The sequence below is a fragment of the Nematostella vectensis genome, chromosome 1, assembly GCF_932526225.1.
Source record: "Nematostella vectensis chromosome 1, jaNemVect1.1, whole genome shotgun sequence".
NCBI classification, from domain to species: Eukaryota; Metazoa; Cnidaria; class Anthozoa; order Actiniaria; family Edwardsiidae; genus Nematostella; species Nematostella vectensis.
The window spans coordinates 20,869,959-20,989,182 of NC_064034.1; the positions used below are offsets into that span (position 1 = coordinate 20,869,959).

Sequence of the window (119,224 nt, forward strand, 5' to 3'; positions counted from 1 at the left end):
TGTGGTGCATGACTCACAAACATGAGCACACAAGTGTGTTTAAAGAGGATTTCTCCAATTTTCTCTGGATCAAGGAAAGATTGGCCAGAGTTTAAGACTGTTTGGAGGGAATTAGCAAAGAATGCATTCATAAAGCATGCACTTGCAAGCGGAAGTGAACTGAAAACTCAGTGGAAGGAGAGGCAAGGGCAAGGATCAAGTCTGTTTATGTTACAGGGAGCTCATGATATCATGTAGAAAAGCTTAAGGCTTACTACGATGATACTAGTGCCAAGGATCAAGTCTGTTTATGTTACAGGGAGCTCATGATATCATGTAGAAAAGCTTAAGGCTTACTACGATGATACTAGTGCCAAGGATCAAGTCCGTTTATGTTACAGGGAGCTCATGATATCATGTGGAAAAGCCTAAGGCACTACGATGATACTAGTGCCAAGGATCAAGTCTGTTTACTTTACAGGGAGCTCATAATATCATGTAGAAAAGCTTAAGGCTTACTACGGTGATACTAGTGCCAAGGATCAAGTTTGTTTATGTTACAGGGAGCTCATGATATCATGTAGAAAAGCTTAAGGCTTACTACGATGATACTAGTGCCAAGGATCAAGTCTGTTTATGTTACAGGGAGCTCATGATATCATGTAGAAAAGCTTAAGGCTTACTACGATGATAATAGTGCCAAGGATCAAGTCTGTTTATGTTACAGGGAGCTCATGATATCATGTGGAAAAGCCTAAGGCTTACTACGATGATACTAGTGCCAAGGATCAAGTCTGTTTATGTTGCAGGGAGCTCATGATATCATGTGGAAAAGCCTAAGGCTTACTACGATGATACTAGTGCCAAGGATCAAGTCTGTTTATGTTACAGGGAGCTCATGATATCATGTGGAAAAGCTTAAGGCTTATTACCATGACACTAGTGCCAGTGTGCAACCCGCCCTAGAGGACATTAGATAGATCGATTAATGATAATTACTAGGCAGCCTAATAGCTAGATTGCGTAATTTACAAATAATATGCTATATTAAAATCTTATTTAAAAAAATATTCTACAAAATAATAAAATTAAAAAAGGCCAATTTACATTAATTTAAAAGGTTACACCTAGCTGGGGTAAAACATTTAAAAAAAAACGCTGGGTCATAAAATGCGGAATATTAAAATTCCGCATGCGAGATCGTTGTGCGGCACATGTTTAGGAGGCAGTGGGCATTTAAGACGATACCATGTTTCAACGGAGAGAGAAAGAAAGTCAGTCTCGCGACAAGCAGAGAAGAAGCAGACGAAACTCACATCTAAAGTTGTAAAGGGAGCAGTGCGAAGGCAAATCTTAGTGAGAGTGCAAGATCATCCAAGACTAAGAAGTATTTCAAATGCTCATTCCCCGCACACCGCAAGGATAATGTCAAGCATGTTACAAGGGTTGTAAGGAGTTTCAAAAACTCAATATAAGGGCAAAAGTAGCCTGCTAGCCGGCTCTCAACGTGGGTTGTCATGTCTTGTTATTTAAGTCTTTTATTAGTGGAAGCACGGGTGGCCTAGTGTGTTAGCGCGTCGGCCTCTCACCGCTGTGGCCCAGGTTCGAATCCTGGCTCAAACTGGGGATTTTTCCAGGTTCCTGCCTTGATTCGAATTTGTGTCACAAGTGAGTTGAAATTATTCTCCCGTGTTTCCAGTCTTCTCGGGTAAGGACACTAAAGCGGAGGTCCCGTCTCTTCAAGCTGCACAACACTTACCTGAACCGAAGGGACGTAAAAGAACCACTGGGGACGCAATAAACCCTCTGGCAGTGACCACCCCCAGTGACAGTGGTTACTAACCGAGGGCCATATGTTAGAAAAGTGCATATTCGGTTAAATATGTTACCCTCGATAAACCAAGATTAAACTAAACAAACATTAAAAAGATTAAACTAAGTCAGGAGCGAGTCATGTTTCCCAGAGGATCACTCTAGCACCAGGCCCTGTACAGCAAGTAGAACTTTGGTGGTGTTGATAAAGTGACTGTTCTGTGAAAGTGGTTATTAAACCACTTATATCACCCATCAAGGCCAAGAAGCTAAAGAGTTACATCCTTGATGTCACCACGATGGGAAATGCAGAGAAGACATACAACACTGTGTAGTATCAGATACTCTTGAACACAGCCAAGGGTAGAGGAGTAGAGGTCGTATAATACGGAATGGATAGGATCACCAGTTCTGTCAGCCGCCTCGATCTGAGTACAGTGGCCGAGTTGTTTGTCGAGTATGTCCCTGAGTCATAACAGAGAAAATCCACCCACGTTGACAATCTTCTGGGATGTGAATGAATTGTCCTTTGTTTGAAGGAAAGATATGCATGGATTGCATATGAACACGAAAGAATTTTCGTATTTTATTCTTATAAGTTGTTAACTATTGTTTTGTATAAAAGTTCTATTCAGGTTTACAAATTCATTCCAGGTTATCGCTCACACCGTCACATAGCATTTTTTTGTGAGTGTGTTTTTCCGTTTTTTGGTTTGGTTTAAGCCACGGAGGTCGGCGAATTTTTAGATTAATGTTCGAACAAGCTAAAGATATTGACCCTATTGAGGATGCTTTCGCAAGGTTTGAATCGTAAATAGATACTCGTTTACTAGAATTTCCAACGTTAAACGAGAAGCCGGACTCAGACCTTGGCCTGGACTCTGAGGCGAAAGTGTTCAAAAGAGAGACCGAAGCTAGCAGAGGTATATGGGTAACCAGAAGCAATTTCTGTTTAATTCCACTTCATGTCTTGGATTTGTTAAAGAATGATGAGTATTCTAGGGCCTCTGGAGATATTCGGCAAAAGCTTACCAAATTAGCCGACAAGTGAAGCCGGTTGGATGACAGTCGAAGAATACGAGCAAGAAGAGCTGGAGGACGACTTGGACGACGAAAAACATATTCGCAAAGCCCAGGAAAAAGCTCCAACAAAAAAGAAGCAACAGAGCTTTAGTGCGAATAAACGTCATCGTTTGGACCGCCCAGACCCTAGTGTAGCTTGCAAATCTTACAATGATGATAGACAGCTTTTTCGAGGTAAATATTCCTTTTTCTGCCTTTCTTTGTTAGTTCCATGGCTTGTTTAGCGCATAACAAGCTATACCAAACTTGTAACAGTTGTATTGTAGTTATTATGTCTTCAGTATCTGTACTGAGTTTTAATAAGGAAAATATTTTTCATTCGTATGTATTAGTGAAGGAGAATGAAATTATTTTTGGCTGCATCCTAAGAAGGAGGAAGCAAGGAGGGGAGAAAGCCCAAGCGTCATTTCTTGTGAGTTTGGAGTTTATTTTCAAGGCACTCACCCAGATTTAAGAGAGGTTTTGTGTATTACTCAAATCAGGTAAAGACCATCCAAGACTGCAGAGTAGTGTTTCCAGGAAGTGATGGCAAAGTGCGGCAAGTTATGGTCAGATATAAATGCTACAAGGTCGGCGAAAGTGTCCTGAAGTAGAGCGACCCAACAGACATCACAGTCTCTATAAGGGTGAATCGCCTGGCATTGTTGATACCCGTGGATCATGGTGCTGGCCAGGCAGAAGAGGAGTTCAAGGGAGAAGTAGGACTTTAAGTTCAAGACGTTTGTCCACATTTCTTATTACATAGGCAGTTAGTAGTGTCGCGATCGTGGCGACATCCCCCCTCCCAGTGTACTAGAACCAGAGATAGCGGTTTTGTGAGAGGAGATGCCGCCCCTCATGTAAAAGTTTTAAGAACTGCAAGAGGCCGAGAGTTTCACCAAAACTACGAAAACAGCGAAAACATCGAAAGAAAAATGAGCCGAAGTGAAAGTTGTCCACGTTTTAGTTTATGTTCACTTGCTAACAGAAATAAAGATTTTCGCATTGAATCAGTTGAACTGTAAGCGTGTTTCGGGATCCCGTCACAGTTCTTTATACACAGGGTTTAATGTATATGCAGTTAACGTAAACACACCACAAGCAACTCTAAGATGCTCGCATGTTATCACAACACGCCACGCTCTGGCTTAGTATAAGATACCACACCTTGTCCTCCATTTTAGGGGTTGCTACATTCTGCAAGGATTCGACTACTCCGTTAGCAGCAGAGGAAGGTCTGACATCCCAATTATCAGCTAGTCCTGACATTGGTTTCTATGGTGATGATGAGGAATTTACCAGTGATCAGCTATCAAGGCTTGACAGTGAGGGTCGCACGATCTTGACAGAGCATACCCTATCAAGTGGTGGAACAGTTGTAATTATTAACGTGTATTGCCCTCGCGCTGACATGGAAAATGAGGATCGGATCCAATTCAAGCTGGAGTTTCACAGACTGCTATCAAAGAGGGTTAAGGCTCTTCTTAACTCAGGGAAGTGAGTGCTGTATGACTTGTCATAATATATATAGAAAATTAAGTTCAGAACAACTTGTCTAAACAGGACCCCCCTAAGAAGGGCTACTACAGTAAATAGAGTATATTCCCATGTTATACATAGAAATGTTGTGCTTACCAGCCTTAAAACTCCTTTATCCTTTCATTTCCAGACATGTGATTGTTCTTGGAGACATCAATGCTGCTCACAAACCAATAGACCATTGCAACCCTTGCAAATATGTAAGTTCTAATCGATATAAAATCTTTGATTTGAGAAATTAACCCTTAGTGCTAGACTTTCAGAGGACCAAATAGTGATTAGCAGATCCTGGTGATTATTATTATCATTATTGTTTTATTAACATTTGTCATTTTTATTGATTTGGTTTGCCTGTGGCGTGCGCGTATTTTTTTCAATAGCTTTATTAGACAACATAGACGCCCAATGGGGTCATACGTAAACGGGCACGAGGCCCATGCAGGACGTACCCCCAAATAAAACAAATTGGAAATAAAATTAATATAAAAACTAATTGTGGTGGTAGCCAAAGTTCCTTGACAAGTGAGGTTTTCAGACACGTTTTTGGAACGTAGCACATCATTGTTTTCAAGTTTGTAAACTGAGAATTGTATAGTTTTCCCTCGGGATTCGTAAATAAATGTTGAGCTGGCAACAGTCACGACTTGCCAGTTCTACTGTCATTATCTCAAAAATCATTGTTTTATTATTGGAAACATCTTTTTATTTGTCCAATTTTCCCTTCCCCCATTTAGAAGACTATTATAGAGGCTGAACTGCTTAGCTGGCTAGCCGACTCTCGGGTTATTTGTAAATGTTTTGTTTTTCCAATTTTCCCTTCCTCCATTTAGAAGACTATTGTAGAGGCTGAACTGCTTAGCTGACTAGCCGACTCTCGGGTTATTTGTAAATGTTTTGTTTTTCCAATTTTCCCTTCCTCCATTTAGAAGACTATTGTAAAGGCTGAAATGCTTAGCTGGCTAGCCGACTCGGATTATTTGGAAATGTTTTGTTTTTCCAATTTTCCCTTCCTCCATTTAGAAGACTATTGTAGAGGCTGAACTGCTTAGCTGGCTAGCCGATTCTCGGGTTATTTGGAAATGTTTTGTTTTTCCAATTTTCCCTTCCTCCATTTAGAAGACTATTGTAGAGGCTGAACTGCTTAGCTTGCTAGCCGACTCTCAGGTTATATGGAAATGTTTTGTTTTTCGAATATTGGGAATCCTGCCGTGTACACAAAGGCGGAGATGTGCTGTGGCGAGGTTGCAAAGAAATTTCTTGGCATCCTCGCCCCACAGGATTCCAAATGTTAAAAAAAAAACATTTGTGAGTTACCCAATTGTATAGACGGCTAGCAGGCTATGAAAGTATTAACTGCATAAGACCAGGAACCAAAACCAAAAGTTCCGAATGAATAAGTTTGGTCAAGTTTTGACTGAATATGTCTTTTATGTATGTAAGGATACATGTATCTTTGTCACTGTTCTTTGAATAGGAGGATTTCTCAAGTTTTCCTGGAAGAGCATGGCTTGATGAGCTCCTGGTGAGCCTCCCCCTTCCAGAGTTTGATCACCCGCCCGCCATCTCTGATTCCAATAATTCTTCATTTGCATCAGAGGACAGCAACTCATGTGACAGTTCTTGGAAATGTGTGTCAGGGCTACTGATCGATTCATTCAGGTACTTTCACCCTCTCCAGAGAGAGGCTTACACAAACTGGTCAACATCTACAGGTGCAAGACAAACAAACTATGGCACTAGGATTGACTATATTCTTGTAGACCCTCCACTGCTTCAACAGGAGTTTGTTGATTGTGTTATCAGGCCTGAGGTAGAGGGATCAGATCATTGCCCCGTGGTTTGTACACTAAAGAATCGATTCCTTGCCGCTAATAAGACACCATTATTGTGTACGAAGTTCATGCCAGAGTTTTCAGGTAAACAGCAAAAGTTGGTCTCATTTTTTACAAAGAAAACTGATAATGCATTTACTGTGCCTACTGATCTGAACAACGAAAAAGTGATAAGTGAAACTGAACTTTCTGCATCAAACACTACTAAGAAGAGGGCACCTTCTAGTGGGTCCGCTGTCCCAAATCCTAAACGTGCAAAAACTGAAAAGTCGACCAGGCAAAACACCCTACTAAACTTCTTTGGCTCTAAAAATGTAACAAAGGCCAGTTCACCAAAGTGCATTGTAGACATTGTGACGGATAAGCCCTCTGGTGAGGTCACCAGAGAAGACACAAAGTCAAACCAAAACATGCTCCTAAATCCTGAGCCATATTCATCTGTTCAAGAAGAGCTTGTAATAAATGACAATAAAAGGAACAGTGAGGTCTCAGCATGGAAGAGCATACTAAAAGGGCCGCCGCCCGCACCGCTATGCCCAGGCCATAATGAGCCCTCGGTATTGCGCACTGTTAAGAAAAAGGGTCCTAATTATGGCCGACAGTTTTACTGCTGCGCCAGGCCCGAGGGCCACGCCTCAAACAAAGAAGCGCGCTGTAATTTTTTTAAATGGAGGAAGTAACCAGATCCTTAGCCAGGGGGGTGTGCACATAGGATGAGATACTGAATGTACCTTAGAGAAAACGTTCAACGAAATTGATAAATAAATATGTATATACATATATATTGGCTATGGGCCTGGTGTTGTTTAGCCCGAGTATAGGCGATTTTATTTTTCAAAAGTTTGAGAGGAAAACAAAACTACGCCTAACACAAATACTAGACGCAACGCCTGTCGCCCTTTCAAGCTACTGTCAAAATACTTCGGCTGTCCTACTTGTATGACGCGCGTGGTAGCACAATCAAATGCTCAAATCCAATTATAAACAGTGCAGGGGTACCGAGTCTGTACCGAGTCTCCCCCCCTGGACATAAATAGTAGGAAGTCTGTATACTTTATCGGCCTTTTTCCCTGGAAATTACTAGTAGCAAGTCTGTACACTTTATCGGCCTTTCCCCTGGACATTACTAGTAGCAAGTCTGTATACTTTATCGGCCTTTCCCCCTGGACATTACTAGTAGTAAGTCTGTATACTTTATCGGCGTTTAAATAGAAAGCCTAGAAATATCTATCCCTTCATTCCCTGCTAGCAGAGGCCTCTTTTCTCTGTATTTCGCTGGGCTGGAGTTCGCGAGGAAAAGATACCTCTGCCATGGGTCGAAACTGTTTCTGTTGCGCATGCGTGAGCGTTAATAAGCGACCGACGTGCCAAAACCCGTACCATCGCGCGGAAGCTGTCAATATGCTTTGCATGGGTTTAGTCGGAAATCATGAATGAAACTCCGGTTAGTTCTCCTCTTCGAAAAAAGAAAACAACTGTTCAATTTCAATCACCTAAAACGTCACTAAAAAGATTGAACAACAAACGCAGCAAAGACGAGTTTTGTCTTGTTTGTGGGGTTAATTTCAAGACATCTGGGCAGGCGAGTTTCTTCAATGTAAATATCGCACAGTTGGATTCGAAGAAAATGCTACAAAAATTTTTGGTAAACTTAAATCAGCTATTCCCAGAAGAATATGAAAAACCTGTAAACGGGAGATGGACTCGTTTGTCAAAAGAGAGAAAATTCTGGATGAAGATAAGGCATTGACTGGCTTCTTTTATAATTCGTCGCGTGATATTTCTACGGAGGACGCCGTTTCGAATGCGAGCTTATTATCCGGCAGCGGATATACGTTTCATGCATGCGCTAGTCATTGTGGGCTCAAATAGTGGCCAGTAATTAATGAACGGAGCATGCGCTCTGGATCTCGTCCACGATCGTGGACGGCGGTTTGATCACACGAACTTGCGACCCATGGCAGAGGTATCTTTTCCTCCCGAACTCCAGCCCAGCGAAATACAGAGAAAAGAGGCCTCTGCTAGCAGGGAAATCCCTTCACTTCCGTCACATAAAAAAGGTATGTGAGTAATCAACAGTTTATGTATTTTGTGGTGTTTCTATTTTCGCGCAATTAGAGCTAAAAAGCTAGAAATCAAAAGTCTTACAGTGAAGCATGTTATATTTTTCTGTTCTGTCTTTGTGATGGCCGCATAAATTAACATTTTCCTCTAACGGGGACACAATCATTAATTAGCATTAACTAGCACTCTGTTCTCCGCCCTTTGTATCTTTTACATCTGCCGTATTTTGGATGAAGATCTTTTGCCGAAATAGTAGTACAATACAAATGCAAGAAAACTTCGTTAAAGGCCGCACGGAAGTATGCAGCCATAGAGATGTTGGGGCAGCGTTCCTTAAAAGACTTTTTAGATCTCGATCGAATGACGTATTGTCATGTTTTCTGAGGTTTTACCCAGGATCGGCTTAGAAGAGATGCGCAGTCATAGGTATCATATAAAAAGGGAAGCATTTGAACGACCCTAAGAAATAATCTACTCTGGCACCCGCCTTAAAAAAATTGAACAAATAAGGGGAACATAATTAATTTGCTGGACTAATTAATTATTAATTAGCGGACTTATTTTTCAAGCTTCATTGGCCAGTCAGCGTGTGTGTGTGACGTCGTTTTAATATTTGTTATATTCTAGTGAGACCAAAATACGATTTTCATCACATTTAGTGCATTCCTAATTTGTGCTGAACAACTCGATTTTTACTTGATAACCTGATAATATTGGGGATTGATCATAACGCAAAAAACTCGTGGTTGCAACTGAAGCGTGCCAAGGTAAAGGGCAATAAATGTTTTTAGCAACTTTATCGTGTGTTTTTGTTGAGTGCAAGTGTTAAGTTCCCATGCCGTAATGAATGTCTATGGTAAACCTCAATTTTTTCGGCATAATGTCTATTGTCTCGCATATCAAAAACGAAATCTACTTAAAAAATCATTTTCGCAATCATCTTTATTGTGTTTTCGATAATTGTCTCTCATGGGCTCATAATTTCGGCATTTTTTCTGATTGTCTGTTTGTATAAAGGCTGAGCTGGGATCGTGCAAACTTGTCCATCATTGTTAGAAGGGTAAAGTACTCCCTACGACTATGTTCAACAAGCTAGCCATCTTGATTCTGGGCGTTCTCGCTACTAATCTTGTTCCAGAGGTTAAGGGTCGTCCGAAATGGCACAGAGATATTACGGACGACGCTAACGAGGTAAAGCAAAACAACGACTCGATTTTTTCATGTAAAGAATCTTTTTTTTCTAAAATTATCTTTAATTTGGGTACTCGTAGAACGTGCCCAAGCCTTAATTACAAAACCTGTATGAAAAAAAATTCATATCTACAGGAGGATGATTGCTTTAAAACAGTAATATTTAAATTGTAAAATTTCTGTGAATGAAATGCTGAAGGCACCGGGGATATCGTCTCACCAGGCATAAAAGTTGTTATTTGCTGAAAAATTAAAGCTATCCTATCCCCGGCTGAATCTTAAATAAGACTTCCTTAACTTAAAGAAGGCTATTCAAGCTTTCTTTATGCTCCCATCCCAAGTCACAAAAAGTATCCATTATATTGGCTAGTTAGATGGTATACCTTCAACCAACAGACTTACAAATGTACGATATTGATTACTGTCCTTCTTTTAGGGTAGCGGCCCTATGAACCCAACAGGACCTCCATCATTCCCCACACTTGAAAAAGATCACGAGGACCCACCAACAAAACTAATGTATGACACAAATGACCAGGGCCCAACACGACCTCCATCATTCCCAATAGATCACGAGGACCCACCAACAAAACTAATGTATGACACAAATGACCAGGGCCCAACAGGACCTCCATCATTCCCCACACTTGAAAAAGATCACGAGGACCCACCAACAAAACTAATGTATGACGCAAATGACCAGGGCCCAACAATACCTCCATCGTTCCCAATAGATCACGAGGACCCACCAACAAAACTAATTTATGACACAAATGACCAGGGCCTAACAGGACCTCCATCATTCCCAAAAGATCACGAGGACACACCAACAAAACTAATGTATGACACAAATGACCAGGGCCCAACAGGACCTCCATCATTCCCCACACTTGAAAAAGATCACGAGGACCCACCAACAAAACTAATGTATGACACAAATGACCAGGGCCCAACACGACCTCCATCATTCCCAATAGATCACGAGGACCCACCAACAAAACTAATTTATGACACAAATGACCAGGGCCTAACAGGACCTCCATCATTCCCAAAAGATCACGAGGACACACCAACAAAACTAATGTATGACACAAATGACCAGGGCCCAACAGGACCTCCATCATTCCCCACACTTGAAAAAGATCACGAGGACCCACCAACAAAACTAATGTATGACACAAATAACCAGGGCCCAACACGACCTCCATCATTCTCAAAAGATCACGAGGACCCACCAGTAGAACCAGAGCTTGGCGCCGATGACCAAAAAGCCCACCACTAACAAAATTAATGTATGACGCAAATTTTTCAAGGCCCACACAGCCCCAATATTCCTCGCGACGAAGGCTCTCCAATAGAGTGAAGAATACAAACTAGAACAGAGGTCGGTGCAGATGATGCAGGACAGTTACAATGCCCTTCTACTTCTGCAGTTTAGCTATTAGTGATCCCCTTCAGAAAACTAAATGGTAAATGGTTCCCATTCTTAGAGCAGCAGCTATGTGCATAGATGTTTAACGCACGATCATTGTAATGTATCATTGAAATAAAGTAAATCGAATCTAGTGAGCCTTTCATTACTAGTCTTTCATTACTATTACGCCCTGAGACGGCTGTAAAATATAGGCCCAACTTCAAAACGTCAGAAATGCAAACTAAACATCACCAGACCCGGATACTCATGGATTCCTCCAAGGCACAGACGACATTCAAAAGCGCATCTAAGCAATGTAATAGAATTGACTCTTGTGTCAAAATATCAACCTTGATTTCTGACCAATTCGTAAACAAATGCTTAAACTCAGAAACATTTCTTACCCCAAAAAATCACAAAATTCCGAACTACAAATAGAGACAAGCAAACAGATCAAGTAACATATAGATACCTTTATTGCGCTCAGTCAGGTCCCATTTTACAGCAATCAGTCTCAATAATCAATGCTAGAACCTCCATTAGAAGCGAGTCACCATGTTTAGCCTATTTTACATGCCTGCACTGCATCATGGGAGTCTTGGAAACACCTTGACAGACAGGCGGGCAATCTCCTCCCCCAGAGTCATAACAGTTTTTTTGTCTCTTTGCCCCGAAGCCAAACAAAACATTTCCAGGTCCAAGGAACCCAGAATAATCCTGAAAACAATTTTTGAATTAGGTTGGGTAGCAAAGATGGCCCACATTAGAGAGTATGAGGCCATTCACTAGAAAATTCCTTTCTCACTTAGTGAAGCCCAACCAAGGAATTATCCCATTGAATCAACCTCAGCGTGCAAACATCCATAAGCACAGCATTTATTATGCCCAAATAGACTTTATGATGTCCTAAGGGACTCTCCAGATGTGAAAAAGCTGTAATTTTTAACGCATTGACCCCTCAACCGGCCTGTACCGGCTTTGGGAAGTACCCACAACCCAAAAAATTCATAAAATAAACACAACAAGATGAAGATACTCAGGCTTCAGTCTAAGGGATAAATGGTCTTGCAGATATGCATCCAACCAAGGTGTTGGCATCTACTCTTAAGCCAAATAATAGCACTGGTTGTTTGACAAATCTCAAATCGAACAGGGAGAGAAAAGCAGAATCACCCCTCTCAATAAAACGTTTAAAATACCACACAAGGAAGAGAGATCAGCAAACACAGCTCAAGACACAAATAGATACCTTTAATCTGATCCTCCAGGTACATTTCCATGGCCTCAAAACACAATGTCCACTTCTTGAAGGATTGTACAACCACGAAGATGTCTTTACGTATTGCAAAGCATTCTGGGAGATCCAGGGGAAAATTCACGAGGGGAGGGCCAGTCAACACTCCTCTCCCCAAAGTCAGATGTCTTTTCACCCCGAAGCCAAACAAATCAATTCCAGGTCATACAGACCCAGAATAGCAGTGTAAACAATTTTGGAATCAATTTGGTTTCAGAAAAGACAGCATTTAGGAGAGCTGTGGTGATTCATTAGAAAATTATTTTCTCATCCAGGCAAAGCCAAACAAGAAAAAATCATCATGAATCCACCTTTGCTTGCAAATATCCATAAGCAAAGCACTCAATTATGCCCCAAAAGACTTCATGATGTCCTGAGACACTCTCCTAATATGCTCATAGCTGTATTTTTGATAAAAAATACAAGCAACCATCAACTTGTGCTGGCTTCAGCACAACGACAAGGGATTGAAAGTGGGGACCGCAAAGCACTGTTGGAAAGCTAGGACACCGCTGACTAGGTGCAGCTGTTTTTGACTTTGACGGGCTGTATAAAACTCAGAATAGGGGGGGAGGTATCTGTTTTCAGTCTGTTTTTTTTGTAAATTCAGCTCAAAAAAAGCCAGGAGTCAATGGGTTAAGCAAATTACAAGCAAAACTGTTGTAAGCAATAGGCTGTAGCCGTCGCTAGAAAGAAAAGACACCGCAGTGCATTGTTGAAAACTTCAAGGCATACCGTCTTGGGTCAGCGGTAGCTTAGCTTAACTGGTAGTGTTGAACTTGAAATAGGAGGAGGGGGGGGAGGTTTCTGTTTTCAGTCTGTTTTGCTTACAATTTTGCTCAAAAGTACCCAGGAGTGAAAGGGTTAACCCCTAGTCCTCAATTCTATTTGTTGGGTGATTCGTCAAATAATGACGAAAACCTTTTGTTTTCAAGACAGAGTGGTGCGCCAGCATGACTCAGCTGACTGTCGACCCAGTACCACCTGCGCTATTTGCAAACCATGTTTGAGGCGCAGCAAAATAGTTCGCCAACATTCCCTTTTCTTTTGATAGGAGCTTTAGTAAAATGCGAATTTGGATTAGAAAGAAGGTATGATATGAAATGGCGGAAGAAGGCAAAACTTTTGGAAACATGATTGAAATTTTATTCCGATTAGATAAGTTCAACTAAAAGCCGCTTTTTTCAGAAGGAGGGTCATTCTCGAAGTCCAATGAGCGAAGGGTGTGTGAACGAGGCCGCCGCGGAAACAAGGCGTCGTAAGGGACTGCGCAATAGTTATCAGGAAGGGGGAGGGGGTCGTAAAATGAGTTTCGAATAATAAAAAATTACGCAGCCCCCCCCCCCCCAACATTGTCAGGTTTAGCTCTGACTCCCCTCCTGTTCTTTAAAAATTACCAAGACTCCTACATTCTACCTGTAGTCGCTTGCTCCCTAATGCATTCTACTTCGGCATGAGGATAAACACCAGCACCACTTAGCTTAGTTCGACTAAACCGCCAAATGTCCGAGAAACAGTTGTTTAAAAATATATCTTGCCTTTATACAGTTAAGGACCTACAAGCGCAAAGCGTTTTTTTTTTTTGAGAATGTGAAATTTTTTTTTTCTGGTCATGGTCCAGAGCGGATCTGGAATTTCCTTTTTCTTTCTATTTATTAAAAAGGATATTTACCTAAGAATGGTTTAACACAGGCCCATAGACCTGAGATTGTTATACGCCAGTACGCGGCGGTTAGATTTTTCATCAAGAGATACCCCTTCATGCGTGACAAATTTTATCCTTTTGTCGTCTTGGTGTGGCCGCTAGAATATGGATGCTTATAGGAGTCCGCTTTTTGAGTTTTGACCTCAGGCGACTGGGGAAAATCATATCAGCTCATTTTGCTGATATGTGTTGAGAGATGTATAGAGATTTATACAACAGACCGGTCCTTAGTGAGACTGTAAAGAGATATTCAAAGTTTGCGTCGATTTTTTGTTTAAAGGGAAAGTTTACATTTTTAGCCATTGATCAATCTGGATCCTCTCTTATGCGAAAAGGGTTAAGGTTGGCCTATCTTAGCACATTTTAACTTAGTGCCCCCCCACTGGTTTTACAGCCCCTCAACTTCCTGATAATTATTGCACAGTCCCTAACAAAATAGACATTGTCATGAGCGCTTCACTTTACCTCATTAGAATAGTCAATCATGTGTTCGAGTAATCAAAACATACTTTCACATGGTGATACATCTGCCAGATATACTAGTAGTCAGCACTGAAAAGCTCTATCGTCGTAGTTAAGATAAATAAAATAAGGCAGGCTGGAAATCCGGGGGAGGAGAGGGCAGGAGGTCTCGTGGAAGCAGTCTGCGAAGGCCCTTGTGCGTGTGGGGGATAGGGTGCGAAGGCCCTTGTGCGTGTGGGAAATAGGGTGCGAAGGCCCTTGTGCGTGTGGGGCATAGGGTGCGAAGGCCCTTGTGCGTGTGGGGGATAGGGTGCGAAGGCCCTTGTGCGTGTGGGGGATAGGGTGCGAAGGCCCTTGTGCGTGTGGGGGATAGGGTGCGAAGGCCCTTGTGCGTGTGGGGGATAGGGTGCGAAGGCCCTTATGCGTGTGGGAAATAGGGTGCGAAGGCCCTTGTGCGTGTGGGGGATAGGGTGCGAAGGCCCTTGTGCGTGTGGGGGATAGGGTGCGAAGGCCCTTGTGCGTGTGGGGGATAGGGTGCGAAGGCCCTTGTGCGTGTGGGGGATAGGGTGCGAAGGCCCTTGTGCGTGTGGGGGATAGGGTGCAAAGGCCTATGTGCGTGTGGGGCATAGGGTGCGAAAGCCCTTGTGCGTGTGGGGGATAGGGTGCGAAGGCCCTTGTGCGTGTGGGGGATAGGGTGCGAAGGCCGCCCTTATGCGTGTGGGGGATAGGGTGCGAAGGCCCTTGAGTGTTTGGGGGATAGGGTGCAAAGGCCTATGTGCGTGTGGGGCATAGGGTGCGAAGGCCCTTGAGCGTGTGGGGCATAGGGTGCGAAGGCCCTTGTGCGTGTGGGGGATAAGGTGCGAAGGCCCTTGTGCGTGTGGGGGATAAGGTGCGAAGGCCCTTGAGCGTTTGGGGGATAGGTTGCGAAGGCCCTTGTGCGTGTGGGGGAAGAGGCAAGGTAAGGGGTATGCAATTACAGAATTCCAGCTTGTTTTAGACTTACAACATCTTCAAAAAGGCAAGCGACAGCTGATGATCCAGTTCTACAGGAACTTACTAATGTGGTTTTAGATGGGTGGCTTGAAAACAAAGACAACTTACCATCTGATTTGCGAAGCTACTGGGCATTCAGAGATGAAATCTCGTTAATTGATGGGCTGTTATTTAAAGCCCAGAAACTGATTGTACCACATGTACTACGAGCTGACATGCTACAGAGAATACACAGAGGCCATCTCGGTATTGGTAAATGTAAACAACGAGCAAGAGACACTCTGTTCTGGACTGGAATGGAGAACAAGGTCTTAAAGTGTTACACGTGTAGTGTACATCAGAGAAAGCAAGCAAAGGAACCTATAATTCCTCACGCACTACCTACCAGGCCATGGGCCAAGATTGGGAGGGATTTTTTGAATTACATAACAAACACTGCACTGTGCATTACTATTCTAAGTGGGTTAAAGTAGAAGAACTTGGTCATCTAGACAGCAGGAGCACATTTAAAGTTCTCAAAGACCAGTTTTCTAAGTACGGGATTCCGAACGAAGTCATTTGTGATAATGGGCCCACATATGCATGTAAGGAATTTGCAGATTTTGAGGACTGTGAATTTGTACATACCACTTCCAGCCCAACATATGCCCAGTCTAACGGGCAAATTGAGAAAACCATACAAAAAGTCGAGATCGTTCTAGAGAAATCAGATCAAGAAGAGCCATTCAAGTGTCTTTGAATGACAGAAATACACCACTTGATGGAATCAACAAATCATCTGCACACTTAATGATGGCTGAAAACAAGTCTTCCAGCTACCGCTGACCTACTCAAACCACCTTGACAAAAAGAGATCACAGAGAAACTAAAAAAAAATAAAGGAGAAGCAAAATGATTATTATGATCAAAAGTGTGGTTCAGAACTAAAATTATTACAACCAGGAGACCAAGTCAGAGTTCAACTTGAAGATCAATGGAAATGAAGAAACACACAACACCTCGACCTTATGTCATACAGACAAAGCAAGGTAGAAAATACAGAAGAAATAGGAGAGACTTAATTCCCACAAAAGCACCAATGAGTGACCCCAATGCTGAAAATGTAACAATTCCCAATGGATTTTGCAAGGCCAAAGTGCTGGCACAGAAACCAGGGACACTTCAGAGACACTCCGAAGCAACCACGCAATCAAGTCCAGTAAACAAACACAGAGCAACCTCTTGAGTCAGATACACCGAATACAAAGACAAGACAAGACAGCCCTGTGGACCTGACTCCCTAGAAACCAGATAACTCAGAAACATTTACCACCACGTCTGGGAGAACTGTCAAGTTGCCTAAGTATCTAAAGGACTATGTCCATGAGTAATTATCACCAGTGACTGATGCCACTGCGGCATATCCACCCATATTTTATTTATCGTTCATATTAACCTTGTTTACTGCACGTTAAGCTATCCAGAACTCAGACAGTTGTTTAGTTTCATTTTTATTCCATTTCATACCAAATCACGTGGAACAGTTTGCTTATAAACAAAGGCAGATGTTATGTATGTTACCATCACGAATGTATCGCAATGCATCTTGGGAATAAAGCAGTTTCGAATTCCAATATGGCGACTCGTACACAACATTACAAAGTGGTACATGAAACTTCAGTATTGCATCTAAAACTGTGTCTAACACTATATTCTATCTATGTTTCATCTATTACTTGTTCTTCGCAATGACAAAGCTTGTCAGAATATGGCTTTGATACAAATGTACATTAATGGAACTTTTACGAGCACCCTAGAGCTTTTTCATGCAAGTTTCTATCAGTTCACTTATCCGTGTCGCGTCTCTGTTCTTTCGCGTTTTCGTTTCGTCCGCAGGAAAAACCTCTGCCAAAAGCCGAACGTCGAATCCCGTTGAGCATGCGCATTAGCCACCTCAAAGTTTTTGGAGGTAGTGACATGGTTTAACCGATTGAAAGCCGGCTACGAGCCTGTTTTTATCGAGAGGTGTGAAAGCTTTTAGCGATTCACACAGGTAATGTTTTGAAACATCCATTACCATCTGTTAAGGCTTTTTTCGCCTAAGTTTAAAGGAAGTATCAAGACGTGTTGGCTCTTGGAAAAGGATGCGAGTTGATCAAATATAATTACACTAAACAAAATAGGAATGATGAGGAACATTTATTTACATGCGCTTTCGTGTCAGCCAGCCTGCATAATGACTTTGGGTATACCCTAGTCCTTGCTTTCTTCACCTGAAAAAGGATGTTCTGTCATTCATAGCTTTACCAGTTCTAAAGATATCCTTGTCATTTTATAAGTAGAATCAAAAAGTTCAAACTGTCGCGATCTCGTACCAGAACAATGAATACAATACACCAAAAACTGGAAATCGACTCTGCCAAATTTTCGTCTTTAATAAGACTTCTTCAGGGCAGACACTAGTCTGTGTCTGTGTCTGCCCTGAAGAAGTCGTATTAAAGACGAAAATTTGGCGGAGTCGATTTCCAGTTTTTGGTGTATTTTATTCTTGTCATTTTATAGATACACCAGCTATAAAGATATCTTTGTCGTTTCATAACCATACCAGCTATATCATGTCATTACCTAGCATGTGCCTAGGCAAGCACTTCTATCTCGTAAAAGCTTGGTATAAAAGAGACAGAAAATAAGTAAAACAAATTTATATTTATAAACAAACGAAAACAGACAGAGTAAATCCTATTATAGATTTTTATAGGGAAGTGATATAAACACAATTTTAAATGTGTAAAGAAAAAAAATGAAAAAAAGAAAAAATAGAGAGAAAGAAAATTCTTTTTAGATGTCTGATTGGAAAATATGTTGTTTATTCGCTTGCTACTGATGTAAAATCAGATGTAAAACATGTTAAAAGGGAAAGGTGTTGTTTCATTTTAATCCTCAATCAGGAAATAAATCTCTAAGCACTGAATGAGAAAGTACAGCAAATGAAATAAAAAAAACACATTTATTATCTTGATCTTTATTTTTATCTAAGAATTATCTTGATCAATATTTTTATCTAAGAATTTTAAATGCATTTTTACATGTTATCAAAATATTCTTTATAAAATACATTCTTCTTTATCACTAATTGTGAGCTTTATACCAAGTCGATGAAACATAGTCATTTAAATAAATTATCTCTCAAAACATCTTAATACCAATGAATCTGTTACATCTTGCCTTTCAAGTTACAGGATCAATTTTCTTGATTATCTATCTGTTGGCTATTTGGTGGGCCACATTATACACTCAAAACTGACTTGCCTGATTCAATTTAAAGTTTGATCACTCTTCACTCTATGGTAGCTTTGATCGCCCTTAATGAGTGAGGTACTGAACTCGTGTCCACACGTCGAGTAAGACCTATGCACCCTACCCCCCCCCCCCCTTCCCAAACACAAACACACACAAAAAGATTCCAGCTACAGCCATGCAGCCATGCCAACGTTTTCAAACCAGAGTCTTGTTCCAGCCATGAGCGAGCACCACATCAGGGAACGTCTCACCGAACTCAATAGGGGTCACTTGAAAGTGGCGAATGACGTCATCGACGTCCCCAAACTCCATCCGTGAGATCATGGTGCCGAACTGTGCGGTTACGGTGCCGGTGTCTGTGAGTTTGATTGTCAAGTGCCTGTAAGGTGGTCCTCCTTCCGGGGCCTTCACCGTCAAGGTGTACTCGTCCGTGGCTATGCCGTCATGGAGGATGAAGGTGCCGGGCTGTAAGGCGTGCACCTCGAGTAGCTCTTCCGCCTCGGTTGTATTCATGTTACCGTAGTACCAAGGCGCATGCTCGATCTGCAGACAAAATGTTATCTGTTATGTGTATCTCTAGGAAAGAAGAGGATTTTATAGTGGGCCGATTTTTTAAGGGGCGGATCCAGGAGTTTTGGACCGTAGGAGGGGGTGGGGGGACAGAGTACATAGCATTTCCCAAAGTCCTGATTTGAAATACTTTATCCAAGCCGAAAAAAATTAAACCTCTATCGATCTTTAAACACCTCGATATGGCGGACAAATATTTCATTCCCCGAGGGTGTCCGTTATATGAAGGTTCCAATGTAATAACACGTGCTATTAGCTAAACAGACAAAACCTCCCCGCCCTTGCGATTAAGTGCCAGACAAACATCATTATTGTCGTTTTCCGAGTGGTGACACACGATAACCAAAGAAATAATAATACCTTTGCAGCGCCGTTTTTTCTCGCTGGTTTTGAAGTCCTCTTCTTACCCAAGTCCACCTCCACCATGAACGCCGCCTCGTCGTCATACACGGAGTCCGTGTACGCCTGGTTGATGAAGCGCTTCTCGGAGCGCGTGATGTCCTTGACGGACACGTTTCGCTCCACGCTGCTCTTCTTGCAGCTCGAGCGGTTCATCTGCGCTCGATCCTTTAGCTGTACGTGACGGGATCCTTTGCGCTTCCTGAAGAGCACAAGCACATAGTTGAAGCTATCTAAAGCACTTAAAGCATCCATTTCCATCGGCGAATTCAAGCAAGTAACCGAGACATTTTCAATCAAATATGGTCTATTGAGTATCAGACTTTATTAGTTGATGGTTAGTTTGAAGAGATCTTGAAAGTATGGCGTTCAATTCAAATGTAAACAATAATTAAGGAAGGGTTGGCCGACATTCTTTAAAGGGGAGAGTTTAGCCATCCTTCTGCTTTTGTGTGCCTCTGGTTGCTACAATATCGGTCAATTGTTGTCCGTGCGAGTTTCCTTGGGAATAAATACACCTCCACCCTCAGAAGTTTCAAATGGTCTTCTCCTTCATCACATCTATATATTCCCTCCCGCCACCCTCAGAAGTTTAAAATGGTCTTCTCCTTATTCACATCTATATATTCCATACCTTGTGTAGTACCAGGCCCCCGCGACCGCGACGAGGCAGAGAGAAATTATCCCTACTACCAGGCCGGCTATTAGACCCGTGTTGGTCTCCTTCGGAGCTGTTAAAGAAAAAACGCACCTAAGCGGCTAAGCACCTAAACGCCAGTGCTTCATCTCGCAGTCACGAAAACGCTGTCACGCAACGCGCTCTGGAACACTTTTTGCACTCATCAAAACAATGTCACGCAACTCGTTCTAGAACGCTTTGCGCAGTCATCAGATCTCTGTCACGCAACTCGTTTTAAAACTCTGCGCAGTCACCTAACCTCTGTCACGCAACGCGCTCTGGTACACTTCGCGCCGTCACCGAACCGCTGTCACGCAACGCGCTTAACGCAATCACCTTATCTTTGTCACGCAACGCGCTCTCAAACGCTTGGCGCAGTCACCAAACCTCCGCAACATAAAGCAACAACAATCATCTTTTAGGTACTTCAAACCCAATCATAAGGAGCTCAAAATACATACCTGTTTGTGCCATTGGCTTGACTGAAAGGGAGACAAAATACAAAGTCAACAATGTTTGACAAAAGTGCGCCGTTGGTACGGTGGCTAATCGACATGATTAGCCACCGTCCCTTATTTAGTTAGACCGTACATGGTACGAGGCAGTGCGGATTACAATTTGGATAAGTACCATGAAAATTGGGGGCTGAGGTTCAAAATGCAATTCCAAATAGAATCAACACTAACACTATAGGGGCAATTTATTTTGCAAAAACATTTCCTCTCTTGGAGAGAAGCTTGGATCTTTTCGGCAAAATTTCATCTGTTGAAAAATCTCTTTTAAAGTGTGTGTGGGGTCCACCCCCTCTCAGCAGAACTTGAGTCTCGAGGTGTTTACCTCGTTTGGCGGCGACAAACTTCACGCCTTGCTGTTTCATAGCGATGTCGAAGTCATCATTGTTGAACAAGTCAATCGCCTCCTCGGCTGGCAGGTTTCTCCCTTTGTCATCCCGCGCAAATAGATAAATTACCACTCTGCCATGGAAATAATATTTGGGTAGTTAGCACTTTTTAACGCTGTGAAAGAAAAATCCAAGGAACAGCATCATGTCCGTAACCCTGGTTACAAGAGCCTCCAGACTTCTCTCGTCCAGCGGCCAGTGCTGAAAAACGTAAGACTAGTTCCAGTACCGCGCGGTTAAACCAGCCTTTTTGTTTTGAAATGGCGGCTTTTTACCGGCGAACTGTCACATTTTGGCGAATGCTAAGAAAACTAGACCAAACCTAAGGCTATAATTTTCTTTATTACTTCCTCATTATCACACAAATCTGTCATCTTTTGTACAGTATGGTTTTAATGCTGTACAGTTAGTCAAATCAGCGACTGAAGTCAGCCTTTCGTACCTTTTCTCGAACGATTCAACACTACGATTGTGCTTGTTTTCGCCAGAGCACGCGCATGCGCATACGTCATTCAGCACTGTCCGTCCAGTGACACTCGTCGCGTCATTTTGGCTGAGCGTCACTGGACTAGAGTCTGGAGGCTCTGGTGCCTAAGGTTCACGTTTGTATGAATATATGTGAAAAAAAAAAAAAAAACAATTTCTACAACACTTGCGGTCGTTAGCTATGGTAAACCACTCAGAGTTTTTAAAACATCGACCTAAGAAAAGCACGAGACACGAGACAACTAAATCTCAGAGTCTCTCGGTCCTCCTCTTCATCATTCCAAAATATAGCCCCATATCTTTGATGCTCCATCCTCGCGGTATTTAATGAACACTCCCTAATATAAGTTCTTACCTCGTCGGCTCCACAGGCGCCAGAGTGGTCGCAGGGACGGGCGTGGCCATGCTCTCACTCTGCCCGCATGCGCGAGCTTTTCCCGCGTTGAAAAGAAGACCGCAGACCCATGCCCTTGTGGATTGCGGTTCCACGGCTATCGGGCAAAGTAGGACAAAGCGGACGTTCCCAGGCTGAAGTGGCGTGATGATTCGTACCACGCATGCTCCGTAGTCGTTGGTGTTTCTTCGGGCGCTTCTTCTGAACCTACCCGTAACTGAAGACTGTTGAAAGAAAATACTAATTATGATGAGCTCAGAATCACATATGTGCCGAAGAATCAGATATTTGTTACAAGCGCATACTTAGGATTTACTGAGGGGGTGCGCAGACATGGCTATATGTCATAAGGGAAAAGCATAACATTTTACGATCCTTCAATAACAAATGACCCACTTTATGGCAATTGAAGGGGTGTGCGCTTGATAAATACGCAGTCGTAGAAAGAGTACCGTCGATTGACGGATATGAGCTTCACAATCTGTGCGAGTTAATAAGTGAAAAGAAAATCCTCCCACGATTCTTTTATCGAAAACTGAAAATAAAAAACAAAGGGCATTCTAGACTCCCAAGGCTTGTGGTGTGGCAAGGATGGGGCTATTTATTTCTGTGGATTCGCATAACAGACCACTGAATACGCTATGAGCCACGTACCGCGTTATTGACATCAGGGGCGGACTGTATCATCCCCTGGATCTCGCGCTCAAAGTCGTAGATCTTCGTCTGATCTCCGTGGATATCCCTATCATGAGCCATACTGATCACGTGATCATTGTTCTTGCATTCATAACCAGTTAGACTGGATTCTGACAGCACGCACAGCTCGTCAGCGGTGCAGTTGCTCTTTGCGCAGGCGCCTTCTGTCAACTCGCATTGTTTTCCTGTTGATCCTGGGCGGCAGGTGCATTGATATGTTCCATTGCGGTCTTGACAGGTCCCGTTGTTAAAACACGGGTCTAAGAATAAAACCAGCTCATTAATAAAAGCTTAAAGGCCAGCCTGGCGGTTATAGAAGCCTTTTTGTATTGCGCGCTTATACCAAGATGGCGGTCGTTCAATCAAGATGGCTGCCATCCTGTTTTTTTTAGGCACTGGTCAGGGCAAGGCGGAACGCAACACAGTCTATTACCCGTGCAGTTCGGCAACCACAAACAGCTGTTTTGTCCGTATAAGGAGTCAACAGCATCGCATACAAACCTTATAGCAAAGAACTGCAGGGCGACTGATTCCGATAAGTGCAAGAGAGTATTTCAAAGATCACTAGCTTCCCAAAAGCTCCTAAAATCAAGTATAGTTTTGCTGACGTTTAAGTCGTCTGAGCAGTGTGGGTAGGAGTTACGGTGACTGACTTACCTCCTTTGCACTCATTCAGGTTAAACTGGCAGTTGTCGCCGTACCAGCCTTGAGGGCATAGGCACGTGTATCGTACAGACGAATGCAGTTCGCACACGCCGCCATGCATACAGGGGTTGGAGTTACACGGGTTCGCCTCGCACCTCCTCTCAGCAGTGTAGTTGGCAATCGTCACTTTGGCTTCTATCGCCTTTACGAGAGCAGCCTAGGGAAGACAGAGATATTATTAAGCCGGGGTTTCACTCGTCACTTTGGCTTCTATCGCTTTTACGAGAGCAGCCTAGGGAAGACAGAGATATTATTAAACCGGGTTTTCACTCGTCACTTGGCTTCTATCGCCTTTACGAGAGCAGCCTAGGGAAGACAGAGATATTTTTTAAGCCGTGTTCTCTCACGTCACTTTGGCTTCTATCGCCTTCACGAGAGCAGCCTAGGGAAGTCAAATATTATTAAGCCGATTTTTTACTCGTCACTTTGGCTTCTACCGCCGTTACGAGAGCAGCCTGGGGAAGTCAGATGGGAACGGAGCTTACACGGGTGTGAAAATCAAACAGATGTAAGCAAAGAAAGCCAAAACGGCGTCTCGGTCACGTTGATTTTTAAAACGGGCGTAAGAACGTTTCCATGAATGCAAGCACCTACAAGCCGGAGGGGACGCATCTTTGACTTTGTATTGTTTGTTGTCGCTGTCGTTGTTTGTTGTGACCGTTTAACTTGAGAAAACGGGATGGGGGCTACTGAAATACGGATTAAGGATCTCTTCTTGGAAGAGACGGAGGCTTATTTGGAAATTCTAGCTTTTAATTGGGGCGCATAGAGTAGTTGCCATACAAAATGGGATTTTATGGTAAAATCTTATCTCTATTCTAAAAAGGAACTGCATCTTGAAATTTTTACCTTGAATGCCTGTATATCAAAGATGTTGCACTTTTTCGCGCGATTGGAGTTGGACACAGAGACTTCCAGCGCCACTAAGGACTCACCACCTAGCAGCAGAGAGGATAGATACAGTCATTTAAAGGATAAACCATTAGGTTTTTGAAGGAAAGCGCTTGAAAGGTTTATACGGTAATTCAAGCGTAGTCACATTCTTAGAAATAAACACTATTTTCTTCTTTGCAATATCCCTAAAACTGAACTGGACACCAAGTCATCCTTAAACGTGCACTTTAAGCGTGACAATATTCTGAACACTAAGAACGGAACACTAAGGTCTGCTTGGCAATGTTCTTAGAACTGACACCTTAACGGGACACCAAGGCGTGCTTTACCGTATACTTTGAGCGTGGCAATGTTCTTAGAACTGACACCTTGACGGGACACCAAGGCGTGCTTTACCGTATACTTCGAGCGTGGCAATGTTCTTAGAACTGACACCTTAACGGGACACCAAGGCGTGCTTTACCGTATACTTCGAGCGTGGCAACGTTTTTAAAACTGACCCCTTAACGGGACACCAAGGCGTGCTTTACCGTATACTTTGAGCGTGGCAATGTTGGACTTGGCGGTTCCCGCGTCATTCGATGCCTGGCAATAGTAGGGCGACTCATCTTGTGCTATGACGTCACGCAGCACAAGCACGGGTCGATCTGATTGGATGCCCCCTACTGACGGGATGACCTCGTTGTTCTTGAACCAGCGGTAGCTCGGCTCAGGTACTCCAGAAGCGCGGCACTCAAGTGTGGCTGTGCCTCCTAGCTCGACGGACGAGTCTTCAGGATGATGGGTGATCTCCGGTTTCACTGTGGAGCGAAGTAAATATATTATAGCACTAAAAGTAAGTGTTTTCTCAAGCTTAGGTAGAGGAGGGGAGGGACGGAAAGGCTTACCATTAACTATCAAGGTAACTGCCGATGACTGGATAAGCCCTGCCTCGCTTGTATCAAGGCACGCGTAAGGTATGGGAGGGGAGGAACGGGAAGGCTTACCATTAACTATCGAGGTAGCTGCCGATGACTGGATAAGCCCTGCCTCGCTTGTATCAAGGCACGCGTAAGGTATGGGAGGGGAGGAACGGGAAGGCTTACCATTAACTATCAAGGTAGCTGCCGATGACTGGATAAGCCCTGCCTCGCTTGTATCAAGGCACGCGTAAGGTATGGGAGGGGAGGAACGGGAAGGCTTACCATTAACTATCAAGGTAGCTGCCGATGACTGGATAAGCCCTGCCTCGCTTGTAGCGAGGCACGCATACACTCCCGCGTCTTCCCTGGTGGCCTTCGCGATGACGTAATCGCTTTGATTGGAAAAGCTGTTGAGGTACAGACCATTCCGCATCCATCTGTACTGCGGGCTCGTGTTACCTTTGGCGGAGCATTTGAGCTACAAGCAAAAGGGCAAAGGTAAACATCACTCAATCACAGTCTGAGAATTAACTCTTCAAGCCGCTTCTATCATGATCAACTCTCAAGATATCGTGAACCATAATATTTATGTGACGGAACCTAAGGCTTAACATATCAGAAAAGGCAAAACGAGGCTATATATACCGTCCATGGATTGCCAGCAACAACTGTCCCAGATCTCGGGGGGACATCGAAACTGCAAATGGTCTTGGCAGAAATGGCTCCGTCTTCCGTGATGGAAAAGACCATCGCTTCACAAGACACACTGCGAAGAGAATCGTCAAACGTTATTTGTTATAATAAACTTCTTCACAAACTTTTTTTATGCTTTTACTTACAAGTATTATTCATGTACAAGTATTATTCATGTTCTGACATACATATTTTTCATGGTTAAACATATATTCTTCCATGTGAAAGTGTGATGCTTTTCGTTCCTTACCTTGTCTGTACGATGACGGATACTTGGCTGGACAGGCTAGGTGAGCCTTGGTCGTACGCTTCAACTTTAACCACACGATTCCCGCCAAGCTGAGGACAAAATCCGTAAACTTTAATACAACGGACAAGCGAACTTTTCGACTGTTCCTATCGATATTAGCCAACACCTCTAATGATTAGTTTACACCTTTTTAGGGCACTCCCCCTAAGTATGAGCCTGGCGAGATAGAAGCTTTCAGCGCGGAAAAAGCCAAAGCTTACAATACCTCTGTCTGCTCAGCCAATCTGAACTTGACGACACCATTGACTCCGGCGTCCAAATCCGTAGCCCTCACACTAAGCAAGTTCACAGTCGTCACGTCGTTGAAGTCGTATTCGTAAGAGTCTCGGGAGAAACTCGGAGCATTGTCGTTTACGTCAGTCACTTGAATGGTGACGGTCGCAAGGGAGTCTGGGTAAGTGGCTTGTTGGACTCCAAGGAAACGACCACCTTCGCCTCCTGAAATGCAAAGATTAAAAAATAGGCGGATTACTCTATGAAGCGAAAGGCTCCAAATCGAAAGGCTACGCTGGCAATGTGATTTGGGGCTCCATGATGAGCCAGGGGCTTCTGGGTTGTTCTTGTGCGTCTACCCCTAGCTATGGGCCTGCATTTAAACTATGGTCAGAATATACAAACTTCCTTCAAGAGCCAAATGACACGTAAGAACACATGCGGTCGTATTTGCACACCTCCAGTGTCGTTTGTTGCTCCGCAGTGTTCCTTGCCAGCACGGATGACGAGCTTGAATACATCAGCAATCTCGCGATCTACGCCGCTACTCGCCACCATCACCACACCTACAGTCATTCAAGTTGAGTCAAAACTCTAATCGGACGCGGTAAATGCACCTATTTTGAAAGGTTGTTCTCGGACTATCCTTGTGTCGCCGCTTGCAGCGCAGCATAGGCATCAGATGCATAAACAAGTTTGATTAAAAACCAAGGCAAGTTGGGAAAATTTGTTGGAAAGAAAAGTGTTGTATCTTCACAAAACTCACTATCGCCCATGTTGCAATGCGTGTTACGACACATGATGGTGGTAGAACTGCGTGCTAGAACTCCTTTTTATGTGGTAATTTAGCAACAGCAGATCATAACACATGCTAAAAGACAATCTACGTCACAAATTTTCTCGTGCGCCAAATTTCTGTCAATAGCCCATCATTAGCTAGCCTAAAGGAATTCTAATTGAAATAAATTACCGAACAGTTTTGCCCTTATTTTAAAAACTTATGCGGTCACTAGGGGTCAGTACGCAGCTCTTTCAAGCTGCAATTTGATTGGGCAAATGAACAATATCCGCACCCCGACACAAAGAACGAGAAGAATAGAGACAAGAATTCCTTTGTAGAACAAAGATAATAGGAGACAAAGCAGCTGCTTACTTGTCACTAGACGAGCAAAGGATAATGTAGCATGACGAACTAAACGAAGATATGAGCGTGTCTAAAAATCAGCCCAAAGGATAAGAAAATGAACCACTTCTATGTCACTATTTATTTTTCCGCGACTTATGCGCTTTCTTTTTAGTGAAAACCCGGCTTTAATATCCAAGTCTCACTCACCTGTTTTCGAGTCGATGGTGAAGCCCCCACTTGGTGTCATAGACTTGATGGCGTAAGAAGTGTCTTTATCTCCGTCAATATCTCGTGCCGTCACTTGCACGATACTAGCACCCCTCGGCAAGCTCTCGGAAATCGTCACGTTGTACTCGGTAGGTTGGAAACGAGGGCAGTTATCATCCTCGTCTATGACGTCAATGATGACGTCAGCTACCGAAGACAAGCTTGGGTTGCCTTTGTCAGCGACCCCGATCCTGAGCGTGTAAACTGCCTGCTGCTCTCGGTCCAGCGGTACCTTGGTGGATATGTCACCCGTGGTGTTGTCAAGCGTGAACACGCTTTTGTGTTCGTTGGAAAGCAAGGAGAACGTGAGTTCAGCATTCAGTCCGGTGTCAGCGTCTGACGCTAGTATGCGCATGACGTGGGTCTCTTTTGGTTGATTCTCCCTCACGGAGCCTCGCAGGCTCGAGCTGTTGATCAGCGGTCGGTGATCGTTGATATCTATGACGGTGACGCGGATGGTGATGGAGGAGGCCTGGGGAGGAGTGCCGTGGTCTCTCGCTTGTATGGCCAGATCGTACGTACTCTTGTTCTCGCGATCGAGCGGTTGCGCTAAAGTTATCACGCCTGTACAAGAAATCCGTGTGGATTGGAATAAAAGAGTTGTGAGCTGATGTAATGAACAAGAAACTCCCTCCTCTTCATCCCCTCAACATAATACACCAGATAAAACACACACTAAACCTCCCCTCCCCTTCATCCCCTCAACATAATACACCAGATAAAACACACACTAAACCTCCCCTCCCCTTCATCCCCTCAACATACTAGACCAGATAAAACACACAAAACTTCCCCTTCCCTCCCCTCTCATCCCCTCAACATAATAGACCAGATAAAACACACACAAAACCTCCTCTCCCCTCTTATCCCCTTAACATACTAGACCAGATAAAACACAAACAGAACCTTCCCTCCCCTCTCATCCCCTCGACAAAATAGACCAGATAACACACACACAAAACCTCCCCTCCCCTCTCATCCCCGCAACATACTAGACCAGATAAAACACACACAAAACCTCCCCTAAGATTGACGAACAATTGACATAATTTGGAAAATGCAAAACCCTAGCGGTTTCAGTACGCTAATGAAATGTGCTACCAAGAAAGGCTGTCGTGACAAAGCGACGGACAAATGGACTTTAGCATGTTAAGAAGATATGGCCGTTAACCGGAGGCTTCCATCCGTTAGAGCCCACGTCCGTTAGACCAACGAGTCAAGAGGTCCCCCCCACGGATCGAAACACACATTATCAAAATTATGAAAACATAGGACCTCTACCACATCACCACATGTTTTACCTGTTGTGTTGTCGATCGTGAACTCGGTCTGGCGTGTAAGAATGCGATAGCTGACAACTCCGCCCGTCCCAAGGTCTGGATCCACAGCAAGCAGCTCAGCAATGATGGCCCCTACCACTGCATTCTCACTCACGTTACAATTACCGCTGGACACGAACCGCGGCGCATTGTCATTCTCGTCCTGCACACGAATGTGGACTGGGACCCACTCGGAGGCAAGACGGGGATTCCCCTGGTCGACGGCTTGCACATACAGGGTGTAGATAGATACCTGCTCTCTGTCTAGCTTTCTGACGTTAGTGATAACACCAGAGGATGCGCCAATCATGAACGCGTCGTTGCGTGACAGGTTGTACGTGATGCGCGCGTTCGTTCCCTCGTCAGCATCTGTCGCCGCGAGTTTGAAGCTGAACGAAGAAGGTGCGGAATTCTCGAGAATCGATGACGAGTAACTAGAGCTGTCAAATTTCGGGCTGTTGTCGTTTTCATCGAGGATTTTGATTGTCACCCAAGTGAGGTTGCTCAGAGGGGGATTCCCTGCGTCGGTGACCCTCACTTGAATGGCATACAGAGAAACCAATTCGCGGTCAAGGACGTCAGCTGTGGAGATGATCCCGCTGCGCTGATCAATACTAAACTTGTCGCTATCTTTTCCACCGACAATCGAATAACTGAGACTTCCGAACGAATCCCGATCACTCGCCGAAACCTTCACGACGGAGGTTGATGTCGGCGAATTCTCCCGCACCGACGCAGTGTAGTTTTGTTGAGTGAATGCAGGCGTTATGTCGTTGAGGTTGATCACTCGGATGGTAACATTTGTCTTCGCCGTGTATTTCGAGTCGGTTGCGGTGACTTCCAACCCATACTGGGACTTCTCCTCAAAGTCAAGGGGCGTGGTCGTCATGATAACACCGGAAGTGCTATTGATCTTGAACCGCTTTTCATCGTTACCGCTGATAATACTGTATCGCAGTACAGCATTCGCCCCCACGTCCGAATCGTCTGCTGCAACCGTAAGGACGCTGGTGGACTGGGCACTGTTTTCTCTGACTGATCCTGAAGATTAATTTCGTATTGTTATATCGTGACTATTTAATAAGAAGGGAGGGTGTCAATAAATGTGGGAATTCTTTTAACTAAATGTATGGCACAAACAAAAAACAGCACAATCATAGTTTAGTATCCCTTCCATATATGAACCAATTGGTTACTCACCGATGTACGACTGACTGTTGAATACAGGCGGGTTGTCATTTACATCGTTTACAACCACGGTTAATTCCTTGTCTGACGTCATCATAGGTGAGCCGCGGTCAGACGCACGTATGGTAAGCGTATACGTCGGCACAGTCTCTCGGTTGATTTCTTTCTTTACGGTCAAAACTCCATTCATCGCGTTGATCGCAAAAGCGCTCGTGTCACCCCGAACTATGCTGTAGAAGACCTGCGCATTGCTCCCTTCGTCTCTATCTGTGGCAGTAACAACCGCAACGCGTGATCCGATCGATACGCCTTCGTCGATGCCGTAAGAAGTCTCGTTGCTGGCGAAGATGGGCGAGTTGTCGTTTTCGTCAGCGACTGTGATAGCCACAAACGCGGTAGAGACCCATGGGGGTACCCCTGAGTCTTTTGCGCTAATGGTTAAATTATAAGACGCTAATGCTTCTCTATCAACCACGCCCACCACTGTTATCCGCCCTGTGGTACTGTCAATCCTGAACGCGTTGCCATGGTTACCACTAATAATAGAATACGTCACCCTCCCATTGGCACCAGCGTCAGGGTCCGATGCAAGAACCCGTAGAATATTAGACCCATTGGCTGTGTTTTCGGTGACCGTTAGAGTGTACTTGCTCTGGGAGAACTGGGGCGAGTTGTCATTCAAATCATTGATGGTGAGTGTGATCGCCGCGACGGCGGATTGGCTTGGTTTTCCGTGATCCATAGCGGTGACGCGTAGGGAATAAGAGGCTTGGTCCTCCCGGTCCAGCGGTCGCTTGGTGGTGACGAGCCCTGTGGCGGGGTTCACCTCGAACTTGCTGGTGTCGCCGACGCTCAGTTCATACGTCACTTTCGCGTTCTCACCCTCGTCACGGTCTGTTGCGGTAACCTTGGCAACGGTTTGTCCTATGAACAAAACAAATAAAAGGACCGAAAAGATTTGGGTGACAAAGTCAAAATATGTCCGCATTTCCGCTATGGCCTATAAATGGTGATTGGAAATTAACAAAACAATGTATAGTGTCTTATCCCATTTTGCACTCAAGACAGATTGACTATGAATTGTAAACACACTAGGAATATCGGTGTAAAGCGGCATCGTCACCAGTTTACTTCCGGTCCACCAGTTTACTTCCGGTCCATAACATAACAATCTCCGAAAACGCGAAACATACTTCAAAATTGTAAAAGCCGTTTGTTTATTTAAAGTTTCTTTGAGAATGGAACTGTTACGCAAATTATCTGTTCCGCAGCCCGTTTTTTACCTGGCTGGGAAGATGTTAGGCCCCTCGGTTGTTGGGAAAAAAATTGTCCCGAATGGCTCTGTTGGACAATTTGTGGAGTCGAGCTAGTTGTGCTCGAAATATTTTTTGGGGCGCTGAAGCGGTTGCTCCAAAAAGAAAATCGTCCCGACTGGCTATGCGGGCAAATATTCATGTGCTAAAATGCCTAACCACTGCCAGCTGGGAAGAAAAAGAATGGTCCCTCTTAGAAAAAAGGAACAAATATTTTTTCCCCAGCAATTTTTAAAATGAATATTTTCGACATCAGAACATATCATATCAAACGACAAAATATGCCATTTTAACGTCTTTCGGCATCGGGGGCTCATTGTATGCCCTTGCTGTTCAATAGCACGGATTCTAATAGATTCTTTTGTCGGTTGAGGTTTCCGTGAGTAAAATGGTGAGGCATTGCCACTTTAAGACAATTTTTTACGCAAATAACAGCAAAAATCTTTTGTGATCCCCCCTCGCACTGTTTTTATAATTATTTAGCTCACCTATCGGTAGATTCTCGTGTAAGGACTTTGCATATGAACCAGGGTTGAAGACAGGGGCGTTGTCGTTAACATCCAATACGCGGATGGTCGCGTTATTATATACAGACTCCCCCTGACTTCCTGTCTCGGTTGCCCTAACAACAAGCGTATAATTAGCAGTCGTCTCCCTGTCCAGTCGCTTAGCAACAGAGATCAAACCGGACGACTGGTCGATCTTGAAGGACGAGCCCGCATTTCCCTCGACGATATCAAAAGTCAGCGGTGTTCCGTCAGAGTCGGTTGCGTTTAGCTTGACCACGTGAGTATTGATGGCTACGTCCTCCGGGATGCTTGTCACTTGGGCCGGCGATACAAAGCTCGGAACGTTGTCATTAACATTGATGATTGTTATCTTGACTTGCGCAGTAGCGGACTTGCTAGGGCTCCCGCCATCCCTTGCGGTCACTGTCAGCTGGTACGCGGCCGTGGTCTCGTAGTCCAGCGGTGTTTTTGAGAGGACAAAACCGGTGGAGTCGATTGTGAAGTTGTCGCTGCCTTCCCCGGAGAGCGATAACGTGATCGCACCATTGCTTCCTTCGTCCTTGTCCTCGACTTTAACCTTTGGGTAAAATGGATGAAAGTTCATATACATTAGCCTCCTCTCCAGACAACGCTTATGCCCCGAAAGCAGCATAAATACAAGGCTTTTAGAGAGTTCTGTGGCGACCAGTTACGATAGGTTTTGTCCCCTCCCGCCTTAGCAAGGGAATCTGTCCACCCCCGGAAACCCCTTTAGCTATTTCTACCCATTCTCTAGTGAAGGAACCTTATATAATGGTACCTCCAATAATACCTCCTCTATTAACGACCAATTCAGATAGTCCCCAATTATCAATTTCTTACTAAAATACTGTATTTTTCTAGTTCAATTAATCGACCAAGCTGTATTAAGTCTCCTTTGACGACTTAATAGACATGCCACTGTATTTGCTTGGGACTATAAAGGCTGAGAGAGGAGTAAAAAACGAAGTTTAATGCAAAATATGATGTAACTTCTGGCTATTCTTAAAGGATACTTTCTTACTATTTTTCTGTTTTCATTGCCTCATTAATGACTCGAATATATCAAAGATGACCCTTTAGTACTTTCAAAGCCATTTTTTGCTTGAATGACGTGCTAGCATTTTACAGCTATAGAGCCAGAAGAAAGGATAAAGCTATGTCTATGGTGGTTATTTCGTTATAGTATCTGTAAACAACGCTAAAAAGAACCAGACTCATACCTGTAGCACGGTGGAATGCACAGACGCATCTTCCCGGATTTCTCCGCTGAACAAACTTTTCTCAAACCGCGGTGCGTTATCGTTCACGTCGAGTACTGAAACATGAATCGACGCAGTGATACTCTGCTGAGGTGAGCCCGCGTCACTAGCCTTTACGACCAGCGTGTAACTAGGAATTGTCTCACGGTCCAAGGTGGAGCGGACTGAAAGGATCCCGGACCGAGGATCAAGCTGGAAGCTGAGACATAAATTTCACAATTTTGATTCTAGTTTTGACATTTGAATATACTCTCATATTGATCTGATAACCTGTATTCAAACTGTTGTCACATTTCATCGAATCACGTGCAAATCACGTGTACCTATTTATCTTTATCTTCTTATTTCTACCATTCGCCATTCTTACGTGCTGGGACGGTTTCGGGGGCGCAGTTCAACATGTTGATGTGATACTGAAAGAAAGCTAGAAAATAGTAGGTTTTGGCAATTCTGCCCCCGGAATATTTTAGTAAGATTCACAACATCCGCATTGGCACCTTTGGACGCCATGTTGGATTGCGTCCCCTCACATTGCGCCAGAATGCTGTCCGCTTATCAACTCGACCCAATCCTCCGAGCAACGTAAAAGTAAGTTTATCCAGTAATCCAGTAATGGCAATTACTATACCTATTTCCTTGGTTTCCGGAGATGATTGCATACGTAACCGCGCCGTTGGGGCCAATATCCCTGTCGGTCGCTGTCAGCTGTCCAACGCGTGTCCCTGTGGGCGAATCCTCCGAGATATTGAACCTTGAAGGCCCTGTGAATGTCGGCTGATTGTCGTTCTCGTCGGCAATGCTGATGTTGACTGTCGTGGCGGCCATGAAGCGGACAAGGGACCCATCATCTGCGTTGATCGTCAGACTGTAAGAAGCGATGGTCTCGCGGTCTAGGGGGACTCGGGTAGTGATCTCACCCGTGAACTGTAAAGGAAAGTCAGGCTAGTGCGTCAGAGCTTTCAGTTGGTAATTTTGCAGACATTTACTTTATTTTTACTGCAGAATAGTGTTGCGTCATGTCAGGGCACTATTTCCTTTCACAAAGCCGCGAGTATAGCATTTTGCGGTAGTAGAGTAATGAATGTGTCAGGCACGGATCCAGGAAAAATTCTGACATTTTTTACGAAATAAAAAGAGCACTGTCGCCTCAATTAACAGAATGAAGACGAGCAGCTGGTAATTAGCTTACCAAACATTTTGACTTGTTTACGGAAATAGGTGTGAATAGGTCTGGTTCCGGGCCTAAACTTTTGAGACTAATGGCGAACTTATGAAAAAACTTATGGTTACGGAGGAGTTGTTTTAACAATAACAATTTAAAAATAACAAATCATCACTCGTTTTTGTGTTAACTAAGAGTACACTGCTTCCGTAGATTATGAAGTACTAGACGCTAGTTTTAAATTCGAAAATAGAAAACGTGTTTAATGTTAAGCAAGACCTCATAAGTGTGTGAATTTTCAAAGCGCGCGAAATGACAATAATGCTGCGTAAAAATACCCAAGTTTGCAGTATTTCGTGCGTTATCTCGTTGTCTTTTTTCGTGTGTTTTCGGGGAATAAAAGTCACACATTTAGCTTTTAATCTCATGGGGGTCAGACTTACCCGATCCATGGCAAAAGCCATGTTTTCATTCCCACTCAAGATTGAGTAAGAAATCTTTCCATTCGCCCCAGAGTCCGCGTCTGTCGCGGTCACATAACACACAGCGACCCCGGCTGCCAGATTTTCTCCCACGGTACACGTGTATAGACTCTTTGCAAACTGCGGCGGATTGTCATTGACGTCATCCACCATCACCTTGACAACAGTAAGCGACGAACGCGAAGGCGTCCCACCATCCTTCGCAGTCACGGTAACCATGTATTGCGTTTTCTTTTCGTAGTCTAGTTGCGTCTTGAGAGTAATCAGTCCGGTACTGGTGTTAATACTAAACACGTCCGTGTTATCGGACAAAGCATACCGGACATCACCGTTTGAGCTGTCGTCAGCGTCCGTTGCTGCTACCTGTCCGATCTGATGTCCGGGGGATGAACTTTCGGACACTCTGAACACGTACGGCCCCTGGAATATGGGGGAGTTATCGTTGATGTCCTGTAACGCGATGGTGACGCGGGTACTGGAGGAACGAGAGGTGGACCCGCCATCCCGAGCCTCGACCTGAAGTGAGTAGGAGGGCGTGGTCTCTCGATCTAGTTCTGACGACACACGGATAGAACCTTGGGGGGCAAAGACTTGGTCAGATACTGATAGTGTTTTTCTGTAAAAAGACTCGCTGACGGACTCATGCATATCATACCAAACCATAAGTAATACAATTAACTGTCAAACACACGCTTTCCAAATACGTTGACACTGGCTACATAATACAGGTTTTACTGCGCGCTCATACTCTTTTAGATCATTATTAGGGTTTAATATACCAAAATTCTTAACACGTACCTGAGTTGGCGTCGATATTGAATGCTCCTTTCACATTCCCCGAAATGAGCCTGTACTCTAGTCGACCGCGGGGGCCTGAGTCCAAATCCGTGGCGGTTACCGTGACAACCGTTGAGCCAATAACAGTGCTCTCTGGAATCTGCTTGCTGTAGTTAGATGGGCTGAATACCGGAGAATGGTCGTTGACGTCTTCAATGAAAATCGTGACTTGCGCAGTGTCATACTTAACTGGCACGCCCCGATCACGTGCTTGCACTGTCAGGTCGTATCGGGTCTTGTTCTCGTAGTCCGGAGACTTGGCGATGGAGATTATTCCTGGTATCAAAAGAGACTTTCAGTTCATTTTCGATGTTAGCACATTTAGAGAATAGTGGCATATTTTCTCCTTTTTGCTGCATTCTCTCTCTTGATTTTTGGGCCAGAAGCACGTCGAAACGTCGGATAATATACTGCTCATTTTGCCGATTCTATCTTCTTAATGTGCGATATTATTTTTTATTCATTTTTTATTATTACTTATTTTGGAAGCTGAGAGCGATCTATTAGAAACGGGCATAGCCAGATCACGGACACGCTCTGAGGGTCATGGACACGCCCTAATGGTCATGAACACGCCCTGATGTTCATGGACACGCCCTGATATCATCACGATGATTGCTCACCTGTACTTCCATCGATAGTGAACACTCCGTCATCATTGCCTTTGATAATTCCGAAGACTAACGCACCATTTGTTGAGCTGTCCCGATCGGTGGCGGAGACCTATGGATCACATAACGAGTTAAAATAACATACAATGAGTTACAATGAGGCGGGGGTTGGCATGCACGTGTATAGCAAGTGAGGGGCGTCCCTACTCCCCTTCTCTCGGTCTTCAAATATATAAAAGCATTGTTTTTTTATTAAAGCGCCATTGCCGTCAGTTTACTTCCGGAGGGCCGACTGAAACCTCAACCGACATAAGACCAAAGAATCCGAGCTATTTAACAGGCCATCCGTCTCATCGATCACATCCTCAAAGAAAGTTCCAATAGATTAAAATATTTTTCGCGTTTTCCGTTAAATATAATTAAAGATTGTTACATAATCGACCGTAAGTAAACTAGTGACGCTTCCGCTTGAAAGAATCTAAAAACCTTAAAGGCGTTTCAAATGGCATCTCTTGTCGCATCACCCCTTATCAAATCTTGGCTACTCTTGGCCTGTACAACTCGCCTGAATGACTTGAGTTCCTGCTGGTGTATTCTCCTTCACTCTGCTCTGGTACGCCGAAGGGCTAAAGACTGGTGGGTTATCGTTGATGTCATTAACGTTGATGAGCAGGTGGCTTGTATCGGTCAGCGGTGGTGATCCACGGTCAGTGACACTTAGCCCAAGTGCGTATGAAGACCTTGCGAGTAAAGATAATTCAATGGTGAATGATTTTTTTTACTGAATTATATTTAGACATGGTGCAGCCATTGCAGTATTTTAATACTTAAAAGTCAAAACGCAGAGATGCCACGGAAGAGTCTTTGACTCCATCCTCGTACCCAGAGACGCGTGCCACGCGACACGTTCACAAAAACGTCACAATACGATAATGACACGTTCACGTAAACGTCACGACACGATATTGACACGTTCACGTAACCGTCACGACACGATATTGACACGTTCACGTAAACGTCACGACACGATAATGACTCGTTCACGTAACCGTCACGACACGATATTGACACGTTCACTTAACCGTCACGACACGATATTGACAGGTTCACTTAACCGTCACGACACGATATTGACACGTTCACTTAACCGTCACGAAACGATATTGACACGTTCACGTAAATGTCACAATACGATATTGACACGTTAATTTAAACATTACAATACGATATCTAACCGTTCACGTAAACGTTCACAATATGTTATTCTTTAGCAAAATTTAATTTATTTGATTTAACAGTGATTAAAGTGGATTTAGTTCTCTACTAAAATTTAAATCAAACCCCCCATTAAATATACAACCTTTTGCCTATATTATTTTTTTGCGGAACTAAAAGATTCGTGACAGTTTGTAACGACGACACGTAAGACACAAAACATGTCACGCTACCTTTGTTCAAAGTCGAGGGACCTCGACACCGTGACCACCCCCGTGACAGCGTCAAGGGTGAAGGCGTGGTTCGTGTTGCCGCTTGTGAAGCTGTACCTCAGGTCAGCGTTATTTCCTGTAAAGACACAACCGGTCAATAATATACGCTATTCCGAAGTCGAGGCTAACGTTTTTTGGCCGCCCCTTCGTTAGTTCTTCTCGGCCGAGAATTTCAAAATGGCAGTCAATTTCAAGATGGGTAAAAGAAACAGACCCTATAAAAGGCTGAACTTATTAAACAACTAGTAAGGACCAAAGGGATCGACAGGGAACCACATGAATCACGAACCTAAAAAAAGCTCACTCTTATTCTTCTCACTTAGACCCTGAAACCGTTACCATAGTAACTCACCCTTATCCCTGTCAGACGCTGTAACCGTTGCCATAGTAACTCACTCTTATCCCTGTCAGACGCTGTAACCGTTACCATAGTAACTCACCATTATCCTTGTCAGACGCCGTAACCGTTACCATAGCTGCACCAATGGCGACGTCTTCGTCTACAGAGGCCGTGTACTGCGCCGAGGAAAAGACAGGTCTGTTATCGTTCACGTCCAGTATCTCTATCTCCACGGTGGCCTGTCCTGACCGAGAAGGTGACCCTCCGTCCTGCGCCCGAAGGGCCACTTGGTAGCTCGCCTTCGTCTCACGATCAAACGCTCCCTTTGTGCGGATCACACCTTGGGAGTCCACGGTGAAGTAGCTTGTGTCTCCGCTGACCAGACTGTATGACAGGCGCGCATTTATGCCGACATCCAAATCTGAATAAGGTGATAAGAGACCTAGTCAGCAACGTCTTGGTAATTGATTTTACTCGATATTTAAAGATAAGGTTTGTGAGGAGATTTCAAAATATTTATTTAAAACAAAGTTTTCTGCTTCATTGACTTAATTCGATAGAATGTATCGTAATAGCTTTCCCAAATCAACCAATGGAAATGGTTGCTTTCTCATCATATCATCTCACCTACGGCCGTTAACTGTCGCACAATGCTTCCAACAGCCACATCTTCGTAAACTCCCGTCTTGTACACACTCAGGGCAAAGAATGGGGCGTTATCATTTACATCATCGACCGTAATCTTTAGCGCGGCAATGGCGATTATATTGCCATCACTTGCTTCAACAACCAGATCATACGCTGACTTGGCTTCACGATCCAACATTTTATTCAGGGTTAACCGACCAGAGTTATCAATCGTGAATATTTTCTCCTGCGAGTCGCGGATCCGAACCGAGTACAACAAGGAGTCCCCGTCGGGGTCCGTGGCTGCTAGAGTGACGATACGCGTGTTGAGCGGGGCGGATTCGAGAACTGTAGCACTGCAATCACCCCGCCTTGTGCAGTCGTCCTGGAACCTCGGAGGCTCGTTGACATCAAGGATATTTATGACCAGCGGTACAAAAGTAGTGTGCTTCCCGTCAAAAGCGGAAATCCTCATCGTGTACGAGTCCTTTGTCTCGTGGTCCAAAGGAGTCACCGTGCGAATCTCACCAGTTTTGCTATTCATCATGAATTTATTTTCACCCGAGAACAGAGAGTACGTGATAGCCGCGTTCGTCCCACTGTCGCGGTCGGTTGCGGTCACTATTGCGACTTGAGCCGCAGGTGTGTTTTCCCGGATGTTGAATACGTATGAATTTAGCGGGAATTCTGGTGCGTTATCGTTCTCGTCTTTCACATCAATCACCACGACTGTTCGGCCCTTGTGACATCGATTTGCCGCATCTTGCGCTAAGACGGTTAGCCTGTAGCGCGATTCGGACTCTCGGTCAAACTTCCTTCCCGTGGTTGTGATGCTGCCGGTAGAAGAGTCGATCGTGAACATGCCTTGGTCGTTTCCATCCATGATGGAATATCGCAGGCTGAAAAAAGATTAATAGTATATCTTACTATTTCTTGAATATAATATAGCGTAACGTAGAACATCGCGGCGCAAGATATCACGGTGACCGGGTCTTAATCGAGGATGCCAAATGCTGTGGAACCCTGTGGTCGGGGTACCCTGTGGTTGGCTTGCCCTGTGGTTGGGGAACCCTGTGGTTGGGGAACCCTGTGGTTGGGGTACCCTGTGGTTGGGATACCCTGCGGTTGGGGTACCCTGTGGTTGGGGTGCCCTAGCCTTATCAAAACGTTCTCATATGATGCATAGTTCGCGAGCTTTGTGAAGCCTATGGCCTATACTGTAAGACTAGACTTACTTCGATGTCACACTTAATGACAATAATATAATGTTTTGCATTACTTAACATACGGCATGGCGTGACACACTGTGTGACATGTTGTGTGACCCATACTGTAGCAATATATTCAGTTGGAGGTCACACTAAATGACAATGATATAGTGTTTTGCATTACTTAACGTACGGCATGGCGCGACACACTGTGTGACATGTCGTGTGACTTGTACTGCGACAATATATTCAGTTGGAGGTCACACTTAACGAAAATGGCGGGACGCAGTGTATGATATGATCTGTGACTTGTACTGTAACAATAGAATCTTACTTGGGGCTCACACTGGATGACACTGTTATGACATTTTGCGTTGCCTGCAGTTCCTCTTTTACGCTTGCACTGTAGCTGTCTTTTGCGAAGAGAGTGTCCCACATGGAAAGCTTGAAGCTGTTGCTCGAGTGCTGTCCTTGCACCGCAACGAATACCAACTGGCAAACAGAAACAGGGTGAGACGGGCGGTGACGTACAAACGAACGAACGGAAGGACAGACAAGTACTAACGGGACGGACGGTGACGTACAAACGAACGAACGGAGGGACTAGCGGGACGGGAGAGATGGGCAGAGAACTTGTCCGACAGACTGAGACGGGCAGACAGAAAACTGACGGACAAGCAAATATATGCACCAATCATACCTTGGAACCTCGCGAGGGGAAATTCAGCCTTAGTGAGCGTGGAGAGATAGAGCTCTCGTTTTTGTATGACTGGGGGTCAAGTGGACCAGGATTTTTACTTGAAAGAGACACGTAGAGATGACTGACACCTGAAAGTGACATGAAGGAAACGGCATTTAGGCCTAGTGCACAAGAGATATAATAAAGACATACATCCCTCTTGGTTTATTTTCGCGTACAACAAAAAGTGCTTTTCCCACTTATCTTGTTATGTTACTAGTATACTTGACAACGTTAATAAGCTTCGGAGCTACGTAAGCCATACAAATCATCCTTATCAGAAGGTGGGTATAAGAGCCCACGACAAATTTGACGAATTTTGACGCTCGTATGAGCGAATTCAATCGCCGGCGATCAGACGTCTAGATATCGGCGAATACGCCGCCGCGGCAGAAGACAGACCTTGCGATTTTCAGTTAGCGATTAAAATTCGCTCATACGAGCGTACAGAATGAGCCAGATGCATCGCTTTGTCGTCATTTGCATGCATTTGCATTGAATACGGCTCATGGAAAGTACGACGTTTGTGCAGGGCCTCAGTGTATAAAAGAGTTCATTGGTAATAGTCTACTTGAAGATAACTTTTAACTCACCACTAATATCCTTGACTTCCACAGAGATGCCATCATTAGCTGAGGCGAACTCGGTCCTGAAATAGAGGAAAGAACCGGCTTCCACGGTAGAGATTGTATCGTCACATGCGCGAATCATCGCACCCTCTGAAAAATGAAAATAATACCATACGATGCAATAAGCTTTATTCGAGAAGGTTAGATAGCCATTAGTAACAAGGAGATTTGCGTTGGCGCGGTAAGGCCCCAATTGGGGTTAGTGGGAAAGGATGGAATGGAATGGAAAGAGTCGAAACGGTATGTTTTGTCAGTAAAACCAATTGCCGAGAGAAACATAGCTCTAAGGTTTCTCAATCTAAAGGCGGATTTTTTAATCAACCGTGTCCCAATCTCCTTTACCATCCTCTACCCCCCTTTCAATGATGAAATCACCGTCCCCTCCCCCCCTTCCATGATGAACTCACCGTCCTCTACCCCCCCCCCCTCCATGATGAGCTCACCGTCCACTACCCCCTCCCTCCATGATGAACTCATCGTCCTCTACCCCCTCCATGATGAACTCACCGTCCTCTACCCCCTCCCCCCTCCATGATGAACTCACCGTCCTCTACCCCCCTCCATGATGAACTCACCCTCCTCTACCCCCGTCCATGATGAACTCACCGTCCTCTACCCCCCTCCATGATGAACTCGCCGTCCTCTACCCCCTCCCCCTACATGATGAACTCACCGTCCTCTACTCCCCTCCATGATGAACTCACCGTCCTATACCCCCCCCTCCATGATGAACTCACCGTCCTCTACCCCCCCCCCTACATAATGAACTCACCGTCCTCTACCCCCTTCCCCCCCTCCATGATGAACTCACCGTCCTCTACCGCCCCCTCCATGATGAACTTACCGTCCTCTACCCCCCCCCCCCCCTCCATGATGAACTCACCGTCCTCAACCCCCCCTCCATGATGAACTCACCCTCCTCTACCGCCCCCTCCATGATGAATTTACCCTCCTCTACCCCCCTCCCCCTCCATGATGAACTCACCGTCACAAGACACCGCGCTCAGAGTGTCCACCCAGCTGTTCAAGTCGTTGAAATTTTCCAGCTTAAACACGTGGTCCTTGTCAGGGTCCGTGGCGATGTCGTTCAACTCGCGCTCGTAGTAATTCCCGATGCCGACACAGAAAACGTTGACGCCGGCGGCGCGCAAGTCATTCGCGGGTCCCAACGGGTTATTGCCGTTAGAGTAACCGTCAGTCAGGAGCACAGCGATCTTCGGGATTCCTTTGTCGGGCCGCATACCGTTAGCGACCTAAATAAATAAGTATTTCAGACATTTGTGCTTTTTCTGTCAATTATTAATATTTTCACTATTCGCGAAAGGCGTGAAATAATTCTATCATAGATTTGTGCTTCATTTGTACTTTCAATATTTGCAAGACATCATGTGACAACTACAGAGAGTGTCAAGTGACTATTGCTAGACAGAAGTCTAGCATCACGTGACAAATGCGCAAGAGTCTTACATCACGTGATAAATGCGCAAGAGTCTAACATCACGTGACAATCGTGCAGAAGTCTAACATCACATGACAAGTGCGCAAGAGTCTAATATCACGTGACAAATGCGCAGAAGTCTAGCATCACAGAAAAAGTGCGCAAGAGTCTAACATCACGTGACAAATGCTCAGAAGTCTAGCATCACATGACAAGTGCGCAAGAGTCTAACATCACTTGACAAATGCGCAGAAGTCTAGCATCACATGACAAGTGCGCAAGAGTCTAACATCAAGTGACAAATACTCAGAAGACTAGCATCACATGACAAGTGCGCTATCTAACATCACGTGACAAATGCGCAGAAGTCTAGCATCACATGACAAGTGCGCAAGAGTCTAATATCACGTGACAAATGCTCAGAAGTCTAGCATCACATGACAAGTGCGCAAGAGTCTAACATCAAGTGACAAATACTCAGAAGACTAGCATCACATGACAAGTGCGCTATCTAACATCACGTGACAAATGCGCAGAAGTCTAGCATCACATGACAAGTGCGCAAGAGTCTAATATCACGTGACAAATGCTTAGAAGTCTAGCATCACATGACAAGTGCGCTATCTAACATCGCGTGACAAATACTCAGAAGACTAGCATCACATGGCAAGTGCGCTATCTAACATCACGTGACAAATGCTCAGAAGTCTAACATCGCGTGACAAATGCGCAAGAGTCTAATATCACGTGACAAATGCTCAGAAGACTAGCATCACATGACAAGTGCGCTATCTAACATCACGTGACAAATGCTCAGAAGTCTAATATCACGTGACAAATGCGCAGAAGTCTAGCATCACAGGAAAAGTGCGCAAGAGTCTAATATCACGTGACAAATACTCAGAAGACTAGCATCACATGACAAATGCGCTATCTAACATCACGTGACAAATGCGCAGAAGTCTAGCATCACATGACAAGTGCGCAAGAGTCTAACATCAAGTGACAAATACTCAGAAGACTAGCATCACATGACAAGTGCGCTATCTAACATCACGTGACAAATCACTTGACAACTGCCATTACTTATGCCAATAGTCAACTCTTTGTTTTAACTTGAGAAAAGCGTTAAGGTATGTAGGTGCACAAACCTGAAAGATATTTCTCCCGGCGAGGTCGAGCGCGTCTGCTGTGTAGGTCCACCCGCTGCGGTAGTAAATCGCGTTGACGGCGTTTTTCAGGGCGGCCTTGCTACTATGGTGTGCCTTCAAGTTGAACTCGACCTGCGCCCACGTGCTGTACGTGATGACGGCCACGTGTGTTCCCTTGGGGCCGATATTGAAGAAATCTACAACATTCTTCACGAATGTTTTCATTTTTTCAAAGTTATAACTGCCAACACTGCCCGAGGTGTCGAGGATGAAGACGAGGTCAACAGACGTTTGGCAAACTGTGTAGAGAAAGAAGATAACTTAGCGGAAAGAATTAAATTTGACAGATAAAAATGCTGAACTTTAATACAGCTTATTTTTACCTAGCATTTTTTTTATTGCATTTAATTACGCCGACTACTACGAAAGTTTTTTAATACTCTCCATTGATTCTTATATATTGATTGTTCTGACGTTAGTTCAACTTCGGAACCCAGAATGTCAAGCCCAGGGTGTCGAGGTCAGCGTAACAATGCGCGAGAACATGCCAGAACAAGGCCGGCGGAGGGGAGGGGGGGGAGGTTGGGTTGGAGGGGCGGAAGAGAAGAAAAAGGAGCGAGAAGACGTCTTCTCTTTTCTTTCCCTTCCATCCTTCCCCCCTCTCGCGCGTCCCGCGACCCGGGCCTCAAAGCCCAGGATCAAACCAAACTGGCGTAAAGGTAGAGTAGAGTTTAGAAGCAGAGGAGATAACGTGGTATTTTTTCACTCCCACCCCCAGCGTCCAGCGTGGACACCGGAAAGGGGGGGGCATGCGCGAAAGCTCTTTGTACTTTCTTCCTAAACTTTTTACCCATGATATCTACCCCCTCCCTTTAAACAATTGCCTGCTTAATGTTTAACACTTACCGTCCCTGATGACACTGGCGTGGATGTAGTCGCTATTCAACGGGTAGCTGACCCAATCAAATCCGGACGCGAGAGCCAGACCCGCCAGTCGACTGAGCATGGAACGATCATTGTTGTCCAGCTGCAAACGAAGCGCTCGACCTAAAAACGCGGGTCGAACGATTACTCAGTTTTCCAGTAAAAAGCAGTGAAAGGAGATGCGATAATTCTGATAAACGTTTTACAGACAAACATTTTTCCACCCATCACCAATTAAAAATTGACCGCCATCTGTCTCTATAGAAAGTGATATTAAAAATTGTCGACTTCTAAACCAAGAGGTGAAAGTAAACAAAGTTTTCCAAAATAAAAGAAATCATTTTTAGCCACTTTATGAAAACTGGATTAAGGCGCACTATAGGTAATATAGGATCTGCTTACGAAAAAGCTAGATTAAGATAACTTATTCCCGGACCAGAAATGGATTTGAATTCTTTGGATCGCGCAACAACGAATTCGGCTATGATTCATTTTGGGTTGTTACATGAATCGAAATAACGATTAAATTTCTGTTATCTGGTTATACGTTGACTGTAAAAAGCTAGGGTATATTTCCAGCCGCCGCTTGGCTTTATAGGCTCATAGAAACGAGCTGGAAATCGAGCCTAGAAAAGCTACCTCGGAAAACATCAAAACTGCTAAGAATAAACCAAAAAAGAGGCGACATCGATAAAAAAAGTATATCCAAGCAAGCTTTCTATAGGGTAATTTGAAGACAATTCTAAAAATCGATACCCGATAATCCTGATCCGATACCCGATCCCCGATAATCCTGATCCGATCCCCGATAATCCTGATCCGATCCCCGATACCCGATAATCCTGATCCGATACCCGATCCCCGATAATCCTGATCCGCTCCCGTTTTCCAGGAGCCCTGATGGAGCAAAAAGGTGGCTCAGTGTGTTAGCGCGCCAACCTCATGGGACCTCTCGCCTCTGCTAAAACGGGTTCGTTCCCCGGTCGAGAAATAGTATCTTTCTGTTTCTCGGCCCTGAATCTGACTTGTTGAACGTACGTGAGCTTACTAGAAGCTTGTGCTCCTCGGCCCCAGGATTGAACATTCTATGGCTAACGCTCGAAAGTACAGCAAAACTACTCCGTTTTCACAGAGGCGTAAAACATGCCATTTCATCCTAGTGTTTATTTCCCTTCTTTAATACTTATATAATTTTGTCAAGCGCTTAGAAAGTAAGCAATAGGCGTTATACCAATGTTTGATGTATCGTTATTTTTGGTTTGGCCATATATGGTAATGCAAAACGCGCGCGCCACAGGAAGCCCTTCAAGACTGTAGGGGAAAGCCCCGTGCGAATAATTAACCTCGAGAAATAGCGTCATCGTCCCAGAGGGGACGATAATTAGATACGGAAGTTGAAGCTTGTCTCGGTTAAACAATCACACAAAACTTTCTAATCATTGCTATTCTAAATCTAAATATATAAAAGCTATTGAATCGTAAGGTGAGAGTAGAAAGTAAATTATTCCTACAGAACAAAAGACTTCAAGAACAGTCTGATAGCATTGCTATAAGCAAAAAGGATACAACCTTAATGAAACAAAAAGCTGACGCTGAGTCGTCATTCTATATGTATATACACAAAAAAAGCAAAATGCTTTCACGTTTTGTCTGGGAGGAGAAAATTTAATCGATGTTAAATGCACAAGGCTAAACCTCGTACGAGTGGGTTGAAGTATTTTCGAAAGTTTTCCTTGGTTTTAAAGGACAAAATGTTATGTGAAGTTTTTCGCTTGATAATCGAAAAAAAGCTGGATAGCTCGTGATAAGCCCGTGTTAACTTTGCTAAGTCACAAACTAAGACAAAATAAACAAAACCAGTTCCTTGGAAATTACTCTTTTCTGTGTTATCATCTAAAATTGAGTAATCAGTACATGGTACCATGTCCAGTAAAGAAGGTTTCCCATTTGTTGTTAAATCATTAATTCGTATGCAACTCGCCCAAAAATATCGAGTGGTAAATAGTCAAACCTAAAGATAACAAGTTGTAGTCAATTGGCCAATGGATCAATAAAGATTGCGATTCTTGAAAACACACAAATAAAGTGTGGTGACAACAATGTGTGAACAACTATTTTGGGCTGCTCTAGAACTGGAATAATTTACACTAATATTTATTCGATGATACAACATTACGCCTTAGGCGAACTGCCTAAATTAACCTTAAACGAAGCAAAAAAAGTGTATGCCGTGTCTTTCATGTTTTTATAAAGGAGAGGAGAGCAGAGGAATTGTCAAGGGTTGTGTTTAACGCCTTCAAACCAAACTTGTTGCGAAATCATTAATAGTTTGTGTCAAGTTTACTGATACAACAAAACATTCAATTAACGAGATTATTAGAACTTTCTAAATGGTTCACTTAGGTTGCATCTTGCTACTAGTTGTGTATATGAACGCGTATTTAGGGTGCCAGGAATCGTTAAACTTTACCTTCATAATGCAACGAAGCAGGGTCTTGCGCCGTTCTCTGATCAGTCCATGCTTTAATAACTTTAAGTTTTCTACCTGCCCACTCCTGGCGAACTCGCGAGGCCAACACGTCGAGTTTACTTTTTGCCCTTGCAGTCGTTCGACGACAATCATCATTTTCAAACACTACTTCAGTGTCTGCATTGCGCACTAAGATCTTCCGAAATCGCGCAGAATTCCTTAGAATGACGTCCCGAATTCCTCCGCAGACTGATACCTCTGTCTTGGAGTACGGGTAGCTCGAACCTTGCGAAAGTGAACTTGGTAGAGCCACAGCTAAGGTTCCGAAAGAAGCCACGCAGAGCTGTAGAATTAGCGCTATGGCGAGAAGACCCATATTGCCTCTGAGCAAATAAAACAATGTCAGTCTTCACCAAGGACTTGGTCAGACGAGGAACTTCGCTTTGATTACTCCCCCTTTCTTTTACAAGTTCATAACCGGTACTCTTTCTCTCTTGTAACCTTTTTAGGCATCAAGCAAGTCAGTCATGCAGGGACTTGTTTGAACTTTAGCATCTTTCGGGACATGAAACACGAGACATTTGTCACACAATTACCCTACGGCCGACATCAGAAGTTTTGACAAGTGATCTATAAGCCGTAACCCTTTTGAACCACATTTTAAGATTTAAAGGATTACATCTACTTTTCGCATGAGAGAAGGGAAGCTGAAATACTTTGGATAAGAAACTTTCTCAAATAAGGCGCTATAGCACAAGGAAATAAACACTGGCTCTGCCCACTTCCGGTTTTACCCAAACTAGCGATTGACGTATGAACCCCCGTTTCGAAGTTAAACAAACTCCCTCGCAAAACTTCGCCTTACCTTTAAGAGCTATGTGCCGCACTGTTCCTCGATCCTCGTGTGATTTTAGCAAGAAATCGCTGCCGTATGAGGAGTGTCCGATTTTAAAAAGGCTAATGGCTTAGGGAGACTCGGAGGAGTTTATTTAAGTGTATAATAACAATAGATTATTCCATATAAGGCGCGCGATAACAACGCAAGCGATCGTACTTATTGCCCCAACAGAAGTGATGCTTTCCTGAAGACCGAATAAAAACATTTGTCACTTAACGAGTTATCAGAATTCTATCATAACATAATCAGTGAATTATGTCAAATACTCCTAGGGCTTACTTAAAGCCGCATTGTCACCAGTTTACTTCCGGTCGATTACGTAACAAATCTCCGATGATTTTTAACGGAAAACGCGAAAAAATATTTTAAAATATTGAAAGCAGTGTGTCTATTGGAAGTTTCTATGAGGTTGTGATTGATAATTAAGAACGGATGGCCTGTTATATATCTCGGATTAAAATAGATTCTTTTGTCTTTTAACGGTTGAGGTTTCCGTCGGACCTTCGGAAGTAAACACAAAACATCATAAAAGACTATCAACCTGGAAAATAAAGAGCAATATCAACAACTGCAAAAGACTTCCTCTGCACAACTTCAAGCTGGGATGAAATATTCCGGACAAAAATAAATATCCCTAGGAGCATCGTTTACTGTCTTCATTATTCAAGATATAGGTGTATATAAGAGGGTGCCGCACCCTGGCAACACTCTGATGGGGCCTTCAAGTTCATATAAAATAATGAACTCACACACTGTTATTCCTTGTAGGTACACGCTCTCCTCTACATACCCGAGACACCAAGTATGTTTAAGATCTTAGGTATCCTACACAGCCTTATCCAAAAGTATCCTTTTTCATGAACACATTTCCGCGGGGCACGCGCGTGTGCACATGTGTTCCGCGCGTGTGTACATGTGTTCCGCGCGTGTGTACATGTGTTCCGCGCGTGTGTACATGTGTTCCGCGCGTGTGTACATGTGTTCCGCTTCTTTTTTGTTGGAACTCTCACAGAATAAGCTGACATATCTCCTCTCCTTATTCCCTGTCTTTAGTGGCGGAAAGAGAAATATTAAAGTAGCAAAGTTAAATGGTAATAAAATAAGTACAAGAATTTTATTTTGTTTATTTTAATAAACAAAAAAAATGGATTGATTCTCTGCACACTCAAAATTGAAAATCTAAATTTCTAGGTCCATTATAAAACCGTATTTATCATTAATGAGGTGTTTCCTCATTTAGAAAGCAAAATATATACCGGCAACCAAAGAGAACATAAGAAGTTAAGTTTTGTTAAGATCCGTGGGGTCTCTCATCAAAACAGACGGGTGTGTTAGCCCTAAAGGATGGCAGTTTGGGTGTGGTCAACAGCATTCAGGTGTCCTTAATTGCCGTCCCTAAGACGACATCATCGAGCGCATCTCTCTTACTTTATACATGCCCAGTTGTTATTTGGATTGGTCCACTAGCGTGGGACCCCCTAGGGATAGCACAGGCGAAAAAGAATTGAACTATCACTAAGGGATAGCAGGTAGTAGAAGATTATCCTCGTCTAATTTTATGGAGAGCTCCCCCCCCCGTCAGACAGCTACAATTATTATACCCCCCCGTTTTTGCTCTAGTTGGCATATAGTGAAAGCACTCGTTAGGGGTGTTTTTTTTTTATCTTTTATTCCGATCTCGTTTCACTACTTACAAAAAGAAATGCCTCTGCTTTTATGGTTTGTACAATGCATAGTTATGGATTATTCTTTCTCAGTATCTAAAACGATACATTATTATAATTGTATACACACGAAAAAGAATATTATTTTATTTCCATGTAAGTGCAGAACTGGGTTAAAAGTGGCTGAACAGGGGTACATGTCGCTCTGAAATATTGTACACGACTAAAAGCCATGATAAGCGGGGCAATTTTCCTGCAACTTGCAATGCAACAATGACAAATTAAAAAGATTCAGGTTGCAGGGAGATAATATACGGTGCAATTTTTCACGCAATATTTAAAGAAGTAGAAGAGTAAAAACACGCAACAAAAACTTACATTGCAAATAGGGAATGTTACACAGGTAACTTTCTTGCAACTCTCAACACAACAAAAATTACGTTGCAAGTTGCTGGAAAAATTGCCTCTTGTCGTAACATGTAACACAAGTTCAGCCAGGCCTTAGTACAAGAAATAGCATTTGATACTGTAGATTCATTAACCAAAATGGTTACAACAATATATATTTACAAAATCTTTGTAATCTTTGTTTATCGAGGGTAGCATATTAAACCGAATATACAGTTTTCTAACATATGGCCCTCGGTTAGTAAGCAGGGATCATACATATAAAAATGAACAGTCATAGTAATCAAAGCAATATTAGCTAATGGATGATAACTAGAAAATGTGTCGATTATTTACATAAGTATAGAATATTTATCTTCATCTATTTCACTCTCCCTTTCCTTGCGTGACCGCAGTCTGATTTTCTCTCTTTGCACTCTCCTTGCGTGACCGCCTCTCGTTGATTTCGTCACCAAACTGGTAGTTCAGTTTCTGTCCGTCCACGTGTTTGATAATCTTGCGCTCGTAGTAATAGCGAATAGCGCGGCTCATCTTCTCATACGTCATGTCGTGACGGTTCTTCCGCTGCCCCCAAAGTCTCGCGACCGCTTTCGAGTCCACGAGGCGGAACATGCCGTCGTCACGTGATACCCACGTGATGAATTTAGGTGAGTATGCTTTGTTGTCCAGGAGCTCCTCAAGAAATTCCCACAAATGAATGGTCTTTTTCACTGCAAGAGAACCCACCGGTAAAGTGAATAGTGAAAGCGATTTTTTTACTGGTTAACAAGTCAATCGATTGGCCAGGACAAAATTTGGACGGCTGTTTATCCCGGCCAGACAAACTTTGTCCTCCTAGTGCGATTAGGCCCTAAGTTAACGCGAAAGGAGGGAACGAAAGAAAATATTATAATGCTTATGAAACGAGGGATGGATAGAAATAAATATAGGACGATTTAAGAATAACTTTCGTGGGAAAAAGTTTTGGGATGCTCATGAAGCGGAAGAATAAAGAACCGGAAGTTTTTAGTGCCGATAATAATTATCATGCATGCGGATTGCACTTTGAAATGTTATGAAAATATAATCTTGGAAAGCAAATAAACATCAGAGAGACAAGAATATTTGATTAAATACCAGTATTTTCAAGAATTATATTGCACCTTTTTTTAATTGTTATTTATAAGTTTTTGATAGCGAGGCATCGTGAGTGTCGGCATTTGGTTATAATTAGGGTCAAGTGGGGGTCATATTTCGGCTTGTAAAAAAGTCGGAGTTTATTTGCCCCTAAATTTTATTTCACATATCAAAAGTAGAAATGATGCTCTTTTCGATGAATGCAAACATTTTTGCCAAATCCACATCTCATCGGCGATATTACACGGTTATTTCAATGCTTTTCAAAGTCATCTAAAAACATAAAATAAAATCGCGTAAAATAATAAGGTTCTGACAGAACCCAAACTTCATTTTTCCGAGAAATCTCGACGAACTCAGACCGCTGGTCTTAATATACGACTGCGGGGGAAATACAGTGGTTGAGTCAGAAATTGGGGTCAACTAAAAATTTCTGTGATAGTAATTTGAAGAACCCGGCGTGGATAAATCATTTTTACATAACAAGCCATAAAAGAAAGTCTTTACAGATAGGATATGCTGCTTTTCATAGGAAGCGGAATGTTTTAAAGTTATTTTTTGGCATGTTTGTATTTTGTGAATGAAAGACCTATCATATCATGAGATCATGCCAGGGGTGTACTCACGACTACATGAGGAAATTCAAAACTCACATAATATTGCTTTCAACAAAAGCCACATCCTCTTAATATTTTGCATCGGTAGTAGAAGGGTTGTTCGAGTGTATTACTCAGTGTGCTTTTGTCATTCCATCTCCTCGGCCAAACCGGCTGCCTAAAATGTGTCGGTAAATATCCGCTCGTATGAACAAGGATTTCGTGGTGAAATACATGTTTGGTTGTCAAATGAATATTAATTTTTAGGGGTGATGTTTACCGGAAATGAGATTTATAGTGTCAGAGTCATGTGTCGGAACCGCAAAATGTGTGATGGAAGGTCAAAAGTTTGGTTGATCTGGGCAAAGCTGTGCTTTTGTTTATGCTGTATTCCTTTCAGTAGCAATCTGAAGTTGTGTATTTGTTTTGGAATCTGTTTATGGGTTTAACGCCGGGCAATGTAACAAATAGAAGTATTGTGTTGGAATTTAATATTTTTAAAGTCACGTTGTTTAGAAATCGAGTCGCTGTTAACCCTTAATTATGCTTCAAGAATTGCAAGTATTTCTTCTGCTTTCCCTTTGTCCATTACCGCAATTCCTTGGGGTTGATTTCGGGGACTCCTCGGTATCGTTTCGGTTCCGAGGATCAGTTGGGGTACTTTTGGGGATCATTTCGGGTCCTGGGATCGTTTCGGCTCCTGGGATCATTTCGGGTCCTGTACAGTGTTCTACGCCAACAAGAAGGTATACAGAAAGCTTATACCTTCACAAGGAAAAAGTCTAAACAATTACTTTATTTTTCACGCAATGCAAATTTGACAAGAAAAGCGAAAAATGCGCGAAACATTTTAGTACAGCACCGCACGGGGCCCAATTCTACCGCGCGTACCTTTAGGTCTGTGGACTTTCTTATCGGGTTTAGTAGCAGAGTTGAGGGGTTTGGACGAGTTGTTAGCTGGCGCACACCGTCGAGTCGGTTTTTCTAAAAAGTAAACAATATGATATTAGCACGAAAGAAGAAGCAAACACTGCTCCAAACATATACCACAGGCATTTTTATATGACAAAATTGTAATACGCACTTGTAATACTACTGACAACTACCGGAACACTACCGACAACTACCAAAACACTACCGACAATTACCGAAACACTACTGAGACACTACTGACAAAGGAACAAAGTGAGTTTCATCGAGCAAAAAAGGGCCCGTATTGGATCTCATGACATAATAAAATGTCATTATTTCGCTTGAATACGCGCAAGGTCTTACCAAGATAAGTCCAGTCTAAGGCTGGTGCTTCCTTCTCGACCTTGTCGCCGGTGATATCGTTGATTCCTTGCGCATGCGCAGAACACGTTCTCTCAGACTGTGTCCCTTTGTCCTCTCGTTCGGTTCTCGTCTGTGCAACAAAGCAGTCATGGCTGATGTCTGTTATGGTCGGGTTAACGAGGTTATCCATTGTGCCTTTTGTGGTCGGGCCGATCAAAGGGGTTGTTGTGGACGTAGTACAGAGGGAGCTTGGGGCTAGGAGGTTCTGGATTCCACACGCGGTCGGATTAGCCAGGTAGCACATGGCGTTTTCTGTAGTTGCGCAACCTAAGGTTCGTCTCGTGGTCGATATATTGTGGTTGGTCGAGCTAATCATTGCGTCGTTGATTAGATTGTGGTCTTCGAGACTATTTGCTGGTCCGTTTATTGAGGGAGACTCTGCTGCTGAGGAAAACACGGATACATTAATTGAAAGTTGTGCTAGACAGATAAGCCCTAGTACAATTATCACAAGAAAGTCGTTGCTTTCGTTAACGCTGCTTTCGTTAAATTCCGGCGGTATCACAAAGTGCGTCAGGTATTATTAAGTGTGCCAGGTATTAAAAAGTGCGTCAGGCATTCTTAAGTGCGTCAGGTATTACCAAGTGCGTCAGGTATTACCAAGTGCGTCAGGTATTACAAAGTGCGTCAGGTATTACAAAGTGCGTCAGGTGTTACCAAGTGCGTCAGGTATTACAAAGTGCGTCAGGTATTACAAAGTGCGTCAGGTGTTACCAAGTGCGTCAGGTATTACAAAGTAGGTCAGGTAATATTAATTGCGTCAGGTATTACAAAGTACTTCAGGTATTATTAAGTGCGCCAGGTATTACAAAGTAAGCCAGGTATTATTAAGTGCGCTTGGTATTACAAAGTACTTCAGGTATTATAAAGTGTGCCAGGTATTACAAAGTACTTCAGGTATTATTAAGTGCGCCAGGTATTACAAAGCGCGTCAGGTATTACAAAGTGCGCCAGGTATTATAAAGTGCGCAAGGTATTACAAAGTGCGCCAGGTATTATTAAGTGCGCCAGGTATTACAAAATACTTCAGGTATTATAAAGTGTGCCAGGTATTACAAAGTACTTCAGGTATTACAAAGTACGCCAGGTATTATAAGTGCGTCAGATATTACAAAGTGCGTCGTGGTAGAGAACGCCTTCGCAAATCGTATACGATCGTATTCACCCTAAACAACACTTACTTTGTAGCTCTGCTTCGGTCTCCATGGCAACTGTCAGAATATCCTGCATGAGTGTCTCCGTCACACTGACGTCATCGCCACTCGAGAAGTCCGAGTCACTAGCCGACATATCCGGACTGTTGCAAAGCGAAGAGAAGTCTGAGGTTGTTTCCAAATCAGGACTACTTTCCTGTTCGCAATCAAAAAATTTCGGCAGACACGGGAACCCTAAGTCACTTGTACCGTAGAAGTCTGGGAAGGAGCCGGTGAAGATCCCGGTTTGAGGGATGTAAGAGTCGTGCAGGAAAGGGAGCTCGATGCTTCTGTTTGACATCATCTGGACGTCCTGAAATATTAGAGCAGAATATCATCAGTGATTTCTTTCACTTTCTGGTGCTGGAAATGCCATTGAGACATAAATTTCTAGGGCTAAATTCCCATGACCCTGTTATTGGAAGATGAGTCACATTACCTACCCAATTCGCTGATATTAGGATGTATTAGTATAATAATTATTAAAGCGTGCTAGCATAGCTCTAACACCTTGCAACTCATGACCGTATAATAAGTCATACCATACGCTGTTATAAGTAAAGACAATAGTTATTATTTAGTTAGAAACTAAATGATTTGCTTTCATCTTAACTAACATTGCATTCAAGATATGCTTTTTATTTTGCCTTTTTGTATCATGCTTTATTTTTGCTTTTTTATTTTAAAAGTCGTGTAATAAGTCTCATAAACGTAAACGAGATAGCAGCAATAGCGTTTCGAAAGAGTAAACGAAACAATTCAAAATACACGGACGAAAAAAACAATTACTACCGCCCTTAATTAAAAAATAACTAACCGGTAGAACGAGGTTTTAATTCTGCTGGAAACCTTGGGTGGTGAGGTTTTCGTTATTTCGTGTAAAATCGAATTCTGGCCAAATGCATATTACCTTTCGAAGAGGACCCAGTGATCGTATGAAGTCTCCCGACTATCGAAAGTCTAAACAATGATGAAATCTGACGCGAAGAATATTGGACCTTCACTTCTACTTTCATATTAATGGCTCATACGATGCATGCTCGTCTACTTTGTTTCTCAGAGACGGAGGAAATTATTGCTGAAGAAGCAATACCAAAAACATGCGGAAACACTTAAATGGTTAGTATAAGCTGTGATATAGGTACAAGAGCGGAACAAACGAACTGAACGCGGAAAAGCATTCTCGACCAGCTCGCCTCATCTACGGCACTAAATAGAACACCTCGGTAACTCCAACAACTACCGGCCAGACAAGATAGAAAACCTCGGTTACTCGAACATTTACCGCACTAAACACTATATAAAACCTCGCACCAACCAAGACCACCGTAATTCTAGCATACTTACCGCACCAGATAGAGCACCTCAGGAAATTGTGTAGCCAATAAACTAGACAAGGAAAACAGACAAAAATCCTATAAAAACCGTTGCGACAAGGCTCGCAGCTTGCAACTCATCAAAGTGGTATTCATACCTTTGGACGCTTCAAGTTAGTTAACCAAAGAGCGCAAGCACAGATTTATCCACAAGCCGTGTCATACGTAGCAACTCTTATAGCAAAACAGGAAACGTAGGCGAAAACAGCTTCAGCTATTTTGACAATTCCCTTTTAGCTTTTTTTACGTTACGTGGCTTCAATAAATGTGCTATAAGTTGAATAAAATGACCGAGAATTGCTCGTAACTCAGAGTAGAAAATTGACTTGCACTAGACCGCCCTTTGCCAAATACCCCCAGAATGCAACACGACACCGACACAGTACACTAAGTTGCTTGTCGAAAGTTTCTTATTTTCAAAATCTGTGATGTGCGTTTTTAAAATATTAAGGGATTTACATATAGACATAAAAATAGTCTGATATATCAGGCACTCTTCAGGCCCGTATCTAGGGGGTGCAGAGGGTGGGTTCACACACACACACACACAACGGCGGAAATTACATTTCCGGTTCGCATTAGATGTGCTGTTCGACAAAACAAAGCATAAGCGTATTAGATAAAAAAAAGTTATGTCATAATTCTAAAATTTAATTTTTTTTTCGTAGCCAAATCCGATAATAACGTCCCGCGGAGATACTGTAATGGCTTAATCCCGTTTTGTTTTGGGGTGGTCAGATTCTTATCAGAACCCCCCTCCCCCGAAAAAAATAGGTCCATTTTTCAGATTTCATCCCCCCCCCCCCCCTGGGGACGGGCCTGTACTTTCAAAGTGCTTTTTTCTTGTCATATCATTGAAAATGGTGGGATAAAGATAAATTCTCAAACCTTTTTTTATGGGTTCGAGCGCATTGTAAATTAAGAGTGTAGAGAAAAAAAACGGCTGGGAAAAGAGAAACATCTTATTATCGAAACTTTTTGGTACTCGAATTTAGAATATTGTGCAAAAATTCAAATAAAGGAAGGCACTATCTGGTAAATTACGGTATAACACTGAATTGTCTAAAGACCCAGCTATTTCTACTCAGGTTACCCAAAATTCCAGCTAATTGGAGCTGTTCTTCGTTTTCTGCAACGGTTAAGCTGGGCTTAAAATGACTCTGATATTTTCTTTAATGTTTTTTGATTGACATGCAAGATGGCAACAGTCCGTCAGGGTGGTGTACTTACATCATAGAGACCTGCTGGGCATCCCGTAAATGACGAGCACAGGGAGAGAACACTGCACATTGTGAGACCAAGGCGAAGCGAAACCAAGTAGGATCACACTAGCTTTACACTAGCCCCAAAACATAAAACACTGGCTCTACTTTGGCATTCACTTACTCGAAGGGAGTGAGTTATAAACCACACGATAACAAAACAGGGTGATAAATAATCATCGAGTTACGGGTGATTGGTTAGACTTCCGGTTGATGTGATTGGTTGATCGGTTGCCTTTAAGTCAGCATTCAAGCGCTTACAATAAACACAGGTCAAAACGTCATCGAAGCAATTTCAGCAATGCACTGTAACTAAATAAGTTTAAAATGTCTTGATCGAATTGATGCTCCTATTTTCGTCTAAAGGCTTCGGCGTAAAAATGTTCGAGATAAGGCTTGTAGCTTTATCCATGGAAAGCATGTATTTTGAGTTCTAGGATGCGTTCTATATCATTTTAAGGTTTGTTTATCTAATAAGAGTCGATAAAAATCCCCGCTAATACGCTAAGAGACGTGCGTGAACCAAGGGAAAACCCCGTAGTGGCTTACGACTTCCTGTATTGGTGATGTCATGAAACAAGGCCAATTTGCAGATTTATAGCTGGTTAGAAAGTGCTTAGCAGTTTCGAAATTAAACCAAACAGTAAAAGACACATATTAATTGAATGCGAAATGCTGTCGCTGTTATATTTACCACGGTTGACTTGAGAAAGCTCCTGAAAATATGGTAAATTAAACTGTGTAAACGTGCAGGGTCAGTCATGCAAGACGGCTGGAACGCCGCTCAAACGCTCTTAAACGCGGTGTCAAAGACAACCATCGCTGTATCTGTCATTAAACTCTCTATGAGTTCATACGATGCGCGATTGTACACAGAAATGCGGAACCAGAACTCTTACTTTTGACGTTCAAGTGATATTTTTAGTTTCACGCTCATATGATGCTATTTATGGTTGGAGTTGGTTCGTATAGAGAAATGTAATCTAATGCTAAACTGAGGCCGCGACAATGAGCAAGGCAAAAGATGTAATAAAATACCCTGCTTATCATAGTCTACAGCAATCTTTAGATATGTTTAGAGTTACTTTCACATCAAAGTAAGCCCCGGATCACTGGGAGCCCTGTGGCGCGCGAAAGGCGCGATAATTTTTGGCCTTATTTGGAAAAAAAACTGTGAGCAGTCACGGAAAGTTGAGTGCTTCCATCCTGGGTGGAACGACCGGTTCTTCTACCACACGACCCAAGTCACGAGAGCTAGGGTACTTTGTCAGTGGATTCTGCATAAAATAAAAATTCCTCCTCAATTTGTGTTGAATATTGTACTTAGCCAGATTTTTCTACTCATAGTGCCAAATGTCCCGCCTCCCGATTCAGCGAAAACCTTTTGTAGTTGCATCTTGTTATATTTCAATTTCTCTTGTCTGTAAAAACCCTAGCGATCGTTATTTTTAACTTTCGAAACATTTCAACGGCGTTATGTAACAATAGCCCAAGACCGAGCCGAACCGAGCCGAATCCGAACCTAACTTCGTATATTCAATATAAAACCAAAATACGAAAGTTCAATGCAGTCAGGTCGCTTGCGCGGTGCCTGGCTTAGTTCACTTCTTGGTGTCGTCTCTGCTTCAAATCTTTCACAAATGACTAAAATCCGGGTAACCACTCGCTCGCTAAGGGTTACTAAGTAACCTTGGCCTTATTTGGAAAAAAAACTGTGAGCAGTCACGGAAAGTTGTGCGCTCTAGTCCATCCTGGGTGGAACGACCGGTTCTTCTACCACACGACCTAAGTCACGAGAACTAGGGTTACTTAGCCTATTCCGTTTGTGCTATAATTTCCATACCAAAACTGTGGCAGGCCTCGAGATATTTGGGGTGGGGGGGGGGGGGGCACGATATTCCCTGCTAGCAGAGGCCTCTTTTCTCTGTATTTCGCGGACCAGCTGCATGCTGTTCATCCCTTGAGCATTCATGTAAATATCGAGCTCTCAGTTTTGATTCATTGGTTTAAGAATGCTTTAAAAGTGCTTGGTTACGGCTTTTGTTTGTGTCGTTGGTAGGAGACGTGATTGACAAGTGGTAGCTACTCATGGCCCAGAGGCCCTGACAAGCTCGGGCATGCAACATGGAAGGAAGTTGGGCGAATAATAAACTAGGCGCGAAGTAGGCAGTGTTTTCCTACTCGAACTAATAAAAAATCAAGCTTTTATGGCTCTCATATGCCTTTTAAGCATTGTACTCACAATTTATCAGTCTTCATATGATGATCTCGATCTCGCCCTGCGCCCCCTTAGAACTCCCCTCCCCTCCCCTCCCCTCCCCTCCCCTCCCAAATCTTCCCTTTTTCCTCTCAAAGGCTGAGGGAGCTCTCCCGAAAAAATTGAAACGATCTGAATATTTCCCGGATGTAGAGACTACGATTTTTCTCACTCGCAATGTTTTGCATTTAATTTTCCATCAGGCGAGTCCTGACCGCGTGAAGAGCACACTTGGCCTTCTCAAGAGGCCATAGTTTGTTATTACAAGAATTTCTTTCCGGTTTACAGGCCCTTTCTTGTAAAAAAAATTATAAACAAAGTAATATCGATCAATCCATCTTAAAAGAAACGGCATGAGCTGATGAAATCCTAGTTCTACTGCCTCGTATTCTCCATTTCTGGCTGTACTACGCTACCCTTCGTACCAATACTAGTAATCAATAACGCTGTCAATATTTAATCGCCTTTTCTACGAGGGATTAAAAATCTCTAAATCAAAGCCCACGAACAATGTGCTTGTTGGTTCAGTTAAGCTAGCCACACAAAGCCATCGATTTCCCTTGCTCCCCACCAGACGCATTTCCAGTATTCAATTCTTCATAATTTTTATGTACGTGTAGTCAACATATTTTCATACTTTTCTTTCTTCTACCAGCTCTCAAAGCTCACAGTTTCTCTGCGAACTTTACATCGGTAGGGGATGATGAATTTTTCAAGGAGTGTTGGACTCCCAATTCTCTTCTGCAGCAAAAACAATGATAAATTGTTATACGATTCTTGACCGTAATAAGTTTCCAGGGTGGTACAGGAAAGCGGAAAGTCATAGCTTGCATTGACAGAAAAGAAAAATGCGTTAAAACCGTTAGCTAATTGGAAAAAGTGAAAGGTTCCCTAACAAAATTAATTAAAAATAGATACATTTTTATATTACCTGTAAAACCACAAAATACGAACAAAATTAAAAAACAAAATTAATTTGTAAATATACTGTTTTTGTGCTATGGCTGTATGGGTACAGCATTCTGTTGTAGCTGTGTCTCTGTCTTGGGGGAACTAGAGTTCTTCTAAGCAACACAATGCAAAGGAATCCATAGAAATATAACTTTTGAGCGCTTGCAGTGATGTATAACCAAGTGGTCTATGACTTCGCACATTTTTGTATAAATAAAAACGCTTCATTGGATAAATTAAAAACCTTTTGTATATTTTTTGTGAAACACTGACAGTACCGCTGACAATGAAACTTTCTGGCTGATTTTTAAGCGCTAAATAAATTGCTTTTTTATTTGGTATTTTGCCCCTAAAAAACCCGGGCGCGCGCGATTTTGCCCCCAAGAAGGCACGTGACGTCTTAGTGCTAGCGAAGCTAAAGCCAATCTTTGGTTGCCAGACTATATATGCACAAACGTTTTGCGTCGCGTGCGAGAGAGCAGAAGAGAGTTGTAGACGAACGCAAGCGCAAGTGATTAAAATAAAGCATTTGCAATCTCACAGATCCGAGATTTAGATAAAGATAAAAAGAACCTGATTTACACAGTGCAACTGGAGATAGCTGGGTGAATAAACTAGATAATAAACCGTAAAGATACCCCCGCTGCAACAAAAATGAAATTACCACAACTATGCTTACACATTATTTTTTATCTCCATTACATTATTTCCATCTCCATTACAAACAAACAAAATTAAAGTGTTGGAGAAGGTCGCAATATGATGTACACCTACACACTCTGATTAATCTAGAGTTCTTTACCCAAGCTTGTAGATGTGTGGTAAATTGGCCAATTCGTCTAACTTAAAGTGCTGAAGCTTTCCACTACAAATATGCGTATTTGAATAATAAACACTGAACAAGGAAAACTTCTGGCTTAGCTTTCGCATTCAAGAATACGTTGTGGCGTGTTTAAGACGTTTAATGAATATGATGTCAGTTGAAACGAAAGATAACAGGGCACTTTCGCAATCATCAGCATTCGATACAAAAGTTACAAGTAATTTAATTAATTTATTCATAGATATACGCACACGAATTAAGCAAAGGCAGGAGTTAGATGGGCAAGGTGATAGGGAAGGAATAAGATTTGTTGAATAATTTAATATAAATAGTGTGGTTTGGAATAAAATGTTTGATCGGTGCTTTTTGAAAACAAAAAGATGTAGAGCCTTACACTTAAATCACGAGGTGGTCACTGGCATCAATATTCTCCCTACCTTCTCTCAGAACTGCCTTGTTCTCCTTCGTTGCGTCCAGCCTCTCTTTGCGCCAAACCGTACAGCAATACTTCGTTCGTGTGTTTTGTGTGTTCTCCAAGTGCCAAATCCTCGATGTTGGGCAAATATTTTGTTTGGGTTTTACACATCAGTGCTGACCGAAGCACAGGGGGAGGAGGTCTATACGTCACGCAATATCACCCCTGGCGTGATCAAGTGATGGCCTATACGTCACGCATGATCAAGCGATTACGTTTACGTCACGCAAAATCAAGCGATTACGTATATGTCACGCAACTGACGCAAATGATGTTGATGTCCATCGTGCGTCGGGCCGAGCCCCATACATAAGAAAAAGTGGTATACAAGAAAAATATGGTAACAAATATTGGTAAAGAGTAGCCTATCCGTAGGCTTTGATAGGTTTTCCGACACGAAAACACGGAGTTCGCCATCTTGGATAATGAGCTCCGCAGGGGGAGGGAGGGGGGGTGAAAATGCGCGGGGCAGGGGGAGGTGGGGAGGGCCTAGGTAAAAAGTTGCGCTGACGTTTCGAGGGTTAGCCCTCCGTTTTGCTCCGACAAAAGGCTAACGCTCGATGTTTCACAGAGGCGTTTGACATACCAGACGCAGACCATCTAGTTTTTTTCACAGCTTGCCTGTAGTCTTCTTAGTCGTACCAAATATTGATAAAGGCCAATTTAGACAGCACGATTAAGATGTATGCGGCACTTCTACAACTCGGGTCATCGAATGTAAATCAGTTTACGACTAAGCTACGATGCTCGACTACGAAAGTCGTAGTGTGTAATTCAGGGCTAAAACATGTCGTAGACAAGTCGTATGCGACAAAAAAAACATTTTATGGCAGCCAAACTTGGTAGGTGTCCTGAATGTGTCATGGGCGACGCAGAAACATGGTCACGTTATTAGTTTCAGTTTAATCTTTGTTTACCGAGGGTAACATATTTAACCGAATATACATTTTTCTAACATATGGCCCTCGGTTAGTAACCACTGTCACTGGGGGTGGTCACTGCCAGAGGGTTTATTGCGTCCCCAGTGGTTCTTTTACGTCCCTTCGGTTCAGGTTAGTGTAGTGAAGCTTGAAAAAGGGTACAACAAGATGGTCACGTGATTTGTGATGTCATCGATGACGTTAATCAAAGTAAACTACTTCTTAGGTGATTTAAAAAAACATATTTATATCGCATGAAAAAAACATGAAAACCGAGCTCGGTAGAAGGATGCAAAACGTCACATAATGTGTAATTCTACTTAAACGTTTACTGTTTGTACTTCCATTTTCAATAATACTTTTACAAAGCGATCACTAGCATTAAGTACTACTTACAATCATTTCACTAACACATTTTCAAATTCTTTGAGCGTCTGTCTAGTCTAGATTTGTTGAAATCTGTTTTAGTGGTGCTCATCTACAAAGTTGGCGACAAACCAGCGGCAACACAGGCAGCCATACACACTCCTTGGGCCGCATTGCATGCTAGGATGGCGGCGGGTACTCCAGCCCCTCCCGTACCGACGCCTGCCACGCCTCCGGCTGCCGCAACACAGGTAACCCACACTGCATTGCAGCCTGTCTGACAGATACCATAAGCCAGGGGTCCAGCACTCGATGAGGCGATGAGCATGGTGAGGGCCAAAAGCATCAACATCTTACGTGCAGCCATCTAGACACACACATGCTTTATGAGTATTTACTTTACGGGAGCATCATATGAACACACGCTCTGATTGGTTTGCTTTCTCGGGATAATAGACGGAATCTACTCCCAACACATGAGATAATGAGTAGATGCATAAAATGATCGCAGGAAACTTACATGTTTCCTGAAGTGAGAGAATTATTGAGGTCAAAGCAAGACGAATTGCAGTAACATAATTATCGCATTAGAAGGTATCTTTTTGCCTTGCAATTTACGGGCGAGAATAAACAAATTAATCGCCAATAGCATTCGAGAAATCACACAGTTCAGTGTCAAAACAAAATGGAAGGAAGATACCGTAGAGTTTTATGAGCAAGTAAACAGCCAAAGCGCCCAACTTTGATAGGATGAGCTACGGAAACTCGAAGAAGAAAGCGTACCTAATAACACCAAAAAACAAAACTCGTGGGGAATCAAGAAATTCTTTGGCCAGTTGGATCCAAACAAGTAAGTGTTTCTTATGTGTTTTTAATGTTGTTGGAGGTAGCCGCGGATCGTACACGTTGGACAAGAGTTGGCCGTCTTCTCCTTTCTTTATTGAGCTGCTATCGATCGTGTTTACAAATTTGGTAGAGCTACCGCACTTGTGACTAGCGGGAGGTTGGCTGTCAACAAGGCAAGTACATCGAGTCGAAGAAACAACGTCCGTGAAACATGTTTTCTAAAGCTTTTTAAGAGGGTTATTATTTCGCTTAGCTAGGAAAATAGCGTACAAACTCTGAGTTGAATACGCTAGGACGAAAAAATGCCGTAAAAATCTCCAGTATCGCGATACGTATCGGTCACTTTATTTTTTGATATCCCGTGGTGCTTTCCGGTCATTGTTTTGGCCTTGGTTTTATGCTTTTTCATGCTTTGATTGCTTGGGTCTCGGTCGCATGTCCTATTCTCAGCCCTTGGAAAACAAATTGAATGCGAGTTTCGCCGTGCAGCTCGCTTCCTAGTTTCAATTTATAGCATCAATGATCGCATATAAAAAGTAAATACTGTAGGAATGCACCGATTTATTTTTGTGTCATCGTTTATATCATCAGCCAATTTTGGGTGGGGGGGGGGGGGGTGAATGTTGAATGATAGAAGATTTATCGCATCAGCAAGTTTGCGAATTTACTGGCTTATGACGACGGCTTGAAAAAAAAACTTAAAACATGCCTTGTGGTTGTCAAATTCACGTGTAATACACGATTTGGGGGGTGTTTCTTAACGGAATTTATGACTTCTCTCCCCCTACTAAGGAAAGAAACAAGGTTGGAGGCGCCATTTTCGGTAGCACTCAAATACCGTCGAAATTCTAGAGGAAAAAACAACAAACAAAATATTTTTATCTCGCAGACCTATGCCAGGGACACTTACATTCGATATGTGGCAAAACATCCGAGCTAAACAATTTTCCCTGGCCGCTAGCCGTATTTTAAAACGAGAAAGTGGCCACAAGCATCCTTGACCGACGCCGTTGGACGATTACTTACGCTTGAAGGGGACGAGTAAAGCGTTTTTGTGAAATGTTGTCAATAAAATTAAGGCATGTTCTAAGTTCTAAGGCAATTTTATTGACAACATTCTACAAAAAAGCGCTTTACTCGTCCCCTCTCAGATCAGCCGAGTTCCGAGCTACGAACAAGCAACCATTGCCTGGGCTACCTGTGCTTCTCCCAGCGCGGTCAAGCGTAACTAATCGTCCAACGGCGTCTAGTCGGTCAAGGATGCATGTGGCTACTTTCTCGTTTTAAAATACGGCTAGCGGCCACCCGGCTTCCCACCCGCGTCAGTGAAGGATTTCTAAGGACATACAAATTCACGCGAATAAACATCTATGAGTTATATCTTCATTCCCGGGGGGGGACTGGGGGGGTTCATAGAAACGAGTGGGAGGCGCGAATCGCCCCTCCGGGCCTCCCAGCCCCGTCTTAGGCTTGGGAGGCGCGAATCCCCCCTTCGACCCCTCCAGCCCCATCCCAGGCTGGGGGCTTTCAGTGGCGCCGAAAAGCGATTCGCGTAGACTAACAGTTGCTGGTTATTAATCTACGTCGGGACCACTTCGCGTAGATGGGTAAATCTACGCAAAACACACTCCGCGTAGATGGGTAATTAGAGATGGTTAGCAATCATTAATCTATGTCGGGGACGCCAGCGCCTTGTGCTAGGACCTGAGGGCCGTGAAAACGAGGAACGTGGATTGGGCCGCCAACCTACGGAGCGCGGAATAACCGTTTTTCGGCCGTAAATTCAAAGCCGCTGGCGTGGTGTTTAAACCTGAGTTTTGCTCGAACACCTCGCTCCCGAACTCCTCGCGAATTTCTCGCAGCCTCTTTTTCATCTTTTCGCGTGTCTCCAGGGAGGGACCTTTCCTGCTTTTTTTTCTCACGCGGTGCGAGGCCGTGTCGAGCTCTGATAGCGGCCTTGAGCGCGTAGTATCTCTCTTGTTCCTGAAGTATTAGCCGAAACTCTTCGTCTGAGATATGCCCGTCCTGCAGAGCCTTAGAGACCAGCTCGCTGATCGAGTTTTTCTTACTCTCCGCTAAAACCATCGTGTCTTCGTGTTGAGCCACCTTGCTCGTAAGACCCCTAGAGACTCCCCCGGCGCCCGCGCCCGCGCCCACGACACCGACCAGCCCAGCGACCCCTGCCAGCGGACCGCCGATCAGAACCCCTATCCCACTCAAAGAGACCCCCACCCCGGCGCTGGAAAGCGCCCCTGCGGCGATGCCGGATGCCACAGACACAGCATGGGTAACGGCAAAGGCGCGTATATACTATTTCCGCACCTGTCGATGATGCGTTATCTCGTTGTCTAGAACCGCCTGAGTGTCACATATTTTCTGGAGTCGGAAGCTTTGCAGCTCGAAGAAGAGCGTCTGTTCGCCATTGGTGAACACAGTATGTAGGACCACCATTGTGTTGAACATAACCCGCCTTCGTGTTTAATAGGGCTGAGCATGGATTGGGAAGGCTGGCGGATGCTGAACGAGGAGGAGATTCCCCGAAGGGAGGTGGAAGAGACGAAGAAGGCGGCAACTGCGGCGGGAGCCTCTATAGCCGAACATATCAAACACGCTATAGCCGAACAAGCCAAACGCGAAAAACCCGGTTTCCCTAGGTCTCTGACCCTCGCGCAAAAGCTTCTCTACGCCGTGCCCGCAACCCCCGTGGAGAGCACGGCCTCAGACATCACCCCACTACTCACGCAGCTAGAGATACACGTGGCTGAGGACAAATCATTCACGACTAGGGTCCGAGACATATTCAAAGAGACAGTAGTCACGCACAAGTCCGCCAAGGAGTCTCGCCGGTGGCTATCGGATCCTTCCTATGGGTACTGGCCACAGCAACTCAACTTTGCGGTCTGGTGCGCAACCGCCGGATGTGGCGTGTCCCTAATCGACCCCGCTTTCGCCACGCTCCCCACTGTCATCAGGGGATTTCTAAGGTTTCACGTCTACTTTACCACCCGGAGGATACTCTACGGGCTCGGCGCCCCCCTGCCTGGCGACAGCCCGTTCACGCAAAAAGGTAACCCCTACAAGAAGGCCGCTTTCGAGCGTCTATGTATACAGTTCGGTTTGCCGCGTAAGCCGGACTTCCGATGGAAAGGCGGGCGGAACCACGGGCTAGGCGATGTGTTTGTGTTCTACCCGGGGGAGGGGTATCGCAACGTGCACGTAAACGTCCGTTCCTCTATCGCGGGGGCCGATGGGCCGGCCATGGAGGAGCAGGCGGGGTTCACGAAGCTGCTTGAAGACGCGATCATAGAAAACGATATCGCTTAAAGCGTGCAAAGGTACCAGTTAGCCGTGCAGGAGGCCAAGGTGAGACTGAGTCTTGCGGTCGCACCAGGACTGTGGCTGATGCCGAGCGATCTGGTGATAAACATGCAGAGCGTCGTGGGCTACAACAATAAGCTGCAGAAAGCCACAGATACCATGACGCTCGGCGCAAACGCGATCAACACCGAGACGAAGCCAGTCGGTGCTCATAACATGGCCGGTGGGCATCCTAGGGTGCAACACGTGACTGATCCGGGGATCGACCGCGTGCCGTCCCGGCGGCGAAGCAAGGCTTCCGCCCCTGCGAAAGTGCACGCAGAGGGCGCGGCGCCTGCCCCCTCTCCACGTATGCATGCTGCGCATAGCATGACTGCCGCCGGAACGGCAAGCGCACCCGGACCGGGCGAAAAAGATGACCACACCGCCCTCAAGGCGGGGTTGTCAGCACTCGCGGTGGCCGCGGCGTATTACTTGTTCCGGTGATGCTTAGCATTCGACGAACCAAGGACGCGGCTACGGCTAGAATGAGCAGCCACGCATTTTCTCCAAGGAATTTCACCGCTTCCCCTGCAGCCTAAAGCACGAAGTTTGCGATGCTGCCTACCAGCCCAGGGAGAAGCTCGCCTAGCTTTTTCCCGATAGCCTTAAGCCCGTTACCGACCCCTCTGGCCACGGAGGAGAGCGACCTGCCGAGCGATCTCACAATGGCCGCGATCGTCGCTGCTACGGCCAACCCGATAGCGGTGACGGTAAAGCCGTGCTTTTTGAAGATGGCTTTGATGCGCTCTCTTAGCGACTTTTGGTTCTCGAGCTCTCGATTTTCGCGTTCTAGTTCGTCAATCTCGGACAGCCTCTCCTCGTTGCGCTCACGGGCCTCTTGGCGGCGACTCTCTGACGTGTTAGGGTCGTTGATGGTCTCCCTGTCTGTGGCTACCACCCCTTGCAGTTCTTGGACTCGTTCTATGTTCTCCTGGATGACCGCGTCTATCTCTGCCACGGACCCCATCGCCAGCTTGAAGCCTTTCAGCCTTGCAACGTCCTGTCGAACGCCCCCGTCCTTATTGAACAGCTGTCTTGGTTTAGTCCAACCTCCTTTGTCGAGGTTGCGAAGCTGTATTAGCGTCTTTCCCGTCCGGTCTGACTGGAACCGTATCAGATTCTCGTTAAGGTCTGGGTATTCCTCCCTGAGGGACTGGAGACCGAGTATTGTCGCTGCACATTCTGTGATGAACGAGGTTTCAGCGGTCGTTTGCGTTGCGCTTCGCGTAGCCATGCTATGCGCAGCATGCATACGCGATGACGTGCTCGTCATTAGGATTGACTCCCCATCGTCGGGGTCAAACGGGATAAGGGGCGTCGTCTCGTCGTCCCCCGCTACGCGATCGGGGGACGCACCCGGCAAGGTATCGTCAATGTCGATGTCAGCGTCACCCATGATGCGTGCGCATAACTCGTGCTATGCTATATTAGACATGTCTAACAGTCCGCACCATAGCCACGCGGCTTCGTACTTTATGTACATACGCATACGATATATAATATACGTAATAGGGATGTCAGTCAGCGATAAACTTGACCCCCAGCGAACACCCAGAACTCCTCTGGGGTTGAAAGCCGAGAGAACCGTTCACCGGGTCACTCTCAACCCGTCGACGGCCTCCCCAGGCGAGACGCTATATGTGGCGGTCCCAAAGCTATCGGAAGGCGTCACGCTCGTGCCTGGCTCCTTGAGGGTCGGTTTCGATCTCTCCATTTCAGGCCAAGCAAATAATACCGTCGTGAACAACGTCGGCCGAAATCTCGTGAGCCGCCTGCAAATCACGTTTGCGGGAGAAACGCTCCAAGACACCAACCGCTACGACGTCTTCAAGACGTACGAGGAGCTTTACCTGTCCAAGGTCGAGAGAGAGGACCGCCTGGAGCAGGGCATACAGTCAGAAAACATTCGCAAGCTTCGCTCAAAGGCTGGCGATAAAGCGACTAGTAACGCCAAGGAGAACGCTCTAAACGCCGCCCACGGGGCGAAGTACACCGTCCCGCTAGACCATTCTCTGCTGACGGACCACGGCGTACTGTACCCAAGGGCGCTCTCCGAGGCGCTGCTCTTCGAGATCACGCTAGCAACGGTTGACCAGGTAGTAGTCGGAAGCGATGCTACCAAATTATCCTATGGCATCCAAAATCTAGAGCTGGAATACGAAAGCCTGAGGGACGACAACCTCGCCCGGTCTGCAGCCGCCGCCTACCAAAACGGCACAACGTTCTTCTACGAGCAAGTGAACCTCTACAAGACCTTTGTGATTAGCAAAGGGACGGACAGCATAATCAACGAGAGTGTCAACCTGCCGCAAAGGTCTATGAGTGGTCTGTTGCTCCTCTTTGTGGAGCCATACACGGCAGGGGCTCGCGACTCTGAGAAGTTCGTGTACCCCGACATCAAGAGCGTTCGCGTTACGATCGACGGCATGCCAAACAAGGTCTTCAGCCAGGGGCTGCGCCCCACGGATTTCTGGAGGGAGGCGAAAAGACGATTCGTCCGCCCCTCCCCGGGGGGGGGGCACAGCGGAGCGCCTGCCGCCCCGGCAGATGGCTTCGAGTCGTTCTATGGCGATAACAAGTTTGCTCTGTGGATCGACCTTGAACGACGGACGACAGTGCTATCCATGGGGGTGGTCTCCGATTGGTCAATACCCGCGACGGTGTGCACCTCGAGATAAAACGCACGGCAAGCGGCACGGGTACCGTAAACTGTCACGTGTTTGTGGTGGCCGACTCCCAAATGAACCTTATGAACGGACAGCTAGAGTCCATACAATACTGAGCACAGACATGAAGTGCGCGAAGCGCTGCGGCAGCGCGGTATGGACCCGAAAAACATCCCATTTAACGCTCTCATCGTGGGCTCGACGTCATGCGGGAAGACCCAATTCGTAGTAGACCGGCTGCGCGGCCCTTTCCGGGGCAAGTTTGACTACATCGTACTCATGTGTCCTACCGGACTACAGACGCCCTGGCAGACAGCTTTCTGAAGCTTACGACCAACCTAGTAGGCATGGCGCTTCCGATAGACAGTGTGGTCGATCTTCACAATGGCGTAATGTCCGACTACATCATCAACAACGAGCTCCGTACATTGTGCGGAAGCCTGTCTCTACGCTGCGGTCGTTTGATGGCTTTAGCCGTCGGGGCGTTACACGTAGCACGTCATGTGAACACCGCCGGAACGGCAAGCGCTCACACGCGGTGTCAACACGAGTTAGCAGTCGCGGACTCACCATTGTTTTGCCTGCAAACGCACAGTGGCGAGTCTGCCATCCCAGAGCAGACGTTCATTTGAAAGCTTGCCACCTCTTCAGCAACCAAGTAGTTGCATCACAAATGGAAGAACCTCAAGGAAGTACTAGTGCCCAGCGACCCTACGGGTCAGCGGAACCTGACAAACAAGCTGCGGAACAAGCTGCTCATGAACCTGCACGTACGCCTTCGGCGTTGGCAGAGAGAATCACGAGCCCCGAACCACCCGCGACCCGACCTAAACACCCTGGGCGAGTCAAAGCTGGAAGGCGCTTGGCAGAGTGGAACCGACTTAACAGAGCGAAGAAAGAGACACTTCGTGTCGTGAAACACGTTGGGTCGCCGGTTGCTAGCGAGCTGCAGGGACGCGAGGGCTTGCGCGCGCGCGCCGAAGATGCCTTTGGCACGCCTTCGGCACACACACCAGTCCCGGAAAGCAACTCTGCTTGGTCGGCTAGCTCGGTTATCGGGGTCGCTGGTCTTTTAGTGTTATTGATCGGCCTCTACACACGTAGGCGGGAGCTAGCTGCCGCGTTCACTCGTACACCAGCTGTTAACCAGCGAGCTACCGATCCGCATGTAGCGGCCGACGACGTCCGGCGACAGCGCTTCGCGCTCCCGGACAGTGCAAATCTCGGCTGTTAGCCAGGAAGTAAGCAGACATTTAGACACGAGGGCCCCACCCATATCCGCACGTCCGTGCACCGCAATGTCGACGACGCAGCAGAGCAAGATTACAAAGACCATCACCGACGCCGCAGTCATAACCGGCCTCGTCGCCGGTATCGGCTGGGTTGGGCGCAAGGTCTTGCGCGAGGACTTCACCAAAGACCCCTCCGCGAACGCCATGAACTACGCAAAAATGACTGCCGCCGTCGCAGGTGCTGTCGCTTTGAAGGGTTACCTTGAGGACCAGAAGATCCTGCCCATGTAGTAGTGTACTGTGGCACACTACTTTATGTGTAAGTCATGTATTAGACTCGTGTTCACGTACACACAGCACGTAAAGTGTGCGCATGTGAAACGTACACACACTACTCGATGGCCTCCATCGCGATTTTGGTTGGCGGCGCCGTCCTAAACGCGACTGCATTCGTTGGTGGCAACTACCTCGCAAAGTTCCTGTCGAACGATGAGAGCCCTGCCTTAGCTGAGAAGGAGGGGCACGACAAGGCCCTAGAGAAATACCACAAGACTATGGACACTATCAACAGCGGCGACAAAAAATCCTCGATTGGCAAGCTCAAAGTCGCGAGAGAGGGTCCCTCGCAAAGCAAAACTTCACCGACACTGACTATGCGCTCAAACTCTACAACCAGACCCGGCAAAAACAATCCCTGGAGTCGATGCGGGCTCCTGAGCCGTCCGATTACTACATCCCCAGCAAAACGCAGAAAAACGCCGAGTTGGCGTATATTGGCGCCGGCACTCTCGCCATCGGCTACACAGCTAGCCGCTTGCTGTGATGCAGCTGCCGTTCAAGCGCTGCGTCTAGGCGGCCTTTTTCCATACTGCGCGTATACGCATGCGTATACGTATAAGATGATCGCAGACCAGCTTTGGAGTGCTATGCACGAGGTAGCAGCCGCTGCTAAGCGAGTGATACCGAAAATGCGGTCGATGGGTGGGTGACACCCAGGGAGTGCGCTAAGAGGCTCGCCAATGCCGTTCTCCGAGTTCCTACCGACCTCAGAAAGACCGCCTCGGCACTACCCGAGCAGACTGCAACCGTCTGTTGGAGACTGATACACCTGTTGCAATGTATCGTGATACATTATTGCCGACACGTAATGGCGGCAAAGCGCATGTCCGACGAAGAACTCGATGCGTTCCTTCGTCCTATATACTACGCCAGAGGCGGCTTCCAGGGAGTGACCGCTCTGCATGCCAAACTTCCCAAGGGCTCAGCCTCCATAGATTGAGTGCGCAAGTGGGTAAGCTCGCAGCCCGTCGGGGGCTACACACAAACACCCCCTTCTCCGACTACCTACGCCCACTTCTCGGAGCAGATACCAAACCGTATCCACCAGTCGGACCTGCTATTCTTGCCAACCGACTGCGGGTACAAGTATGCCCCGACTGTCGTTGCCGCCCGCCCACTGAGGACTAAGAGCGCGGCCGTCGTCTCCCGCGAACTCGCTGACATCTATGCAGAGGGCCCTCTTACATGGCCTAAAGTCCTCATGGTTGATGACGGCACGGGGTTCAAGGGTGCTACCACAAAGCTCCTAACAGACCACGGGGTGGAGGTCCGACGGGCCGAGCCAGGGCACCACAGGAGCCAAGCTTTCGCCGAGTCTTTTCATCGCTGGCTGGCACAGCGCCTATTTCGTGCGCAGTACTCGAAGGAGCTTGCATCCGGCGAGACGAACCGCGAGTGGGTTACTGCTTTGCCAATCGTAATCTCGGACATAAACGCAACGAAGACTCGCATGACTGGCTGCGCCTAAAGACGCCATAAAGCTGAGGCGCGTGCCTCTCAAAGCCGAAAAGCCCCCCTTAGAGGTCCCCTTAGAGGCCGGAACGGAGGTGTACATCGCCGTAAACGAGAAAGACCTTCAGGACAAGGGCCGACGGCGAGGAACGGACCCGTGGTGGACAAGCAAGGCATACCCAATACTAAAGAGGGTCATGGAGCCCGGACAGCCAGTGTTGTATTACACGGCGTACTCTAAGCACGGCTTCACGCGTTCGCAGTTGCGTAGCGCGACGCTAGCGTCACGCTAGCGTGATCAGCGCTTGTGCCTTCTATTGCAGCTAAGGCACGCGAGTCTGACATTCCACTTGTAGTGACCCTGACTGTCGTCCAGCCGGTCGATACTGAAGCATTGGGGATGACTCTTGGTGTACCCCTGAAGCAGAAGCTGAGTGCCACAGACCGTGCACTTCTTTTGCGCGTCAGCAATCATGTCGAGTACGTGGTCTACCGTCAGAACGTGGTGCGGTCCGTGTACTTTGTGCGACCCTTTTGCCTGTCGTCTATAGCAAATCGCTTGATTCGCGCTATAATGAGCTCTTCACTGGGTGTAGCCTGCAGTCCTGTGGGAACCAAGGCACCGGGGGTGTTATCGGGGGGGATCACGCGGACTATCTGGTCGGCGCGCCGCACGCGGGAGATGTCGGTGTATACAGCATTCGTGATCCAGCCCTCTAAGCTGTGGTCTATGATAAACAGACGTCTTGGAGTCTGGATAGTCTTGCCCTGCACCCGGTGGACTGTCCCCCAGCCCGCGTATTTCCACTCGAGGGGAAGCCCGTTAAGGACCGCGTCGAGAGGAACCTCGACTACCGTGCCTTTGTACGCGTCGACCTTCTCACCCTTTTGCCTGGCACGGGCACCGGCCGCCCTTGCTTGCGATAACGATGCGCGACGCTAGGATCGGGGTCAAAGCGGATGGTTGCTGGCAATCGGGGGTAGTTTTTCCTGTGGTGCTCTACAAATCGCTGCTGAACAAGGGTCCCCATCTTGTTGGTCGAGCACACCCACATATCGCTTGGGTGGGCCTGCTCGATCGCCGCGTCGAACGAGCAGGCCCACCCCATCCCACTCCTCTCGAAACACCTCAAGCTGTTGGGAATCTGGCTGACACCAAATCCAGCCCTTTATGTCGTGGAGCCTGGAGGAGGGCGCGGCAGAGCCGCAGTCGCATGTACTGTACGGCTTTCCGCAGTCTTCACACAGGCAGCGGTAGTCGGACTCGAACCAGCGGATGTTCCCTCGTGCCCACTCCTTGAGCATATCGTGAGGCCCCTCTTTATCTCCCCAGGGCGGGACCTGCCCATAGTCGCCAAAACACACTACCTAACACGGCCGCGTGGCGAGATACTCTAGGATGGCGCGCAGCACTTTAGTCTGTACCTTACAGCACTCGTCAGTGATGATTACTTCTGCGAGACGGTCGAGTTTGTGCCCCAGCTCGGAAGATCTCCACTCCTCTATCGGCTTCTCCGCTGGTATGCAGAGGTAGTGGTGGTAGGTTTGAGCCTTCACCGCGAGGCGCGGGTTGTTGCGATGGTCGTGGGCGAGGTTGTTCTCGGGAGTGAGCACCACAACGTTGCAGCCGCGGAACATGCTCACCGCCCACTCGGTCTTCCCCGATCCTCCTTGGCCAGCTAGATACATCTTTGCAGAGGTTGCGGCCACTAGATCGCACGGCAGACTCGGCGCAGTGCTTGGCTCCCTAGCCAAGCTCCCCGACTTCTTCGGACCCCAAGCCGCTTCGGGTCGCCACTCGTACCCAGGCTTCTTGTGGCGCCACTCTCCATACCTCGGATTTCGCTCCACGAGTTTCACACCACTGGGCACCGCCTTTGCGTATATGGCATCTGTGCACACTCGGAGGACGTCTTCGCGAGGGATCCGCCTCAACATGCGTCGCAACGCTATGTTTGTGTACACCAAGACGAAGGCCCTGATATGGTACCATTGTGAGCGCCGGACACCGTCTTTGTATTGGATCAGCATGCTCAAAGTTAAGTAAGTGGTCGGTGCCCGCAAGGAGGTTTGTCAGACACGCGGCTTCTTCACGGTCGCGGACTACGATCGAGGACTCGTCGCCGTGGCGAGCGCACTTGCCTACGAAACGGACAGCGAGATCTCGATCCTCAGGGTACTACGAGTCTTCGCCGCCGGGGCGGCACGCGATGGAGTCCTTTTTTCCGACGCTATACAACACCTCCCTCGCCGTGGCCATGACGAGGTCACCCGAGTCTAACAGGTCCTTGAGCTCTGGCGTGGTGATCCAGCCCTCGTTTCGCTCCAAGTGCTGCCCCACCCTCCCGGAAGTGTAGGGGTGGCATGCCTCAGAGAACTCCCACTCGGTCAGCTGAATGGCCCCGGTCAGTTGAAGAGCCTCGCTCAATGGCCGTCCCACAACATCCGCGATACGATACACGTTCGTAGGGAAGCCGTATTTCCGTACCAGATCAATGGCGTCCGAGGCGCCGCCGAAGACACTGTCCTCGCATCCTAGGTACGCCGCACGCATGTCGATGTGCGCATGAGGCTGCGCCCCTAAGTTTTCCTTGCTATTCCACACTTTGGACTCAACCTGCGCCGCTCGCCAGACGTCCCTGTATTTAAGAGGCGTTGGCCTGATGTTCTCTTTTTGGGTCCACTTCTTGAAGCGATACTCTATTGCACCGCCCATCGAGTGCGTTTCTTCGGTGAACTCTTGGTAGGCTGGGTGGTCATCAGGGAGCCATTGAGGATCATATCCAATCTCGTCTGTAAACGCCCTGTCGATAGCCCATCCGTCTTGTCCCTATCGGTACAGTTTGCCTTCGTGCGTGACTATAACGCGCCCACACAGCCAGATCCTCGTGCTTCTGGGGATCGCCCTGTTTATAAAGCGAATGAGCACCTCTCGCACTTTTGCCTCGCGCGTTTTTGTGGCGGCACTGGTAGCGCGAGGCGCTGCCTTCCCCTGACATAACGAACGAAGCTCCCCCTCAGCCTCGAAGTCTAGGCCGTGGACGCTCGCGATCGCAGGTGGTTCAGTCGGAAGCTCCGCCCAGGCGTGGTTATTGTGGCAAGGGATAGTGATCCTCGTCTTAGTCTTGTACTTCCCCGAGTCCCACAGGACGTTACCCAGGGCGTACACGGCTACTAGCTTTACCTCGAGCTTCTTGTCCATCTCAAAGAGGTCTTCTATGGTGCATCCCGTAGTGGCCAGCTTCTTGTCGAATCGCTCGAGGATCTTGCCTCGTGTCTTGGTTAGACCAAGGGAGCGCGAGGTGCCGCGATTCCTCAAGAATTCGGCAACATAGCTCACAACACAGTTAGCGAAGGCGTCACTCCCTTCTCGCTCAAACATTGGCCCAGGCTCACCACTTTGCTTAGGTAGAGGGCGAAGCTCGTATCTCACGTAGACGAGGTACTCTCGTCCTTTCTCCCAAATACCCGCATCGATGCCTTCCAGGGCACCGCCTGGGATTTGGCCCCCTCTGTTGACCAACGACCCACCGATCTTGTGCTCCGAGCGCCCTTCCTCCTCTGTGATTGGCGCCAATGCCTCTGCGGGGGCCTTACCAACGACCGTAAAGAGTCTGTAGCGCCGGTCGGGGTCCACCATCTCGAGCACCGGTGGCAACACTGCGTTTGCCCGCAGAGACTCCCGCGTGTGCGAGACCCACCACACCGAGCCATCGTCATTAATATCAGGCTCCCGCATAACCGGCTTTAGAGCAATGACACCTGCTCCACCAAGATCTCGTATCTCCTGGTAAACACCGGCGCTTATGTCTCGGCCCCGAAGAGTGGCATCCACGCTTGGGAACCGAAGATGGGCGCCGCCGACGAAAAGAGAATAGTACTTCTCGGGGTCTAAGCTCTCTGGGCCCTTTTGCCGCCGTCCCGGCAGCAAAGGGTCGAACTCGCGCCAGACTTCCTCTGTCCACACTTTCACCGGTACGAGCGGCTTAAGCAGCTTGTGTTTGACATCGTCGGGGATGTCCTCGTCCAGGATGTTCTGGACCAGCCCTGCCAGTACGGCGGGCGCCTCTTTGTCACGCATGCTATTGAAAACCTCCTCTATGTAAGCGTCCATGTTTGGGCACACCTTGTGCCACCCAGTCTCTAACTGCCCGTATCACAACCGGCGGGACGAGTGTTTGGGTACACCTTGTGCATTATTGGAAAAATATAGCCATGATACTTCATAACAGATTTATTCATTAGAGTGCGAGTCAGAAAGTTCTTAAAAACGTTTGTCATGAAGTACCAAACTCAATTATCCAAGATGGCGGCTCGACTCAAACACGAAATTAGATCTGAAATGCTTGGCTGGAAACTTTCAGTAACAACCGAGGAGAAAGAGGAGGATGCCTTTGTAGATGGTGTTTTTAAAGAGTTCGATCGCCTCTCTGAAACAGTATTTCGGAAACAGGAGGCTTCTGTGGCAAACAAGGACTGCCATAAAATCGTAGACCTGTGGCCGATGATCGAGCGTTCGATGAAAGAAATACATGATGGTACTTATCGCCGTATTCGTTCGAGCAATTCAAGCACCGCTGCACAGGCTACGATTGAAATCACAGAAATGCGCAAGGCAGTGCATCTCTTCGATCAAAGACGGGGCTGGGAGGCCCGGAGGGGCGATTCGCGCCTCCCACTCGTTTCTATGAACCCCCCCAGTCCCCCCCATGCTCTATTCATGAAATAAACTTAGTTGGGATGTAAATAGATCCCTCTGTCACTGATGTTTAGAGCGATATAACTTTGTATCGGATTTTGAGTCGATACTAAGTATATTTTAATATTCTTAAAATGAGACAAGGCTGGCAACCTTATGCTGACTACTTCAGCTTCAGCGCGATTTTCTGCCGAATTTTAAGCAGTACGAAAACACTGACACGGTACAAGATGGGAGAAGGATGGAACTATCTCCGAATCAAGTTTTTAAGCAATCCGCCTAAAACCTTGCAAGAAAAGATTTTTTTTTTGAACGTCAATTTTAGCTTTCCGTCGATGATCGGGACATAGCAGCTGGTCAATTGGCATCCTTGGAATGTAAATTGCATAGACAGTAGCCCCACACTACCCTAGACATTTCTTTGTCCCTCCCTCTCCATCCCTCTTCTAGATGGACAGGTCGCAAACGTCGACAGTCCGCATGTACTCCCCATAGCTGTACAAGTGACGTTCCACACAACAACTCACAATTTAGATGTTAGTGAGGAAACCATGAAAAAGACAAGTCGGGTCTAGGGTGGTGTGGGGCAAAGCAGGGTTTTAGGTTCTAAGCCGTAGAATCTGGTACATCACACTCATATTCCTCTTTTTTTAAACGTAAACATTATGAAAAGATTTTACGGCAGTCTCAAATAAAAGCGCTCAATGTCAAAAGGTTTCCCAAACGATATTTTACTTTTGAACTCATCAATCTAATATCAAACTTGGTATAGAGCAGGATATTTTGCTGTTTTGATCACTTTTTGCGATGCGACGTCTCGCTAACAAAACAAACAAGTCTCAATTCAATCAATTCATGTTAGGATATGCTCAATAACAACTTTTGCACTTATTGGAGTTGATTTCACCTGGATTATTGATCTGCAGGACTTCTTTATGAGTCTTGACTCTGTTTTATAGCCTATAAAGCTATGCTGTAATCCTGAATGAACTATTATCGTCAAGGTAACGGGTCCTTCCTCCCCTTATCTCGAAATTCGGGTTAAAATGGCTCCGAAAAAAAAAAGTGTAACGGATACTACGATTAACAACCAGAGCTTAGTTGCTTACCGTGACAAGCTTTTCAAGGTAACGAAGCAAGCGAACTCCAGAAAGCGAGCTGTAAACTCCCGAGATGAAAGTTGATTGTGTCGCACTGTTTGTTTCTGTTTCTTGGAACTTTGTGTTCCAATATGCATGCGCGGGGCTAGCGCGGGGCATGCTTATTTTTATAACGTCATCGAAGGAACACAGGGAACCAAATCCTAGACAACTTGCACCCCAAACATTGCTGTGGCATCGGCATTTTCGAAAGAAAGAAAAAAAAAACAAGTAAATAAAGTCTCATTTTGTAGAAAAACTTCTAATAATTTCGCAAAGCTGTTTATATTTTTTTAGGCGCACTGTGACAGCTAAATGTCAAATCGTTTGACAGAGTTGAAAACTGATTGATTGGAAGGAATTTCCATAAAATGATGTTAGCCTTGATTGGCCCACTTTTTACCGGGCAGTGGAATGGTTTTCTCTGTGATGAAAACTTTCTACAACTCGACACAAGTAGAATATGAAGCGTTTTCCCGTAAGTTAGCGGGCAAAGATTTTTTAAGAAACATCCGAAAATGTTTACTTTACGGGTTTCTGAGTTTATCGGCGTTTTAAGAAACGACCATCTGGAAACACAAGTAAAGCTTGTCCCGATTTCCCAATTTTAAAAAAAAAAAAAATTAAAAAAAAAAAAACAATTACAAGCTAAATATCTCATAAGGATCACTGATTCCAAATGAAACTCCCAAGCTGTGTAGCCATTTTGGGAAAAAAGAACAACTAAAAATCAAAATATGCTCTTTTGGACTTTTTAGAAAATGGCTAAGTAACGGGAATAATCTGGCACTTATTATTTTTAGTAAGTAAAACGGGCATTTTTATTTTTTTTGGAATAACATTTAAAAATGCGCTATGTTACACCTTTCAGAAGGGGTAATTAAGCTATAGTTCCTAGCGAACATTCTTAAAAATGGCCTTTACTCATTAAATCGAGGGCTCCTTTATAATATTAGTTCGTCTAAGCCATTTTTGCGTACCTTATCCAGAGTCTGGTTCCTTGATGAATGGCCAAAATCACACAGTCTACAGCCATGTTTATTAAAATGCCTATTTGGGGCGGTTAGGAATGTAAATATCGTTAAAAATCCTGACAACTATCAAAACCGGAACTCTTTTACATGAAGCAATGGTTATTTTATTTGTCCGTTTGTATTACATGTGGTTATGCTATACATAAATTTAATGAATACACGATTTGGCCACACCTGCTCTCTGAAGCTCTCCGTAAATTTACCATGCTCTCTGATGCTCCCCGTAAATTTACCATGCTCTCTGATGGTCTCCGTAAATTTACTATGCTCTCTGATGCTCTCCGTAAATTTACCATGCTGATGTTCAGCTTTTAAATTGTCACCAGTTCACTTCCGGAGATCCGACGCAAACCTCAACCGTTGAAAGACAAAAGAATCTATTAGAATCCGAGATATTTAACAGGCCATCCGCTCTAAATTATCAATCACATCCTCAAAGAAACTTCCAATAGACACACTGCTTTCAATATTTTGAAATATTTTTCGCGTTTTCCGTTAAAAATCATCGGAGATTGTAACGTAATCGACCGGCAGTAAACTGGTGATAATGCGGCTTTAATTGTCACGCACTAAGGCAAATGCTCCGATATGTCCACGTAAATTCACTACTAAACAGCTAAATATAGATTAACACATTGACCCCTCCTCAACCGGCCTGTACCGGCTTTGGGAAGTACCCACAACCCAAAAAAATCATAAATGCAAAATAAACACAACAAGATAAAGATACTCAGGCATCAGTCTAAGGGATAAATGGTCTTGAAGATATGCATCCAACCAAGGTGTTGGCAACTCCTCTTAAGCCAAATAATAGCACAGATTCTTTGACAAATTTCAAATCGAACAAGGAAAGAAAAGCAGAATCACCCCTCTCAATAAAACGCTCAAAATACCACACATGGGAGAGAGATCAGCAAACACAGCTCTAGACACAAATAGATACCTTTATTCTGATCCTCCAGGTTCATTTTCATGGCCTCAAAACACAATGTCCACTCCTTGAAGGCTTGTAAAACCACGAAGATGCCTTTACGGATTGCAAAGCATTCTGGGAGATCCAGGGAAAAATTCACGAGGGGAGGGCCAGTCAACACTCCTCTCCCCAAGTTTTGGTTTTAATCTGGTATTCGTACCGTGGCGTCGGGGCTTAACTGTGGCTGTGTGGGGTGATAAAATGTGTGGTAATGGACGTTGGTGCGTGGGTTAAAGTGCGTACGTGTGGCTATTTTATATGGTGTATTGCATTGGGGGCTGTACAGGTCGGAGTATGTTTGACCTTCGGAGGAAGGTGATAATTACATGTTGATAACTTCTTGAGATAACACATTATTCAATCTTGTGGAATGTAATGTGAGCTTGTAGACAATTAAATGGAATTACAAGGCCGGTGATAGGAATAAAATATGAAGGCGTGCAGATACGGTATAAAAGAAAGAAATGGATGGCAAATAGGAGATAGATAGTGGTTATATAAGTATAGGACAGTTGGCTCCTTGAGTACGGGGTGTTATATTGTGTCGTGTAAAGAGAGACTGTGTAACGATACGTGCTCTAAGATAGTGGCTGATAAGCGATGAGTTTATGCGATGGCCTATATTGAGCGAAAATAATACGCGGAGGCACAGGCAGCAGAAACAGCAGGAATACGAAGAATCGAGAGAAGTGAATGGCATGTACCTGGCGGGCTGATAAAAGGAGATACACAAACAAACAGAAATAAAACAATAATGTGAGAAATTTCATAAGAGCTCTTAAGAATAAATGTGCCACCACACTAATTCTAGCCACGATTTATCGTCAGGGAGCAAGATCGATGGCTAGTCAGACGCGGTTAGGGAGGTAAAAACTGGTGGGTGCCGAGGGTAGGAGACACAAGGACTAGGGCGGAATAGGAAAAGGCTGAAGGGGAAACAGGAGATATTACCGCGTCTGAGGTGTATTTCAAACTGTTGTTATCGATCTAAACAGCTTGTTCTGAGGTGTATTTCAAACTGTTGTGATCGATCACAACAGTTTGAAATACACCTCAGACGCGGTAATCTCTCCTGTTTCCCCTTTAGCCTTTTCCTATTCCGCCCTAGTCCTCGGAGCCAACTGTCCTATACTTATATAACCACTATCTATCTCCTATTTGCCATCCATTTCTTTCTTTTATACCGTATCTGCACGCCTTCATATTTTATTCCTATCACCGGCCTTGTAATTCCATTTAATTGTCTACAACCTCACATTACATTCCACAAGATCGAATAATATGTTATCACAAGAAGTTACCAACAGGTAATTATCACCTTCCCCCGAAGGTCAAACACACAGTTCTCCCCTAACATCTCACTGCTAGCCTATTTCTACCTCTCATACATAGCCACTACTTCGACACTTACAGCCCCCAATGCAATACACCATATAAAATAGCCACACGTACGCACTTTAACCCACGCACCAACGTCCATTACCACACATTTTATCACCCCACACAGCCACAGTTAAGCCCCGACGCCTCGGTACGAATACCAGATTAAAACCAAAACAACTGGGATGGTAGAGGTGAGCTCCCTGTGGGTAAGACATGTCGTAGACAGGTTGCATACGACTAAATCGTCACGTCATCAATGACATAACTAAAAGCAACAATATGCTGACGTCATCAAAAAATATATTCATATTTCATGAAAGAAACATCGTATGACAGCCAAATTAGATGGTGTCATGTAGGTGTCTCAAGGAGGGTGCAACAAGATGGTCACGTGATTTGTGATGTCATCGATAACGTCACTAAAGGCAATCCAGTCTTACGTGACTAAAAAAACACAATATATTAAGAAACATTGTATTACAACCAAGCTTGGTAGGGGTCATGTATGTGTCAAAAAGGATGCAAAACTGTGTCACTGACTTTACCCAAAATCTATCTGACATGTCGAGGAGACGCTCCATGTTACCATGGCAACCGTTTTTTCACACATAGGTTTCTCAAAAACTAAAAAGTATTGAATTTTTTATATTTTGGTCCTGTTTCTCAGATTTAAATGCCTCTTCTGACTTTATAAGTTTGTTTAGGTGACAATTTTCACAACAGCGCTAGAATTTTTTTACCTCGGATATTTGGGGGAGGGGTGGAAAAAGGTGCAACAAGATGGTCACGTGATTTGTGATGTGATCGATGACGTTAATCAAAGTAAACTACTTCTTAGGTGATTTAAAAAAAACCATATTTATATCGCATGAAAAAACATGACAACCGAGCTCGGTAGAAGGATGCAAAACGTCACATAATGTGTGATTCCACTTAAACGTTTACTGTTTGTACTTCCATTTGCAATCATACTTTTACAAAGCGATCACCAGCATTAAGTTCTACTTACAATCATTTCACTAACACATTTACAAATGCTTTGAGCGTCTGTCTAGTCTAGATTTGTTGAAATCTGTTTTAGTGGTGCTCATCTACACAGTTGGCGACAAACCAGCGGCAACACAGGCAGCCATACACACTCCTTGGGCCGCACTGCATGCTGCGATGGCGGCGGGTACTCCAGCCCCTCCCGTACTGACGCCTGCCACGCCTCCGGCTGCCGCAACACAGGTAACCCACACTGCATTGCAGCCTGTCTGACAGATACCATAAGCCAGGGGTCCAGCACTCGATGAAGCGATGAGCATGGTGAGGGCCAAAAGCATCAACATCTTACGTGTAGCCATCTAGACACACACATGCTTTATGAGTATTTACTTTACGGGAGCATCATATGAACACACGCTCTGATTGGTTTGCTTTCTCGGGATAATAGACGGAATCTACTCCCAACACATGAGATAATGAGTAGATGCATAAAATGATCGCAGGAAACTTACATGTTTCCTGAAGTGAGAGAATTATTGAGGTCAAAGCAAGACGAATTGCAGTAACATAATTATCGCATTAGAAGGTATCTTTTTGCCTTGCAATTTACGGGCGAGAATAAACAAATTAATCGCCAATAGCATTCGAGAAATCACACAGTTCAGTGTCAAAACAAAATGGAAGGAAGATACCGTAGAGTTTTATGAGCAAGTAAACAGCCAAAGCGCCCAATTTTGAGAGGATGAGCTACGGAAACTCGAAGAAGAAAGCGTACCTAATAACACCAAAAAACAAAACTCGTGGGGAATCAAGAAATTCTTTGGCCAGTTGGATCCAAACAAGTAAGTGTTTTTTATGTGTTTTTAATGTTGTTGGAGGTAGCCGGGGATCGTACACGTTAGACAAGGGTTGGCCGTCTTCTCCTTTCTTTATTGAGCTGCTATCGATCGTGTTTACAAATTTGGTCGAGCTACCGCACTTGTGACTAGCGGGAGGTTGGCTGTCAACAAGGCAAGTACATCGAGTCGAAGAAACAACGTCCGTGAAACATGTTTTGTAAAACTTTTTAAGAGTGTTATTATTTCGCTTAGCTAGGAAAATAGCGTACAAAATCTGCGTTGAATACGCTAGGACGAAAAAATGCCGTAAAAATCTCCAGCATCGCAATACGTATCGGTCACTTTATTTTTTGATATCCCGTGGTGCTTTCCGGTCATTGTTTTGGCCTTGGTTTTATGCTTTTTCATGCTTTGATTGCTTGGGTGTCGGTCGCATGTCCTATTCTCAGCCCTTGAAAAACAAATTGAATGCGAGTTTCGCCGTACAGCTCGCTTTCTAGTTTCAATTTATAGCATCAATGATCGCATATAAAAACTAAATACTGTAGGAATGCGCCGATTTATTTGTGTGTCATCGTTTATATCATCAGCCAATTTTGGGTGGGGTGAATGTTGAATGATAGAAGGTTTATCGCATCAGCAAGTTTGCGACTTTACTGGCTTATGACGACGGCTTGAAAAAAAAAAACTTAAAACATGCCTTGTGGTTGTCAAATTCACGTGTAATACACGATTTGGGGGTGTTTCTTAACGGAATTTATGATTTCTCTCCCCCTACTAAGGAAAGAAACAAGGTTGGAGGCGCCATTTTCGGTAGCACTCAAATACCGTCGAAATTCTAGAGGAAAAAACAACAAACAAAATATTTTTATCTCGCAGACCTATGCCAGGGTACACTTACATTCGATATGTGGCAAAACATCCGAGCTAAACAATTTTCCCTGGCCGCTAGCCGTATTTTAAAACCAGAAAAGAGCCACAAACATTCTTGACCGACGCCGTTGGACGATTACTTACGCTTGAAGGGGACGAGTAAAGCGTTTTTGTGAAATGTTGTCAATATAATTAAGGCATGTTCTAAGTTTTAAGGCAATTTTATTGACAACATTCTACAAAAAACGCTTTACTCGTCCCCTCTCAGATCAGCCAAGTTCCGAGCTACGAACAAGCAACCATTGCCTGGGCTACCTGTGCCATTACCTGTGCTTCTTCCCAGCGCGGTCAAGCGTAAGTAATCGTCCAACGGCGTCTAGTCGGTAAGGATGCTTGTGGCTACTTTCTCGTTTTAAAATACGGCTAGCGGCCACCCGGCTTCCCACCCGCGTCAGTGAAGGATTTCTAAGGATATACGAATTCACGCAAATAAACATCTATAAGTTATATATTCATGCTCTATTCATGAAATAAACTTAGTTGGGGTGTAAACGGATCCCTCTGTCACTGATGTTTTTTCTTCCCAAGAAGCTAAATTTTACGAGTTTAGAGCGATATAACTTTGTATCGGATTTTGAGTCTCAAATAAAAGCGCTCAATTTGAAAAGGTTTCCCAAACGATATTTTACTTTTGAACTCATCAATCTAATATCAAACTTGGTATAGAGCAGGATATTTTGCTGTTTTGGTCACTTTTTGCGATGCGACGTCTCGCTAACAAAACAAACAAGTTTCAAATTTTGAATATTTGCACAATAAGTAGGTAGATCAATATTATCAAAAATGGTAATGTACGGCACTGCTTTAGTTGGTCATAAGAATCGATGTTTCAAACTGCGTTATTTTTGTGATTTCCCCGCGAAAGCTGGTCATTTATGTAAACGTCCGATCAGATCTCATGAATCTGCAGGGCTTCTTTTTGAGTCTTGACTCTGTTTTATGGCCAATAAGCTATGCTGTAATCCTAAATGAACTATACGGACAAGCCGATTTATGTAAATGTCCGATCAGATCTCATGAATAGGATAAGTGGATTCATGTCAGGATATGCTCAATAACAAATTTTGCACTTATTGGAGTTGATTTCACCTGGATTATTGATCTGCAGGGCTTTTTTTTGAGTATTGACTCTGTTTTATGGCCTATAAATCTATGCTGTAATCCTGAATGAACTATTATCGTCAAGGTAACGGGTCCTTCCTCCCCTTATCTCGAAATTCGGGTTAAAATGACTCCGAAAAAAAAGTGTAACGGATACTACGATTAACTACCAGAGCTTAGTTGCTTACCTTGACAAGCTTTTCAAGGTAACGAAGCAAGCGAACTCCAGAAAGCGAGCTGTAAACTCCCGAGATGAAAGTTGATTGTGTCGCACTGTTTGTTTCTGTTTCTTGGAATTTTGTGTGCGCGCGCATGCTTATTTTATAACGTCATCAAAGGAACACAGGGAACCAAATCCTAAACAACTTGTACCCCAAACATTGCTGTGGCATCAGCATTTTTCGAACGAAAGAAAAAGAACAAGTAAATAAAGTCTCATTTTAAAAATCCCCAGTTTGAGCCAGGATTCGAACCTGGGCCACAGCGGTAAGAGGCCGACGCGCTAACACACTAGGCCACCCGTGCTTCCACGTAAAGTGACGTCACCAAAAAAAAACAATATGCCGACGTCATAAAAAAATATTTATATTTCATGAAAACTCGATGGTGTCATGTAGGTGTGTCAAAGGGTGCAACAAGATGGTCACGTGATTTGTGATGTCATCGATGACGTTAATCAAAGTAAACTACTTCTTAGGTGATTTAAAAAAAACATATTTATATCGCATGAAAAAAAACATGACAACCGAGCTCGGTAGAAGGATGCAAAACGTCACATAATGTGTGATTCCACTTAAACGTTTACTGTACTTCCATTTGCAATCATACTTTTACAAAGCGATCACTAGCATTAATTACTACTTACAATCATTTCACTAACACATTTTCAAATGCTTTGAGCGTCTGTCTAGTCTAGATTTGTTGAAATCTGTTTTAGTGGTGCTCATCTACAAAGTTGGCGACAAACCAGCGGCAACACAGGCAGCCATACACACTCCTTGGGCCGCATTGCATGCTAGGACGGCGGCGGGTACTCCAGCCCCTCCCGTACTGACGCCTGCCACGCCTCCGGCTGCCGCAACACAGGTAACCCACACTGCATTGCAGCCTGTCTGACAGATACCATAAGCCAGGGGTCCAGCACTCGATGAGGCGATGAGCATGGTGAGGGCCAAAAGCATCAACATCTTACGTGCAGCCATCTAGACACACACAGGCTTTATGAGTATTTACTTTACGGGAGCATCATATGAACACACGCTCTGATTGGTTTGCTTTCTCGGGATAATAGACGGAATCCACTCCCAACACATGGGATAATGAGTAGATGCATAAAATGATCGCAGGAAACTTACATGTTTCCTGAAGTGAGAGAATTATTGAGGTCAAAGCAAGACGAATTACAGTAACATAATTATCGCATTAGAAGGTATCTTTTTGCCTTGCAATTTACGGGCGAGAATAAACAAATTAATCGCCAATAGCATTCGAGAAATCACACAGTTCAGCCAATCAGAGACAAGGGCATCCAATTAAGAGCTTTTCCCGCCGTTTTTCTTTGGTTTTGTCAAAACAAAATGGAAGGAAGATACCGTAGAGCTTTATGAGCAAGTAAACAGCGAAAGCGCCCAACTTGGAGAAAATAAGCTACGGAAACTCGAAGAAGAAAGCGTACCTAATAACACCAAAAAACAAAACTCGTGGGGAATCAAGAAATTCTTTGGCCAGTTGGATCCAAACAAGTGAGTGTTTCTTATGTGTTTTTAATGTTGTTGGAGGTAGCCGCGGATCGTACACGTTGGACAAGGGTTGGCCGTCTTCTCCTTCTTTATTGAGCTGCTATCGATCGTGTTTACAAATTTGGTAGAGCTACCGCACTTGTGACTAGCGGGAGGTTGGCTGTCAACAAGGCAAGTACATCGAGTCGAAGAAACAACGTCAGTGAAACATGTTTTCTAAAGCTTTTTAAGAGGGTTATTATTTCGCTTAGCTAGGAAAATAGCGTACAAAATCTGAGTTAAATACGCTAGGACGAAAAAATGCCGTAAAAATCTCCAGTATCGCGATACGTATCGGTCACTTTATTTTTTTATATCCCGTGGTGCTTTCCGGTCATTGTTTTGGCCTTGGTTTTATGCTTTTTCATGCTTTGATTGCTTGGGTCTCGGTCGCATGTCCTATTCTCAGCCCTTGGAAAACAAATTGAATGCGAGTTTCGCCGTGCAGCTCGCTTCCTAGTTTCAATTTATAGCATCAATGATCGCATAAAAAAGTAAATACTGTAGGAATGCACCGATTTATTTTTGTGTCATCGTTTATATCATCAGCCAATTTTGGGTGGGGGGGGGGGGTGAATGTTGAATGATAGAAGATTTATCGCATCAGCAAGTTTGCGAATTTACTGGCTTATGACGACGGCTTGAAAAAAAAAACTTAAAACATGCCTTGTGGTTGTCAAATTCACGTGTAATACACGATTTGGGGGTGTTTCTTAACGGAATTTATGACTTCTCTCCCCCTACTAAGGTAAGAAACAAGGTTGGAGGCGCCATTTTCGGTAGCACTCAAATACCGTCGAAATTCTAGAGGAAAAAACAACAAACAAAATATTTTTATCTCGCAGACCTATGCCAGGGTACACTTACATTCGATATGTGGCAAAACATCCGAGCTAAACAATTTTCCCTGGCCGCTAGCCGTATTTTAAAACCAGAAAAGAGCCACAAGCATCCTTGACCGACGCCGTTGGACGATTACTTACGCTTGAAGGGGACGAGTAAAGCGTTTTTGTGAAATGTTGTCAATAAAATTAAGGCATGTTCTAAGTTTTAAGGCAATTTTATTGACAACATTCTACAAAAAACGCTTTACTCGTCCCCTCTCAGATCAGCCAAGTTCCGAGCTACGAACAAGCAACCATTGCCTGGGCTACCTGTGCCATTACCTGGGCTACCTGTGCTTCTTCCCAGCGCGGTCAAGCGTAAGTAATCGTCCAACGGCGTCTAGTCGGTAAGGATGCTTGTGGCTACTTTCTCGTTTTAAAATACGGCTAGCGGCCACCCGGCTTCCCACCCGCGTCAGTGAAGGATTTCTAAGGACATACGAATTCACGCAAAAAAAACATCTATAAGTGCTATATTCACGCTCTATTCATGAAATAAACTTAGTTGGGGTGTAAACGGATCCCTCTGTCACTGATGTTTTTTCTTCTCAAGAAGCTAAATTTTACGAGGTTAAAGCGATATGACTTTGTATCGGATTTTGAGTCTCAAATAAAAGCGCTCAATTTGAAAAGGTTTCCCAAACGATATTATACTTTTGAACTCATCAATCTAATATCAAACTTGGTATAGAGCAGGAAATTTTGCTGTTTTGGTTACTTTTTGCGATGCGACGTCTTGCTAACAAAACAAACAAGTTTCAAATTTTGAATATTTGCATAATAAGTAGGTAGATCGATATTATCAAAAATGGTAATGTACGGCACTGCTTTAGTTGGTCATAAGAATCGATGTTTCAAACTGCGTTATTTTTGTGATTTCCCCGCGAAAGCTGGTCATTTATGTAAACGTCCGATCAGATCTCATGAATACGGATAAGTGTCGGGGACAACCAAATAAACTCACTTATATTCTCTTTACTTTATTTCTTGATCACAAACTATCCGTAGTAATAGTACACTCGCATCTCAACTCTAGGGGCACAACCCCCTTTTTTACCTATCTCGAATTACAACATGATCACATAACAAAACTAAATATGTAACGTAATACAGTATTATAAAGTAACGCAATCTTGCGGGTTTTCTACTTCCGGACACCCTCCCCCCATTTATGTGTCTACAGCAGCATAAATGTTCTAGTCTTCTTCCAGTAAAAAGATGCCCTTGATGTTGTCCTTGGCGCTGTCTTTTGCCTGACGTCTTGACCCAACTCTTGGGATGAATACTTGCGCCTTAGGGTTTAACTTGATCCCCGGATCATCCCCACCAATCTCTAGGTCGCAAATCAACTGAAGAGGGCGTTCTATCACATATCCGTTCCCCATCTTCAGTTTGACTCCCCGGACTACGCCGTCTCTTCCTGTAATCTTCTCCACTACTCGTCCAATCTTCCATTGAGCCTTATTCTTGACATCCTCCTTGAGCAGGACTACGCGCCCTTTCTCCGGCACCTTCAGCTGCTCGCCGCTGCGTTCTTCGTGCTTCTGCTGTCTCTCCTCTAGAGATCGTACGTACTCTCTTGTGAATCTCTTCTTCAGGTCTTCCTTGCTACGCTGTATAAACCTCATCCGTCGTGTCACGTTTCCGGCATCTGACAACTTCTCTAAGTCTTCTTCGAGGATGGGGACTGGTCTCCCCCTGAGCAACAGGTTGGGTGTGATGACGGGTTCATCAAACTCTTTCCCCTGGTACACTAATGGTCGGTTGTTCATTACTGTTTCTACGTCTAGGAGCGCATCCTCAAGCTCGCAGTAGTTGAGAAGGCTCCTCCCAACTGCTTTAGAGAGCGCATTCTTCATGACTCCGACTAGGCGCTCGAAGAAGCCTCCCCACCAAGGTGCTCGTGACATGTTGAATCTCCAGATGATCGCTTGAGAGGCCAAATAGTTTGATAGACTTTCGTCCTTCTTTAGCACTGAAAGCCATTTCCCTGTTGCCACAAAGGTCTTTCCATTGTCACTCACGATCATCTGAGGACATCCTCTCCTTGCGACAAACTCTTTGAGCGCTCTCTGGAAGTTTGGTGCTGATAGATCCGGGCAGAGCTTTAGATGGACTGCCCTAGTGGCTGCACACGTAAACAGCGCGATGTATGCCTTGCCTTGCTCGGACTTGGTGCGATAATAGATTGGGCCTGCAAAGTCGACCCCTGTTACGTCGAAAGGCTCAGAGAACTCCGTACGGAATGACGGCAGCTGTGCTGAGGCTGTTTATCCCGGAGTCAACACTGGCTTTATCCGATATCGCTTACATTTGTTGCAGTTGTGTATGACCCTTTTTACTTGAGCCCTCAGCTTTGGTACCCAGAACTTCTCCCGGACTAGACTCATAGTCATTGACACTCCCCCGTGTATGGCTTTCTCGTGGACTTGTTTGATGATCAAAGTCGTCAGCTTGTGGTCTCTGGGTAGGATGATGGGTTGGTATCCGGCGATGCGTCCGACACATCTAGCTATCCCATCTTCGCCTATCTGCACCTCCATGGAAGCCTCCACTTTCTCCCTCTTTGCCGCTTGCGCACGGCGAATCAGTGTGGACTCGGCTTTGTTGATCTCCTCTGTGGTGAGCGGTCCTGTGCACTTGCTCTTGGATCTGCAGTTATGACCAAACCGTTGTATGTAAGCAACGACTCTCCTAAGCTTCCAGTAGGACGAACACTGCTCGAGCAAAGCGTCTACCTGTCCCTTTTCCTCTGGTTCTTCTGTCGCCACCAGTAATTTCTCCTTGCGGCTCTTCACCGTCTCACTCGCTACCTCATCGTTGTCTGTTACCTCTGGTTGTGGAGGCCATTTCGCCTTGTCTGACAGCCAGTTAGGCCCATGCAGCCACATGTCGCTTAGCTCCCCTGGTCCCGCTCCTCTGCTTCCTATGTCTGCTGGGTTCTCACCCGTTGGGACGTAATTCCACTTGAGGTAGTCCCTCTCTTGGATGACCTTTGTCCGGTTGCGCACGAACTGTGACCAGGTACCTTTGCCCTTGATCCAGTAGAGGATGGTGGTGCTGTCGACCCAACACTGGTAGATCTGGATAGGTTGACCCTGCAAATCTTCCTTAACATGAGTCATTAGTTTTGTGAGGGTGTGTGCGCCAACTAATTCCAAACGAGGAATGCTCTGATTTTTAGGGGCTATTCTTGACTTCGCGACAAGCAATGTCTGCCTAACAGAACTGTCTGCGTGATGGGCTACTACATAAATTGCAGCCGATACGGCTGTCTTGCTCGCATCTGAGAACCCATGTAGCTCTATCCTTGTCACGTGCTGATCCACTACACTGCGCGGAATGCTAACTGATGGACATGCCTTCATGCTCTTAAGCCACTTGTTCCACTCTCTAACAATCTCTACGTCTGTAATCGCCTCGTCCCACCTCTTCTCACTAAGACACACCTTGCTATACAGTACTTTGCCAATCACAGTGACTGGCGAAGCGAGTCCTAGCAGATCGTAGATGCGATTGATCACTGCTAGCATCTTCCTCTTTGTGAGTGCACCACTCACCTCTTCTTCGGTGGAATCGCTGAATGCGATGGTAAGCTCGTCCTTGTTCTTGTCCCAAGGTATTCCTAGGATCTTTACCGGTGGCCTGTCCACGGCCCGGTCTGCTCTCTCTGCTGAGGTACTCTCGTCCGCCTCAAGGACATTGCTGTGCCATTTGTGAAGCTGGAATCCTCCACTCTCCATGATCTCGCTTGCTTCCTGCTTAAATCGAAGCAGCTGTTCAGGGTCGTCTCCACCTGTCTGTACATCATCTACATATGTGTTAGTTAGTAACTGGTACACAGTCTCTGGGTACTTGTCACTGTAACTAGCCACATGTTTCTGCAGAGTAGCGCCCAGAATATAGGGGCTTGGGCCCGAGCCAAAGATTACCCTTGCGAACCTATACTCTACAATGTTTCGGTCTTTAAGGTTGTCGTACCAAAACAGTCTCATGCAGCCTCTATCCTTGGTGTCAACTTTAATCTGCAGAAATGCTTTTTGAATGTCTCCCGTGAGACAGAGACGATTCATGCGGTTGCGCAATAATATGTCAAATAGCATAGGTTGTAATGGAGGGCCTACTTCTAAGCAGTCGTTTAGAGATGTGGTGTTGTCATCCTCTCTTGCTGAACAGTCATAAACGATGCGAAGCTTGCTGGTCTGAGCATCGTCCCTCGTCACCATGGTATGTGCGATATAGTGTACGTTCTCCCCTGTTGGAGTATCTGGAGCTGGCTCTAACATCCCTTCCTTCAGTTGCTCCATCCTAATGTCATGGTACTCCTCTATCCTCCCAGTCTTCTCCAGTCTACGGGTAGTGCTCGCCAAACGTGCTAGGGCTAGTCTTTTGTTAGACGGTAGGGATGTGTGATCTGGTTTCCATGGTAACCGGGTGGAGTAGGTTCCATCGTCCAATCTTTGCAACCCCTCCTGGAAATTCTTGTGGAATTCTCCTCCCTCTTCATCACTGTCCTTCAGTCCAAGTACTTCCTGGGAGCACATCTGGTTGAATTCTTCCTGTGAGTTGCTGAGGAAGAAACCCTTTTCTGTGTCTGCGGCGGAAATCGCTGCTTTGCCTCCAATCACCCATCCAAGCATGGTGAACTCAGCTCCGGGGTCTTTGTCTGGGTCGCTGCCAAGCACCGCTGGCTCAGTGGACTTGATGCGCTGGATGTCAGCTGCGCCAAGTATGACATGTACTGGTAGCTTGTCTTCTGTCGAGGTTTCATCACTGAAGGTCAGTCTTCTGAGTTTGTTGTATTTCTTCTTTAGCTCTGGGATCCTCGGGTTGGGAAGGTGAGTGATGATAGGTTTCTCTGCATTAATGCAGTGGAGCTCCATTCTAAAGCTGTCAAGGACAGTTGAGCCCAGCTGTATTTTGTAGAGCTCTACCTGCTTATCTACCGTCCCGTACATCTGCTCAATGACCCTCCTTTCGACCCTGCTTGGTTTAAGGTTTAATTTTGTTAGTAGGTTGGAGCTGATGTATGAGCTCCCAGCTCCACTATCCAGCATGATGCGCGCTGGGATGCCATTGACATTCGCTATGGCCGTAGCGTGTAAAGTAGTATGTACCTGGTCCACTGCCCTATCTCTAGAATTACCCGGGTTGGCTGGGGTTGAGGGTGGGAGGCTGCTTTGTACTCTGTCGCAGATAGAGGTGTGATGCCTTGAATTGCACTTTGCACAGTTTCCCGCTTTGCATTTGGTAGCCATATGCCCCCCCTTGGTGCAGTTGTAGCACAATTTCTTTTGCATTAGGATTTCTCTCCTGCTGGCCGTGTCTAACACTTTTGTACAGTCCTTTGATTTATGGGATTTATCACTGCAGTAGACACACTGTGGGGGGTGGGGTCCCTGATTCTGCTGGTGCATTAACATTCTTTCCCTCCCATTATGTTGCCCACCCTGACCTCCCTGGGGCTTCCTCGTAAGTGACGGGGTGGGGGTATCTTCCCCTTGCAAGATTGGGTTTCTATCAACGTACTTCCCAAGATTTTCAACTAGCTGGATAAGTCCCCACCCTTCCCAGTCATCATCCCTTTGCACTATCACCTCCCGGACTGGCCCTAATTTGTCTAACAGCGTGTAAACAGCGCTCTGCGCACTTTCTAATTTTTGCATGGTGGAGAGTGTGCGCACAATTCTGGCTAATTTGTTATAAAAATCGTGAATACTACTTAATTTAGTAATGTCACTGATGGTCGGTAAATCCTCCAGATCTTTAATAAGGGCGCGGTGGACTCTAATGTCCTTTCCATAGGTATTTTGTAGAATCCTTTTTGCCTCTTCGTAGCCCTCAGGGGTGTGAGGTAAGCCTAAAATATCATCCCTTGGTTTCCCTTTCACTAATTCTAATAAGTAATTAAATTTGCTTATCTGTGCTATGGTTGATCCATCCACCTCCACCGTGTACTGATTCCAGAACCTTGTCCAGTCCTTATAATCTCCTTCAAATGGCATGATGGTGTACTTTTGTAGTTTGACCGCTTGAACCATTCCGGGTTTCCCTGGACTGCTTTCAACCATTCCCCTATTTCCAGCCTTAGCAGCCAAATCTCCGAACTTCTTTTTCATTGCAAGCTCCTTTTCCATTTCTTCCTCCTTCTCCTGATCTCTTGCGTTCTCCAGTCTCTTCTTTATTTCGAGTCGCATCTCCCTAAAAGGCTGGATTTCCGCTTTCGCTTTAGCACTCCACTCCTGAATGTAGCTAAGTTCCTTCTCGTTATCGAGTAAATAATCCGCCGTAGCATCCTTGACTTTCTCCAAACTCTTGATGATGCTCTCTGCACTCTCCAACGCGATTTCTAGCTCTCCAGTATCCTTGGTTGTAGACATTATATCCTTTAGTTTGATATCGGCAAGTCCAATGTGCTTGGTGAACTTCTCTTCGGTTGTCATGTTTTCAAACTCCCTCGTTGGTTGAATTCCTCTCGCAAAACTCTTTAATCTTTAATCTTTAATCTTTAATAGTTATACTCCTAAAAAACAGTTAAGACTATACTAGGAGTTGAAAAAGAAAATACAATATGTAAATACAAAAGAAAAATATAATAATAATAATTATCGGCCATCGGAAAAATAATTTAGGTTAAATTGAAAATGAAGCATAAATATATATTACTTGAAAATTATTGAAATTAGATATTTGATAAAATTAAATAATTAATTATATATACATGAAATTAAAATTATCATCAACTCGCAGAAATGTAGACGCACCGGGCGTTAAAACTCCTCAGATATGTGTCCTGGCGTGGTCGCCACTTTTGTTGTCGGGGACAACCAAATAAACTCACTTATATTCTCTTTACTTTATTTCTTGATCACAAACTCTCCGTAGTAATAGTACACTCGCATCTCAACTCTAGGGGCACAACCCCCTTTTTTACCTATCTCGAATTACAACATGATCACATAACAAAACTAAATATGTAACGTAATACAGTATTATAAAGTAACGCAATCTTGCGGGTTTTCTACTTCCGGACATAAGCGGATTCATGTTAGAATATGCTCAATAACAACTTTTGCACTTATTGGAGTTGATTTCACCTGGATTATTGATCTGCAGGGCTTCTTTTTGAGTCTTGACTCTGTTTTATGGCCAATAAGCTTTGCTGTAATCCTGAATGAACTATACGGACAAGCGGATATATGTAAATCACTCATTCTTAGTTAACGGGTACCATTGATGTCACACGTATATATAGCTCTACATTTTGTATTTAGGCGCAATTTCTTGAGAGATGTGTGATTTTGCGAAGAGTTTGGGTCTATGGGAGATTTTGTTTTAAGTTTTCTGTGTAAAAAGTTCGACATATTACAAAATATTGACCTCTGAACATGTAACGCTATACGAAAACCATATGTCACAAGAATAAAAAACAAAGTTTAAACCGAAAACTTGAGATGCTGTAATCCTGAATGAACTATTATCGTCAAGGTAACGGGTCCTTCCTCCCCTTATCTCGAAATTCGGGTTAAAATGGCTCCTAAAAAAAAATGGAACGGATACTACGATTAACTACCAGAGCTTAGTTGCTTACCTTGACAAGCTTTTCAAGGTAACGAAGCAAGCGAACTCCAGAAAGCGAGCTGTAAACTCCCGAGATAAAAGTTGATTGTGTCGCACTACTGTTTCTGTTTCTTGGAACTTTGTGTGCGCGCGCATGCTTATTTTATAACGTCATCAAAGGAACACAGGGAACCAAATCCTAGACAACTTGCACCCCAAACATTGCTGTGGCATCGGCATTTTTCGAACGAAAGAAAAAGAACAAGTAAATAGTCTCATTTTGTAGAAAAACTCAATAATTTCGCAAAGCTAAGGTCCGCATTTTCAAAGCTTGAGCTTGTGATAACACGGTACGACTAAGGTAATAATGGCATGTACCAGCTTGATTCTCAAGCTGTTTAGATCGATCACAACAGTTTGAAATACACCTAAGACGCGGTAATCTCTCCTGTTTCCCCTTTATCCTTTTCCTATTCCGCCCTAGTCCTCGGAGCCAACTGTCCTATACTTATATAACCACTATCTATCTCCTATTTGCCATCCATTTCTTTCTTTTATACCGTATCTGCACGCCTTCATATTTTATTCCTATCACCGGCCTTGTAATTCCATTTAATTGTCTACAAGCTCACATTACACTCCACAAGATTGAACAATATGTTATCACAAGAAGTTATCAACATGTAATTATCACCTTCCTCCGAAGGTCAAACACACAGTTCTCCCCTAACATCTCACTGCTAGCCTATTTCTACCTCTCATACATAGCCACTACTCCGACCCTTACAGCCCCCAATGCAATACACCATATAGAATAGCTACACGTACACACTAACCCACGCACCAACGTCCATTACCACACATTTTATCACCCCACACAGCCACGGTTAAGCCCCGACGCCTCGGTACGAATACCAGATTAAAACCAAAACAACTGGGATGGTAGAGGTGAGATCCCTGTGGCTAAGACATGTCGTAGACAGGTTGCATACGACTATGACATAACTAAAAGCAACAATATGCTGACGTCATCAAAAATATATTCATATTTCATGAAAGAAACATCGTATGACAGCCAAATTAGATGGTGTCATGTAGGTGTATCAGGGAGCGAGTGCAACAAGATGGTCACGTGATTAGTGATGTCATCGATGACGTCACTAAAGGCAATCCAGTCTTACGTGACTAAAAAAACACAAAATATTAAGAAACATTGTATTACAACAAAGCTTGGTAAGGGTCATGTATGTCAAGAAGGATGCAAAACTGTGTCACTTATAATGTGTGATTTACGAAAAGATAAAAATAATGGCGAGGCAAAGATAATCAATTATTTGCAAACCACTTTGTACAATTTTGTGTAATTCGTTATTTTAACCCTATTCAGACTGGGGGGGGGGGGCTCTTTAAGCCCCCCATCCGGGAAAATTGCTATAACTTCTGAACCATAGAAGCTAAACCTTGGTGACTTTACCCAAAATCTATCTGCGGACGTTTTGATGCCATTGACATGTCGAGGAGACGCTCCATGTTACCATGGCAACCGTTTTTTCACACATAGGTTTCTCAAAAACTAAAAAGTATTGATTTTTTTATATTTTGGTCCTGTTTCTCAGATTTAAATGCCTCTTCTGACTTTATAAGTTTGTTTAGGTGACAATTTTCACAACAGCGCTAGAATTTTTTTACCTCGGATATTTGGGGGAGGGGTGGAAAAAGGTGCAACAAGATGGTCACGTGATTTGTGATGTGATCGATGACGTTAATCAAAGTAAACTACTTCTTAGGTGATTTAAAAAAAACATATTTATATCGCATGAAAAAAACATGACAACCGAGCTCGGTAGAAGGATGCAAAACGTCACATAATGTGTGATTCCACTTAAACGTTTACTGTTTGTACTTCCATTTGCAATCATACTTTTACAAAGCGATCACCAGCATTAAGTACTACTTACAATCATTTCACTAACACATTTACAAATGCTTTGAGCGTCTGTCTAGTCTAGATTTGTTGAAATCTGTTTTAGTGGTGCTCATCTACAAAGTTGGCGACAAACCAGCGGCAACACAGGCAGCCATACACACTCCTTGGGCCGCATTGCATGCTAGGACGGCGGCGGGTACTCCAGCCCCTCCCGTACTGACGCCTGCCACGCCTCCGGCTGCCGCAACACAGGTAACCCACACTGCATTGCAGCCTGTCTGACAGATACCATAAGCCAGGGGTCCAGCACTCGATGAGGCGATGAGCATGGTGAGGGCCAAAAGCATCAACATCTTACGTGTAGCCATCTAGACACACACAGGCTTTATGAGTATTTACTTTACGGGAGCATCATATGAACACACGCTCTGATTGGTTTGCTTTCTCGGGATAATAGACGGAATCTACTCCCAACACATGGGATAATGAGTAGATGCATAAAATGATCGCAGGAAACTTACATGTTTCCTGAAGTGAGAGAATTATTGAGGTCAAAGCAAGACGAATTACAGTAACATAATTATCGCATTAGAAGGTATCTTTTTGCTTTGCAATTTACGGGCGAGAATAAACAAATTAATCGCCAATAGCATTCGAGAAATCACACAGTTCAGTGTCAAAACAAAATGGAAGGAAGATACCGTAGAGTTTTATGAGCAAGTAAACAGCCAAAGCGCCCAACTTTGAGAGGATGAGCTACGGAAACTCGAAGAAAAAAGCGTACCTAATAACATCAAAAAAACAAAACTCGTGGGGAATCAAGAAATTCTTTGGCCAGTTGGATCCAAACAAGTGAGTGTTTCTTATGCGTTTTTAATGTTGTTGGAGGTAGCCGCGGATCGTACACGTTGGACAAGGGTTGGCCGTCTTCTCCTTTCTTTATTGAGCTGCTATCGATCGTGTTTACAAATTTGGTAGAGCTACCGCACTTGTGACTAGCGGGAGGTTGGCTGTCAACAAGGCAAGTACATCGAATCGAAGAAACAACGTCCGTGAAACATGTTTTCTAAAGCTTTTTAAGAGGGTTATTATTTCGCTTAGCTAGGAAAATAGCGTACACAATCTGAGTTGAATACGCTAGGACGAAAAAATGCCGTAAAAATCTCCAGTATCGCGATACGTATCGGTCACTTTATTTTTTGATATCCCGTGGTGCTTTCCGGTCATTGTTTTGGCCTTGGTTTTATGCTTTTTCATGCTTTGATTGCTTGGGTCTCGGTCGCATGTCCTATTCTCAGCCCTTGGAAAACAAATTGAATGCGAGTTCCACCGTGCAGCTCGATTTCTAGTTTCAATTTATAGCATCAATGATCGCATATAAAAAGTAAATACTGTAGGAATGCACCGATTTACTTGTGTGTCATCGTTTATATCATCAGCCAAATTTGGGTGGGGGGGTGAATAGTTGAATGATAGAAGGTTTATCGCATCAGCAAGTTTGCGACTTTACTGGCTTATGACGACGGCTTGAAAAAAAAACTTGAAACATGCCTTGTGGTTGTCAAATTCACGTGTAATACACGATTTGGGGGGTGTTTCTTAACGGAATTTATGATTTCTCTCCCCCTACTAAGGTAAGAAACAAGGTTGGAGGCGCCATTTTCGGTAGCACTCAAATACCGTCGAAATTCTAGAGGAAAAAACAACAAACAAAATATTTTTATCGCGCAGACCTATGCCAGGGTACACTTACATTCGATATGTGGCAAAACATCCGAGCTAAATAATTTTCCCTGGCCGCTAGCCGTATTTTAAAACGGGAAAAGAGCCACAAGCATCCTTGACCGACGCCGTTGGACGATTACTCACGCTTGAAGGGGACGAGTAAAGCGTTTTTGTGAAATGTTGTCAATAAAATTAAGGCATGTTCTAAGTTTTAAGGCAATTTTATTGACAACATTCTACAAAAAAAGCTTTACTCGTCCCCTCTCAGATCAGCCAAGTTCCGAGCTACGAACAAGCAACCATTGCCTGGGCTACCTGTGCCATTACCTGGGCTACCTGTGCTTCTTCCCAGCGCGGTCAAGCGTAAGTAATCGTCCAACGGCGTCTAGTCGGTAAGGATGCTTGTGGCTACTTTCTCGTTTTAAAATACGGCTAGCGGCCACCCGGCTTCCCACCTGTTCCCACCCGCGTCAGTGAAGGATTTCTAAGGACATACGAATTCACGCAAATAAACATCTATAAGTTATATATTCATGCTCTATTCATGAAATAAACTTAGTTGGGATGTAAATGGATCCCTCTGTCACTGATGTTTTTTCTTCCCAAGAAGCTAAATTTTACGAGTTTAGAGCGATATAACTTTGTATCGGATTTTGAGTCTCAAATAAAAGCGCTCAATTTGAAAAGGTTTCCATAGCGATATTTTACTTTTGAACTCATCAATCTAATATCAAACTTGGTATAGAGCAGGATATTTTGCTGTTTTGGTCACTTTTTGCGATGCGACGTCTCGCTAACAAAACAAACAAGTTTCAAATTTTGAATATTTGCATAATAAGTAGGTAGATCGATATTATCAAAAATGGTAATGTACGGCACTGCTTTAGTTGGTCATAAGAATCGATGTTTCAAACTGCGTTATTTTTTGTGATTTCCCCGCGAAAGCTGGTCATTTATGTAAACGTCCGATCAGATCTCATGAATACTGGTAAGCGGATTCATGTTAGAATATGCTCAATAACAACTTTTGCACTTATTGGAGTTGATTTTACCTGGATTATTGATCTGCAGGGCTTCTTTTTGAGTCTTGACTCTGTTTTATGGCCAATAAGCTTTGCTGTAATCCTGAATGAACTATACGGACAAGCGGATTTATGTAAATGTTCGATCAGATCTCATGAATACGGATAAGCGGATTCATGTTAGATTATGCTCAATAACAACTTTTGCACTTATTGGAGTTGATTTCACCTGGATTATTGATCTGCAGGGCTTCTTTTTGAGTCTTGACTCTGTTTTATGGCCAATAAGCTATGCTGTAATCCTGAATGAACTATTATCAAGCAAGCGAACTCCAGAAAGCGAGCTGTAAACTCCCGAGATAAATGAATTTATTTTCGGTATTAACGAGATTGTTGTTGTTTCTTTTGTTCCCTTTTTGGTCACATGACTTTAGTATGTCCTTATTATACATTGTTTGGCGTCGCGTTATTCACTTGACGCCTTCCAGCTCTACTAATAACTCTCTCTAGAATCGATGGTATATTTATGGCTACTAAAGAGGATCTAGAAAGCTTTAAATCCTTTCTACTGACCGAGCTTGACGCCCATAAATCAAGTCTCACAAGTTTATTTAAAGAGTCTTCCGACTCGGCTGAACAAGCGCTAACTTTGTCGAAGCAGTTAAAAACCGAATCCGAAGTCAAGCTCATTCACCCTGGTAACCTACGGAACTACAAATTCAATCTTTCTGTCAAGGAGCATCTCGATAAATCACTGTCAAGCCTGGCCTTAACCCCTACTGCTCCACAGACCGACGACGCGATCTTTCATATAAAACAAGCCGTATCGCTTATCGAAGACAGAAATCGTAAGATCAGAATTGCGGATTCCTCTGAGGGTGGCTGGGCCACTGTTAAACATTACGAGGGCTCGCCGGTAGCTATCGATCAGGAGGACGACAAGAAGATTAGGGCCGCCGAGCGGGAAGCTTTGCGAGAAAAAACCAGAGCCAACAAGCACAAGTATGCTGAGAAACCTTCAGGAAGAGGTCGCGGCGCTTTTGCGCCCTACAACAGGCCTTCGTTCGACCAGAGAGCCGGTTGGTCCGGTCGACAGCCAAGCTACCAGCAGTATGGCTCCAGTTTTGGCCAACAGCGTCCCAACGAACAGCAGCGAGGATCCTGTCGTTACTGTGGAGCCCCTGGGCATTGGTGGAGGGATTGCCCTGTGCGCATCGCCAAATCCTTCCCCCAGTTTGGTACTCCCGGCACAACAACAAGCTCCACGTCAGCCAGCCGCCAGTAGCCCTTCCTTTTTTAAGAACTTGGCTAGTGAAGTCAGTGAGGCGTTTTCTGGTTCTCTTACTACTTCATGTGATAATGGCATTGATTGTGCTACACCCGACCAAGAAATGCAAGCTTTGATTGAAGATAAGTCTGTTATCAATTATGACAATGATACTGTCTTAGACTTTTATAAGCGTAACTTGTATGAATATGAAAGTGGTGTTACCCCACCTGTAGTTAAGGGTCGTCTTAAAGCTCATGTTTCGTTTTGGAAGGATATTAACGCTCCTAGTTGGATTCTGGATGTTATTAATATAGGTTACTCTATCCCGTTCTCCAGTTTGCCAACTAGGGTTCATTTGCCTAATAATAAGTCCACCCTTAGTGATCCCACTTTCGTATCTGATGCTATTGCAGAATTGCTTAACTTAGGCTTAGTTGTTGAAGTTTTTGCTCCGCCGACTGTCATAAATCCTTTGTCTGTTTCGTATAATTCCGCTGGGAAACCTAGACTCATACTGGATCTTCGGCATGTTAACAAGTGCATTCCTAAGCAGAAGTTTCGCATGGAAGATTGGAAGTCATTTATTCAAATTATCGTTCAGAATGGTTTTTTGTTTAAGTTCGATATGAAGTCCGGATATCACCACATTGATATGTCGTACTCTTCTCAGCAATATTTAGGTTTTCAGTGGCCTCTCGATTCTAATATTAATCGTTACTTTTGTTTTTCGGTTTTGCCATTCGGAATCTCTTCAGCTCCTTATTTGTTTACTAAATTTTTCCGTCCTTTAGTTCGCCACTGGCGCTCGTTGGGATTTCGTACCGTTCTTTAATTAGATGACGGTATTTTTTGCGAGAAAGATTTAGCTACGGCCGAGCGCGTAGCTGAGGTTGTTCGTGCAGACTTAATTCGCGCTGATATTGTTCCTAATTTCGAGAAATCGGTCTGGCACCCTTCTCAAACGCTTGAATGGCTCGGCATTGTCTGGAACCTTGCGGATTCGAGTATTTCTATTCCTCGACCTAGAATTGATAAGTTAATTTCTTCTCTGCAAGAAATTAAGTCGCGTTTGCCTTTAGTTACACCTCGTTTTTTGGCCTCTTGTGTAGGTAAGATAATTTCACTTTCGCCTGTGGTCGGTAATATTGCCATCATTATGACCAGATTTTTGCAGTCTGCTGTTAATTTTAGAGAACAATGGGACACTCAGTTAGACCTTCGTTGTTATCAGTTTTTTCAACAATGCCTCGTAGAAGTTGAGTTCTGGCTTTCGTCATCCGTGCGTTTGAATAACAAGATTCTTTTTTCCTATTCTAAGCCCATTGTCGTTATTCATTCTGATGCTAGCGCTTTTGCATGCGGTGGTCATGCTCTTGTTCTAGATAGTGCTGAATTTGAATTATTTTTTCAAGCGTTCTCTACTATTGAATCCGTTTCGGATAGCAATGGCCGTGAATTGTTAGCAATTATTTACTCACTTAAGTCTTTTAGACCGCTTATTGAGGGTAAGATTGTTAAGATTTATAGGGACAATCGCAACGCCGCTATAATAACTCGCAAAGGAAGCATGTCCCTGAGGCTTCCTGAGATAGCTTTGGATATTTTTCATTTTTGTGCTTCACACCAAGTTTCTCTAGAAGTCGAGTGGGTTCCTAGGCAACTTAATGAGTATGCAGATTTGCTCAGTCGAGTCGAGTTGTCGACTATGATGACTGGACCGTGTCCAATGCCTTTTTCATTCGCATGAGTTCATTTTTCGGCCCCTTTTCAGCTGATTGTTTCGCTTCTCACAATTCGGCCAAGTGTGCTAAGTTTTATTCCAAGTTCTGGTGTCCGGGCACACAAGCGGTTGATGCGTTTAGCGTCGATTGGTCCCATGACAACAACTGGCTTGTTCCGCCTATCTACCTCATTCCACGCACGGTTTTTCATTTAGAGGCGTGCCACGCTCATGGGTGTCTTGTTGTTCCGAAATGGCAATCGTCCGTTTTCTGGTCAGTGCTTTTTCCTTTACATGAGCCCAGGTTTTCAGTCCTCGAGGTGATGGAGTTTTCGGACTCTAGTGGAATGTTTGGTCCGTCTAGCTTTAACACGATTTTCTCGGATGGTAAATTCCAATCCCCGGTTCTAGTCATTAATCTTGATGCTTCTCATTAGCTTTATTTAGTAGCCGAGCTTTATAGCTGAATATTTAGAGTGTAATCAAGGCCGCTGTGAAGGCTTATGCCTGGAGCTTTATAGCTCGCATGTTGGATTATTCCATATGATAAACATCATACAATGAAAAGAGATGAACTTGTTATTACAGAGAGGATACATTTGTATGCGCTTTATAGCCTATAGAATGATATATGTGAAATCATAATGAAATTATTTTCCTATGCTTGTTTTAAGCCTGTGTGTATGATGTCATTATATTGGTGTAAGATTAAAATCTACTTACTCGAGATTAACGATTGTTTTTCCCTTTTTTCTTTACAAATCGCTTTGCTTATTTAGACAACCCTCTGCTGGTTGACCTGTCTAGGTTTATTCTATTTCCACCAGTTATACTGGTGCGGAAGGCACAACAGAGCTAGGCTCTAAATCAAGTACCCCCTTGAGTGTATTGTTAGTAAGCATTGTAAGCACTGTCACTGGGGGTGGTCACTGCCAGAGGGTTTATTGCGTCCCCAGTGGTTCTTTTACGTCCCTTCGGTTCAGGTTAATGTAGTGCAGCTTGAAGAGACGGGACCTCCGGTTTAGTGTCCTTATCCGAGAAGACTGGAAACACGGGAGAATAACTTCAACTCACTTGTGACACAAATTCGAACCAAGGCAGGAACCCGGAAAAATCCCCAGTTTGAGCCAGGATTCGAACCTTGGCCACAGCGGTGAGAGGCCGACGCGCTAACACACTTGGCCACCCGTGCTTCCACCAAAGAATGAAATAGCATAGTAGCTGGACTGAACAGAGGAAAAAGACAGACCTGACTGCGCTAAACTAACTAAATACAAAGCAACAAGACAAGTCCCTGAAGTCCTATTGTCATCCAACGCCCCCACTACAGTAAAAGGCTATTCTGCCAAGTTTAAAAAGTGGAGACAGTGGACAAGCTGTTTCGACGAGGTCACCTACTTCCCAGCTAAAGATTCTTATGTTGCTTTGTATTTAGTTAGTTTAGCGCAGTCAGGTCTGTCTTTTTCCTCTGTTCAGTCCAGCTACTATGCTATTTCATTCTTTCATAAATCCTGTGGGGCCCCAAATCCTTGTGATAGTAACTTTTGTAAGGCCGTTTTGAAGGGTATCTCTCGCATGTTATCAGTTTCTAAGCCTAAAGTATCTAGACAACGCTTACCTATTTTGCCTGAGCATTTATCCGCGTTAGTTAATAAGTTTGCCGGCACTTTTGCTACTCTATCTGATATTAGAGATGTTTGTATTTGTTTGGTCGGCTTTGCCGGTTTTCTTCGCTATGACGAAATCTGTAATATTAAGTGGTCACACATACAATTTGAACAAAGTTATTTTTCTATCTTGATCCCTAAGAGTAAGACAGACCAGCTTAGCTTAGGTTCAACCGTGATAATCGCTAAGAAAGGCAATGCTACTTGCCCCTATAACATGTTAAAAAGGTATGCCTTATTGTCCGGTGACAATCCTTCCTCCCATGAGTTTGTTTTTCGATCTCTCGTTGCGCATCGCCCGAATAACGTTTACACTCTACGAGCTGGTTCGAATCTCTCATACTCTAGAGCGCGCGAAGTTATTCTAGCCAAGTTTAAATCTATCGGCATTGACACCGCACGCGTGGGTCTCCATTCGCTTAGGAGTGGCGGCGCCACCTCTGCAGCCAATAGCGATGTCCCTGATCGCCTGATTAAGAAACACGGTCGGTGGAAGACAGAAAGATGCAAAGATCTTTATTGTAGGGAAGATCTACAACACCAATTGCTTGTAAGCCTTAACTTAGGCTTGTAATTCCATATTTGCTTTCTCCAATTATTCTCGTGCCAGTTCTCTTTAATTCTTAACATCCTTAACCAGCTGGATGGCTATCCTCCTACACGTTGTCTCTCTTATTTTATAATATAGACAATAAATATTTTCTATTCGGCTGAACGCAGTGAAAGAGAATAGAAAAGTTGATTGTGTCGCACTGTTTGTTTCTGTTTCTTGGAACTTTGTGTGCGCGCGCATGCTTATTTTATAACGTCATCAAAGGAACACAGGGAACCAAATCCTAGACAACTTGCACCCCAAACATTGCTGTGGCATCGGCATTTGTCGAACGAAAGAAAAAGAACAAGTAAATAAAGTCTCATTTTGTAGAAAAACTCAATAATTTCGCAAAGCTGTTTATATTCTTAGGTGCACTGTGACAGCTTAATGTCAAATCCTTTGACAGAGTTGAAAACTGATTGGTTGGAAGGAAATTTCATAAAATGATGTTAGCCTTGATTGGCCCACTTTTTACCGGGCAGTGGAATGGTTTTCTCTGTGATGAAAACTTTCTACAACTCGACACAAGTAGAACATGAAGCGACTTCCCGTAAGTTAGCGGGCAATTAAGATTTTGGAATAAACACCCGAAAATGTTTACTTTCCTGGTTTCTGAGTTTATCGGCGTTTTAAGAAACGACAATCTGGAAACACAAGTAAAGCTTGTCCCGATTTCCCAATTTAAAAAAAAAACAATTACAAGCTAAATATCTCATTAGGATCACTGATTCCACATTAAACTCCCACGCTGTGTTCCAATATGCATGCGCGCGGCATGCTTATTTTTATAACGTCATCGAAGGAACACAGGGAACCAAATCCTAGACAACTTGCACCCCAAACATTGCTATGGCATCGGCATTTTTCGAAAAAAAGAAAAAGAACCATTAAACCTACCTGTCAACCTCCGAAAATCTCAATGCTTGATAATTTTTTGGGGGAGGGGTGGGGTATATTCATTTTGGGGGGGGATTGGTGGATTTAACCTTGCAGGCGTTTGCCGTATAGAAAGCTCTCTCGAACAAATCCACTAATAGATCTCACGAGTGTGTTAGATAAATTGCGCTACGCAAGGGAATTGTTGTTTCAAATATTTAAATAGAAAATAGGCAAAATGACAATTTCTATAGAATACTTTTCGCTAAAAAGCGGGAGATTTGTTGCTCAAACGGGAGAGCGGGAGAAGGGGTCGAAAATCTTGAGACTCCCGCCTAATGCGGGAGAGTTGACAGGTATGAGTAAATAAAGTATCATTTTGTAGAAAAACTTCTAATAATTTCGCAAAGCTGTTTATAGCGGAGCCAGCGCGGCCGCAGGCTGCGCGCGGAGCTCCATAGGTATAGAAATATGGTAAGCTATGCGACTTGGTTTTGTGGTCATCGCGCGGTTACCCTGTGGTGTCACAAATCAGCCAGGTATCCAGCCGCGCAACTCTCAGGCCCCTCTTGGTCTTACGCTTTTATGTGTTTTTAGTTCAAAGTTCGTATGTTCACAGAAAAAAAGGCAGTATTTAATGAGAAAATATGCGGATTCAAATGGACTGAAGTCAATTGGAACCGTTTTGTCTGAAGTACGAGTCGATAGTAAAATCCACCCTAGTATTCGTGAATCCCGCCCGTCGCAACAGCTAAAAAGAGGACTATGGAGGAGGACTTTGTAGGATCTACACTACCATTATATATTCATTCACGTCTAAATTTATGTAAGGAGATCCTGAGAAGAAAGGGCCTTGATGTTTGTTTTCAGCTATAAAAATCATTCGCTTGTTTCGACGAGTTCCTTGCTAGCAGAAATTCGATAACTTCACAGTTTGCAACAAAAGCGAACAACACAACAACAACAGAAAGCGAAAAAAAAACTGCCAAGGTGAGTTTTAGACGACGATTTGTATTGAGAATATGAAAGTTATTTTTCTTTTATTGTCGTGCTTTTATAATGCTCGTTTGTTCGTTTTTTTTTCCATAACCAATCGCTCAGACTAAAACACCGTACCAGCTTTAGTTTGACGTCAAGATGCCATATCAAGTCATATATTTCCTTGTTTTGATGTAAATACGTAAATACTTACAAGTTCTATAAATTTAGGCGTATATTCCTCACGGTAAGTAAGAATTCAACGACAGAAATACGTAGTAGTCTAGTTACTGTATCAATGCCACTTAGCTTGTTGGATTTATACATTTGTTTCTAGAGTTTGCTTTGAGAATTCGTGGTCTAATCAAACATGTTGAGCATAACACATCTTTTGATATTCTTCGTTCTCTCTATACTTTATTGACTGCGTTGAGATATTTAATGAAGGCTGACAAATATCATCCTGTCATATACTGCTAAAGAAGACCTTTCTTCTCTTTATATTCTGTGTATTTAGTCTTTTCAAAGATACAGCAACATTTTTTTTCAACATTATCATAACTTAACTTTACAATTACAAAATAATTTTCTCTTCGAAAATAAAAAAAAACAAAATGTAACCCTTTTTACCTATATTGTTTTTTTCTTTTATATTGTCTGCATCTTGCATATTTCCTAATGTGTTTATTTATTTATATTCAAATAGTTGTGGAAAATTAGTAAGGTTATAAATGGCATGATGAAAATATTGTTTTGAAAGAAAAAAAAAATTAAGTGTTTTCACTTTTATCTAGGTAAAACCAACCAAGCACTACCTGAGGGCCATGATTGATTCTAAAGGCTGGAAGGCATAATAATAGGCAAATGTTAAGATAATATAGTAGGGGATTTCTTACTTTTATACAACAGTACAAGTGTAATAGGTTTTTTAGGGCAAGATACTTGCTCTCAATGATAAATCTGTAAAGAAAACATTTATCTATCAACCTAAAGATAATGAGGAAAGGGGAAATGTTAGGAGAGTGTTGTTGCATTATTGTTATTTTTTTTATCAAAGATATACTCCCATTTCTTCCTTTTTTCTCTCTGCTGACTATTTTTGTATGCAATTGATATTATTTGCTGTTTCCCCTCTGCACCCTAAATAAATGAAAATATGTTAGGTTTGAAATAAGACATTTTATTTTAGTACTACTTTCAGTAATGTCAAGGATTTTTTTTAGAATTTGCTTCCCAAGTAAATTTGTTCTTCTCCATTGCATTTAATTTTGGAGTAGCATTAGCATGTGTGGATCCAGGGTTTCTATAACAGCAGGCCACATGCTAAAGGGTGGGTGCACCAATATGTAATGCATGACTGTAATATCCTTGGTGATGGAGTATTACCAGTATGTGATAGACAAAACTTCCATATGGCACCTGAAATGTATAACTATATCATTATATTTTTGGAATGCTGTTTCATTCATTATTTGTTTCTATGCAAGGGCAAAGCTGGTCAGAATGTAGCTTTGATACAAGTTCTATTCTTCTATAAAGGGAAGAGGTTTTTATTAGATCAAAGTACTTAAATTATATAAAGATAACAACAAACTTGTGCTTTTTCAATAATAAATTTGAAACGAAAACAGTTTTATATCAATCCTAAAGGCAATAGGGAAGGGAAAAATACTAGGAAAGTGCTCAGTCAAGTTATTATTGCATTATTGTGATAAATGTTTTAACTGTATTAAAAGTATCCGAATTTGAAGCACAGTTAAGTTATACATGACATTTCTAAAACGCATAGTTTTAAAGCGGCTTATAAAACAAAAGAAATAAAACAAAAACAGAAAAAGCAATAAACAACATTTGACAAATTAAATGAATAAAACCCTTCTAAAAATATATATACAGTGGAACCCCGGACACCCTCGGGTCTTTCAAAAGAGTACTTATTTTTTTCGGGGTCCGGTATCCATCAAATCGCGCGCTCTGATTGGCTCTCGTGAGGTCCGGTATCCTACGATCCGAATCCCGCGATACCGGACCGCTCACCTCCAATAACGGAAATGGTGAGTTGATTTAAAAAATGCCCATCGAAAACTGGACTATTACTCCCGATGAAGTAAAGAAGTCACGTGACTTCTTAGTGCAATTTTTTTAAAAAGTATCATAAATTGCACGAGCCCGTAGGGCGAATTTCAGACTATTTAAAGCACACGAGCGCAATTACGAATCGTATGATCACTCAGGGTTCGTACAATTTTCCACAAATGAAATTCAAGGACTTTTAAGGACTTTTTCAATGACTTTTTGTAGAAATTCAAGGACTATTGAAACGATAAATTCATAGAGACAATAGAGGGCAAATATACTTTTCCAAGTCTTACCAAAGCTTTCATCAATTGTACATTGTGTAATGATTAGTCGGGAGGACTTCTTTTGACCGGAGTCGTACCTTTATTCTGAGTCAGTGGGATGAAGAGTAATGAGGAATTACAATGCGGTCCTATTTGTAGTAAAACAAGTAGTACGTTTGATTGACAAGCACTGACCACGGGTGCAGAGGGCAGTGATTGGACGGTACTTGACAATGCAAATAGTTACATCAGATATCATTGATTGTCGGCAAAATTAGCGATAACAAAGAAAGCTTTGAAAAGAATTTAAGGATACAAAACGAATGTCCTTTGCCATGAAACTAATGGAGTCGGTAGGAAAGGTCAAAAGGTAACTTTGGAGAAACAAATATTTAACTTGTAATCGAAAGTTAACGAACGTAAGGGGAAAAAAAGTGGTCGCTCAAGTAGCGTAGGTGTGGTGTTGGGTGACTTGGATTAGCATAAGTAATCAGATTACCAAAAAACAGTAGAGCTAAGCACCTCCTACTTGAGTGTGGGTGGTCCTATGTGCTGTGTTAATGATACCGACAGTCAACGTCCGATGTCAAAAGGAACTGTATCAAAAGAAGACTAGTTAACTAACTGATTCAACGGAAAGTAGAAGACAGATGAGTTCCGAAACATGCTGCGATCCCACAAAGGTCATTATTTCACTCATCCTTATAATTAAACGAACATCCTCCTATGCTAAAAGCTAATAATGCTTCAAGAATACTTTTAACCTTGATTTATCCTTAGAGTAATTATATCTTGACTTGTATATCTCCTTACTTCCTTTAACTACGATCTAACATAATCTATCATAACAATTGTTTAGTTTCAATACGAAAATAGACTGTTATTAAACAGTGATTTCAAGCAAACGTTCGCCTACAGATTTTCAACTTTGGGTGAGATCCTCAAATTTTCAAAACTTTCTTTTTTCAAAGCCTTTTGCTTTTACTTAGCACAGATTCGCAGTGCAATTGACTTAGTGAGGAGGCCTAGTTGTGCCCTTTGAACAGTTTCACTTGTTCTCTAGCTCTTCGTGGCATTTTCGCTTACAGCTTACAACAATCTTCTCCTTGGCCCTTCTCTTTATGACATTGGATCTAATGTTTCCTCCCTTGACTTGCCGCATCTAGCAGCACCTTACTTATATCTAGATCAGCAAGCCCACGATTGTGAACGACTTTATAAGTTTCTTTATTAAGGTTTTCAACTGACATTTACAGAGAAGTCTCTTTCGACTCTTGCCTGACCATGAGAGAGTGTCAACAGATACGAATACAACTCTTCCAGGCTAGATGCTGTAAGAAGAATCCAGTCAGAATCAAGGAAAGAATATTGGGCACACGTATAACAACAACTAATTCAGAAGGTGAATTCTAGGGGATGAAGCGTTTCTGGTCCTTTATAAAGCACTGTAGGAGAGACAGCAGCATGGATTTAGAGCACTACGATCATGTGAAACACAGCTTTCTGGTTTTATACACTCGTTGGTGGACAATATGCATGAAGGTAATCAGATCGACGTTTTGGTGATGGATTTCAGTAAAGCATTTGACAAGGGAAATCACCGACTCCTTGTATCAAAGTTAAAGCACTATGGCGTTTGTGTTAAAACCAATCAGTGGACTAAGTCCTTTCCATCTGCAAGGAAGCAGAAGGTGGTGTTTGACGGGGAATAATCTGAAATTGTAGACGTCTTCTCTGGGGTACCCGAAGTCTCTGTATTGGGCCCATGTCCTCTATTACATTAGCGATCTCCCAGACAATCTTGACTTTCTCCGTGAGACTCTTTGCAGATGATACCATCGTATATTTAACCATCAAGTCTACCGAGGATGCCTTCACTTTGCAACAGGACCTAGACAAATTAGCCATGTGGGAGAAACAATGGAGCATGGAGTTTCACCCAGCTAATGTAAGGGTTGGACGCAAGCAAAAACCTACACACAATACTTTTCACGGCAAAACCATGTGTGCTGTCGACTCGGCAAAATAATTTGGGGTCACCCTAACGTCAGACTTGAGGTGGATAAGCATATAAACAACATCTGCAACAAAGCAAGCAGCACCCTCGGTTTCCTTCGGCGTAACCTGAGAATAGGCTCCCCCAAGCAAAAGACGTCTGCTTACCTAGCTGTAGTGCGTCCATACCTGGAGTATGTGTGTACTGTACGGGACCCACAAAGACAAACATCATCAGAATAGGGATCGCGCAGCAATGTTTGCGCTTCATCGCAACGACAGAACAGCAAGTGTGAGTGAGATGCTCAATTATCTGGGTTGGTCCTCACTAGAAATCCGAAGAAAGAGAGCAAGGCTCCTGATGTTCTACAAGATACACCATGGCCTTGTTGTCACTGATGGCCTGTCAACAGTCCCGCCGATGTATAGAATAAGCAGGCATATGAATAGTCAAAGCTACAAAGTGCCACCTTCAAGAACCAACTATCACAAAAAATCGTTCTTCCCACGGACCATCAGGGATTGGAACTGTCTACCGGAACTAACTGCAAGGGCGGCCAGTCTTAATGCTTTTGAGAAAGCAAGCGAACTATTATTGCATTGACTTATGTAACTTTACTTATTATATTTTTGTTATTATCGTTTTTGTTGAGATTTTGATACCTCATAAGAATCTTCGCATAGAAGGAGATGGGGTTATATAGAAGAAGAAGTACGCACCCAGCCTGTCCAGCTTGTGGCGAATGGTCATTCCGAGAAAGAGTTCCGAGAGGACAAGAAGGCCTTTTTTGAAAATCAGAGAAAACGAGATCTTGCTTTTCTTAAGAACAAGAACGAGAAGTCGAATCTCTAAAATTCGAGAAATCGAGAAAATTTGGAGAGAAAATGAATATATCCAAGGAACCACCTCTCTTGTAGTTAAAATTCAAGAAGATCGTCTTCTTGGCTTGCTCAGCTTTCTCCACAAATTCTGTGTACTGGAGCACCAGGAGATCACAATCTCCTATCTTCACATGCTTGTAGCCCACCATCGTCATCAGCAAGAGCTAGAACATGGCGAAGCACACTTCCTTTCACTGTACAATCTGCGTATGATCTATGCTGATCCTGTTTCTGGGCATGGATTTTACATACTTTATCTTGTCAATAGTTACAAAGAAACAGCTCGCAAACCATATATTTGGCTACAATTTGCTATTAATCTTCACTCAAATAAGATTTACTTTTGTTTCTTTAATCAAATATTTTTCAAGGACTTTCAAGAACTGATAATAAGAATTCAAGCACTTTCCAGACCTTGAATTTCAAATTTTAAAATTCAAGCACTTTCAAGGTTTTCAAGGACTCGTACGAACCCTGTCACTTATAAATAACACACAAATTAGTCAAGCTTTTGTTTGAAACACAGTAAAACAGCGCGCTTTTTTCAAAAACTGGTGTGATTCGTCCGTGATTTTGGACATTGAATCTCAAAATGATCATAATTTTTTTGTTTGTTTCAAACGCGATCAGGGTAGCCATAGAATTGCTCTGTCATATTTTTTGTTAATTAACACCCGAGTGTTTTTTGCCCAGTTATATTTTTGCTTATTTTTATCACCCGATGTGTGTTTCTGTCCCGTTATATTTTTGCCTTTTATTGCTAATTGTTCACTCGGTTATTTCCTGTGATTGATGTTGCGCTATATTCCTCGAGGTTCACCTGGGTAAAGGTCAGTTATAAAGAAACTCATAAATAATCATACAGAACCAAATTAATTCCGGCCCGCTTTAGACTTGTATCAACATTGTGAATCAAGCCCTTAAACGATACAAACTTTTGCATTTTGCTTTTGCTGTTGTCATTCTTCTGACAGGTAACTGGGATTAGTGGATCGAAGTGTTACCTGGAATGCCGATCACTTGTTTGACACGATCTTACGTTCTGTAATCAACATCACCCAATCAGAATCCGCTTTTTTTGCATACGTCATTCACCCCTTGCTGGCTGCCTGGGATATCGCCGACTTGTACTGGTTTTCGTTGTATTGTACCGGTTGCATTTTCTTAGCGAATCTCCGTGATTTTAGTGAACTTTATCGAATCTTAGAGATCATAGTCAAAATGACCTCCAAGAAATTTGTTGTGAGTGGCTGAACAATGCGGAGGATCGTTGCGAGTTAACAGTTCTCAGGGGAAATGAAGTTTTACGAAGTTTTGCGGCAGGGTGGTGTGGGTATCGGTGGTATACATTGCATTGCAGCAGATAACACACCAAGACTTTACGAGGCAGAAGTGTTGCAAATCTTCGGTAAGTCGAAGTTAGGCTTCTTTTTTTTATCGTTTTACTTTATAGAATAAAGACTTTACGCAAGGACGTCCTGACGGCGCATAGAACGCGAAAATAGGAAAATGCCGTTCTAGATTTGCCGTCGCGGACGACACGCCGTGTTGTGTGAGCAGTTCGTGAGCGCGCGCGCCGTTCTTGATGCCGTCGTCTTAAGAACTTGGGTTTAACAAGGACCTGCTCTATAAGATTGATATAACTGCTTGTATTTTATTTTCTGCAAAAACAACGACAAAAGTGTGATTGAAAATCAATTGATAAACGAGTGGAAGGTATCTGGTACTGAATCGCTATTTAGATACTGACCAAAAAGGAACAAAAAAATGGCAGCAACGCAAACTGTTGTCAGTGGGGCTCTTATATAAGCGAAAAATTGGATCAGTATACAGGGCCCTCTAATAAGTTCACATCTCTGTTGTTGTTATTTCCATAAACATTGTATTGGTTGGCAGATGTGAACTATAGGCCTTTGCATAAAAAGATAACCTTTTTTGTTTAAGCTTATTTACCAATACTGTAGCATTATGGAATTTCTAAATAAAATCTATACATGTTAAAGTCAGGGAATATATTTTTTTCTTAATCTACAGGCCAGTGTTCCATTAACATCATTTCACTCTGACCATGACCAGATAGTTGGTTGATAGACTGTTGTTTAGCAACCAGCAAATATATCAAGGAGTTGGAGAAAAAAATGTGACAAACTTAAACAGCTAAACTTATATACATTTAGGTGCGATATGTAAAATTCACTATGATTATTATGTGTCAAGGACTTTTCAATATGATTAATGAAGTTAAACATATATTAATTATTTATTTATAACTGGCTTATATTTGTCAATAGATGCAAAATGGTCCATGTAAACGGGTGGCCAAGAAGCAAGCTAAATAAATCAAAAATAATGACTTGGCACAAATCTTAGAGAAAGATAACATAAAAGCAAAAGAAACACTAAACTGTTATTTCATTCTTAGGCTTAAAAGCAAGGGATTGTCTTCTGCTGCAATTTTATTTTCTAGGGATTTGTGTTGACAACCCCATCAGTGAAATCAAATGGTGAATGATGATTCTTAATTAACAGCCCCCTGGGTATTCCAAAGTAACTGTAAGAATTACGACTCTTTATTATTAAAATTATAAATGCCTAGCCTCACTGATGAGCAAATAAAGTGACTTGCCCATAGCCACAACAAGAATGATGTAGGCAGCAAAAACAGAATGGCAGCCAGGGTGGCAAGCTGTTTTCAGTGGATAGTAATATACACACTTGCCCAAAAGAGTAAAGCCTCAGCTGAATGGCAGGAATCTTGCTGCAGGATGTTTGCGTCAAGGAAACCAGGTAAAATCATTTCATACTTGCATAAACAACAGACTTTACTGTAGTATTTATTAGGCAGAGATCTACTAACAGGTTTCAAAGGCCTGCCTCATATTTTCCAATCTTCAATAAAAAAAGTATCATTATAGCATTGAAAATAGATTGTAAAAAAATGTTTTTTTCTAGAAAAAAATGGATATATGTTCAGAATTCCTCAATTATCTCCTGTGTACATGAAGATGACTGCATCAAATTGAGGACACTTTTTTCATTAGTTTTTTGGATAGTAATCTAATTTCTGTTTATTTAGAAGGTGGTTTCATAGCATGGGGGGACTCCCATAAAAGCAAACAGGGATGAGTGATTGTCTGCAAAATCAATTTTCACTCTTTGAGTGTGGTCAACAGCCATTTTTTCAATTCTTGATAGATGGGAGTGTTCCATGCAATTTGTAACTTATAAGTGCTTAAAAGCACGAAAAAAGATTTTTTTCAGCTTTTCCTGATTTTCTTTGATACTGCACATCTCTTTTCTGAGAACTTTCATGTCTTTCATCACTAGTGTGGGGACCCCTTACTGATAACAGAGGTGGAATAATTTTTGAATACCCCATAAGAGATAGCAGCTGGTAGGATTTTATAACCTAAAAGACAGAGTGATCACCCCTGTCTACAACATTTTTTTCATCGAAAGTACTTATGTCACAATTCAAGCTCACATAATAAGTTTATACGATGTGAAGACACGGTCATTCGGGGTCGAAAGGATACGCTCAATCCTAGCTCCCGTTAATTATTACCAATAAAAAGAGTTTAATTATATTGGTTCTAAAAACGTTTTTTTTAGATGCTGCTATGGGAGACAAGACGCAGATGTATTATTTCCAGAGCCAACCCAAGAAGATCAGCGGCAGAGACTCAAGCATCTGTCACGCAACTCCCGTCACGTGACTAGCATTTTAACTTTCCAACTACTGAAGCCTGAAGCACCTGAACTCTAACGTTAGCTAGCTAATGATGATAGGCAACTTGCACTAACTTTGATAGCATAAATTTTTTGGTGCCAAAGTAGCGCGAACTCCGCTGTTGGCACAAATTAACCCATTGACTCCTGGCTTTTTTGGGGCTGAATTTACAAAAAACAGACCGAAAACAGATACCTCCCCCCCTATTCTAAGTTTTATACAGCCCGCCAAAGTCAAACACAGCTGCACCTAGTCAGCGGTATCCAAGCTTTCCAACAGTGCTTTGCGGTCCCCACTTTTAATCCCTCGTCGTTGTGCTGAAGCCAGCACAAGTTGATGGTTGCTTGTATTTATCATCAAAAATACAGCTATGAGCATATTAGGAGAGTGTCTCAGGACATCATGAAGTCTTTTGGGGCATAATTGAGTGCTTTGCTTATGGATATTTGCAAGCAAAGGTGGATTCATGATGATTTTTTCTTGTTTGGCTTTGCCCGGATGAGAAAATAATTTTCTAATGAATCACCACAGCTCTCCTAAATGCTGTCTTTTCTGAAACCAAATTGATTCCAAAATTGTTTACACTGCTATTCTGGGTCTGTATGACCTGGAATTGATTCGTTTGGCTTCGGGATGAAAAGACTTCTAAAAAACCATCTGACTTTGGGGAGAGGAGTGTTGACTGGCCCTCCCCTCGTGAATTTTCCCCTGGATCTCCCAGAATGCTTTGCAATACGTAAAGATATTTTCGTGGTTGTTCAATCCTTCAAGGAATGGACATTGTGTTTTGAGGCCAAAGAAATGTACCTGGAGGATCAGAATAAAGGTATCTATTTGTGTCTTGAGCTGTGTTTGCTGATCTCTCTCCCTTGTGTGGTATTTTGAGTGTTTTATTGAGAGGGGTGATTCTGCTTTTCTCTCCTTATTCGATTTGAGATTTGTCAAAGAACCTGTGCTATTATTTGGCTTAAGAGTGGATGCCAACACCTTGGTTGGATGCATATCTTCAAGACCATTTATCCCTTAGACTGATGCCTGAGTATCTACATCTTGTTGTGTTTATTTTGAATTTATGAATTTTTTGGGTTGTGGGTACTTCCCAAAGCCGGTACAGGCCGGTTGAGGGGTCAATGTGTTAACAACAAAAAAGCAACTTATCCAGCTCTTACGGATCAGCCAGAAGGTTTTTGTGTGTCAGATTTATTAATTTTTGATTTCCGTATGTCGTTCTCTGCTATTATCACGGCTAGAGCGTCAGCATTGTTCGTTCGCCAGCGATATAAGCAGCTCGGAGTGCGTCACACTTCTGATTCTTCCAGTAAGTTTCCTTGCTCTGATTCTCCTCATGAATTTATTTAATGCTCCCCATAAATTTATCTTGTTCTGATGTTCTCTGTAAATTTACCTTGGTCTGTTGGTACCATAAGCATCAGAGAGCATGGTAAATTTACGAGAAGCATCAGAGAGCATGGTAAGTTTACGGAGAGCATCAGAGAGCGTGGTAAATTTACGGAGAGCATCAGAGAGAATAGTAAATTTAATGGTAAGTTTACGGAGAACCACAGAGAGAACGGTGAATTTACAGATAGCATCAGAGAGTGTGGTAATTTTACGAAGAGCACAGAGAGCATGGTAAATTTACGGGGAGCATCAGAGAGCATGGTAAATTTACTGAGAGCATCGGAGAGTAGTTGTGGGTTTTTTTGGAGTAGGAAGGATAAAATTTATATAAATAGTATGTATACATTATTGTCTTCTTGAATAAAAGTTGATAAAGTAGAACATGTCCACTTTGAGTCAATGGTTTTATAACAAACCCTTCAAGCGGTCGATAAGTCCGTTATGCTTAATATAGATATCAAGCGGTGACAACACATCATCAAATTAACCATTAGCTACTGAAAAGACTGTCAAGGTCAAGAGACTGCAAGTAATCGTCCATTTCGTCAACAAGTTTCGTCCAGTTATTCGCAGATTGTCGAAATAGACCATGATTAACAGAATGAGACTGTTTTTGATCTTGAAAAGGTTCAAATGGACAAGACCATAGAATGGTTATATCCGTGCTTTTTTTA

The 119,224-nt window shown here is 43.9% G+C and overlaps 6 protein-coding genes and 2 long non-coding RNA genes across 17 annotated transcripts in view; 2 read left to right on the forward strand and 6 right to left on the reverse strand.

Moving 5' to 3' along the window:
- The window catches only part of LOC5518245 (DNA-(apurinic or apyrimidinic site) endonuclease 2), a 9,641-nt gene extending 2,635 nt beyond the window's left edge, over positions 1-7,006 (forward strand). The window contains exons 3-5 of the mRNA XM_032362924.2: positions 4,038-4,350; positions 4,523-4,592; positions 5,867-7,006. Of these exons, the coding sequence (XP_032218815.1) occupies positions 4,038-4,350; positions 4,523-4,592; positions 5,867-6,904 (1,421 nt within the window). The 3' untranslated portion in view covers positions 6,905-7,006. The remainder of the gene's footprint in view (positions 1-4,037; positions 4,351-4,522; positions 4,593-5,866) is intronic.
- Positions 7,007-8,147: 1,141 nt separating this feature from the next.
- On the forward strand, positions 8,148-11,056 carry LOC5518244 (adhesive plaque matrix protein). 4 transcript variants are annotated; one of them, XM_048727203.1, is made up of 4 exons: positions 8,148-8,284; positions 9,427-9,479; positions 9,916-9,970; positions 10,049-11,056. In XM_048727203.1, exons 1-4 carry the CDS (start codon positions 8,182-8,184, stop codon positions 10,759-10,761), a joined length of 924 nt encoding a protein of 307 aa, XP_048583160.1. In that variant the 5' UTR covers positions 8,148-8,181; the 3' UTR covers positions 10,762-11,056. The 4 variants fall into 4 exon arrangements, with proteins under 4 accessions (XP_048583160.1, XP_001638193.2, XP_048583167.1 ...); XM_001638143.3 differs by having other exon boundaries at positions 9,306-9,479; positions 9,916-11,056; XM_048727210.1 differs by having other exon boundaries at positions 9,306-9,479; positions 9,921-11,056.
- Positions 11,057-18,332: 7,276 nt separating this feature from the next.
- Positions 18,333-48,651, reverse strand: LOC5518243 (cadherin-23). Of its 3 annotated transcripts, none has more exons than XM_032362886.2 (36): positions 48,441-48,651; positions 47,576-47,958; positions 45,088-45,228; positions 44,182-44,480; positions 42,578-42,845; positions 41,557-41,682; positions 40,925-41,052; positions 40,559-40,716; positions 39,017-39,915; positions 38,490-38,810; positions 38,011-38,125; positions 37,128-37,302; positions 36,575-36,674; positions 35,913-36,227; positions 35,076-35,689; positions 34,099-34,394; positions 33,432-33,669; positions 32,170-32,767; positions 30,381-31,292; positions 29,163-30,221; positions 27,802-28,425; positions 26,927-27,034; positions 26,461-26,693; positions 26,196-26,284; positions 25,898-26,018; positions 25,535-25,730; positions 24,881-25,150; positions 24,306-24,394; positions 23,409-23,613; positions 22,710-23,011; positions 22,017-22,279; positions 21,112-21,248; positions 20,736-20,756; positions 20,230-20,326; positions 19,557-19,797; positions 18,333-19,169 (listed from the first exon to the last, which is right to left on the reverse strand). In XM_032362886.2, the coding sequence occupies exons 2-36, from the start codon at positions 47,949-47,951 to the stop codon at positions 18,822-18,824; spliced, it is 10,482 nt and encodes a 3,493-aa protein (XP_032218777.2). In that variant the 5' UTR covers positions 47,952-47,958; positions 48,441-48,651; the 3' UTR covers positions 18,333-18,821. The 3 variants fall into 3 exon arrangements, with proteins under 3 accessions (XP_032218777.2, XP_048584286.1, XP_048584288.1); XM_048728329.1 differs by having other exon boundaries at positions 47,576-48,130; XM_048728331.1 differs by lacking the exons at positions 47,576-47,958; positions 48,441-48,651 and adding an exon at positions 46,144-46,282.
- A 1,472-nt stretch (positions 48,652-50,123) lies between these two features.
- Positions 50,124-57,592, reverse strand: LOC5518230. Of its 4 annotated transcripts, XM_048729404.1 has the most exons (6): positions 57,392-57,542; positions 56,133-56,174; positions 54,774-55,098; positions 53,533-53,976; positions 53,149-53,241; positions 50,124-51,255 (listed from the first exon to the last, which is right to left on the reverse strand). In XM_048729404.1, exons 3-6 carry the CDS (start codon positions 55,087-55,089, stop codon positions 50,912-50,914), a joined length of 1,197 nt encoding a protein of 398 aa, XP_048585361.1. In that variant the 5' UTR covers positions 55,090-55,098; positions 56,133-56,174; positions 57,392-57,542; the 3' UTR covers positions 50,124-50,911. The 4 variants fall into 4 exon arrangements, with proteins under 4 accessions (XP_048585361.1, XP_032218826.1, XP_032218825.1 ...); XM_032362935.2 differs by lacking the exon at positions 56,133-56,174 and having other exon boundaries at positions 53,533-53,973; positions 57,392-57,592; XM_032362934.2 differs by lacking the exon at positions 56,133-56,174 and having other exon boundaries at positions 57,392-57,587.
- Positions 57,593-59,842: 2,250 nt separating this feature from the next.
- Positions 59,843-62,078, reverse strand: LOC125570088. Its single transcript, XR_007312430.1, has 2 exons — positions 61,892-62,078; positions 59,843-60,421 (listed from the first exon to the last, which is right to left on the reverse strand). It is a non-coding gene; the product is annotated as an uncharacterized LOC125570088 (long non-coding RNA).
- A 1,080-nt stretch (positions 62,079-63,158) lies between these two features.
- Positions 63,159-79,031, reverse strand: LOC125561209. Of its 2 annotated transcripts, none has more exons than XR_007307244.1 (2): positions 78,919-79,031; positions 63,159-63,582 (listed from the first exon to the last, which is right to left on the reverse strand). It is a non-coding gene; the product is annotated as an uncharacterized LOC125561209 (long non-coding RNA). The 2 variants fall into 2 exon arrangements; XR_007307248.1 differs by lacking the exon at positions 78,919-79,031 and adding an exon at positions 78,717-78,735.
- Positions 79,032-83,260: 4,229 nt separating this feature from the next.
- LOC116601957 lies at positions 83,261-86,541 on the reverse strand. The gene is made up of 2 exons (XM_048724900.1): positions 86,387-86,541; positions 83,261-83,684 (listed from the first exon to the last, which is right to left on the reverse strand). The coding sequence occupies exons 1-2, from the start codon at positions 86,510-86,512 to the stop codon at positions 83,430-83,432; spliced, it is 381 nt and encodes a 126-aa protein (XP_048580857.1). The 5' UTR covers positions 86,513-86,541; the 3' UTR covers positions 83,261-83,429.
- Positions 86,542-86,980: 439 nt separating this feature from the next.
- Positions 86,981-96,591, reverse strand: LOC116601956. The gene is made up of 3 exons (XM_032362855.2): positions 96,452-96,591; positions 95,958-96,039; positions 86,981-87,400 (listed from the first exon to the last, which is right to left on the reverse strand). The coding sequence occupies exons 1-3, from the start codon at positions 96,574-96,576 to the stop codon at positions 87,146-87,148; spliced, it is 462 nt and encodes a 153-aa protein (XP_032218746.2). The 5' UTR covers positions 96,577-96,591; the 3' UTR covers positions 86,981-87,145.
- Between the last annotated feature and the right edge of the window lie 22,633 nt (positions 96,592-119,224).

Excerpts from the sequence above, each read along its gene's own strand:
- LOC5518244 (XM_032362927.2), top strand. The coding sequence starts at position 8,182 with ATGGCAGAGGTATCTTTTCCTCCCGAACTCCAGCCCAGCGAAATACAG. Across the intron at positions 8,285-9,426 it reads ACTTCCGTCACATAAAAAAG|AGGTTAAGGGTCGTCCGAAA; the intron begins GTATGTGAGTAA and ends ATCTTGTTCCAG. Across the intron at positions 9,480-9,915 it reads TTACGGACGACGCTAACGAG|GGTAGCGGCCCTATGAACCC; the intron begins GTAAAGCAAAAC and ends TCCTTCTTTTAG.
- LOC5518243 (XM_032362886.2), bottom strand. The coding sequence starts at position 47,951 with ATGGGTCTTCTCGCCATAGCGCTAATTCTACAGCTCTGCGTGGCTTCT. Across the intron at positions 45,229-47,575 it reads TGCTTCGTTGCATTATGAAG|GTCGAGCGCTTCGTTTGCAG; the intron begins GTAAAGTTTAAC and ends CCGCGTTTTTAG. Across the intron at positions 44,481-45,087 it reads CGCCAGTGTCATCAGGGACG|TTTGCCAAACGTCTGTTGAC; the intron begins GTAAGTGTTAAA and ends TTCTCTACACAG.
- LOC5518230 (XM_032362934.2), bottom strand. The coding sequence starts at position 57,451 with ATGTGCAGTGTTCTCTCCCTGTGCTCGTCATTTACGGGATGCCCAGCA. Across the intron at positions 55,099-57,391 it reads GCCCAGCAGGTCTCTATGAT|GACGTCCAGATGATGTCAAA; the intron begins GTAAGTACACCA and ends CTAATATTTCAG. Across the intron at positions 53,242-53,532 it reads CTTAGACTGGACTTATCTTG|AAAAACCGACTCGACGGTGT; the intron begins GTAAGACCTTGC and ends TTTACTTTTTAG.
- LOC116601957 (XM_048724900.1), bottom strand. The coding sequence starts at position 86,512 with ATGCGCGCGCACACAAAATTCCAAGAAACAGAAACAAACAGTGCGACA. Across the intron at positions 83,685-86,386 it reads ACCTTGAAAAGCTTGTCAAG|ATGGCTACACGTAAGATGTT; the intron begins GTAAGCAACTAA and ends GTGTGTGTCTAG.
- LOC116601956 (XM_032362855.2), bottom strand. The coding sequence starts at position 96,576 with ATGCGCGCGCACACAAAGTTCCAAGAAACAGAAACAGTAGTGCGACAC. Across the intron at positions 96,040-96,451 it reads ACCTTGAAAAGCTTGTCAAG|TTCATTCAGGATTACAGCAA; the intron begins GTAAGCAACTAA and ends TTGTCCGTATAG. Across the intron at positions 87,401-95,957 it reads CCTGCAGATCAATAATCCAG|ATGGCTGCACGTAAGATGTT; the intron begins GTGAAATCAACT and ends GTGTGTGTCTAG.